This window comes from Stegodyphus dumicola, chromosome 2 (assembly GCF_044657685.1).
Source record: "Stegodyphus dumicola isolate Sdum_Otavi_A_Nest chromosome 2, ASM4465768v1".
Classification (NCBI taxonomy): domain Eukaryota; kingdom Metazoa; phylum Arthropoda; class Arachnida; order Araneae; family Eresidae; genus Stegodyphus; species Stegodyphus dumicola.
In genome coordinates, this window is record NC_140769.1 from 37,989,541 (window position 1) to 38,133,719 (window position 144,179).

The 144,179-nt window shown below is 34.4% G+C and overlaps 1 protein-coding gene and 1 non-coding gene across 2 annotated transcripts; one reads left to right on the top strand and one right to left on the bottom strand.

The window, feature by feature from the left end:
• Positions 1-698: 698 nt before the first annotated feature.
• Positions 699-77,997, bottom strand: LOC118185578 (peptidylglycine alpha-hydroxylating monooxygenase-like). The gene is made up of 11 exons (XM_035355456.2): positions 77,781-77,997; positions 49,054-49,111; positions 32,437-32,658; positions 29,387-29,470; positions 27,324-27,381; positions 17,552-17,616; positions 15,556-15,636; positions 11,574-11,653; positions 10,788-10,841; positions 10,551-10,600; positions 699-8,556 (listed from the first exon to the last, which is right to left on the bottom strand). The coding sequence occupies exons 1-11, from the start codon at positions 77,916-77,918 to the stop codon at positions 8,376-8,378; spliced, it is 1,071 nt and encodes a 356-aa protein (XP_035211347.1). The 5' UTR covers positions 77,919-77,997; the 3' UTR covers positions 699-8,375.
• On the top strand, positions 38,768-38,840 carry TRNAM-CAU (transfer RNA methionine (anticodon CAU)). The gene has a single exon. It is a non-coding gene; the product is annotated as a tRNA-Met (tRNA).
• Positions 77,998-144,179: the final 66,182 nt, after the last annotated feature.

A 144,179-nucleotide genomic window follows, 5' to 3' on the forward strand; every position in this document is an offset into this window, starting at 1 on the left:
TTGGAGATATAATTTAATTGAGCTAAATGAGGAAAACCTATTTTAGGTAATGATGTTTTATTGCTATCCATAATCTGGTTCATGGTCATAAAAATTAAAATTCATCAATTCCATATTTGTTCATTATTTTCCCTTCCAATGCTTTATTTGCAGCATTTGTTTTATTTGAAAATGGGCTAAGGAACATGAGTTCACAAAAAGGAAAGATTTTATTTCATATCACTGTATCAGTATTTAAAATATAAGCTGAAGTCCAGAATCTCTAAATCTATGTTTTGGGTGCTACTGCACTCACAATGCAACCGCATTCGGTGCGCATGGAATCAGCTGAACCCTTTCAGCAGCACTGTACAGTGCACTGAAAGTTTACCGAAAGCTACATTTTAGAGCTACGAACTTTTCCCTAGGAACACGAGAACAAAGAGCATTGATTGTTGAGCTGATTGCATTTCTTGATTTTCGACTGAGAATACAGCTTTGAAAATTCGTTGACTTTGAAATGATCATAATATTTAATAGGACCTGTTGTAGACCTTGAAAATTCAACAGAAATTTCTCTTTTTTTCTCTAAACGCAATAATATGGTTTTCAACAATCAGCGAAGAGCATGAATTACATATCATTTGGAAAAATGAACATTTCTCCATAGAATTTCCTAATAACATGTCGTATTGTAATACAGTAATGAGACTACGACGTTGCTTTGCAAGGAATTTATTTTTCATAAACTGTACACAAACATATTTTACATTATCATACAACTACAATGACACAAAAAAGAAATTCCCATACAAGAAAAGTTATAACGCAAAATGAAATATATGGAATTTCACACGCCTCATTTACAAATAGAATCTTATCATATCAAACAACAGTTTTTCTTTATACTTAATTATATATATTTAATCTCTAATAAAATAACCTTAAATTTTAACAACACATTGCTATATGTCATATAGCAAATTGGACTCTTTCGTGATTTTTTTTTTTTTTTTTTTTAAACTAGATGTGGACAGTTTCAAGAGTCGATAGGTATGGAAAATATTTGATAACTGGAAAACCTTTATTACAAAGTAATAATTAAAATCTTATTATCGGACACTAAGTAATCATAACAATACAAAATTAATTACTTTTTATATTTATATATATTCATAATCTTATAATACTAAATTACAAAATTGGTATAACATGTTATTTTATGTTCTTATAAAATTTTGTGAATTATAAAAAAGCATTTTAAGATCTAATAGTTAATAGAAAGCAAAAGTTATTTTCCGAAGTACCAATGATTAATTAAAAAAACTAAACCGATGAGGTTTATTTCTATAATTACTCATGGCTTCATATTTCTTAAAATGTTTACTGATAACATAAATGTTATAAAAAAACTGAGACATGTACTTATCAGATAATGTGCGTTAATTTAAATTTCTCCCTTCATGACTTTTCAGCCTAAGCAAATATTTCCAGTGTTTAAAAAATTACCATTATTTTCTAAATTAAATTATTTTTAAGCATACTGATTTTTTAATAGTTTAGATTTTTTAATAGCAGCATACTGATTTTTTAATAGTTTTCCTTTGTCAAAAATTTAGCATTCCAGGATTTTTTGTATATCAGTTTAATCGATTTCTATAAATTTGTTTGTATGAAAATAAGTATTATTTTAAATTCTTTAGAACTTTTTTTTTTTTTTTTTTTAGTTTAAGGATCAACTGAGACAATAACATAAATTGTTGAACATTTTCAGTAGTCATGTTATCATTTTCCCTTTTATATAGTTAACAGTTTTTATATAGTTCTATATAGTTCTAATCCCCTGATTCCCCTTTCTGCCTTCACTACAATGTTTTATGTGTATTTGTACTGTTTCCCTTAAACTACTTAACCAATTATTCAAATGTTTGTTATCTTTCCTGAACTTCTGAACTTCCCCTCGCATTTCCTCGCCAGGATGTAAATTTAAATTTAAGTGAAGTAAGCATTTAAACGGGAGAATTTATTCAGCGCGTGTTTTCGCAGATTTCGTTTCTGACCTTGCTGTTACGCTGATACGCCCGTTGGCTATTTCAAATAATTGTCACGCCCGTTAGGTTTGTCGAGTCAACCTAAGATAGCCGTAACTTAACGTGCTAATCCAGCACTATTCTATTTAGACTTGAACTGATTTGTATAATAACGTTAAGTTCCACCGCAAGTTGTCGGTATTAAAGCGCGAAATACGTGCCTTTTCTGTTCATAGTTGAAAGTATTAAAGGATTATTTTCGCCCTTCTTCTGTGCTGGTATTACTTCACGCTTGTGCGAGAATTCGCCAGGTTCATTTGTAGAATCTAGATTAGTTTATGTGGCCTAATAGGACTAGATCTTATATATTTAGACTTCAAATTAATTTATGTTATATGTATCCTTTTTAGCAAATTTGGTTCAATAATTCCATTAATAATATCTATCAGCATCAGAGGCAGATTTATGAGTTTGCGCAAGTTACAACTGGCGGTCCAATGGTTCTCTAGATCACTCTTCGTATTAGAAAAAAGCATAGAGTCTTAAGATACAAAGCCCTCATACACTCTAGTAAGGCAAGCTCTCTACTTCACAAATACACCTCTGTTATGATATCAAAATCCATCTCTTCTAGCAGCTTAGCATATTATCCATCAAGGAATACATTTTTATTTATTTGAGCGCCTATTATGAATTATATATCAATATGTATTTCCTAAACATAATTCTGTACCTTGAAGGAAACAGATCAATGTCCTAAATTCTTGAATTCACGACTTTTTGCCCCAGTCACATCAAAAATGCCCGTTACATTCCAACTATTACTATATTACTTTAAATTAGAACTATTTCAAAGGACATAAGTATGATATTAAAAATTACTGTTACATTTTTAGTGACATACGTTTAAAAATATGGTCCGACCACATGCCTTTTCAAGCATAAGGACAAATTAATTTTTTGATAAATATTTCTTTGGATTCCATATGCATGATTAAAAAATTTATCGAAACTCCAGCATCTTTTCCTCAAAGTTTGCAAAATGTAAACCCCCTTTCCTTATAAAAACACTGAACTTATTTTAACGATTTTATTCTCTTAATACTAAGTGTTCTACAACAAAAATGTAATTTCTTATCCCTCTGGACACAGACCCTTTAAAATGGAATCTGTTAAGCGATTCTAAACACCATGTATTCTTAACCAGTTAATAATTACTCTTTTTAGCTATTATTTGACATATTTACCTTATGACTTCATGATTGTGTCACATATATTTGAAAACTATAGCTCATGAGTATGTGTAGCAATTCTGATTTCATACCTGATCCTTGCTAGCAGGTGAACTCGAAACACTATAATCCATGGACGGGATGACTATCAGCTTAGCTATCTGAAGCCTTGAAACAGGTTCGGATAACTCCCAGTTAGCCATGGAACATGCGAAGTTACATATTGCTTAACAGATCCGAAAGAGTTAAACCATTACATTCTTTCTCCCTGTTTGGGGTTGGAGGTGTCCTTGATAAGAACAGTTATAGAACGACCGTACCCATTCTAAGCGTTTTGCTTTAATTAGGTGCCTGAGCCATTGATAAGCTTCAAATCCACAGTCGGCACCACCAGCAGTCGAATGCTTAAGTGAGCTGAATAGTGCTAGTTCAACCAGGGTTCAAATCCCGCGAACAGGCTGGCTGCATGGGCGTTTTCGTGGTTTTCCCCATGTGTAACGTGTATACGAGCCAGTTTCCCTTAGAAAGTCCTCCACGAAGGCAACCCTCCCTTAAGGCAGATAGCCATCGACTGCTTTGCCGTAATCTAATAAAACCAAACCAATCGATCAGGGTTCGAGCCAAGGCGAACGAGCTGGATACATGGTCGATTTTCGTTATTTCTAAATGTATATTGCGAAGATAAGCCAGTTTCTCATCTACGAAAACAGCCCTCTTCTTAGTTCTTCGAGTGCTTTGCCCCATTCTAATAACCTAACCTACCTTATCAACTATCCGAAGGCGTTAACCTGATAACTTAACCACTGAGCTCATAATTTGACTTTAATTAAATACCACAAAAGGCATTCGTAAGAAGAATACGTGTTTAAAGCACGAAGTGTTTTAGCCTTTTCTATCACGAAAACCAAATGTAATGTGCTTCTTATTTTCGATTCATTTTTCATATTTTCCAGCTGATTGTATTTCTCAGACTTGATGAACGTCTGATAATTACCTATACGATTAACAGAATCATTCGATTGCATGAAAAAGCATAATGTTTGAACAGCAAATTTAGTGGCTCTTTTTTAAACTCATCAAAAAATATTTATTATTTTCAGTAAACGGATCTCATGTGTTGACAAAATAAAAAGTACTGCTGTTTGGAGAAGTACTTGTAAGCCTCATATGCAAGCTACCTAATAAAACATCCTATCATCTGCGTCTAGAAAAATTAAATTGTTTTTAATTTTTATTAATTAAGCATATAAATCTCATAAAATAATGTTATAGAAATTTTTTTATCCTATCATTTGGCAGCTCTTTTTTAACAGTTCGTTTCAAATATATGATTTTATGTTCTATATCTTCAGAATCTGAGAATGATTCTCTAGCTAATAAGTTAATTGTAATTTTTTAGCTTAAAATAGTTTTAATCATTAAATAAAATCAGCAAACGAATCTTAAGCTGTGATCCCAAATTTCAAACTCTAGTTCCACATCCAAATGTAACCAGCAGAAAAATATTAAGTTCCCCTTAGCATCTAAATGAAATAATTCAGAATGTCAAATACAATTTGAAATTATAAGCCACATTTACTACCGTGCCACCATGTCAACCTTATTAACGCAGCCTTTTAAAACACGGAGTAAAGCAAAAGGTCGAATAAACATGTCAAGTCATACGCTGCGTCACGCAGCAACATGCATTTGTTTCAACATTTACTGAGAATAATGTGCACTGTCTATTTCTCACGCACGCAACAAGTTTGCCCGAAAGTTGTTGAAATTCTCTAATTCTAGGTGGCATGCGCAGATTCAAGCTATTATACTGCAAGGTTTTTCTCTTCTCGACCAAGCTCAGCCAGCGGGATGACGTCGACGTCTTGTTCTAAAGCACGGTTTCTCCTGCATCTGTGGATAAAGTAACGTCAATGAGCAGATGTACGATACGTCACGGTCTCGGAATTGGAGGAGGCATTTGCTATCACCTCTTCTTACTTTCATCACATTACTATCGTCAAAACTCTACTTCTCATCAATAGAACCTCTTTCCTGAAAAGTATAGTAATGACTTCATACTCGACGAATAAACCACTCGAAAATTTCACACATTTTTCTAGTCTGGAATAGCGGAACTGCGCAGGAGATCGTCTTGCGAACTCCGTTCGCCTATGCCATTGGAAGGACTGAACCTTGAAAGAGCATAACCTTGTCTATCTACTGATCTTGCATATATCCATGTGAATAAAAGAGCACGATATTTAAAAAAGCGTAAAATTTTTGTCGAGTTAAGTAATATATTCACTTATAAATATTATTAAAAATGTGAGGAATGATAATACCAGTATATTCCGTTTGATATCGTCAGCCTTATTCAGCTGTAGACCTACATAAGGTAAGCCAAATTTTAAAAAAACCCTATAAAATGCAAAATGAAGATAAGGGACAAGCAAGAAAATTTTGTTGAATATATATTGCAAATTAAAAATTACTTTTGATAATAACATTTCTCGCGGAAAAGAAATAATTGCCGATGGATTTAGCTTATTTATTTTATAAAGTAAATCAATGTTTTTAATTTACAAAAACTCTTCAAGTGAATGCCTAACGCGTTTATGTTAAAGGACTTGGAAAAAAAAGTAAATTGTGATTCAAGATCTAGAAAGGCAGGCCAGAGTTCCTCTTTCAATCATTTTTAGGAACACTTCAGTCATAACCTCTGAAACATTAAATCTAAAATATGATGCGATTATGCAAAAGTAAGCTAGAACAGTGGTTCTCAACCTTTTTGCCCATATACACCCCTTTCACCATTGCTAGAAGATGATATCCTCCCCCTACTTTCCAAACATGATATATATATATACATTTATTTAGATCTAGATTATTTTCTATTTTTTTCATAAATTAAACAAAAAAGTGAAGAAGATATTAGGTAAATACCGAAACTTGAATCAAAGTAGTTTTTTATGCACAAAACTAAATAATTAACAGCTTAATGAAAGTCTCACCGTTTTTACCTCCTGAAACTATTAAATTCCCTGCATTCCCGGTTGAGAACTCTGGGCTAGAATTTCGTTTCATTCATGTATCACGAATTTTTTTTCTAATCATAAGCTGTCGATGATCAAGCTCCAAAATGTTAAATAATTTTTACAATGTAGATTATAATTTCCTTTACAAGCATAGCCCCTCCAGGAAAGTCTAATCGCATTTCTCAAAAGCTCAAACGGTCCTTTTCAGCAAAATTTAAATTAAGTTTTATACATCGTTATTTCTCTTTCCCATTACAGTTATTCTTTAATCCAAACGGTAAAAACGAAAAAGAAGTTCTGAAATCTAATTTTCTGGCGAACAAGCGAATATGTTACTGGCTAAAATCCTTTAATTGTCATTAATGTATTTAGATATTTAACAAAAGGAAGAAAAAACATTTAATAGTTTTAATTTGTCAAGATAAAATTTAATTCATTCAGTCCCATTTTATTATTTTGAGGCGATATCTTCATAAACAGTACAGTTTCTGGTTTATAAATAAAAATTGGGATGTTCAAGACATCTTATAATTCATATACAAATGAAGAATTCCCAGTTTCGAATATCTAATCTCAGATTAAACTTTTAAGAGGAAAAAAATGTTATAAAGCAATAAAATAAAATAAATGAAAAAACAATCGAAATACATGGGAAATCTTGTTAAAGCCTAGGTAAATGGTTTCATTGTACAAATTAATTATTAAAAATGAAATTATTTTGTTACATGAAATTAAAGGAAGCAGTGGTAAAAAACAATAAATATAAAAAACAAATGTACTTATTTATTGTTTTAATTAATTGTTGTTTAACCGGATTTTGAAAGTTTGTCAGCAGACATTTTTCAATGGATAATTAAAAGTGACAAACTTCTCTTCACTTATAAATCATTTTTTAAATTTTTCCTAGATTTACATTAGACCAGTATGTTACCAAATATTATGAACATTTTGAATGTGGGTAACATATTTGCATTACTTATCTCTGAGAACGTATAATTAAAAACTTTCCCTGAATGTCAGCTTCCAATGAAGAATATGACATAAAAAAATAAAATAAAATATTTGAAAGCTGCCTTAATCTGATAGTTAAACGTTATATAAGCATTAAAATCAAACAAATTTCCTTTCGCTTGAATTGAAAAACTAAGGTAGCTGTCTACATAAATTATTTACACAATTGTTTGAACTAACATTTAAGGAAATATTTCTTCCAAAAATATGAATGACTAGATATTAAAGGACAAACCACAGTTTTGAAGACTCTTTTTTTTAAATAATACAAAGTGGAAATAGAGTCTTTACTTAATGGCAATCTTTTGAAATCAAAAGAAAAGGCAAAATTTTTCAATAATAAATACCATTAAATATCATCAACCATTTCATTCTAAAACTACACACATCCTCATTCTTAAACATCATTTAAATTCATTAATAAAACTATATATAAATATCGTATATTTCAATCTTAAATATTGTGCGAATCAGTTTTGGAATTGCTTTTGGATTACAGCAACAATTTTAGTGTTATTTAAAAATAAGGAATTTAAGTTATAAATGAATTTAATTATCTCGGAAACATTTGGGCAACAGATTTTGGGAACGGGATGTATATAAATAGGAAATCGCTTTTGAAAAAAAGCAATTAAATTTAAGATACAGAAACATTTCTTGTATTAGAAAAATTAGACACTTGCTAAAAAAATATTTCCCGTGTCAAAAATCATTGCCAAAATAATGCGCAATGTATATAAATGTATGATGTGCAAGTGCTGTCTAAATACACGTAAATCATTCATAAAATAAAACATTAACACTATATGAGATCATAAACTTTAAGTATGCAGTAGTATTAGTGTAAAATGCTACTTTTGTAAATAAAGATCTAGTTTTGCTTATCTGTAACAAAACTCATAACTATTTAAAAAAACCGGTATTATTTTTGGCACCAAGGGCAACAAAGTTAAAAAAAACTTCAGATTAATCGTGAAAGAGTTTTTCCCTCAATCAAACTTCTTCAATAAGAAACTCAGTTAAGGTTTACTTTTCTTTCATGACTATCTGCCAAAACATTCTTCTCTTGAATCCCAAACTCTGTTGCCCTGATTTAATATCTGCTTTTAATCTTTTAAAGAACTCGCACTCTTCTCTATACTCGAAGGAACATCGTTAATAATCGGGTCCATTTCCCAGTAGTAGTTAGATGGTCCATCAGAGAAGCAATACTTTTCAGACATAGGTCGATCACCGTCAATATAGTACATCATATAGAAGTTGCACATTTCATCGTCGCCAGTGGGTCTGGAAAACAAGAAAGTGAAAAAAATGTCACATGACTAATTCATCAGCTAGGAAGATAATTTATTTCCTGAATACAATGTACTCCCAATTATCTGAGTGAGGATTATCCGTGTGTGGCGGCGCCTAATGCTGTGCGCGAGAATGTCGCTACAAAAAGCAAACACAAGCAAGTCTCAGCATGCTCTAGAAACCGCTGAATTGCGTCATTAGGCTTAGTTTCAACGATTACCTCGTACGATTGATTCAGCATATTTCAAAGGCATCGCTTCGGTTGATCGCCGGGATTTTTTTTTTTGGGGGGGGGTTTCGTACGCATTTCTCTAAGCATTTTTCTCTTATTATTTTAAAAATTAATAAAAGTTTTTAGAAATAAAAAATGAATAAACAAAATGCTACATGTACTAAGCACAAGAAAGTTGTTTTAACATTAAAACAAAAACTTAGGTTAAACGAAAGATTTCAGCATGATGAATATCGTTTCCAATATCACAAAAGCAGAAGAGATAGAGAGTGATACTGAAAATACAAGGGAAGAAAATATTGAAAATTAGCATTAGTCCCGAGGGAGCAATGACTTCTTTTGAAATTCTGTTACATTTCGCCGACCAACGGGAATTCGAATATAATGATAGAGGAGCATTTCGGAAATTTGCATGGAAATTCGGCAAACATTTAAACATCCTCTAAAACAAATTTAAATTATTGCTTTTTTTTTTAAGAAATAAACACATACAATATGCATGAAAATTGATAGTTTGATTTATTCATGGTTTTCAATTATCCGAGACCTGCTTCGCCGGCTTTAGACCAAATAATCGAGAGTACATTGTTTTCATCAAAACATGGATAGATTTTTCTGATTCTGGAAAGGAAACAAGAGATAACAGATTATTTATTTCTTTTAGAAAAGCAAATAAACAGTTTAGTACAATTTTTAAGACTTCATACAAAATTTTGGGAATTGTATTAAAAGAATTATTTAACATTTATTCTGCGCTTTAAACAAAAAGGTAAGAAATGATACGTACAATCAGCCAGTTTTTCTACATTCAGCACTTCATTCAGCATTTCAGATACTGATAAAGCATACTTTGGGTAAACATTCTAAAGCATACCTACGCATGCGATTTCCAAATACATAGAAACCACTGACGAATGTAGTCGGTAAATGTTTGTACTGTGATATTTAAATTAAACGCTTTTTTCTTCCGTCTGCTTCAGATTGTAACACGTCGTTTATTTAAAATCAGACGAAAATGTTGTTTTATTATCTATGAAAATTTCAAAACTTTATATCCAACATATTTTTAGACGTTGAATTTTAAAATTATAAACGTCAGAAAATCGAGCAATTTTCAAAAATTCACCAAAAATTTATAAATTTAGCCACAATTTTCACATATGTTTCATTGTTTTTTTCACTTTATTCTATATGCAAACAGTAATATTCTGATATGTTTAGTTTCTTCGTTAAATAAAGATATGTGCAAAAAACATTTTAAACATCAAATAAAAAAATCTAAATGAATTTTGAAAAAAATCCCTTCACCACATTGCACTCACATCCACCGACAAATTATATACAAAATTTGAGCTCGATAGCTTATCAAGAAGTAGGTTAAAAATCGATGACGAAATTCCAACCACAATGAAACACTATGAGTGAACTTATAAACCATGTGTAACCATGAGTAAAAACTTATAAAAAGAGCAGTAGCGGCAGATTCGGTAGCTTGTGCTATCAATATTCAATAGTAGTAGAATGGCATTACTTATAATTCGGGGAAAAGACAAAAACAGATAAGAGAAAATTTATAATATAACAGATTAATCTGGAATATTTCTGTAATTCTACACTCCCCAGCAAAGAAAAAAAAAAGAAAAGGAAAGAAAAAAGAATACAAAACTATTTACTATGTCGAAGATGGATAACATTTTAAACTTCGAATAGTTAATTGAAATGATTTAAGATAACAAAAAGTTTAATTACTTACCCAATATATGTATCTCTGTCTCGGAAATTAAACATCGTGCAGCGGGCGGCCTAGAACATTTAAAAAAATTCTAATCTTTGTTTAATAAAAAGTATTAGAAACGTATCAGATGCATTTCTGTTTGTAAATAATGATCATAACAATAATGATAACACTAGACTTAAACCTTACTGATACTTCAAAAATATAGAAGGGAATGTCTTATATTTTGTTTTTAATTTTAACTAAAACACTTACCACAATATCTCCATATTCGATAGTCAAATCCTTATTTTCTACTGGATAGAACATCTATGGGGGAAAATATTTAAGTGCCTTATGAGTAAAGAATATTCAAATAAATTAAAACAAAATCATTTTGAGTTAGCACAGATTTATAGAAATGTCTCCTTGTTTAAAAAGAAATATAAAAAAATCAATGGATTATATAAATTACAAGGCATTCAGGAGAGAGAACCGTGAAACGAATTGCACATTTTCCAGGATTTGAATTAGGGATCTCCCAATTGCTAGCGAGATACGCTAACCTTCTACATAGTACTAAAAACACGCATGACGGCAATAGAGAAAGGAAAGAAACCGAATCTACCAAATTTTCAATCGGTCAAGTGTTTTTTATTCAGGCGCCACTGCAGAGACTATTAAACATTCAACAAAGAGAAAAGTAAAACTTTCTCAGTGCTCTCGCTGGGATTTGAATCACAATTCTTCCATTTGTCAACTAACGGTTTATACCTACCGCGTACGGAAAAATGGCATAGTTCCTTATAATTTCACTTACTTTTAGTTCTTTGAATTTTACTCGCAGTCATTAAATTGGTGAATAATATGTACGAAATAGCAAAAGCACCCTAACCCTCCTCCCCCCTCCCCAAAAAATAGCCAAAGGTAAAAGCTTTCAGAAATATGCAGTAATTATAGGTCTGTATAGTAAAAGAAATGCCTGCATTTATATATATAACAACTTCATAGTAAGGTAACAGGCATATACAGTAAAACAGCTTATATATGTCAAAAATTTACCTGAGGTTCTTGAGGACTGTGTTTTCCAATAAGATGCCATTTTCCACCTTTATCAATTTTGTAACCGGATACTACCTCTCCTGAAAATATAAGAAACATTGCAATGCAAAACCTATGTTACAGAAGGGTAATAAACATAATTATAGTTAAAAAAAGGGCAAAAATAAATATTAAAAAGAAAGAATGTGAAAGGTTTTACATTTTAACGCTTGCCCAAAAGGGGTTATTAAGATTTTTTTACGCTGAGCTTGTAGTTTACCAGTCTGCCGTTGCACTCACTCCTACCTACTCATTATTTTTTTGTCTTTTTAGCTTTATTAAACATCTTTTCTTCGCACTTAACGTCATATACAATTCAATAGCAAAATCGTTAAAAGTGGCATACATTTAGTATTCCCGACGCAGCGTTTAGTGTTGGCACACACTTTTTCGATTTTTTTTTATCAACTCTTACTATTACTTTCAGATTTTTCTCAGTTCATCAAATAAACATTCAGTTTTCCAACAAAGAAAAAAGCGTACGAAAGCGTACGAAACGTCTTCTTTGTCTTTCCATTATTAACGTTTTATGTGTTAGCTTCATTTATTAAATGTCACGGTCTTCGCTCTTACCGCATATAAAATTCAATTCAAAAGCAAAATCACAAGATATTTAAAAACAGCATATCTTTAGAATTTTCATCAGACAGACTCTCGCGCTGAAGATAAAAATGTTTTAATTCTTCAAATCATTGAAGTTATCAGTGAAAAGTTCATTAAGTTTTACAAAAGGTGAAAAAAACATAGTAAAAAAAGGTTAAAAAAATTTGAAAGCTTTTCAGATTTTATATTACACCCAAAAGAACTTTTTTTTTAACATTTTGTGTGTTACCTTTATTTATTAAATATCACGTTCTTCGCACTTAAATCACATAAAATTCAATTCAACGGCAATACCACAAATTATTTAAAAACAGCATATCTTTAGAATTTCCGTTATACAGTTTAGCGCGTTGGAAATAAAAATGATTTTTTTTTCGTACAGTGTTGGCAATGCTTATTTTGAAATCGCTGAGTTTGTTAAATAAAAATTCATTGAAGTTTTACAAACTATGAAATAGATTAAGATACAATAATACGCCGAACAAATATTAATTTAGAAGTCAAATAATAAAAAATCAGTGTTATATTTTCAAATTTTCACAGGACGAGTTTCGATAGTTTTACCGCACCATCATCTTCAGCTGCAAATGCTGAGGATTTCACATTCTTTTGCAGCTGAGGATGACGGTTCGGTAAAACCATCGAAACTAGTCCTGTGAAAATTTGAAAATATAACGCTGATTTTGTTGTTTGACTTCTAACTTAATATGAGATAGATAATAAAACAAATTCGAAATTCAAAATTCGAGAGCATATTTGGGTGAAGGATTACGTTATTCAAAATTTGATAGCTCTAGGTACCGTCGTTTTTTCACAACGCGAGAACGATACATATATTCATGCATGTTCTTCATTATTTATTTTCTTTAAATATAATACAGGGCGATAATATTTGGCGGCAACAATCTGAAAAATGATTCAGCTTTTTACAGTGAATCAACCCGAAATCCCGTTTCGAGACTAATAGCCCTTCTGAACTAACACTCCTTTGGGCTAAAAATGTATAGCAAAATTCATCGAAAATAATGAATATTTTAATTAGATAGATTATGAATTAAATGCACTTTATTATTCAAATCAGTCAGATTCAAAAGTAAGAAACGGATATTCTTAAGAAATGCATCAATTGTTTTCAAATAGCTTGGTTTGTTAATTTACAACGGACAGATTCAATTTGGAAGACAGATATCTTATATTTTGCCGAATGGCAACAGATTCGAATGAAAAGTAAAATGACGTATTTATATTCAGCTGACGCAAAATCGTGTTTCGAGACTTGTAGCCCCTTTTGGGCTAATAAAAATAAAGGCACTTTTGTAGTCGTAAACACGAATTTAAATACTTTTATGGCTAGGCGTACCGACGAAAGAGGAGTCCATCGATATAAACCCTTTGATAAAAAATGAGTAATAAAAGATTCTCTAGGATAAATATCAATCCAAACTTGCACACTTTTACATTTATTTATAAGGTTTAGATTAGCCTCAGTAAGAAATTCTTAATATTATTGATAAAAGTATTCTGGAACATATTGTAAGACGGATTTCAATGACGCTTATCATATTTCCTACTATATTTACTTTTACTAAATTTCTGCGATACGAATACTTACAAAATGAACTGAGCAGACTGATATTAAAAACAAAATCATATGTTTACAACTATCTTTCTTGAAAATTTTTATTATTTCTGATTTTTCAAGAAATCGTCAGAAATGAAGAAGAAATGCATCAAATAACCTGAAAATCAATAATCAGAAATGGTAAAAAAAAATATATATATATATATGTGTGTGTGTGTGTACGTGTTAAGTTAGGTATGTTGTAGACAATTATTAGCCAACGCAAAATAAATTAGTGCTATAAACATGCTTGTTTTAGAAGTTTTACAGTTCTGAAGACAGCAAGCAGCAGTAAGATGGGATCAGCAAAGCGGGAAAGCAAATGCGACGTTTCCAAGATAATATCTTAAATCTGAGTGATATAATTAAGGTTTGCAGTTTTTCTCCACTGGCTAACAAATGGTTCTGCTATTGGCTACTTGAATTTTAGTTTGCAAATAATCGGAAGCAGGTACTATTTTTAGAATAGAAAAGAGGAAATATCCAAATTAAAGTTCAAGAGAGAAGGTATCATTGAAAATTAAATTTAGGACTTACATTTATGCATTTTGTATCTAACGTATTTAAAGGCATGCTTTACATTTGTATTGTTAATATTTACATTTTTCTCACTAAATTTCTCAAATTTCTTTCGCTTGAAGCGACTGTGAAATGGTTTATCGCTCTTGGAGTAACATTTTTTTAATGGCTGGCACTAGCCATCTTAGACTTTGGTCACTACTAAGGCCAGAAGTAGTGGTCATTTTATTATGGAGGCACCTAATAGGCGACCACCGTTACTTCCTATGAAAAGCCAGACAATTTACACACATGCTTTCTTCGGGAGTCGAACCCGAGTTCTTCGGTATAGCAGTCAGAGTCACTAATCACTTTCCGGTTTAGGTGGCACTTAAAGTTACATAGTTTAATTAAATGAATATGGCAAAACAAGCAAAGGTGATCTGCTTGAATGTCTCCTTGGAACTCTTGTTAAGAGAAACTGTTTCACATTCATGTTATACATATGAAAAATATATACATGAGATATCTGCATGGGATACACACGAGATATTTACACGAGATATCTACATGACATCTATCTATATTAAGTATACAGCTACATAGATAGCTGCATAAGATATATACATGAGGGAAAAACCATTAACATGTCATTCATGTAATCAGTCCATTTGCCAGAAATCAAACACCACTATTTAACAATCTTATTCACTCGATCATTATAAGCCTAAGCTATAGATATTTTAAACAATAATATGCGCATTTTTAATATGGCATCCAAACACTGTCATACGAATATGGAATCAATAGGTTGCTGAAGGTCATACTAAACGGCATGATGCAATTTTAATACTGTTTTGAGGGGGGGGAGGCGGAGATTGCTTAGTTACTTACCCAAAAATACGCACACGTTGTTTCTTTCAGGTATGAACATCAGTTATTTTAAAAACTAAGTTTTGACTTTTGCTGTAGGTAGAAGCTCATGAAATGTATAACTGTGACATGAATATAATAATTATTAAAACTATTTAATTTTCGATTGAATATCTGTAATAAAATTGCACGGTTTTGAGAAATGAAATATTTTGTAGACCTGTATACAAACATTACTTATACATTAAAATATTTCAGGTATGAATATAAAACGTGATGTGAATTAATGTTAAGATGTAAATTTAGTAAGTCAATATTTGGAACAATTTCAGTCACTCTGAGACTTACCGAGAGCATGCGTGTGTGTCCGAAAAGCGAAAGGATGAATAACGACAGGCTCATTGATTCTACAAGCAGATTCGAAATGTTCTGGGGAAAAAGTATAATGAATTATTAAAATGAAACACATAAACATTCCATAACTTGCACACTCAGTACCAAAATTTATATAAATATAATTAAAAAGTAAAAGTATAATTATTTATGCATTTTTCAAAAATAATGTAATCGTGAAGAAATGAGATTACCAAACAATTTTAAAATTATTTGGATTTCTCAAGATTTGTCTGAAGAGCAGTTTTAAGTAATACACCAGTGTTCTAAGAAAAATAACGCCTAGTTGAAATGTACCTATGAATTGTAATTTTCAACGACATCTAAAGGAGCTAACATAGAATAAATGATTAGCATTCGAAAGCAATATGCATAATATACGTCAATACAGTTAGGATTCTATATGTTCACCTCTTGTTTGTATTGATGGCATTCCCTGTGACATTGAATTAAATAAGGTTTTAATGGTATCTATAAGAGATTAGCAATGTAAGCTTCATTAACTCGCGTAAAATGCTCATCAAGGGATTTTCAAGAGAACTCTCATAACGCATTACTCTTCACTCCACCATGCACCATGTATTTACAATGCAAACTAAATCAGGTAATTGAAACGGCAAGGCAGAAGTGAGACATAGTTAATTCTCAAGTAAGCTAGTGTTCTTGCTGCAATATGAAGAATGGCACTGCTCTGCTAGAAAGTTATTCAGTAGTGATGTTGCAAATATAGAAGTGCAGCTGGTCGTAGATTGTCAGTAATATATACAACTTCCGTTATAGTTACTTGAACAGTTACGAACGAAAGATGTTTTACCTGTGGCATTGCTTTCAAGATTGCTTTTCTCAAGATTTATTGACTCGAAAAGTTGGTGGATGTCATCCTACGAGTTAGTTTTCCATACGCGTTCCAAATGGCGAGTTAAATCATCGCGATCTAGGGACGGTCGAAGACGCCTACGAATCACAGCGCAAATGGGGAGAGATCTGGCGATCATACTTGGTAGGGAAGTGTTAGAGAAGTACGAAGGTAAGCAGTGAAAAAGTTGAAGAATCCTGTTGAAATATAAGCTCAAGGGTCCATGAAAGTAAGCACAACACCACAGGGCGTAGAATCTTCTTGACATACAGCTGTGGTGTAAAGGTGTCACAGATGACAGCCAAAGAGGTTCGAATCAAATGAAATGATACTCCGTACCATAACTTGTGGTTGTCGGGCTGTGTGGCGGACAACGGTCAAGTGAGTATTTCCTCCGCTAACCTGCACGTCTCCAGACACCTCTTCGCTGATCATCGGAGGTCAGGTCGAAACAGGACCCATCGCTGAAAACAACTCTACACCATTTCTTGAGATTTCAGGTCGAATGTGCCCTGAACCACTGAAAACGTGTCTGGCGGTGTGCAGTGATGAGAAGCAGTGACACAGTGGAGCTCCATGACTTCAGCCGGCGTCGCTGAGTTGCCTATCAACGGTCGTTACAGTCACTGCTGCGCTGGTCACACATCGGATCGTTAATAGGGACTGTAAGCGCCGATCGGGCGATCACTATGTCATCGTCCTCCATGGCCTACTATCTTTCTAACGCTCTGCATGGTCCCATAGTTCACCAATTTCTAGCAACACTGTCGAATGTACCATCGTTCCTGCTCAAAAGATTAACAATCTTCCGATTTGACCATCCTGCTTCGTTTAGTCCAGCTGAACTTCTTATCTTTGCATACGGAGCTCCGTTGCAATAGGCTGGAGATTCAGCTAGTCAATTACTGGCCGCCAAAAGTTAATCATTTCCATATTCTGTCGTAAGGATGGGCATAACGCAGTTTCATCCTATTCGGATAATTCCTTCTTTGTGCGTCGCTTCTTATGTGAAAGAGTGTACATGTTGCCAAATATTTCCTTAAGTGAAAGCAATATGACCTTTCTAATTATAAAAATATCCATTTCCATGCCTACCTTCTTCGCCAGCTCGAATGACTCCACTAGTTCCAAGGAGGTAAACCCCTGCAGCTTTCGTTACCCTAAATGAACACAAAAACAATTACATTAGCTTCATTCCAATACACTAGCTATTACAGTACAATGCATTATTTCAGTTTAGCACCCTTCCTTCCCTGTATTGTAACAATTACATTAGCTTCATTCCTATACACTAGCTATTACAGTACAATGCACTATTTCAGTTTAGCACCCTTCCTTCCCTGTATTGTCAGCCACTGAGCACAGGAAGGAAGCACAGAAAAACATTGAATTTTTTAACCCTATTACAGTACAGTACGCTATCTTACATTATAGTAGCTTGAAAGAAAATAAATTACTGCATTATATAAATAAGTACAATTATTTAAAGTTATTTAAATAGAGTTTTATTTCCTCTAGTTCAAACTTCAACAGCAAAACAGAAAAATTTAAGCATTGTTCTTCCATATCTATTTTTCTCGCTGTCAGAAAATTACCAGCCTGAAGCCGTGGCAATACTATGTATCTATATTCGGCATGATTCACGGCGATTTCTCAGTAAAACATAAGCTACAAACAAGAAGCTTGATAAATTTAGTTGCATGGAAATAGCTAAACAAAGGCATCAATAAATAAAAAAAAGATTGAATTATAAGGTATAAGATAATAAATTTTAGGCAATAAATATAGGAGAAAATCGTGACTAGAAATAATTCATACAATGTCATTCGAACTACTATAATGTTTTATTTATGATCTAACTTAAGAAAGAAGAAAGAAAAATGTAATTGCGATGTATCTGTAAAATAATTGTGTGCTTCTGTAGTATGATAGTTGTAAGAACCTTTCCAGAAAAGCCTGAAATGGGCAATAGCTGTAAGTACTTCAACTGGAAATTGTAAAATGGACAATAAAAGAAACGCTAGCTGTAACTTTGCAGATAAGCACTATTATACGAGATAATTATTTATAACTCTTATATTTTTCCCCATTACATTGTAGTATTGTGTGGCTCCAACTTGTCAGCAACCGTGGTAGTGACTGCTATGAACTGTAAATTTACACAAACACGTAAGAAGGGTTTAAAGCCCTTTTTATTCCACTTTAGAAATAACAGCTGCGTTCACTTGACGCTCACAAACTACGCCGACCCGGCGGTTTAACAAAAACAGAAATGTGAAACTAAAAATTAATGTCAGGATGAATAAACAACTAGATCAATACCTACGAGGCTCTGAAATCGTAACGAACCTAACCGCGTTCTAAAATACAGCTGAGATTCAGCGAGCTTACTGGTTAAGCAGTTGAAAGATTCAGCGAACTGCCGAGATAGGCACACAGGCCGAAACGCGCGGTTCTTAAATTTCTACCTAGCAACCTTCACGTTAGCGATTCAAGAAGCACACTTACAAACTCGTTTCCCTTCTATTTAAACTCAACTTACTTCTGCTAAAATTTGAATATACTGCTCCCTCTACTACAATTTACATACTCTGGCATTGGCAATTCTAGGGGAAAGTAAAGGCTTGACAGGAAAGATAGCTTAAAATAAATGTTAGTTAAAATAAATATAAACTACATATAAACTAGTATTCTCAAATAGTTAACATTATCTATATTCCTCATTAATCTTACTTGAAACTGCAAGGGGATCTGTGCTTAGTAATTGGCTGCGAGTATATCTCTTTGTAATGCCACCGGTTAAATAACTTTCCCTTTTAAACATTCTTAATTCTATAATTTTTGGAAGGGGGCTAAAACAAAAACTCGAGTTTAATGAAAATAATTTTTTTCTAAATTATACACGTGTGATATTTTTTATATTAAAAGCACAAGCTCAAAATGGAAATATTCTAGTCCTATTCAGCATAGTTGAAGAATGTTCCATCAAAATATTTCAGTACAAAGCTTTATTCTGTACAAAGCTTTATTCTTTACGCTTTATTCTGTAACGTTCTTTAGATTACGTTTAAAACTTTATGGTTGACAGTTGAATTTCTTTCTTTCATTGGGATTTTTTCTCCTTGGAACTTAAAAGTCAGACTTCTTTTCAAACAGTTTGTTAAAAATTATCTCATTTCCCTGAACGCACTTTCATGGTGTTTCCAGCTTGCAAGTGGAAGATCCATGCTTCGGACCAAATTCAACTGATTTTCACCTTCTCTTTCTTACCAAGCTATTACATTTTAGAAAGTTTACGTAACTATCAGCTTTATAAAGGTAGTTTTTCTTTTAAGCAGTGATTATTCATATATTCTAAGAAATTATAGGTTTGTTGAGATTTTATACAGTTCGAAGTTTTAGAATCTAAACTATTCACTATCATTTACCTTTCACTCATTAGGATTAATTAGAATTTATTTTTCAGGAATAACCTAGAATTTATCTTTAAAGAATGGCGTGTGTGAGTCGTTAAATAAATATACAATTCGAAAAGCTTGAAAGTCTGAAATATCGAGCTGCTATCATTTGCAAATAATAAATCGATATCCAAGGAAATGAATATCCATTTCCACTTTTTATCGCCGATCTTTCCATGTGAGAGATTAAAAGGTATGTGGAATTTCGTACCTGATGATTTCATCTGAAGGTTTAAAATGCTGCTTCAATTATAAAAACATCTAAGAAATTTATAAAATATTTATTATGAAAATGATGACATTCCCTATTCAATTCTGTCACAAGAATAAATAAATAACCATATTCTACTGACTTTTCCTATCTACTTGTATACTTTCATACACCATAAAATACAAATTCCTAAATCCATAAATACAGATAGATGACTTATCGCCCCGTCATATGCTAATGTACAACAAATACACACTCAGACGAAATTTAAAATGAACCGTTTTATTAACATGACGTCCAAGTGGTTTCATAAAACTAATAGCAATACCAGACAATCAAATCCCCGCAGCTTGCAGGAAATTCAGAACATATGTTCAAGTCAAATTAAAATATTAAATTCAAGCAACATCTGCCCAAGTATGCCTTGGCTCAGATCTTAGCATCTTCATGAAGTAATTACGGATAGCGAAGCTAAATTTGATTAAGCAATACAATCGATCGTAGAAAGATTAAAAGAGTAAAAGGTTACTAAAGCTTTTCCACGAACTTGACAATTGGTTAATAGAACCCTTCGGAAAAGAATAACAATATATTTTATCAGATGAGCATTTAAGTTTTGTATCAGTTGTCAAACTAAAGCTAGGAAACTTCTAGCTTTAAGTAGTAAAAGCTTTCAGTTGAAGTCCACTACACAACAAGTTTTAAAACACAATCAAAATACTAAATAGGAATACCTTATTTTTTAAATGATTTACTATTTACGTTAGAAGTAGAAGGAAATTACAAAATTACATGTTCTTTTGTTTCAAAATTGCTAAATATGCTTTCTACTTATAAGAGACAACATTCGATTTGATGGAAATTCTTTAGTATTCTAGATACGTTACATTTCTAAACTGTAAATTGAAACCCTAACGACATCAGTATTTTTACCTAGCCCATCTGATAAACCATTACATTCACATAGCTCTAAAGTCTTTAAAATTCTTAATTGAGCTCATTCAAAACTTTAGTCCGAGTAATCGTAATCATGCCTTCTTTGGATTGTGCAATCAATTCATGTGAAGGACTAAGTAGCGTTATAACCTCAAATTTCTCGAATAATAAATTCAAATATAAGATATTCATTCACTGGCTTTTCGTATAACCGTCCAATAATCATTGCATCTAAATAGCATAAGAAATCTTCCAATTTTATTTCACTCCCCATTAACTAATATGAGGCAGAATTGGACATTGATTAAGCATTGTTTGGATACAATGCACTTACTTCATGTGAATGCTAGGTTCTTTCCCTTTGTAATAAATAGTTAAATGCGCAATGCAACTATTCACCGTTCTTCATTCTGTTTAGCAAATAACCTGAAAAATTCTTTGCTTCATTAACAGTAAATTTGAGATCAAAACATTCAGCTTCCCATTTTAGACTGACTAATCAATGTGTTTGGAAAGATGGAAAGTTTCTTTTCGTTTATACTTAAAAATGCGGTAACTAATAAAAGCTCGATGTAGTAATTCACAAGAACGTCTAACCAACATAGGAAGAATTTCATGCACGATTGTTAAGTAATTTATCATTTCCTTTCCTATTTTTTCCTAGCTTTCTTTCTTAAGTATGTCACAACTGTGATCAATTACACGATCAATCCAGTCTCTCAGTTGCAATCGATCAATCATATGCACCATCGACAATCAGCTTATTTTTTTTCAAACGAGAAGTTAATCTCTCCTTAAATTCAGAAACCCTTAGAAATCGTTGTATGAACATACGTGTTCCACATTTTAGCCTCGTGTTTTGTGTTTCATATATAACCTAAGAAAGCTAGCCAGTAAAGCTTCTGGCCATTACGTAAACAGCAGCTGATACCAAGGCATTTTAGTGGAAATATTTTGAAGAAATGAAGCAATCTGATTTAAGTTCGAGATCGAAATAATCTAAGGCTGTCTTTCTTTTTTTTTTACACAAGAAGCTCAGTTTTATTGGATTGCTAGAATACTCAAAAGCGCATTAGAATTTGTTGCTTGATATACGTGCACAATTGCTTTATAGAGAAAAATATTATAAGATTCCGTGAAGACCGTTTTCACCAAATAAAATTCACTACGGCTCTCGTTCTGGAAAACTCTTGCCGTCACACTAATCTTGATCTAAGCTAGAACGTCAAGTAACACTCAAGAATAAATTAAAATTATTATATTTTGTGCTACAGTTCCTATACATAAAAATAACAGCAGTTATCTGAGGTTATTTATAGGGAATACAGTCAATCCACATACTTATACTATATTTTTACAAATATTTACACTATTTATACGAAATAAAATAATGTACCTCAAACTAAATGATAACAATTCTATGAAATTATTCACTGATCTTTTACAGCAGCTCAGAGAGAGCAGTTAACGCATGGCAGCAGAGAGTCTTACATTCTGGTGAAGGCCAACGAAAAATACAAAAAGACAGTATTAATGTACAAATTACTCTATTTATTTAACTACACTGGCTTTCAAAAGTAAAGGAACAACATGTTTTTCAAAGCTCACCAATACAAAAGTGTCAGTAACGTTTAAATTCACAGTTCATATGTATGACAGTAAGTTTAAGAAAATACATGCAAAAACAATAGCTACCACTTTCATTTTATAGAAATGAAACCATTACAAAAATGTCAGTAACGTTTAAATTCGCAGTTCATATGCATGACAAAAAGTTTAAGAAAATATATGCAAAAACAATACACTTTCATTTTATAGAAATTAATACTTATGTAGGAGTTGGAGAAAAAAATACAAAAATTGTAGTTTTTGTTCACGAGTTTTGATCTTCAGTTGTTATTATAGTTTCGTGAACAATATCCAGGAGAAGTCGTTTGCCCGATTCGTTGAGGTGGCGGGTGATCGGATGGGTGGAATGGGAATTCACAAGCTGAAAATGTTGCTAGACGTCTCATTATCTCTCGTAGTGTGGTCTACCGACTATCTAATCAGTTTGAATCCATCGATTCTATGTCTAGAAGACATGTTTCAGGCAGATTCTAGAGTTACAACACCTACGTGAGACCATTATTTAACTCTTTCGGCCCGACGTAGGAATAACATTTCTGTGCTTCAACTCATGGAAGATCATTTAGTGGCAACTGGAACAAGAATCTCAGCTACTACGATGCGCAGACGCCTGCACAGTATAAATCTGTATGCAAGACGACTTGTTGCTTGTGTACCCGAGGACACAGAGGCGCCCGTTTATTTTGAGCAAGAAAACACGTCTCCTGGACCTGTCAACAACGTTTTCTTCACAGAAGAGTGAAGGTTCACATTGGAGAGTTATTTAGATCGTCAGCTGATCTGAAGGAACAACGCACCATATACAACCAATCCCACATTGTGGAAAGACATAGTTACAGAAGTGATGGAATAATGTTTTGGGCTGGGATATCTCTCAGTGGTCACACTGACCTGCATGTGTTCCATGCAGGAGCTTTGACCGGGGGTAGATATCGAGACGAGATCCTTGATGAATATATCCGCCCATATGCCGCTGCTATTGGTCCTGGATTTCTTCTGATAGATGACAATGCGCGACCACACTGAACTCGGGTTACTGAAGAATATCTTGAGGGCCACGGTATGGAGCGGGTAAACTGGCCAACTCAATCCCCAGACCTGAATCCGATAGAACATTTTTGGGACTACTTTGGGAGACAGGTTCTGCTTTAGGTCCTCCTCCGAGGTCGTTAGATGAGCTCGAACAAGGATTACTCCGGGTCTGATCCTTGCTTCCTATTTCACTGATCGACAACTTAATTGACAGCATGGAACATCGCTGCCGCCGAAGTATTGCAGCTAAGGGTATACACATTCCTTATTAACACTTATTTTTGTAATGTTACCATCCCATTGTTCCTCGAAAAACTGTGATACACTGTTTCACCAAGACTGGATTTCTCTGCCATGAGTGCAATTTTTTATTGTATTTCATATTTGTGCTGAACTTTAGAAACATTCTCTGTCACATATATTAAAAAACTGTTAAGTAAACATGTCCAGTAAATTTCTTGTTTCTATGTTGCTTTATTCTCAAATTAGACAGAAAAAACATGCTGTTTCTTAACTTTTGGAGGGCAGTGTATTTATTTTAACGTAATCTCGCATATTAAACGTTGAAAAAGTATATGTCATTGTGGCCGTGTAAAAGACAAAAGACTGATAGTTTAAACTAAAAGCTATATTTACGTGCAAAATGCGCATAATAGTTGTCAAGCGAAAAAATATTTTTAAGTGTCAGTTATAATCTGCCGAGCTATTTAGAGCAGTGCTTACAAAATAGCTCGGGAAGATGAGGAATAGTTTTGGATTTAACTTTAGAACACTTTTTGAAACCAGACATTAAAGGCCAATAGCTTTCAACAAACAAATTCTTCCCACAAATGTACCAAATATTTATAGCAAGTAGTATAGGTATTACAAGCAGATCACAAAAGCGTTTCTCAATCTGTGATCAGCGGACTACTAGAGGTCTTCGAAGCCTGACCTTGTGGTCTTTCTAGGTTTCCAAAAAAAAGCGTAAAACAATAAAATTCAAATTAGGTGTGTATACCATACTATAGCTGAAAATCTCAGAGTTTGGAAATTACGCATGGCAATCGTCCATCCTTTTTTCTCCCATGACTGATATTTTAATAAATTTATAACCGATTATCTTACCTACAGATATCTCAATCTAGTTTTAGAAAAAAAAAAGATTTAAAGCACTTTGGTATTTCTTACCAGCATGCATCCAAACACAAAATAGCTATACAGGGCATCGGCAGAATCCACGCATCTCATTAATGTGATTTTACAAATACTTATTTAATATCTAGTTAATAAGATGACGATTATCCAAACTTTAATAACAATGAATTATTAAAAGCAAATAAAAATTTTCTACTATTAGCTTAAAGAAAAATTAATTAATTTTCATTATTTGCATTTTAGAAATATAGCTAATAATGGTACTAACATATGCGAAAAAATTTGCTTTCGAAGGGGAATAAGTAAAGTTGTCCGAGAGCATTTTAATTTTCTAAACTGGTCCCCACTTAAAAAAAGTTTGAGACACGCTGATTACAACAATAAAAACTTTCCTAGAAAAAGCGGGAAAACGCTCATACACATTTTTAAACCGGGATATTTTAAGCACGCTAATGGAAATTATAATACTTAGAACTCCCAAACTTCGAAGAAAGCAGACAATAATAAAGAGACAACACAATAGGAAGCATCTACGTTGACACAACAAATTCATAGCTTCGTCATAAAGGGATGGTCTGTGAGATACATCGTGCAAATTATATCGAAAAGCCGTTATTCTGTTGATTAGTTTAGCCTAAACTTTATACTCCACAACTGTTTTAGTTTGAGTAATATTATATCGTATTTCCTTGCGTATTTCTCCTCCTAGGAATTTAGAATTAGATTCAGAAAATTTCAAAAACTTTAGCACTTTTTTAGTTTTTCCCTTCCGTTGTTGTACATACTAGTTTCCCTTACAAGGGCTAGCTTATTGGTAAATTGTATTCCCTTGATTATTTTTATTTATATTGAATGAATAGAGTCATTAGGGATTTTTCAACGCAGGAACGTACAAAACGTGCCCCCGAGATTCGAACTCCGAACCTCCCAAATACGCATCGAGCTGCTTCCAGTTACACACTACAAAGACATGCGGAGAGAAGTCAGAAAATACCTTATAAGTATATTCAATTTGTTTTTTGCATTTTTGTGTTAGCATTTCATCCATTTTATTTTCCATTGCATTTATTGTTTGAAACGTATTTTGTGTAGGTTCTTCGCTAAGCTACGCAGACTTTGCATGTTTTTTTTCACACTTAAGAAACTTCCCGGGCGTGTGATTTCACCTTACCTCTGTTATTTACGTTCCATCTGATTGGAGCTTTATGGACTGCTGAAGCGTTTGATCTTTCGAAATGCAGATCTTCTGTTTGTAAGAAATAGCCCGGCAAATTTCGCAAAAATACTGGAGTACGGCATTCTTGAGAAAGACGGATTATTTAGGCGATACGCTACTCATTTGCTGCATACTACGGTGAACAATCAGGCTGACCAATGAGAAAGTAGAAATTCCCAGTGCTTTTACTATATATTGTGTCTTTGCAAATGCGTGAATTCTGAGAGGCAACCAGCATGGACAGTCTCCAGGCCTGTCAGTCTTCAATTTAGAAGTTAAGCGCTTCAATCTGTTCTCTACTGGTCCGATATTCTCTCTTATGGAGAATTTTTTCTACGGTCGCATCACAGGTCAAGCCCTAATGGGACACTCTCAATAACTGGCAAGAATAGGGAAACTATCACCTGCTGCAGGCCACGACCACGTATCAAAATATCAAATTACAAATTACTCGCGTAATTTTCTCCTTTCGATTTCCGAGCGCCTCTTTCGATATTTTCGATTTTCGATTTAAAATTAGTTAAAAATAAGAGAAAAATACGAGAGGAAATACGGTAGTTCAATTTTTTTTTTTTTTTTTTTTTTTTTTTTTGCAGCGTTTCCTGCTTGTACACAGTGTCACAGTGTTCTCCTAGCAGTATTAACAGCTGTAGCAAAGTTTCAAAGTTTCATGCTACGCTACTATTTTGAATAAGCTCGTTATAGATCTAGATAAAACCTTCAGTTTTTACAAAGGGGGAGTTAGAATTCAGGCCGATAAAATGTTGAGCTTATTAATGGTTTTGATTAACAAAGTTTTCGAGTGGATAAGATACCATGGTACTATTACTTAAATCAGCGACTATCCTTTTATACTAATTGTTCTTTTTGTGTTCTGAGATCTATTTGTGTAGAAGAAGAAATCAGAAGCTGTACAGATTTCAAACTGTACCCACTTGAAAATAAATTAAAAAATTAGAACTCAATTCAGCAAATAACTTTACAATTAGAGTAAAAATCAATAACTAAGTACAAAATAAAAAGAAAATCAAGACAGAGAATATTTTTAAAACGAAAACTAATCCCAATTAATAAACGTTTTGAATACATACCGAAGCTATAAAATTCGTAATTGCAACTATTTAAATTTTTAATTTATAATCGCTTTATCGGCTCTGTTTAAAAATATCCACAAAATAAAATTTATTTAAATATTTACAAAAGTTTATAGGATTTAGGAAAAAAGTTAATTAAACACTAAATACTTACTTATCACTAGTCCCAGGTAGTAGGGAAAGAATTATTCCAGAATTATCCGTTTCCCCATCTAAAATGAACAGAAATTTTAGTTGGAAGAAAGATCAAGATAACTTGACATTCAGTACACATGGGAGATGCTTCTTCCCATTCGTTTAAACCATACACACATTCAATTTATATTCACTAAAATATTTCATTTCACTGCGCTTGGTGTTAAATTAAAATGTTTCTATTGAACTGGTTACATATTTCTTGTGCAATGAAACTGAAATTATTGCGAGTTTATTCGCAGCAGATTTAACAACGAATTTGGTCAGGAGATAATTAGCCAGGAGTTGGCGTACGAAACGAACTAAAGTCTCTTCAAATACAATGCTGTATATAATTTTGAAGCCTAAGATTTGCTTATTTTCTAAACATCTTAAGCTCTGAAGATGTATTGGTAACAAAACAAATTAGATTCATTGTAGCTCTAAGAAGCTTCTGTTATTTTCTAGTCAGATAATGAAAAAGTTTTTCTGGGCCACCAAAACAATTTTATAAATCGGTCATTCTGTTATTTCCTTTTTTTTTTTTTTTTTTTTGACTTTTGATTAAAACGGTTAAACATTTACAAAATGCAAAGTATGAGTCTTGAAATTAATCATGTTAAAATATCTAGCAAGTGTTTATATTTATCATTTACATTGTAAGTGTTGCATCCAACAGCAATTTCAGTCTTAAAGATAATTAAGTTAACCGTTACATGAAGATAACAATCACTAAAGTTATTCGAACAACCGATTATGTAGATATTCCAGATACTTCAAGTAAAATAAAGAGAAATGCATGATCACATAAACACTTTTTCTGTCATTATCGGTAAAACAGAATCAAAAAACCAATCTTTCAAATTGATTCTTGGCCAGACATTCCTCATTCATAATGTCGACTTACATAGATAGAATCAAAAGACAGTTGCTTGGCAGTCTACCCCTCTGCTCAAAACGTTCGCGAAAAATTCCCCACACAAGTGTTAAACTTGCAATAATTGAATATAGCAGCAGATCGGTGTTATTCTCTAAGAAAATAATATACGAAGTGTTCTCATCCGTGGTAGCATATTCGTGTGACAATAAAAAAGGTGTTAAAGCATCTTCCGGCCATCTTTAATCTGTTGTTCTGTTTTATGAAGATGATTCTACGAAGTCAACACTTTCTGTAAATTGAAGCTATCCAAGATGACTCGATAACCATTCTATGACTGATACCAAAAGAAGCATTCTGGAAGACTTCCCAGAAGTGCTGGAGTAAGTGAACCGTTAGATATGTATTTCCAAATGAATAAACAATAAGTTTGCAACAAAAAATATGTTTGACGCCAACAACTACTTTCTTTAATGAAAGCTTGGATCATCTTTAATTAATACAATTTTGGAAGTTTTAAATTTATTTTACGCTTACATTCTCCTATGCATGTGATTTACTATAGATTCATAACATAACAAAATACGCACCAAGTGGGAGCTAATTCAACGTATATATACTTTGATATTAAGTAATATTAGTTGAGATTTTAATGCTGACGACTGTGGCTATAGCACATTGAAATAAATCCTACCAAAACTCACATCACAGACGGATTTAACCAAACAACGATCAAAAATGGTCCGTGAAGGGCCTTGCATTAAAAATTATTTTTATCTGTATTATTTTTTTTAAAATACTGTTACTGACTGAAATATTTCAATCTTAGAGATCGATTAAAAGATAGACTTTTCCTTTTTTTCCCAGTTAACACGATAAGAAATGTCGAAAAGACAGTGAAAAAAAATCTTTCAATGTAATTCAGGCTAGAAAATCAAAATACTATTTATGAAAATATGTTTCACAAGTTGTCTCATATGACATCTTTTTAGACAAAAGTACATAAACAGTTTTTAATTTAAAGTACTTAGTTTTCAAAATTGCCATATTACACATTTTTCTATCTAATCTACATGAAATTTGAAAATAAAGCGTCTTTTATATAGAAAAAAATTTTAGTAGGCTTTAATATAAATAAAAATACCCAAACAAGAATTTTTACTTACTTAAAAATTTATCCACATTAGCGTAATGAACTTGGAGCACTAAATAACTAATTCCAGTGTTTTTTCCAACTTTAAAGCCAACACCTGCGGAAAAACAGGATAATTTCAGAAATAAAATAACTTTAAAATAAATAAAAATATAAGCCAGTAAGTTGTAAATATGTTATGATTTGAATTTTCATCACTTAATGATATCAGACATTTGTTTCAGAGGGTGATATGACTGGAGTGAATCTGATTGCAGATTTTTTTCGACCTCTATAAAACACCTGAACCCAAAAAAATGTTTATCATTATTCAATTCTTTACGAAAAATTCTAATACCACATATCTTAATATTTGCTTATCTACCTTTATTTCTCATCACGCCCAAGAGCTTTAAACTTTTCCATTCATTTACAGGTATAGAACATAGGTGTACCTACTTTCGATGCTACTTAGTATCAGGCTACTTATTATACCTCTATGACACTTTTTTTTTTTTTTTTGCTAATAATGTCTTTATTTATAACTGCATGAAAGCCCTCTCCTTCTGCTATTTCAACAACAAAATAAACAAACAAACAAAAATCTCAGGTTTCGAATTTTATTAGCCGATCTTTCTTCCCTTTTCGGAAGCAGATAATGGTTTTTTGAAAGATGAAGATGATTCTGAAAAATATTTTTATCTCTCTGCCATTTAATAAATTCGAAAATTCCTCTTCCAAAAAGATGCAGCAATATTTCATCACATAAAATTAATATTAGTTTTAAAATGTACTTAATTACAAGAAAAATATCCAACAATATGAGAAGACCTCGTAAGTAATATTTTGAGATAATTAAATGTGTTAGAAGACAAACCGCATAACAGAAATTTTATTTCATAAGAATATTTGTTTATGACAGCCTACATTACAAGTTATCGCTCTCGCCTCTTTTAGCATGCCTTTGTGGTGAGATGGTCATCACGCTCGGCGCGTATTCGAGAGGACCAAGGTTCGAGCCCCGGCGAGGGCATTGCTCATTTTTCATATCTCCTGCTTCGAAATAACCTAATGTCTCTACAACATACGTGTTAAGCTGAAATAAAAACGAGTCAAACAGCAAAATTTTTTAAACACATTGAAAAAAGCCTATTCCGAGAAGTCTGTTCTTTTAAGTAGGGGGATTTTACGTTTTAAAGAAATAGAAAGTACTGTTACTTGAATAAAGTATTTGTTGCAGGTCTCTTGTGGGAACACTTTGGTGAAATAAATGCACAGTTACGTCTTGAAATCTTTTCTTTATTAGATAAATTAATGTATAAGTTTCCACATAATGATAATTTACGATGAAATAGTATATCATAGCAAGATTTTTCTTACTCAACCATTTGCTTTTTCTGATTTTATATATTCGTTTTAAATATCTGACTTAATGTTCTGCACGTTGAATTCCTGGATATCTAGTTCTTAAATTAATAGGCGAATTCCAACTGTGTGGCTTAAAATTATTTTAACCATTTAGATAGCAATTTTTTAGAAGTTTCTATATTCACATTTTTTATAATTTTTTAAATATTCTTTTAACTTTTTGAAACTCTAATGATAACCTCTTAGAGGTACACGACGATAAATTGAACTTTTTACACTGTAATTTAACTATTTATTTAATTTTTTTCTGTATTTTGTTCTAATGATGACCCTTAAATGTTAAATATACTCTTATTAGATTGAAGCCTAGAGCCCATGCATAATGTTTCTAACTACTGAGGCCCTGTTGTTTCTGCCTTGATGAAAACCCTTTCATTTGGATTCAAAGGTTATTAAATTTCGATTTTGCCAATTTTGAAAATAACACTTTGGTCTCGGTTTTCCTCCAATTATGCTTTGTGAAGAATGTAATGATTTGTATCATGCAAGATTCTAATTTAAACTGTAGGATTTCTGATAAAGCTGAGTTATTTATACACAAAATATGTCCTAACAAAAACGCCGGATGTAATATGTTCAGTAAAATACTTTGTTTTTAGAAAATGGAAACTATTTTAAGCATGAAAACAATGTCTGGCATATGTCCTTCACTTACTCTGCAACATTGCTCTTTTTCGATGAAATTCGTAAATCACTTCTTTCAAATATCTGACTATTGAGATTGCTAACGACACATTGAATTGCCTCTTTACTTTCGTTGTCAATCTTTCTAAGATTTCTATTATTCTAAGTTGGGATTTTTTCGGACTAGTGAAAAACATAGTCACGTACAACAGCGACGTTTTCTACAGACCGGCTGTATCCAGAGCGTGGTGATTTAATTTCTGCTGTCGAATATGGGTTCTCAAATTTCTTTAACAATCTGCGAAATGTTGGTAAGATGCACTATAAGATGTTTCTCTCGCTTTCTTGGCATGCCTTCGTGGTGTGGTAGTCTGCACGCTAAGCGCGTATTCCAGAGGTGCGTAGTTCGATTCCCGGCGAAAGCGTTTGCTCATTTTTTATCTTTCCCGCTTTAAAAATAACCTAATATCTCTACGGTACTTTCACATCAAAGATTGCACGAAGTTTCCAAATCATCTGAGCATAACACCTGCCATTCTTATAATGAGATTCCACAATCAAATTTTGCTGTTCCTTTATGTGACGCTCCCTGTCAACTAAGCTGCTGCGAATTGAACTAACAGTAAAAAAAATGCCAGTGCTGCTAGATAAAATCAAGCTCTATATTTTTAAATTGGAACATTTGCCTGTTTTATGTACGCAGAAATATTTTCCATTTTCTAAAATTAAAGTATTTTTTGGTGCGGGGCATCGTACATATCAGAGAAAACTGAGAAGTTATTTTCCCAATTTTCGAAAACTGCTTTTATAGTAAAGCATTAACTATTGTTTGCAGCATCAAGAAGAGCTCATGTTACGTCAGTTTTTGCATATTATTTATGAAAGAATAAATTTGATTTCTGGATCGAAATATTTATATTTCTTCAGTTTTTTAGACTTAAAATTATAAAAAAGTTAAAGCAGTCAGCAATAATATAAAGTTATTGTTCATTACCTCACGTGCAGTTAGAGTGAAAAAAATACAGTTCTTACCTTCGGGTAGCGTGAGGGGTGGCGCATCTTTGGCCCAGGCGTAGATGATTTGGGATCCGCTGGCACAGGTCGGCCCTCTTAAGTAACCAGACTGTTGACCGCTCATCTCTCCACAGTCCCAGACCAGCCTAGGGCTGTCTCGCTGCCTCTGTCCAGGTATACTGCAACCATAGATCAGTATGTGGTGTGCCGTATGCATCGATGCATTTGGTTTGAATTCCACTGCGTTCAAATAGGAAAGGACTTGAAATATCATTCGATACGTCAAAAAATATTATGTAACATTATGGCAATATAATGAAAAGGCAATTAATGTATTATCATTATTTCTTCCCGTGAAATGAAAAACTGTAAAGTCTTTTACATCACCATGATATCTTTAGTTTTAAAGGCAATGTGCTAATGACAAATATCGTTTTGTTTAAGTTGAACTAAATTATAAAACACCATTTTTTTGACATACTGCTAATCATTTGTTGTACTAGAACTCCCTATATTGCTTTATTCTTCATTTGATCAAAGTTTACAGTTTAAAAGTTGAGAAAAATTCTAGAGTCCTTTGAGATGGTTGAAATTTCGACAAATAGAAAGGTCACATTCATTTTGGATTAAAAATTACAGACACAAAACATTCCGCCAACTTATACAATACAGAATCATTTCCAAGGTTGTTGTTATACTATACTGAATTCAGTGTTATAGAAAAACAAAGATAACTGCATTGTCCCATATGTTTTTCTGGGTATCCATTTAATAGGTATCTAACGCATTTTAAAAGTTTGAATTTTTGTTGTGGTATTTAATACAAATGGTTTATCTCACGTTTCAAGTCGAAAACAAAGTGATAGGAGTAAAGTTTGAAAGGCAAGCTGCTGTTTTACTGATGCTAATGTGTACAGTACGCTACTTTTCCTAGTCACATACAAAGTTCCTAGTCACATACAAATGATATTCATACACTTTAGAGTGGTTTTGATGAAGAGTTTTCTAGCTACAGAAAATGAGAATTATTTGAATTGCGAAATATCGCCTGCTTATTTTAAATTTATTCTTCTTTCAAAATGTTGCATGTAAATAAGTTGTGGATTGAAAAATATGGTTTTGCGCTTTCCGAAGAGAAGTATTCCTAATTCGAAAACGTTGTGGAATATACTGAATTAAAATATGGTTGTGAAATGCATGGTGTTTCGATTAATAAGCAACTCATTAATCGGAAAATTAAAAACCGCAATCAATACTTCTACATGGAACGACGACTCCAAACGTATAACCAAAAAGGATACGTGCTATTTCTAATAGTTCTATAGTTAAATCGTTGCTTATAAGATAAAATCCACCTCAAATCAATTGCAAGGTCTTTAAATGCATCTGTAGCGACAATAAATAAAATAATATAAAGAAATTTACAACTTAAAAAAGCTTAAAAACATAATATTCAGCAGCTTTTAATGTGGCTCGACGCAGAAGAAGTGGAAACCTGTATTAAGATTATATAGCAGGAGATAAATGAAAATTACATTAAAACCCTTGATGAAGCATGGTTTACCTAAATGATTGTAATAAAAAAAAAAGGTTTATTACCGAATACGAGGAGAAAAATTGTACAAAACTAGTTCCGGCAATAGAAAGAAATTTACAACAAGGGGCTTATGAATGTCGCAGGATTCCCTCACAATGGGAAATTAAAAATGAGAAGAGGAGGGAATTTTAAAATCAACTCAACGTATTATCAAGAGAAAGCTTAACGTCTAATCTTAAAGAAGAAATTCCGTTTCTTTATTCCAATTATTTTCAAAGAACGGAACTACATAGATATAAAGCAACAAATCATACTTCAAAAGTACCACTGCATTCCTTGAAAAAAATGAAGACTGCTACAGGTATCGCATTATATCTTTTTAACGTATTCTTGCAAACTTCCCTGCCGTGTCATCTTTGGATTATTGTGCCCCTGGTGTTTTTGAACACGGCTGTTTCAAAGCGCAAACCCATCACGATTGATGGGCTCTGAAAAATACTAGAAGAGGAATGGAAATTTTACGGATAGCCATTCTATCATGAAAATCCCTATGCATACTTATAGTCCAGAAAAAGGCTATCAGAGTGAACATTTAAAAAATACTCTTTACATTTTAAACATTAATTACACGAACAAGAAATCGTTCTAAAGAAGTGTAAACATACTTTGTGGTGAAGTGCCTCTAATAATCGGGGTTGTATTATACTTTTATCAAAATACGCAGCGGAAATATATACATTTTTACTGAACTTAGAGCATTTAAAGCAATTTATAAATAAGTAGTACATGATATAGGTTGCAATAACTCTTTAGTGGAAAACAAATACTGATTAATAAGAATATAATATTTTAAATGGTTAAATTTAAATTTACTGACAAATATTTTATTTAAATTTCTTTATTCTAATTAAAACTAGAATAAAGAGGAATATATTATTAGAATACACTGAAGTGACAAAAGTCATGGGATACCTCCTAATATTTTGTCGGTCCTCCTTTTACCCGGCGAAGTGCAGCAACTCGACGTGGCATGGACTCAACAAGTCGTTGGAAGTCCCCTGCAGGAATTGAGCCATGCTGCCTCTATAGACGTCCATAATTGTGAAAGTGTTGACGGTGCAGGGTTTTTGGCACGAACTGACCTCTCGATGATGTCCCATAAATGTTCGATGGAATTCATGTCGGGCGATCTAGGTGGCCAGATCATTCGCTGGAATTGTCCAGAATGTTCTTCTAACCAATCGCGAACAATTGTGGCCCGTTGACATGGCGCATTGTCATCCATAAAAATCCCATCCTTGTTTGAGTACGTGAAGTCCATGAATGGCTGTAAGTGATCTCCAAGTAGCTGAAGGTATCCCTTTCCAGTCAATAATCGGTTCAGTTGCACCAAGGGACCGAGTCCATGCCATGTAAAAACAGCCCAGACCATTATGGAACCACCACCAGCTTGAACAGTGCCTTGTTGACAACTTGGGTCCATGGCTTCGTGGGGTCTGCGCCACAGTCGAACCCTACTATCAGCTCTTACCAACTGAAATCGTGACTCATCTGACCAAGCCACGGTTTTCCATTCGTTTAGGGACCAACCGATATGCTCACGAGCCCACGAGAGTCGCTGCAGGCAATGTCGTGCTGTCAGTAAAGGCACTCAAGTCAGTCTTCTGCTGGCATAGCCCAAGGAAGACAAATTTCGCGCACTGTCCTATCGGACCCGTCCCTCGTACGTCCCACATTGATTTCTGCGGTTATTTGACGCAGTGTCGCTTGTCTGTGAACATTGACAACTCTACGCATACGTCGCTGGTCTCGGTCGTTAAGTGCAGGTGGTCGGCCACTGCGCTGTCCATGGTGGGATGTTATGCCTGGAATTAGATACTCTCGGCACACTCTTGACACTGTGGATCTCGGAATGTTGAATTCCCTAACGATTTCCGAAATGAAACGACCCATGCGTCTAGCTCCAACTACCATTCCGCGTTCAAAGTCTGTTAATTCTCGTCGTGCGGCCATAATCACGTCAAAGCCTCTTCACATGAATAACTTGAACACAAATGAAAGCCCTGCCAAAGCACTTCGCATTTATACATTTTCTACGCGATACTACTGCCATCTGTATATTTGCATATTGCTATCCCATGACTTCTGTCACTTCAGTGTATATTACTTTAAACTGGAGTTTCAAAACTGCATAGCTACATCGATTATCGGTTAAATGAAACCACTTTCCCTGTAGTGTGAATGGATAATTCCATTGCTAATGTTTTAATTAAAGTTTCTGATGTATCGAAAGGTATATACTATTTTTCATTCAACTAACTAAATGACAATTATTCAAACAGCTTTGGCAATACTGAATTGTGTTTCGAGATTGTTCGTAGTCGAAAAGGTTCTCACTCAGAAATAAAGAAAATAATATAGTATTTTAGAACTGTTTAAATTAGTACATCAGATTTATTTTTTGAACAAACACACAAGCCTGAAAAATATAATTTCTCTCCATGCAGAACCATCATAATAATTATATGATTTAAAATTTGAATTCCAATGAAAAAAACTCTCAAAGAAATTTTACTATACTTTAACTACGTCTTTGCTCTAGCATGGAGCAGTTAATAGCGGTGGATGCAGTACAAGGTTATATTCAAGGTTTTGTCTACTGACCTTGGTTACACTCATATGATATATGAAGCTTAGTTTACAACTTTACAGCTGTGTGAATGATGACCTAGGAAAGAACTAACCTACATTCAGGGAAGAAAAGGAAATATAAAATCCAATATGTCACAGCAAACTTCTTTGATTGGTTCAGTACCCTTTGAAAGACTATAGTAGCTCACATTTGTGTTCAGACAATTATGGTTTTTCAACTTTATTTTCGTTCTGGCATGCCTGACTAATTTATTCGTGTAAGAATGTTTCTTTTGTTTCATTCCTCCGTAATAATTGCTTTTAGTAGAATTTTCGATAAGATGCCATGTTTTGTTATTGTTTCCTCTAACTAGCTATACATGATTAACAGGATTTAAGTCTGAAGAATATGGAAAGATATGGGTAATTTAAAAACAATAATCTAATAACCACAAGCGAACATTTAGGGCAGTATGTTTACAATCATTATTCTTATAGAATTTAATTATATTTCGCATTTCAAGTTTTCTTGCAGATTCTTTCGAGTTTTCATTAAGAACATTCATATTTTTATACTTATCCCCATTATTTTACATAAACACGAAATTCACATCTCAGAGGCAATGAAACATCCTCAAACCCTTACTCCTTCCAAACAGCAGCCAGAAGAGTTTTCGGATTTAATTCTTCATTCGCCTTTCGCCACATAGCAATTCGTCGTTCGAACCCATATATATTAAATTTTGATTCGTCTGCAAATATAATAGTCTTTCAATAAGATAAATCATTTCTTACCATGGCTTTGTGCAAACGCCAGGCGTATTTTTCTTGTCTTCTTGTTCACGAAGAATGTACTTCTTTTTGATCGCATATTGTAGTCATATGCTATATTGACTTTCCTGACAGTTTCTTGGATTAACTTTTATTGCAAACTGTTCTTCTAAATCTGCTACTAAGTTTTATAGTATTATTGTTTGTACTGTAAGGTATATTTGAATTTTATAACAGCTATTTTAATTTCGATACACTTTACTATCGATTTTTGTTTTCATTTAAAACTCCCTACCAGAATAAATTTTTAGAATAGCATTGAATGAAAATGAGTTAGAAGTAGTATTAAAGGAAAGTTCAACTTACTTCGTCAGAGAGAGCTACGAATCCTGAGTAGCGCGTGTTCGCCTTCGGACTAAGTCTCTCTTAAAGCTATTATGCTCGGCCGTATTATTACGTGCCTTTTCATATTTGCCAGCTAGTTTAAATTAAAGGCCAACTATGTTAGATTTGTGTTAACTTCGGCTAAATCTCTTTTAGTTAGCTTTAAGTTAGGTCTTATTTCTTATTTTGAGTTCAAGCTCGAGTGCAGTCTTTGTTGTAATCCCTATAAAGGGGCCAACTGTTCATCTTATTTAGAGTAAAATAAAGGGTTCTTAACCCTTCTTGAGTCTACGTCTTAGTTGTTTGAATTCAGCTGTAAGTCGCTAACAAGTTCACTAGATTCGTTTTTAGTACAACGTTCATTTTTACTACAAAAAGAATAAGGAACTCTATAGTATTTTGTTTGACTTTTCTTAGAACAAATGTCCAATTCCTTCGTTTCAGCTTGAAATGCAGTCCGGTCATCAGTGCATGTTGAATAGTTTCACGCACTTTCAAATACATAAAGTTCCATACCGTTTCAGTACATAAAAGACAGTTGAATGCTTTACATCAAGGATTTTTTGGATTCTATAAATACTTTAATCATGTTTAAAATGGTGAAAAGTTAAATTTCTATCAACACATTTTTGTTTATGTTTAGCGTTTTGCTATGTTCACTTCCGATATGGAACAGTTAGTACATTTTGCTGAACAAGTAATAATTTCCACCTCAAAAGATAATTCTTGTGATGCAGTGTCATTCAAAACAAAACCTTATTACAAGAAACATCTCTTGCCAAAACATTTCAACAAAACTTTGGGGTGTCCGAATTATTATGTGAGTTACTGATTAACATTTTTTGAACAAAATATTTTATAACAAGAAATATTTTGACGAAATATATTTTGTAATAAGCAAGTCTTAAACTAGAGAAAATAATATAATAGAAAACAAATTGTAGACTATGTGTCAGTATTTAATGCAAGATATAAACAAATAAATTTCAAACATATTATAAGGTATTTCTCCCGCCTTCTTAGCGTGTCTTCGTGGTGTAATGGTCTGCACGCTGGGCTCATATTCCAGAGGTCCGTGGTTCGATTCCCGGCGAAGGCGTTGCTCATTTTTCCTCACTCCTGCTATAAAAATGTCCTAATGTCTCTACAATATACACGTCCGAAAATAAATGTGAGCCACTGTATCTAAACAAAAAACCAAATTCCGGAAACAAATTTTCTAGAGTCAGATCTATGGATTAGCTCTTAATTGCGCACCACTGAATGAACTGTTTCCTTTTTACTTCTATAAGAGTTTATCCTATTAGAATTTCAATACTGTGTACAATGAACATAAAGCGGCTCTAAAAATTACAAAGCATTATGGTTTGTTTCTGGCCTTTACTCAAATACTGTCAAATAATTTTTTTAAAAAAACTTAAATTTAACCTATCTATACGAGCATATATAATGCATGTTTTTTATTCATTTTTATACGTGTTCAGGTGCCGTAAGTTTACATACATTTACACGTAACGTTTCCAAACGAAATTCTAGAATCGACCCGCCCCCTTTATTGGAATACTGTCAACATTTTTTTTCATGTGTCATAATTTTACCTGCATTTATACATGACGAAAGAACAAAAGAGATTTTTTGTTAAAACATGAGAAAAGTGTCTTTCATCTAGCCATTTTTACTTATTTTCATTTTTGCTTTTCTAAAGCGTTTTTAAAAAATACTCATGTAATTTACTTGACTCGATACGCAGGTTAGAACGGTATTTTCAGGTACTTGTGTTGCAATCCTAGATTCGAATTTTACGAAATTCAACTAGTATATTTTTTAAGTTTACACCTTTTTTTCATATTTAATGTTTCATGATGCTTTAGAAAGATATTTGGTCTTATGGAATTTTATTTTTTACTTCATTTTAAAAAATTCGAATATGCAGTTCTACTGCAGATTAATTATTAACAAACATAAATTTTATTTCATTGAAAATAATCCGAAATTATTAAAATATGCAGATTAGTTATTAAAAAGTATAAATAATAAGCATCAAAACATTTCTGTCATAGTAATGCATAAAATGTATCTGTATAAAAAATGATGCCTTTTGTAAATTTTAAGATCCATCTGGATTCAAATATAATAAAATTAATTAAACCGTAATGCATGTATGTATGTATGCTGCTCAAAGTATATATGATACAAATGTGAATAAAATCAGGAATGCATTGTTCACTTCGGTTGTTAAATTAGAGGTATTCATTTTTCAATCCCAGCATATTTTGCTAGAAACTTACACATGGATTCCCATCTGTTTCGATACTAATGTTACAGCTCAAAGTACATTTGATGCTGATGTTAATTAAATCAGGAATGCATTATTCACTGCGGTTGTTAAATTGATGTTTCTTTTTTAATCCTAGCTTATTTTGCTAGAAATTTACACATGAGTTCCCATCTATTTCGATATTAGTGAATATTTCAAAGAAGTCAGTTATGGTTAATACTTATAATTCTATTCCTTTTTCCTTACTATAAAGGAAATAAACATATACGGATAGTTAACATATGCTTTTTACGTTCTACGTATACTTATCTACACCTTGTACATTGCTAACATCAAACAATATGTTAAAAAAAGCTGAGACAGGAAATATATAAGAGGGTTGAAAATATAACGTATATATGGTAAATATTATTTAGAGACATCATTTAGATTTACAGAAAAGTTTTCTCCCCATCTCTCGAAATGAGAAATGCGATAGCTTACACAGCAAAAATTCCAACTGAATAAACCGTCTCACATAATGCCAGCTAAAGTACATCCATTTTTTTCCTATCTTAATTGAAATATACAGTTTTGGGGAAGGCTACGCAATATTCTTGTCCAAATCTATTACTTTGCGGGCAAGTTACTTGATTTATAACACAAGATGGCATACCTATCGATAAAACAATTTTTTGAGTGCCAGCTTTGCAAACAAAAGGAAACTATTCTACTGCTAAGTCATTAGACAAAGAGAATTTAATGCGTCATCGAAATCTCAGTCCTTTTTTTAGGGCGCATTGCAGGTGAAACAAACAAGTAGCTCTAGCAGACTTCCTTTCACATACGTTGACAAAGACTCATTTTCTTTTTGATAGTACACTTCTCTTTCATCTTACAACTATTTCCCCAGCTTCCAGCGTTATTAGAAAACTGTTAATGTCCAAAAAAAGGGGGGGGATTGTTTATATACTTTGAAGGTAACCTATTCTCATCTTCCGTATGCTTTGAGCAATGTCTGATTCATTGTATTTATATATCACCTTCGTTCACTTCTTAAAATTAGGCAAAAAAATCAATCCCAAAATTCGAAGTAATATTCACATTATTTAAATTTCATCTTTAGCAGCCATCGATATTGGCCTGGTTGTTAAGGTAGAAGGTTTTTAGTTCGACCTTTCTGATTCGAATAGAGCAAGTTTTTTTTTTTTTTTTTTTTACATAAGAAAACAATGTTCGTGTTCTACGAAGTATTCCTAGAGGTTTACAGATGTAATTAAATAACGCATAGTACAAGACAATTAGATACAATTCAACAACAAACTGGAGATATAATTCAACAACAAAAACACAATATCTAGATCCGGAGAGAGCAAAAAAAGTATAAAATATAAATACTATTATAATTAAAATACTACAATATACCATGAATAATTAAACTATGTTAATACCCCTATAATATAAAATAAACCAACATAATAAAAAAAAATGAAATAATACCGATGCAAAGGGAAAATGATATATACGCAACATAAAAGACAAAATTCAGTCATATAAATAATAATACTAAATATATTATTTATATGACTATGACACATAAAAGACAAAATTCAGTCATATAAATAATAATACTAAATATATTATTTATATGACTATGACACATAAAAGACAAAATCCAGTCATATAAATAATAATACTAAACGTTCAAAGAACAAATAAAGTCGCGCAAGACTTCAGTACCTTCGAAGCTCCTAATAAGATCATGGAAAATAAGACTCCAGCAAATAGACAGCTGTCCTAAACTCACTTTAAATGCCCTTCTGGCAGTCGCATGCAACCTACAATGTAATAAAAATATTCTACATCTTCCAAAGCATCGCCGCAAGCACAGAGTCTATTAGTAACAATATTGAAACGAACTAAGTAAATTTCAAAATTCCCATGACCAATCAAAATCTGAGTAAGTTTATAATCCAGTTGAAAATGTCTACATTTAACACTTGGGAAAATTATCTTCGTCCACTGGGCCTTTGAAAAACACTCAGCATTCCAATAAACTACAGTTTTCTTCCAAGCCATATGCTTCCAATAAAACTTGGAAGCAGACAACATTAAATCAATATCAAAATAAGTTGCTGGCTTAGCCAAATGGTCAGCCCAATCAAGCGAGTTTAGTCAAGGTTTTTTTCTTTAATCGGCATTTTTAGTTTTTTCTCAAAGTTATTTTATTCCAAAAATAAATTTCTTCATGAAATAATGAAACGTATTTTTAAGGAAGCAGTATAAAAATTATATACTACAAAATTTTGTACAAAAATTAATTTCCCTGAAGCTTTGCCCCTGAGGGACTATTGTTTTCGTTTTGCGATTTTGCGTTGGTTCACCATAAATATCCGTTTCCCTTTTCAAACTGCTGCCACCAAATGTTAGAGTCCTGCATTATGTTCGAAGAGATTAAAAAATGAAAAATCTGCATAAATGTATGTATGTTTCTAGCATTGTGATAAAACAACGGTACCTAGAGCCATCCAATTTTGAATGTAACCCTACTGCGAATATGGGCATGTGGAAGCCCAAATTTGAAATTTGGAATTTGTTTTATTATCAATTTCCTATTTCGTAAAACTTTAACGAATTTATTGATTAACAGACTCAAGGATTTTAAAGCCGGCAATGGCAATGTTGTACAGAAAACACATGTTTATCTCCAGCGAGCGAGACTCTGTATCGGAAATTCTAAAGGATATGCTCAATTTAAAACTATTTTGCGATATTGCTGTTCAACTGAATTTTATGTTTTAAGTGCGAAGAACGTGATATTTTATAAATAAAGGTAACAGACAAAATGTTAAAAAAACGCCCCTATGGACATAATTTAAAATCTGAAACCTTTCAGATTTTTATTTTTATTTATTTTATTCTAACTTATCGCAACGCAAATTTATTTACAATTAATGCTATTTGTCATAAAAATTTTAAGAATGTAAAATAATTCCATTAGCATAATAATGCATTGAATAAATGGTAATTAACTGCAATTTATAGGGCCGACCAGTATTGGTAATTCAACTCGAATTAAAATTCAGGTGAATGGGCTATTTGTATGGATATTTCCATAGTATTCTTCATGTGGAATGCAGATACAAGCCAATTTCCTTTTAAAAAGTTCCCCATGGACCTGATATTAGATAGCTTTCCTCTGCTTTGCCAAATCAAATAGCCATTTTATGCCCCATTAGTGGCTGAGTAGTTAAGACCGCTGAATACTGGTACTTCGACTCGAGTTCAAACCCAGGTCAACAGATTGGCTGAATATATGGTTTCCGTGGATTTCCCATGTGTAATGTGAATACGAGGATGTTTACCTTAAATTCTCAATGAAAATATCCCTTTTCTTAGGCATATAACCCTAGTATGCTTTGCCTTAATCTAATAAATTGAATCCTTATATTTAAGTAACTCAAGTGCATAGTTAGCATGATTAATCCTTAGATTTGCCTAGTGAATTAAAACAATTACGTTATACTTTCATGGTGCCAAAGATATTGTGTTTACCGAAAGCAATATCACTGTGATCTCAAATGAGCTTAAACACTAATGTTCATTTTACATAAATTCATTTGAATGAATATTCATATTTGAATGGAGATTTTATAAACGAATTCCGTTGTATTCGTCTAATTCATGTTGCATATTTATGTACTGAATATTCGTTTTAATGTTATATGGTAAAATGGTAAAATATACATATTAGCGTAAGAACTTCTCATGGAATTATTCAGTGAATTGAATAAAGTTTCCGAAGGAAATTGATAAATCCAATCTAGTTCAACCGCAAAAATTGTAAATGAGATAGACTTTGAAAAAGTACATATTCCACCCGAATAGGAATTTTTATTCTAATAGCAGCACCATAAACATACCCGATACTTTTGTTAGACTCTGTCAAAAAAATAATTGCTGCAATAATTATATTTAATGGATACAAGGTCACGTAACCACCCAATTGATATAGTGGTTAACGTCGCTGACTACCGTGCCGAAGGGCCCGGGTTCGAATTCCGGAGAAGGCATGGTGTTTGTAAGTGTATAGTGTTAGTGCAGCATGACGGCACTCTAAATATGCGGTGAGCCGAAAGTCCTGTCGTGTGGTTTGGTGGAAGGGGAAAGCTGTGAGAGACCTTCTTCTCCGTCTCACCCGGGGTGCTCTCCATCAAAATTGGGAGCGATCTCTGCCACGAGAAATTTCGTGGGCTTGGCCTGACGTTGCTGTCAGACAAGTGAGCATACGTAACTACAACAACAACACAAGAACACGTGCTTGAAATTCAAATAAATCGACGAATTTAGCTTTAAAACGCAACAATGCTTTGACTTTTGTTTGAAAAAGAAAAAGAAAAGATTTAAAACCGTTCACATATATCAAAGATGAAGAACGATTAATAAATAGATAACATTGAAAACGTTGGGCGTTTGTCATATTTCTGCTCTGTTGCATTTAGTTCGGGGCTTTGAATACGAAGAAAACATAGCGTGGACGTCATGCCCTGAAACTCGCAAATACATCATTTATTTCAAATAAATAAATAAATATAATAAAACTTGTACAATTATTAATAAAAGCAGCGAGTGAAAAGTTCAAAGCAGAGTTTCCCATCGAGTTAGGTATTGATCCCTGGGAATTGATGAAATTTTACAAAGGATCAATAATGATCAGGAGTATAATCAGAAATAGGTGTCGATAGCCGAATATGTGCCGGCAAATTAATCTTACTAACAAAGATCGCATTGATTACAAAAAAAAAAAAAATGTTATAGTGATATTTAATAGGGGGACCGGAAAGTAATGTCGTTTCTGCGCATGTCGACAACAATATGCTAAGGGCAAAAGTGGAAGCAAATCCATGTCAAACACTCTTAACCAACCTTGGTCGACCATCCAAGAACATTTAAAGCAGAATGGAAAAATAAGTAAAGCAAAAGACAAAGCCAACCTATCCACCCCATGCAACGTATTGCTTCAACGGCACCATACAGAACCGTTTTTTGATCGTTTGATTAGTGGAGACAAAAAAATAAGTCCTATATGATAATCCAAAACTCAAAAGGCAGTTTTAATAGAGGTTACAAAGGGTTTACATCCCGAAAAGATGCTTCTGGGTGTTTGATGGAGTATTCGCGGAATTGTTCATTTTGAATTGCTGAAACCTGGACAAACTGTTATTGTGAACAATTGAATCTAGTGAAGCAATCCTTAATCGAAAAATATCCGACGATTGTCAACGAAAAAGGCGTCATTCTGCAACATGACAATGCAAAACCGCACTGTGCAAGACGAACACTGGAAAAATATAATGAATTGGGGTGGGAGGCACTACCTCACCCACCATATTCGCCCGATATCGCCCCCTCCGATTTTCATTTTTTCCGATCCCTACAGCATTTTCTTAGTAACAAAAAATTTGAAAATTTGGATGATGTCCAAAATGCCATCTCGAGATATTTTACTCAAAAACCTATTGATTTTTATCGGTCTGGGATTGAAATCGGCGCACTAGATGGCAAAAGGTTTCTGATAACGGGGGTGATTATATTATTGATTAAAAATAAAAACTTGTTACAAATTTATTCATTTGAATTTAATGTAAGAAAGCGACATTACCTTACGGTCCCCCTATTAATTATTTATTGAAATAAAGCTGCATTATATGATAAAGAAAGAAATCATATAAAATAAATATAAGGGAAAACATACCCTAAAATTATCTAAAACATTTTTAAATCAATAATATTTTTAATGTATATATTTTTTATTCGATATATGCAATATAAGGAGGTAATACGCAAGAACACGAGGAAACACAATAACAAAAATACGAATAACGCAAAACTAAGATGGAAAACAGGAAACAGGTTGAATATTTTTGAACGGTATGATTTGAAATCTAAATTAAACAATTTTACACCAAATATTTTTTTTAAAATGCGCCAATACATCAGTTTAACTAAAATCGAACTGTTGTGCAATTAGAATCTGTGATTATATTTTTAAAAATCTGTTTATATTTGTAAAACTTAAAATAATAATAATACAAAAAATAATTAAACGTAAACATAGTAAACCATTTTTTAAGTCTTTTGCTCCTATTCTTAATGAAATTGTTACTTTTAGGCTATTTATGTGCAGTTATTTGTATTATGATTACTGGATATTATAAAAATGTTGTAAGGGAATTAATGAAGAAAACCATCCCTTTAAAAGAGGTTGATGCAAGAAAAAGCTTGGAAATACCTAATTTAAAGGAATACTCTGTACCGTTGACATGCGATTTCTTTCCCAGAATATACAGCGCAGATTCTAAGTATGTACAGTACAACTCCAATTATCCGAATCGCTTTCAGAGTTAAAAAAAAATTAAGACGAAAACGTAGTATTGGACAATCAACGATTTCAGACATTAAAAGGAGCAAATCTACACTTTTAAACTTCGTGGTCACTGCTTAAAAACAATGATAGAAGTTCTTCAAGAACATCAATGCAACAACAAACAAAAATTTAAAAGATGTCCTTTTCAAGTGGTTTTTGCAGTAACGGTCGATGGGAAACCCAATTTCGGGGCCGATTCTTTGTGAAAAATCTAAGATCTTAGCTCAAAAGCTTGGTTGTTCATCCTTTAAAGCAAGTAACGGCTGGCTAAGAAATTTTAAGTGCAGACACTGTGCCCATCAAACAGCTTACTTTGACTGAGATGTTCAGCAAGTAATGACTTTCATCACTCGTAAGTACTGTGCAGTGCGCTATATAACACCTTTTCATTTTGATTAATTAAAACCTGTCTTTCTTTAAAATATTTTTTCTCCCATTTTCAACATACAGTACATATAGTAATTAATTAAACTGTACGTAGGCCCTTTCTTTGGAAAAAGTCCGATTATACGAATTTTTCATTATCCGAATAGGGTCTGGTTCCAATTGATTCGGATAATTGGAATTCTACTGTATATGGTCCTAATACATGGAAAGCTAGGAGCATTTTATAACCATTAAATTATTCAGTTGAACTCTTTCTTTCAAAACCCTGAGCAAAAGAATTCTAAAAAAAAAGAGGACGACAACATCGTTAGAGAATTAACCAGAGCGTTTAAAATTACTGGCGTGACGAAAATTATGAATTCTGCAAAAGTTCTGATATTAAGGATCAAACAGGTTCTATAAACCAATACTAATAAATGAGTAAATAAATAAATAGGAAAATTACAGAAAAAGAAAATGAGCCATATAATTAAAAAAATATACTGAGAAAATCACTCAAAATTTCGAACATTCATCAAACTATTGCTCATGATGCATTTCCCTTCTTTCAGTTTTTTATAACGTTTTTCATCAGCTAAGGAATCTTTACAGAAATATTCCGAACAGAAAGATTTAAAAGTAAATCATTATTTTAGGAGGGCTCTACGGCATTTTCTCCCTTCTTTCACCATGTACTCGTGAAGTAGCGCCTAGCACACTCGGCGCGCATTCGAAGGGTCCGGTTCAAGTCCCGGAGAGGGCATTGCTCATTATTCATGTCTCCTTCTTCAAAATAACCTGATGAATCTACGTGTGGGGGCCCGAACTAAAAAACATGGGGAAGGGTAATCGGGCAGCACCAGGATTTGGCGATTGGGTCCCCTAAGGAAAAGGGAAAGTATGAACTGTCCAGCATACCTTCGTGGGGTACACTCGGCACACTCGGCGCGTGTTCAAGAGTTCCAGATTCGGGTCCTGGGGGGACCATTGCTAATTTTTTATATCTCCTGCTTCAAAATAACATAATGACTCTATAGACTAAATAAGTGCCACAACAGCCCTAAAGGGCCATGGCATGCAGTGCTCCGATATCTGCTTTCCTGACTGTGGACCACAGGGCCCGTGAGCATATGCCCTGAACAAGTGGTCAACTTTAGGTCGCAGGACCCCCGGTGTTTAGTCCCCAAGCGAACTTGGTACTTATTTTATCAACTCACCCAAGAGATGAAAGTCTGAGTCAACCTTGCCCAGCTCGGGGATCCAACCCCGAACCTGTAGGGCTGCTGCGTGACGCTCTAGCCACTGCACCATCAGGCCTAAATGACTCTTTAGGCTTTACGATAAATAAATACCATCGGAGCTAATGCAAAAAAGAAAAACTTATTTTTGGTAGATGTGGTGTTGTTACAAGGCTTTGTAATTTTGTATCTATTAAAGTTAGGAAAAGATCTTCGTGCAACATCCAGTATGCTTTTCGGTTGTGACAGTTTTGGTTTTAAGAGAGTTTTCAAGTAATTTTGGATTTATTACATAACAAGTAAAGGAATAATTTTGCTTCTTCACATACGTCACCATTGAAAAATATATCATAGTATATATTTTCCGTTAACTACCCTAGAAGTAAAATGGTAATCTAACAGACTGTCTCATAAAAAATTCAGAAACCAGTTCTCTCTTAATCCTCATTAATTCAGACAGTGCACACTAACAGAAATTTGGCTAATATTTTAAAATTGAAACCTTAATTTAGAAATTTCGATAATATTTTAAATGCTGCTCCTCACGTAAAGTAGAGCATGTATCAGTTAAGGCCTTTTTATATTAATAATTTAATTTTAATAATAAAATAGATATTAGACATTTCAATTTATAAACTGATCTAACCCAATAGTTGTTATGTATTTATATTACATTTGTTAGTAAAATGATATATAGGTAAATTTCTGGATACTCACGTATTACCACAACCACCTTGGCCATATTTTACAGAATAAAAAGGTGATTCTGTGAACTTTCGGATTGCAGCTGATAATGGATATGCTTGTCTAAAGAACTGATATGTGCATGGTTGCCAAAGTTCAGGGGCTTCTGAAAATTTGGCGATTCCTACTAAGATGGTTGTGATAATACGTAAATTCGATTTCTGTGCAAATAGATTTTAAAAAACTGAGTTCTGTAATAACGCAGCAGAAAGCACAGAAAATATTTTTAAAATGAATGTGTGCATGTTAAATTTGTGGGAAAACTTAAAGTTCTTCTTACCTATATATTCAAACTCAGATCTTGGCATCTTGAAAGCTGTGCACAAATATGTTTCTTTCTACAAAGTAAACAACAAAACATCAAAACTACGTTAGATACCTTTAACCGCATTGTTTATAACATGATATGATATTTTTATAATAAAACATGATTTTATGTTATTGATAATTTTACAAAATATATTAAATATTCCGCAAAAATATAAAGAATATTTACGCAGAAGTATAACACAATTAATTAATTTTCACTGGAGATTCATATACTTAGATTAATAAATGTATTCTAAGTCTGCATTTTGACGCAAAGTACAGGTGTGCCAACATTTTTTAAAGATTTGTAATCTAGACAATCATCTTTTAAATTGATTTTTGTACTTATTTATGATGCAACAATACGCAACAAATTTTCTTCTTGTCTAATTTACAGAAAAAGTTGAAGTTACAAGCAAAAAACATCGCAGCTTTAGACCATCGTGGCATAAAACATCGACATAAAAAACAAATCGGTAACTTCGCAGGTTTAAAACATCGTTCTAAAAGTGTCGTGGTAAAATATAAAGCACTTAGAAACTATTGCGTGGTAATAGCATCGCAGACTTGTATTTTCAGGCTTTACAAATTTTAAATGTATATTTGCGTAATGGTTCGAGCGCAAGAAGGAATGAAGAAATGTTTGTGTTCTAATATTTCATATTGTTGAATTAACTGATAATTTTTTACTGAAAAAGCAATTAGCTAACTTAAGCATTCAAAAACTGGAAATGAGAAGAAAATTAATGCTACACGTATAACAGTTAATAGAATTTCAAACTTACTAGGATTTTAAACTTATGTAGTTAACTTTTAAAGATAATTATTTAATTAATCTTCTTGCATAAAACTGGATTAGTAATAATCTCTTTTATAATGTTAGATCGGTAGTGCGGATATGCATTTAAAGCTTTTGAAGTATGAAAACATATAACTGCGATGTTATCACCATGTGATGATTTGTAGGTGTCTTATTTTTAACACGATATTTTCTACCAAGACTTTTAAAACTGCGAAATTTTTTAACCGGTTTATATTGTACCACGATGTTTTAGAACTGCGAAGTTTTCTCTTGGCTTCTTTTCTTGCACAATGTTTCGTATAACGACGTTTTCCCTCTGCATTGTTTTCTCCGCGATATTTTCGGCGAACATGAAAGCTGATTACCGATACCGTAGTAGGTCGTTTTTATAAAACTTTTCCATTACGCAGAATACCTTAAGAATTAAATGACAGAGAGCAATAATAACGGTAAATATGAATAAAATTTATTTCATATTATAAAAAGCATAGGTGATAGAAAAAAACGATTTTTATAATCGGCACCCCAAAGCTCCTAAGAATGAGAATAAATTTAATAATATCATTGTTTACCTGTTTTAACGGCTTGAGTTAAATAAAATATTAAATACTTTTGTTAACATTCCTTTTTTTTTTTTTAGTCCAAAGGGATTTGAATCCCGAAGGACTATAAGTTTCGTTTTGGCATTTTGCGTCGGACGGATAAATGTCGGTTCACTTTTCAAACTGTTGCCATAAAATGTTAGAGTCCTGCATTATATTTGAAGAAATTAAATAATGAAAATCTGCGTAAATGTATGTATATTTCTCACATTGTCATAAAATAACGGTACATAGAGTCATCGAATTTTGAATAACGTAATCCTCCAACGAATACGAGCATGCGGAAGACCAAATTTGAAATTTGAAATTTGTTTTATGATCGATTTCCTATTTTTTAAAACTTTGACGAATTTTTGATTAACAAACTCAAGGATTTCAAAGCGAGCAATGGCAACGTTGTGCAGAAAAAACATTTTTATCTCCAGCGCGTGAGTCTCTGTATCGGAAATTCTAAAGATATGCTCGTTTTAAAACTATTTTGCGATATTGCTGTTGCACTGGATCTTATGGTTTAAGTGCGAGGAACATGATATTTAATAAAGAAAGGTAACACACAAAATGTTAAAAAACGCCCCTTTGGATGTAATTTAAAATCTGAAACATTTCAGATTTTTTTTTTTTCTTACTAGTCATTAAAATTAATTCTCATAAAATAAAATTATTACATCTGCATTACAGATACGTCTATATACAGGGTACCCGTAAATGTTGCTATTGCGACAAACTTCTGGGGGAGGAAGGGCACATCATAAGGATTTAGAATTGCACAGGAGCCCATGCCCGGAAATGTCAGGGGTAAGTGGTAGCAAAGGTAGAAGATGGGAAAAGAAACAAGAGTAATTAATTTGAAACATTTATTGGACATGAATACAAATGGTGTAAGACAGCTTGAATGTTACAACAGATGTTCGAAGTTTGCACCATCAGACGCCAAACATGCCTGACACCGAAGAACCATTTATTGCTGGACATGTTCAAACACACCGGGTGTTTCTTTGGTTCTAGAAGCTGCGCAGGCGAGTGTTGCCACGAGATCCGTTTCAGACACAACAGGATCGTGATAAACGATACTTTTGATGGCTTTCCACAAAAAGAAATCAAGGCTCGATAAATCCGGTGAGCGTGGCGGCCAGGGAACTGGTCCACCATGACCAATTCATTGATGCGGGAATGATCTGTTCAAATGGCTACGAACATTCAGTTCAAAATGAGTCCACTTCTTAATGACCCGTAGTCACACAAATTTTGATGTAGACGTGCAAACAAAGTGTGATATGGTTGATTGTCTGTCGGACAAGCGTTCTCGATATATGCGGGCTGTGGTTCGTCCATTACCCTCAGGTATTCCATACACTAAGTGCATGTTTGCAAGCTTCCGGTTCGTACAGCGTTCCATGCTCTTCGTATGGTACCTGCCGCTCGAATAAGGCAATCCTCACTTTTCACTACTACTCTCCTGTACAGCACTCCCTGGCGGCGTACAGTGATGTTTCTGGGCATGGGTTCCTATGCAATTCTTAATCCTTATGATGTGCCCTACTTCTCCAGAAGTTTGTCGCAACTTTTACGGGACACCCTGTATATTTCATTTCCATGCTTCATATTCCACTGCCAATTCTACATTCTTTACGTATACTCACACGTAAAAATTAGCAAACATTAGCAATGGAATTCCAGTTCTGAAAATGCACTTCATTCCACGTTTCATGCAGCTATAAATGGACCTTAATACAGTGCGTTTTAATCATTTAGTGCTTCAAATATTAAATATTTTATTAATTATCTACGATAACAAATTTATAAAGCTCCTGAAATTTTATAGCCGAGCTAGCACTTTGTGGCACGGCCTAGTTGCGGGGAATACGTTTTAATTCTTGTCCTTCCGAACTCTCACAAAAGCATCCCTCGAAAGCTCTGGCGGGATATATCTCATTTACTGCTATTGCTTACTACTATTGCGTTTAGTAATCTTGATTAAAATGTTAACTGTAAGTTAAGATAGGCGTGTATCATAACTGTTAGTGTTATGGAGCCTTAACCCTTTAAGCTCTGGATCTTTTTAGCCACGCCAAAGCATAGTGTATAAAATATTCCTTACAGATGTTAGAACTCTTTTGCAACATACTGACATGTACCTACTTGGGTTATAAATATTAAAATGTCGTGGTAATTACCGCCTTCAGATCTCAAGCTAAAATATCATAAAAATATAAATATATATTACAATATTATTAAGATTCATTGTAAATTTAACACTTTTATTTTTTTTTAAATAAAAAATGTTAAAGTGTGCTTTGCAGTTTTTACACAGGACTCTGGAATGTCCTTCACAAGTTTCCAAATTACAACGCTATTCGTACCCATGTTTGAGTATTGGACAGTGTCCACAGTGTGGTTATATCTTACTTCCCATACAGAAACCTCAAGGAGCTTCTGACGTTTTAGAACTGGTTGCTGTCTACCACGTCTCGATGGTATATTCACAGAAAACCCATAAACTGCTAAACTATCTGCGATTTCCATAGCGATTTTAAACATAACAGGTACCGAATTTAAAGATTATTTTATCTAAGTATCCAAATTGAAGAAAATATTAAATGATTTCTATTAAATCATTCTAATTAATATAAATATTTAAATATGTGTGTTTAATTTCATTAACGTTATGATACCATATATCTATGAATTTAATTTAGTTTAATCACTATAAAAACAATTTTAACACAGAAAAAAACTAATGCAAACAATATTTCTTCTTTTATGCATCATAGCACTTTACTCAAATTTTTTCATGAAATCTAATTGAATGCAGTTGAAAAAGAAACGGCAATTTAAAATTAAGAGAAAAACTTTATAAAAAGATATATATATATGTTTTGCAGAATAATTACTTTAGATAACAAAATAAGCACAAAATCTTATTTTCGCAAAATCATAATAAAATAATAAAAAAGATAGCATTTTAACCAGAAGAATATGTTTCCTTTTTGCTATCAGAGATACACTTTTTTTTTAAATTCGGCTATTTACCTGAAAGCTGATTTTACAGATAAGAAAACTTTCAAACTGGTACATTTGGCGCATGTAGTGGGCGAACTGTTAATTCAAACAAATTAGAATATTTTCCAATTAGTTACATAAACCTTACAAACTTCTCTAAACTATAATATTCTCTAAACTTTTTTCTTTCATTAAATATATGGTGAGAAATTCATCTCTATTTCATATATTGAATCATAAAATTTCGAAGGCTTTCCTGTTAAGATCAGTGAACTAGGAATTTCAAGAATACGTACTCACTGTTTTATAGAAAGGTAAATATTAACAGCTGCTTTTTTGACCTTGCATTTGAACAGAAAGATTTATAAATATCAAGCACTGATTCTTACAGCTATAACTTAGAATTGGAAGAGACCTATTTTTTACTTCTTTGTAAGAAGCAAAGGAAGTTATTGTAATCGTGAAAAATTTCGCGTATCATATTTCAACAAAAATACACATTTTTACCGTTCCTGAAGCCATTTGGAGTGAACGTTTGTATATGGGATTGCTATAACATGTAGTTGTGCATCTCGTTTCCTCATCGCAACCGACAGTGCCAAACATGTATATATATATATATATGTGTGTGTGTGTGTGCAATAAAATCAAATTTATAAGTACTAAAGTGAGAATACTGAGATACAAAAACGCAGGAATTCTGATAACGAAGCACGTAGATGGTATATTGAAAAGGATCCATACTGAAAAGGAAGAATTCTGATTGCATCGTATGCTAATATGTTAAGTTATGTTATGTTATGTAGAAGTGAGTACGTAAGAAACTTGACAATCGAGGAGGATTAAATTCCATTTTTATTTAAAGTGAAATATGTGGCCACAATTCACTTGGCACTCGAATCGTCCTGTTTCCAGAAACTTTACATTGATAATGTTACGACAGAACGAGAACACAGCGAAATAAAGTCTAAGCAGCAACAAAGGTAAAAGCGAAGTGCTCATTTACACAATACGGTAGCTCGCCAAGAGGAATGTTTTGATTTAGATTAGAAAAGTTTCAGTTCTCAAAATCTCGAGTTCAAGTTCCCAGTTAGCTATGTCATCAGCATAACATAAGCCATGTATCATAGGTTGATGTAGAAATGAAAATCCAGGAAAATTATTGCAATTTTTAGAATACAGTGACGAAATACTAAAATTAAAAATGAGGTATTAAAAGCCTGTTGTTAAATTTAATTACAAAGCTGATTTACATATTTTTTCTTACATAAATATACATAATCACCTACTTAGCCGACTTCAAAGTCCTTAAACAGGCTTTATTTTCGCAATCGTTAGTCGTAATTATATACGTCCAGTTACAGATGCGTTTGAAATTAGGAAAATATTCACGTTTTTTTCAATGTTAAATAAAAAAAAAAAATAACAGTTTTCGACAAATAACAGAATCTAACTTTTAAAGTGGTCTCCCCGTTCCCATACTAAAATTTTGGAAAGTTTCACACTCGTTATTAAAAAATAAAATTACAAGAATTTTGGCTTCCGTACGACAAAAACTGACCGGGATATTTAATTTCAAAACTTGCAATTTGTGATGTCATTTTCAACTTGCCTTGAGAGAGTTAGAATAATTCGAGGAAATAAGATTAAATGAAGTTCAGCAAAAAATGTGAATAATTTAATAGGCCATACAAGGAAGTTATGTGGTAACACATTAAAGTTTTTATTGATGTGATTCAAATTAATGTGAAAATATTTAAGATTGATATGATTAAAAAGAGACAAGACTATTATATCATTTGTTATTATATAATATAACAAAAGAAATTAATATCAAACATAATTCCTGGTCTGTAGCAGACATTCATACTATGCAAAATGAGATTATGCCATCCCATTCGCCTGGGTTGGCAGCCAGAGTGAACTACCACTATTAAGCGATCTTTAGCCACTTGGCCACTGTTGGGGAAAGATGTGCTTGTTGAGGAACGTATCAACTGAACGTATCAGAATTTTCAATGGTAATCTAGTCTTTTAACTTTCAGTTATTCTCCATTATTGACTCTGTTTATTTATTATCATTTCAGTTGTACAATCTAATATTATCATATCAATTTAATATTATTGACTCTGTTTGTTTATTTATTATCATTTTAGTTGCACGGTCTAATATTATCATAAATCTAATATTTTTGACTCTGTTTGTTTATTTATTATCATTTCAGTTGTGCAATCTAATATAAATAATATATACATAGTATAATACTAGTATAATTCAGACGGTTTGGTTACACTGGGTTACGTAAAATCACGTGCGAGCTATCTACCAAAAAGAAAAGATACCTTCGTCGAGGACTTTCTAAAGGAGGTATTGCATATAATATTGTCTCACCACATGACACGTAATACACATGATACACTTATATCCACGTGACACATGGCGAAAACCACAAAAATGCCCGCGCAAGTAGTCTGTTCGCCGGTATTTGAACTCGGGTCGAATTAAAGTGTTCAACTTAACCGCTCAGCCGCTGATGAGCCGAAATTCAGAAGGGACTCTAGATACAAAGATAATTCAAAATGTTTGATCGGGTAAAGTACTTTGACAGCTTTCTCAGGTTAAGGGCAAGCATGATGTCTGTTGTGTCAAATAACAGTAGCACCTAGGTATCATGGGCTCCAGGAAAGCGTCATTAATCTGGATAGATAGTGTAAGGGTCTTTACCTGCTTAATCAGGATAAATAACAGGCGGCTCCTGCACTTAATTTAATCTAACCTAGGCAGGTATCCCTGAAGCTGCTTTCACATAATTAATTAATTAATTATGTGACATAATTAATTAATTAATTTCACATAATTAATTCACATAATTAACCGTTCCCGTTAAAATGAAACATATTTACTTAACATCACTTCAAGACACAATATTCTGTCTTTTTACTTAATATTTTTATCAAAAACAACTGAACGTATCAAAGTTACGTAGGTGAGACAATATTATATGCAATACCATTTTTTAACTTAAAAAAGTCCAAGGCTGTCTTATATTCGAACCAATACGGTTAAGTAAAACTTTTGCCAGTGTAATTTAAAATTCGTCATTCCGTTTGCAGTTGGAAGCGCTGTGTAGACTTGAATGTGTAGCCAAGAAAGAAGCATCAGGTTTATATAACACGAACTAAAATGACACTCCTAGATGATCCATGTTGCTTCTTTCTTAACCCCCTCCCTTCCTCAACAGCGGAAAGCAACATTCCGTCGGCCGTGGAAGAAGTCAACCGCAAAAGCAGAATGTGCTTAGTTGCATAATTAATAATGTATACAGAATGTGCTTAGTGGCTCAATTTGATATTGTCAGAACTGCTATTCCTTCTAATTGCCTTGGGAAACTTCTAGTAATCCTGAATGGGAAGAGGGAGCTTACTCAAGCTATGTTCGTGTGTGCGTGGAAGAGACAATACAAATGAGAAGAGTTAACTTTACCCTTTTTCTCACAGCGTACAGGCGCTCCCGCGCATCGGGATACAGAGACCAACACTTTTGGTTTAAAACGTAGAAAATAAGAACTAAACTAACTTAACTAAATAAGAACTAAAATGCTTTATAGAGACTATTAACGTGAAGATTGGCTACTTGGGAAGTATGTACGTGTGTAGTGAGCGAAATGCAAATACTTCAATACGTCTTAGTATATCAGTAGGAACTAAGTTCTGGCCTTAAAGGCAAACATGGAATGACTGAGAAGCACGAGCGTGGCAGGGCAGCGTTAAGGCTCTCTTCCTCTCTCGGCTAGAAGCCGCTTCTTAAATACTTATACAGTTTGCATAAAATAAACATAAAAATCGTACTCGCGCTTATTATGGCTGGAAGTGAAAAATAAGAGGGGATAGGAAAGTTTTAAAATAAAACAAACGTTAGTAAATCTTAAAATCCTTATAATATAACTAGAAACTAATATTAAATTTGCCTATGCTTTTGAAAATCATTATAAATTAGCTTCAATTTATCTCTCTCGATAGTTTTAGATAGTTACAAGGAGGAAACCTTTTGCGATTCCTAAAGAGAAACATACCTTTACAACTGCATATAAAAAGTTAAAAATAAAAATATATCATCAATAACTCAATAGCAATAAAAATACACAAAAGTATAATTAAATAAGAAGCAAAATTAAATATAATAAAGGGATGCTTGAAAACAAATGATGTGCGGAGTAGCATCTGCTCGCTTTCACAACAAAATCGTTTAAAACACTCTATCGGGGCATTTTTTTATTTTAGCGTTTCCTTGTCCCATTTATCCTAAAACCAGTTTAGTACCTAGCTTTACTTTCACATAAATAATAATTACTTGAAAGCTACTGCAGAAAAATATATATTAAAATCATATGACAATTTGTGGAAAAATGCCGGAAACCAAGAATACGGAACAACGTTTTTGAGGCGTAGAAAAAATCTTAACCGTTTAAATTTGTGTGTTTGTGAGGCACAGGTGACTCACACGCTTCAAGCAACATAGCACCTGTGAATCACGTTCGATGCACACGGCTTCGCAAATTAAGGTCGCTGTGAATCATCGCTGATTCACATGGCAGTCAAGGTGTTAAGGGGAAGTCAAAGGCCGAAAATAATAATTTGACTAACTGTTCATAGCATAGCATTGAAAATCCCCACCTTCCCGGAATCGAATCCCGGAGAAGGCATGCATGTTTATAAACATATAGTATCTGTGCGGCATGGGGGCACTTAAAATATGCAGATAGTCGAAAGTCCCCTCGAGAAGGGAAGAGGAGTGAGAGAACCTCGAACCTGTCTCCCAGAGGTCCTTTCATTCGAAATTGGGAGCGGAGCATACTGTCGCCTGTATGGTGCCCAAGATTCTTGCCAACGACAGACAAATATGAAAATTTGAAAGCTTTCATGTATATATATATATATGAAAGCTTTATATATATATATATATATAGTATTTTCAGTTTTTCCCTAACTTTTATCTTTTCTCATTTTTTTCTTCTCGTTGAGTAATATCTAGCTTTTCGTGAATTAAGATCACACGATTCCGAAACGAGAACACGAAATAATTGCGAGTTTTCCCCATTATTGGTAAATGAAATGCTAGTAGCGTTATCTTATGACAAGGATATCACTAGAATGGCTGCAGGATTATAGGGTTGATGCTTTTAAAGGCTAGAGAGAAAATATACACAGCATCTCTATGTTTTACCTGCAATATAATTGAGAAAGTTGAATAGAAAGATATATAAGAAAGATATTTTAATTTTATAATCAAATACTAATTCTAAATAATAATATTTTGCTATGCCGATGTAATTTCGTTAATTTCATTTTCCGTTGTTGCATTCTTAATTTTAAGCCGCATCTTTGGTTATCATTTTTACCCTAGAAAGTTTGGTTAAGATAGTTGATTTGGTAGAGAATCTATTATATATGAATTTAAGTGCATTTTGATTGATATCGACATAAAATATAAATAAAAATAATGTAACTGAAATGAAAAGTGATACTGATGTCTCTAAAATACCAGAATCGAAATTTAAAACAATTTTTGATAGTTTTGCATACCCGATAAAGCTGAAATTGAATACTTTAATACACTGGAAATTGAATCGAATTTGAAATTTAATATTTTTTTTAGTTTTCTGCACTTGATTTTAACTGAAAAGATTTTTTTCACTTTTCGTGCGTTAGGACCTGTTACAAACACTGACTATTTTACAACTTTTTAAATATTGATATAACTTAGATGCATTTGATAACTGCTATTTAAAAAATACTACTGCAGAAAATAAAGTTATGAAGCATACAGTTTGAGTCAAAACGGAAGTTAAACATTCAGAATTCAAGTAATAAAAGATAAGAATTAACAAATGTTATTAAACTTTTATGCTTTAATTTTTTTATATTTCTTCATTTCCAGTTGTCGCAGGGCTTTCTGTTGCTCAGCAATTGCAAGGAATTTTAGTACTTGAAGAAATCCTTATTTAGAGGCAAGTTTAATAAGTTATAATGAATGGCGTTTAGTTTCTCAAGGTAACAGCAGTTACCTTGAGAAACTAAACTGATGGTATACCAAAGTCTGTGACCAGTGAAGGCTCACTCTCCTCTCGTTCCGCGCTCATGGCTATGCATGGTCATGCACATGTGATTATAAAGCTCGGACACGGAAATTAGTTATTTTAGTAATTACAGACAAACAACTGGTGAAGTTACCATAGCTATCACAAGCATTGTCGGGGTACACAGCTAGTCGCAGAAGTTAAATCATCAGGAAATTCTAAAAATGTGTTCATTTTAAAATTATTTTGCGATATTGCTGTTGAATTGAATTTTATGGTCTAAGTGCGAAGAACATAATATTTAATAAATGAAGGTAACACACAAAATCTTAAAAAAATGCCCCTTTGGGCGTGATGTAAAATCTGAAAGCTTTCAAATTTGTTTTATTATTGTTGTTTGTCTTTAAGTTCGGATTTTTTTTGGGGGGGGCGGGACTTGCAATAACACACCCAAAATAGCGATGTTTTCAACCGACGGACAAGCTCGAGAGTGCGGCGAATTAATATCTGGTGTCAGACTGCGTTCTTAGACTTCTATATCACTTTGTGGTCTATTGTTTCATTAGGTGCATCTTCATGTCTGAAGATTGCATGAAGCTTTCTAACAGTCTGGGGTGTCAATCTATTGACTTGCCATTCTTGAAATGAATTTTCACAGTCAAACTTTGTTCTTTTGTGTAGTGCTCCATGTTTACTAAGTTGCAGCGAAATTAGAAAATGAAATAATAGTGGTAAAATTCCAGTGTTACCATGTCATACCGTATTCTTAAATCGGGAAATTTACTTGTTTTAAGTATGAATAAATGTTTTCCATTTTCTAATAAAGCATTCTTCTGGGCATATTAAGCTCGGCGTTTTTTGGAACATCCTCTAGAATCGAATGTTATTATAGTCTATGAGAAATTTGCATATTTTGTGCCAGCTCAGCTCAGAACACACTAACCTGTCTATTCATAGAGTACTGAAATGTAGAAATAGAATGTATATTATCTATCAATGCATATGTACTTTAAATTTATTTGAATGCGCTATTTTTAATTATTTACGTTTTAGTTAATTATATCTTTAAAAAACAACTATGAAGAAAACGTTTTGCAAAAAAAGTGGTATTTTTATTCAAGAAAAGATATTTGCGATGGAAAACCACAAGCGAGATTAAATTACCTCATTCAGAACATTACGAGAAAAGAGGAAAATGATGATAAGCTGACAAATCTCAGACAAGAATCTCATAAATTTTATATACGCAATAGGCAGCTGATAAGTTTTGAGATTTATATAAAACAACAAAGCACGTGTGTTACAAAATTTTGCCTATAATCTTAAGCCATTTCAAATGAAGAGTTTAGCGCAGACTAGTTTTTGTAACAAAGCGCATGTCGCGTTTCAACAATTTCAAAAATGTATTTGTAATTGAGGGGGGTAAATTTTCAATTATAGATAAAATACTATTTAATCCCATTACAGAGGCCAGTTCTTATGTGCTGTATGACCTTCAAGAATCCACAAATATATTCGACAGTCTGAACTGAAAGTTCCTGAAATTGAAGAAAATTGGTTCGAAAGTTTACTTTTTACCACTTGTTTGCAATAGCAACAAAAAGAGCATACGAATATAAGTTTCCCTTATACTGTTTCCTATTTCTGGTTTGTCAATAAATGAAAGCTAGCTTTCAGATTTTATTTTTAAGCTTTTATTGTTTATTTACTTATCACAAAAGTCAATTCGATTATTTCTCTGTGTAAACTTTAAACTGCAGTTAGAAATGAATTTTATTTATTGTTTTCAAGGATTCGTTGTCACTTAGAATAGTTATTTATTAAATTTATGTAAGTTCCTTCCTGAATTACGGAAAATCACTCCAAGGTTACGTGCTGAGAAAAAATATTTAATAGAGAATTCCAAGGCCAAATAAAGAGGAGAGATACCATTAATTGAGATATCTTAGTTATTTCTAATGGAAATTTGCTCTTATTAACATTACATAGAAGGCGGATTATAAGCTGTTCGACATTACGACAGAGAAATCATTTCCAAAATTTTAATTGTTTAACCAAAAAGAAAAAAAAGAAAAAAAAAATCTGAAAGGACTTAAATTTTAACGTCGCACCAGAGAGTTTTTTTTTTTTTTTTTTTTTTTTTTTTAAAAGGTCTGTTATGCTCTTGTTGAGTTCGCAGTTTACCAATCTGCTCTTGGACTCACTCCGGCTGATACAACTTATTTTAATCTTTTTAAATTTATTGGTAAACATCATTTCCTTTGAAATTATGCCACATAAAATTCATCAGCAAAATCATTAAATTTTTAAACATACTACATTCTCAGAATTCCCGATATATTTCTGTCTTATATTTCTTATCCCAGAAGGGCTATTAGTCTCGAATCTCATTTTTAATTTGAATCACTTTTATTGTGCGTTTCACTTTTCAAATAACAACCGCTAGCGCGGCGAACTGCCGAAGCTAGTTCTCATAAAAAAGAAAAATACATATAATTTTTTAATGAATCGAGCTAACATAATTTCATGGTTCCAGCTAGTAATTAATAAAAGAGATAGATAAAAAAGTAAAAGATTTATTAATCAATAACAGGCGGATTAAATTTAAAAGAAATATCTGATGTGGACAGCACATGACTCCCTTGTACGGCCTATTAAATTATACACATTTTTGCTCCATTTCATTTAAACGTATTTCCTCGAATTTCATTAGGGATATATTTTTCATTCAATTAATAATGTTCTCACTTCACAGCAAAGCATAAATACATAAAAATTCAAAACATCTTCATTAAAAATATAGAAAAACATAAAACACCAAATACTATTAAAACTGTTAAAAAGCTCTTTTTTTAATTTTTTTTATTATTTTTATTTTTATTTTTATTTTTTTATTTTATTTTTTTTTATTTTTATTTTTATTTATTTATTTATTTATTTATTTTTGCAATTTAAAATTAGAGTTGCTCAAAAACAAGCAAATCGGCCAGCGGGCAAGGAGCCAGATTTTTCGATGCACGAAATTAAAAGTTTACTTCTGGTCGCACTCAGCAAATGGATTGGATTATTCAATTATGACAAAGCACACGAAGGCTAACCTGCCTAAAGGTAGATGCCTTCGTGGAGGACTTTCTAAGGGAACCTGGCTCGTATACACCTTACACATGGGAAAAACCACAAAAACGCCCATGCAGCCAGAATGTTCGCGGGATTCGAACCTCGGACCGAACTACCAGTGTTTGGCGTCTTCACCGCTCGGCCGCTGGTGGACCGCACTCAGCAAAAAGACATTGAAGGTGCAGAAACTGACTTAATTCAATGTTCTGCTAAGTTTCAAGCGTAAACAAACATGGCAGCTCAATTAGGCTTGGTCCTACTTAAACAACTTTTAAATTGTTGATAATTCATTAACTGTTGCATACAGATTAACCAAAGGCATAAAAACCTTAATCGGAACATAAGAACAATATAATTCAATCACTTTTAAAGCAAAAAATGCATAATTTGCCAACACATAAAAATTAAAAAATTGAGCTTACCCAGCCGAGTTACAGAGTGGGCAGATATATATATATATATATATATACTTTTGAATGAAAAAGGGAGGTGCACAACTACATGTTATAGCAATCCTTTATACAAAATTTCAATGTTCTGAGGTTATTTGTTTTTGAGTTATGCGAGATATATACGTACGTACGCATAGAGGTTACGAAAAAAAAATCTCTTCTGAATCCATTTAAATAGATCTTATAAACCGTTTTGGGAAAAAGAGTCCTTCATTCTGTCCTCACATACATAAGTCACGCAAAAACATCGTTAAAGTGCATTCGATAGCAGTGAAAATGGATATTTTCTTTGAAATATACCAGATATTTTTCGTGATTACAATACTTGCTTTACTTCGTAAAAGGAAGTAAAAATTACGTAATTACGCTTCTCTAAATTGCAACAAACTAACGTGTAAAAGTTAAAAATATTTTATATCGGGAAGTGGTTATACATTTTTTAAATCGCTGACAATACGATAACAGTAACGACAATATAATTTTACTCAGTCGCATTGCAGTTCTGATAAAAAAATACCATCGGATGGAAGAGGGAAGCCAAGAGTATGGTATATTTCAGGGCTTTACCGATGCATTTAATGTATCTTAATTCCACATAACCTGATGTTAACACTGCTGGAGCTACAGATGCTCTATTTCTTATATAATTCTCTTTTACTTTATAGTCTTTTGCTTCTTATTCCAATAGATTTAAAAAAAAAAATTCATTCAATTTGTAATATGTAGTATACATTATGTACTATGTAATATGCAGCATACAATAATTCACTAAAGATTAGGTGCTTAGAATACTATCTAGGAAGCATAAGATTCCCCTGCATTTTATTTATCAATTAATATTTAAACAATACAACTCTGATTTCTTTTTGTTACTAATTTCTCTCAAAATATTCTAATTATCATAAATATACAAATTTAGAAACGAGTATATAAATAATTTCCGAAACTTGTTGCATTAAAGGATCTTTTCGAATCTTTATTTACTTATTTTCAAAATATTTCAACCTAAGCTATTATTTAACCTCCTCAAGCTGCTTTTAGAATAGAAAATGTTAAGTAATATTGCTATTCATAATACTGAAATATTTTAAAGCGCAGACGACTGACTCGCAGACGACAGCAAAACAAATGAGCTGCAGATGTTATCACATCTGCTGTTCTTACGCAGTGATGCAATAGCGTGTAAGAATGTAATAACAAGTACAGCCTTAATGTAATAATATTTACAGCAGAACAGATAAGTTAATTTAAAAGCTAGAATACTCATGACAGCTTTAGTAACTGTTCTTTTTTTATTTGCTAATTGAAACTCGAAACAAAACGGTATAAATAAGTCAGTGAATGGTTTTGAGCAGGAATTGAATTTATAAAGATATTAATCATGAATCGTATATGTGTATAAATATCCATTCTGGTAGAACTTTCCATATTTTGAACTTTCATATTAAAATGCTGAAAAAATTAAAAGTGTTAATGCCTCAGTAATTCTCTATTTGTATTCTACTTGAAACAGATTTTAATTTTAGCAAAAGTTCAGTTATCTACATATGAGAACATTTTTAAAAAATACTAAATGTGGTGTCTTTGTTTACATTTTTGCTATCTTTGTTACTCTCTACTCCCATAAACTACTACATATATGTGTTACATTGAGGAGCTATAATTTTGAGAACTAATTTTTTAAAACTACTCGTGCGATTTTTACAAAACTTGGCAGTTTGACATAATTTGAGTCGTAGAATCAAAATATGGAAAAAATGGTATGTCACTTCCGAAATAGTTCGATTTCGTATCAAAATACCTAAATTAAAACAATGCTATATATAAATCTAATACATATCCTAAGTCGCGCTTTAGAGACATGAAAAACGCAAGATGAATTTCGTCAATCGGACCAGTAGAACAGGAGACACAGTAACAGTCCTATTTATTTTTTTTTCCCGCAGTGCATATTTCTAAGCGATTTTTAATAAATTTCAATCAACTTTAGGGAAATAAGAATTGCACATTGTAACGTAAAACAACAGTCTTTTTATCAAGGTTTGTAGGGTTTTCCTTATTTTGCATAACAAATTTATTTTAAGTTTTCCTGTTCTAAACTTCTCAAACTTCGCCTCACATTCTCTCGCCAGGATGTAAATTTAAAGTAAAGTGAAGTGCTATTTAAACGTGTGATTATCTCAGTTTATTCAGAGCGTGTTTCGCTAGCCTAGCGCACGTTTTGTTGTTATTTCGCGGTCACGCTAGTAAGCCTTTTGGCCTTATCAGTTTAGTATCACGCCGGTTAGATTTCTGTGAGTCCATCTCTAGGAGTAATTTTGAAGTGCGTTCTTGCACTCGTTTATTTTTCAGATTTAAATTTGTATTCTAGTCTACGTTTAGTTACCGCCGCAAGTGAACGGTGTTTTGTAACGCACGAAGTCCGTGCTTTCTGTTAATTAATTTCTGTTAATTTAATAAAGGGTTATTTTCCACCCTTTCTTCTGTACTGGTATTTAATTCACGCCTGTGCGAGAATTCGCCAGGTTCATTGTAGGATCTAAGTTAGTGTTATGTGGACAGCTAGAGATAGATCTTACAGTAAAGGTTACTATATTATAAGGTGTGTGACGTCTCTGATTCCTAATCTGCTCAAAAGCAATTACTCTTTTGTCTCTTTTTCTCCCTCTTATGTAAGTAAATGACGTTAGGGTTGGGAAAAGCCTAACATTAATTGTATACTAACATTGGTTATTATCGCTTTAGCTATCGCTATTGGACATTTCCTGGAGAACTTCCAAAACATTAAATTTTACGCATATATAACTCTTGAATTTCGCAGTTTTGGAGGTATTTTTATAAAACTCTCAGCAGTTATTGAATTTTATGAATTCGAAGATTCCTATGCACTTTCTCGGACACCTAATCGTTCACTTGCATGATTACTTTTTTTTAAAGTTTTCTGAATAAATGTACATTACAAATCAAATTTTAGTTTTAAAAATAATTATTCAACATTGGACTCATAGGGGACCGCAGATATAGTATTAGAATTGCTCTTCTACCTTATTTTTTGGAGTTTTATCTAAGATCTATATTCAAAGACATAAAATCTGCAACTGCGTTTTTCCAATACCTCTCTAGTGGAAATATTCTGAAAGCACACCCACATAATCGCTTTTGAGTTACGAAACCTGTACTCAGAAACATGGGCAAGAAGTTGACTCAATGCACAGGAAACGTAATCTTATTCCGAGTACGTATTCCTCACAAACATTAACGTCTGTTGCAAGTCTGTAATTCTCAGATGTTTCAATCAAAATCCGAAAAATAATATGGAGAAGTTCCGCAGTTAGACAGGAAATTTATTATAACTGTATGTCTAGTTTAACATTAATGACGGTTTTTTAAACGTTTTGGAGGAAACTTCAAGCTCTTCTCATTTCATTTCGGTGTCCTTGCAAAATAGAAAGCATCGTTCCTTGAAAGAAATATTTGTCGCTAGCTTCGAGCGCAAGCGATCCAGCGAAATAAATACATAGCTATGACTTTAATATATGTTTCCCCCTTATTAAATAAGCGCACATTTCTCAACATAGTGTTAATTTACAGTTAAAACATAGCACAAGAAGCTTGTTTCCCTATTATTTGGAACTGCTGTATATAACACTTTGCCGGTGATGGGAATTTAAGCCAAAATTTTATTAAACAGAAAGGTCACTGTATAGTTATATTCTTATATTCCAGGTCATTAATCAGGCTCTTTCCAATGCTCAAATTCAATGACGTTACTTGTCTTATTGAAGTGGAAGAAAAGATGACACAAAGGGAGTAGCTATCGTAGTTATGGAGCAGACTTTAGACAATGACAACACAGCTCAAAGATTTCTAGTCGCGAACAACAGACCTTGCAGTGTAGTAACTTCGGTCATATATATCATTGAAGCATCCAAGTTTCAATATACTGTTATTAATAAACGCCAAATATAATCTGTGACTATCTGTACACATCGAATATGCCTAAATTATCTCATAAGTGTTGTTGATATTAATTAAATGGGCCAACTTGATTTTTTTTCCTTTATAATTTCACAACAGTTTTATTTTAGATCTAAATCATGCTATTCAAATTAACTTTAATTTTGACCTGAACCCTGAAACAATACGTTTGTTTATGATTTCTTCTTTTTTCATTTCCAAATAAGAACTTTACCCGCTGAGCAATCTGTAGCAGGTGTGTCAAGACAGTATCAATATTTATTCAGGCAGAATTTTTATTCTTGCCTCAGTAAAGGAAGCAATTCTTTAAAACAGAATTCTTTTTCGATTTTTATGATTTTAAAAATTTTATTACCTTTGCAGAGTCATTAGGATTTTTTAGGGGCAGAAAAGATGAAAAATAGCAAACGCCTTCGCCGGGAATCGAACCACGGAACTCTGGAATACCGGCCCAGCGTGCAGAACCACTACACTACAAAGGACGCTAGGAAAGTGGGAGAAATACCTTATATACTCCCCTTTTTAAAGGGCGACTAGGGTTTTAGGTGACCTAGTCGCCAAATCCTGAGTGCGGAGAATCATCATTCACAACCCTTTTAGTTCGGGCGCCACTTGTAGAGTCATTAGGATTTTTTTAGGGGCAGAAAAGATGAAAAATAGCAAACGCTTTCGCCGGGAATCGAACCACGGACCTCTGGAATACTGGCCCAGCGTGCAGAACCACTACACTACGAAGGACGCTAGGAAAGTGGGAGAAATACCTTATACCTTTAAAATGTAATTTAAAACAGATATCTGTCAATGATTCTTTAAAATCTTACTAGAATTAAGTGTAACATTTTAGTTCATATTTCGTTGCTGAACAGAATTGGCATGAAACAGAAATGAATTAAACCTCTTGCAGCATCTTTACATCAGCGTTCATTTTATAGTACGTACCAGCATTAAATAAGAACATTATATGCATACAAAGTACATTATGCTCATGGAAGATTCGCCAACTATAGTTTTTTCGTCCTGTTTTATTCCACGTATATTTCTGATTAAATATACATTAGAATTAATCGAATAATTTAAATACAAATGCCTCTAGTAAAAGCTTGATTCGCATCTCTAATTGCAAGGTAGAATTAATTTTAATTATTACTTCTTCTATTGTTTTCATTAAACAGACGGCTTGTCTAAAAGTATTCGTAATTTTTTTCCTCGCACTTAAAAAAACGACCTTTTTCTTTTCGTTGATGGACCTAATGGGATTATCACATGTAACGACATGCAAATCTAGAAGAAACTTTTCCGAGAAATGAACAAGTCTGGTATAAGTAGAAATATATCAAAATATTAAAATTACATTACCGTTTGAAAACTGGAATTACCATTTGATATAAATAGAAAAGAAAAGAGCAAATAAAATATGAAAAGGTTCAGATTTTTATCGATCGCCAAAAAGGCTCTTTTAAAGTTTAATATGGTTTTATCTGTAGAGATTATCAATAGACATGGCCCAGGTGGAATAGCGAAACATTTTACAAGATATTAGATAAAGCTGCATTTACAATTGTAGAGTCATTGGGTAATTTTTGGAAGCAGAAGAGATGAAAAATATGCAACCGCCTTCGCCGGGAATCGAACCACGGACCTCTGGAATACCGGCCCAGCATGCTACCGTTACACCACAAAGGCACGCTAGGGAAGTGGGAGAAATATCTTATACAATGACATGGGAACTTTATATATCTTCTGTATATTTATAGCATGAAAAATATGTAATATAATTCTATAAAAATATTTTAGGTTTTTAATTAGACATAGTATGAATTAAATGAATATTGTAACAGACCTATTTAAGGGTAATTGAACTATTTTATTCACGCCATGAACTCATGAACTGTAACCGAACTATTTTATTTAAACGCCATCTCGTGGCGATATGAAAAAACGTCAGTCGACCTCCAGCCGCCATGATGATAGCTTACTATGTTATGTTATTCTCAATGTTTGATGTTCCATTTGGTATATGTTTCATTTTTATGTATATTTCTTTTGTTTGTAACCGTTCCTGTGTGCTCTGTTAATAAATCCTTTTAAAGCTAGCCGGCATTTGTGTCTATTGAGGAACGGCTACATCACATTGGCGCCCAACTAAATTTGAATCCAAAATGGCGCAACAAAATGTTTAGAATTTCTGTTTGGCTTTAACAAGTTCTTACTCCCGAATTTAACTTTTAGTTGCTGGAGATCGGCTCAGTTTCTTTTCAGGTTTGGACTGCTGGTCAAAAATTCTAGAAACCAATTCTGGAATTAAAATTGTCATACCGTGCTGCTAGCACATCGAATCATCAACTGGACAATTTCAACGGAAAAGATAAGTTTCGTTTACATTATTGTTTAATCTGAGTTTAAAGTTCTTTTAAATTGATTATTTATTATAAGCTGCTTCTTAAAGCAAATGTAAATTCTTTACTGAAATCTCATTTATTGATACTACATAAGAGTATTAAACGAAAGCAAACAGCTTTCTGTTAACCAAACGTTATTTCTTGAATTGTAATTTGTTATTTTAAAATGTTAATTCGCATAGTAAATTAATTTGTGAATAATATTGTTTCACTGAATACATGTTTTGATGTTAAAGTTTGAATATATTCATGGACGTTGTTCATTAGAATTTATTAGTTTCGCTTCTGCATACAGCAGCAGATGTTTTCCCCCCCGCGGAAATGTTTAGACTAGCGATGATTTATGATGTGTTTACGTCAAATCTTTTATTATTTTTATTTCCTTTGAGTGCTTTTGTTCCTTATTAAATGTTTTATTCTACATAAAATAAAATATTGTACTTGTTGATTTATCTTTCGACGAACATTTTGAGAAGATGATTATAGTATAATACTTTAAGAAAATACGATTGTTTTCCTTTAATGAATGCATGTCTTAAAAAATATTTCTTGAAGCGAAAGAAAATCATTATGAATAAAATCGAATGACTATTTAAATAAAGTAAAAGAGTTACTAAGTGTGTGTTGCTTAATCAGCTTAATATTTTGTTAAGATTAAGATTTCGAAGAATTCAGCTTAAATACAAAAGCTTATGGTAAGACATTTATGTATGTTTTGTATGTTTGCTAACTAGTAAACAATTTTTGAGCAATTTATTATATGTTATTTTCTTGATACAAGTTGAATTTATGAGGGCATTTTATGATATTTTTACGACTTCGAAATAATAAACTTTGTGAGTATTATTGTTTACATTTATAAATACTGTTTAATAGTGGTATATAAATGTACGAGTAACATTGTGTACATTCATACATGCTGTTTAATAGGGGTATATACATTTTACTTAAAGGTATAATTATTAATTCTAAAATACTGTATTGTGAATAAAATCGAAATAACAACAAATTCAACTTCATCTTTTCCCTCCCCCCTGACCTCTCATATAATTATGGCTTACCTTGCCAAAGCACGTAAAGAGGATTTAAAAACTCTCGCTGCAGAACTAGGTTTCACTGTAAACGACACTATGCGAGTAATAGATCTTAAAGATCTTATTGTCAATTCTGACACTTATGATGAGGCTTTTACCAGGAATCTTCTGGAAACTTTAATCGAAACTAGACAACAAAAACAACGTGAAAGCAACGATCTGGAGACACGTCAAAGAAAAGAACAAGAACTTTTATTAGAATTGGAACGTTTAAAATTAAACCTGGCAGCTGCTAGCTCAAATCCTGGCTATGCCGCCTTTGCTTCAAATGCAGCTATTGGAACAAATATTCAACACCTAATCCCTAAATTTACAGGAACGTCTGACATTGCAACCTACCTGCAAATTTTTGAAAGACAATGTGAGAAATTTAATATAAAACAAATAGATTACATCACTCATCTCCTACCTCTTCTGCCTATAGACATTTCGCAAATTATTTTAAGAGAACCAAAAAACAAATTAGAAGATTATTCTTACATCAAGAAGATTCTGCTACAAAGATTCAAATTAAATGCTGAATCATTTCGAATTAAACTTACTACACACCAAAAACACCCTGGGTCTTTATGGAAAGATTTTACTTACGAATTAAACAATTATCTCGAAGAGTGGCTCCATAGTCTCGATGTAACAGACTTTGAATCACTCAAAGACTTGGTCCTGACGGATCAGCTTAAAAGAAGAGTCAGTAGTGACGTTAAGGAGCATTTTATTGATACTTGGGGAAAAATAAAGAGTTCATCTGAATTAGTACAGAAATTGGATGATTATGAAGCTGTACGTGTTAAAAATACGAACTATAAAACTGAACTTCCTGGCAGGCGGAACTATTCTTACAAATCGACTAATCCATCCAAACACAAAGTGGAAAATCGAACAAGTGACATACAGGGAACTCATAAAACCTTTTTAAATCGTAGTCAGCAACAAACAGAGGAAAAGCGACCTCCTTTAATATGCTATGGGTGCGGAAAAACTGGTTTTAATTAGACAAGTCTAAATGTCCAGACTGTAACCCCCCAAAGACTTCAAATTCATCAAATTTTGGCACTATCCAAATCCGATCCTGTTTATCTTCCACTCGGACTGCTGTATTTCCAATTAGTATTGGTGGTGTTTCCGGTACAGCTTTTGCCGACACTGGTGCTAGTCACTCAATTGCAAGTGAATCCCTCTATCATATTCTGCAGAAACAAGATGCAGTATTTGAAAAGACAACACTAGAGGTGTCTTTCGCTGATGGTTTGGTATCTGAAAAAGAGGTACTTCGCACCGAACAAATCATTCTTCTCGAAGGCAGAGAGTTCAAAACTCCGCTCCTTGTGTTGCCTTATGCCAAAAATAACTCGACTCTGTTAGGAACTGACTTTCTTCAAAAAGCTAAAATTGTTTTAAATCTTGCTGAAAATAGGTGGAACTTTTCTGATGAACCTCGAAGAAAATATAGCTTCGTGAAACCTCATCAATCCCAAGTACTGGAAGAAACCCCAGTTGTTGTAAACAACTGCCAACTACGAGAAAATGAAGGACAACAATTAACTCTACAGCCCAACGGCTTGCAACTGATGCATTGCTTAACAAATATCACACTGTCTTCAAAGTAGGGGGAGAAGCCACTAATCAAAAGCCATCTGGCTTACTTCAAACTCAAGTCTATGCTCAACGTTTTGAGACCTTGTCAATTGATCTTTTCGGTCCCCTTCCTGAAACACCGTCTGGTGAAAAATGGATTTTTATTGTGCAGGACTGTGCTACGAAGTGGACAGAACTATTTGCTTTAAAGGAAGCCACGGCCAGAGAATGTGCCATTATTCTTTTGGAGGAAGTCGCCCTTCGATTTGGGTTACCCAGGAAAATAATAAGTGATAATGGTACCCAGTTTACTAGTGCTGTTATGCAACAACTATGCTATATCTTGAACATTGATCAAAGTCTTAGTCCTTTCTATCACCCACAATCTAACCCAGTTGAAAGGAAGAATAGAGATCTGAAACCACGTTTAGCAATACTTGTTGGTAACGACCATCAGTCATGGAAGGATAAACTGCCAGTAATAAGGTTTGCTTTGAATACAGTCAAATGTGCTTCAACTGGACATTCTGCTGCTTTTCTTCAATTTGCACGAGAGTTACGAACCTTAGATGATGTAAAGCATGATATAAAAGCCGTAATTGAGAACGATAATTTTGTTCCCGAAATTACTCCATATTTGAAACGTTTTGCAAGAAATGTACAATAGGTACGAGAAAGAGTCGAAATGCATCAAGATAAGCAGAAACGATATGCTAACAAAAAACGAAGAGAAACACCGAATTCGTTCCTGGAGATAAAGTTTGGGTCACCCTCCACCCAATCAGCAAAGGTCCACTGAAGAAAACTGCTAAATTCATGCCCAAGAGAGATGGTCCTTATGTGATAGTGACTACAAGATCTCCAACCACTTATGATATTGCCGATCCTCATGAACCAGACAAAATTCTCGGCAAGTATCATGTTTCAGCCTTGAATCCATATCAAGATCGAAATAAGTTTCAAAACACAGCTCGTGTAACTCCAGTGGTTCCCTTAAAGAAAAGAGGACGCCCGAAACATGTAATACCATCCGAATCTGCACCTGTTGCACAAGGTGCTGGTGACGCAAAATCTACTCCTCTTCAAACTGGAGCTCGTCCATCTGATTCTCCGCCCGCTGCACAAAGTAGACAAAGGTCAGTTCCTGACTTCTTGCCGAGACGTCTACGAAGTCAGAGGGGGAGGATGTAACAGACCTATTTAAGGGTAATTGAACTATCACGCCATGAACTCATGAACTGTAACCGAACTATTTTATTTAAACGCCATCTCGTGGCGCTATGAAAAAACGTCAGTCGACCTCCAGCCGCCATGATGATAGCTTACTATGTTATGTTATTCTCAATGTTTGATGTTCCATTTGGTATATGTTTCATTTTTATGTATATTTCTTTTGTTTGTAACCGTTCCTGTGTGCTCTGTTAATAAATCCTTTTAAAGCTAGCCGGCATTTGTGTCTATTGAGGAACGGCTACATCACAATATTTATTTAAATCAATCAGACTGAAAAGCAGGAAAGTAATATTTTTAAGATATGCATCTATTGCTTTTAAATAATTTAGTTCGTTAATTAATAACAGGCAGATTAAATATGAAAGAATAATATCTTACGTTTTTGCGAATGGCAACCGACTGGAATGAAAATGGAAATAATGTAATCACATTTCGAGAAAAATAGCCTTTTGGACTAATAAAAATAAAAATCTGATGTTGACACCACATCACTTCCTTGTATGGCCTATTAAATCGTACATAGTTTTTGCTGCACTTCATTTAAACTTATTTTCTCGAATTATTCTAGCTTAAGTAACCGATCCCTTAAGGCAAATTAAAAATGACATCAAAAATGCTAATTTTGAAACTAAACATCCCGGTTGATTTCTGTTGTACGGGAATCAAACTTCTTATAATTTTATTTTCGCACAGCAAGTAAAAAACTTTTCCGAGTATACGTACACGAACCAAAAGATCACATTAAAAATTAGATTTCGTTAATTGCCGGAAATCAATTTTTTTTTTTAATTTGACATAGCTAAAACATTAATATGTTCGTCATTAGAAACATTTCTTTAATTCGAAGTATGTGACTGGTGATTACAAGCAACGATTATGAAAACAAATGCCGGGTAAGGGGCTATATATATAATATATATATATTGGAAAACTAGTTATATTTTTTGTTGGAAACTAGTTATATTGCCATAACTAGTTTCCAACGCTTAGTATTTTACTTTGTTTAATTTCACGTGTAACTTAATTTTTCACCCTTCAATGACATTGTTTTTTTAAAAAATGTATTGAACTTTTCTTGGAGCCGCAGCTTCTGGTAACTTTTTGGCGAGCTGATATAGATTTATATATATATAGATAGATATATAGATATATTTGTATATAATTGAAAAGCTAGTAAGTACTGTGCAGTAAGACCTATTTGGTCTTAAATTTTTTTTTTTTTTTTTTTTTTTTTTTGCGCAATATGCTACGAAAATAAGGAAATAGGAAGAAGAAAAATTGTAGTGAGCTCGCCAAAAAGTTACCAGGAGCTGTGGCTCCAAAAATTGGTTCAACACAGTATTTTTTAAAAAACAATGACATTGAAGGGTGAAAAATTAGGCTACACGCGAAATAAAATGTAGAATATAAAACACAGTTAAAATCAATCGTTGGAAACATGTGAATGGCAAAAAATGCAGTAAAAACCTATCGATGTGATAAATGAAAAATTAACACACATAAAAATTCGATCGATGGAACACGTTAAAACAAAAAAATAAAAACATATGAAAAACATAAAATTATACTGCCGATTGCAATAAAAAAGGGAGGTACACAACTAGATGTTATAGCAGTCTCATGTACAAAACTTCAACGTTCTATGTCTAATCGTTTTTGAGTTATGAAAGGTTCAAAAATACATACGTAGATACGTTTGTACATAGACGTCATGAAAAAATTCCTTTTGAATTCATTTTACACTCTGTTTTGGAAAAAAGAGTACTTTATTCTGTGAGTAAGTACAAACGTCACACACACAAAAAAAGTCTTGCAAAAGGATTCAAGAAAATTAAAATGGATATTTTCTTGAAATACGATACCTGACATTTTTCACGATTACAATTTTTTCTTTACTTTGTAAAAAAAAGTAAAAAGAAAGAAAATGCTTATAAATGATTATAATTTATACATTATTAAAAAATTTCACAGTTACTATTAGACTTTATTTCTGATGTAGAATATAATGTTTTCAGATGAAAACTAGATTCAGAGATTTTACTAGATTTTATTACAGAATTATGTTAGACATTATTATTTGATATATTTCAGAAACAGAGTTTACTTATTACACTAATAGTTCAAATCAACAGTTTCTGTTCTTAAGATGAACAAATAAAATTTTATTTTGAATGGCTCACTTTGATATGGTAATCATGACCATACTTTAATCACATGGAACACACATGATGATCTTAGGATCTTAGGATGATCATAAACTAGCAAAAACTGAGGCTCTGAATATGCAACGAAAAAAAAAAAAAAAAAAGAAAAAAGAAAAAAAAAAGTAAAGAAAAAATTACAACATCTCTGTGAAATATTAAATATTTTCCTTATAAAATATCTGATAAGCACATGAAAGATTAAGTGAAAAATTAGCCACATTTTTCCACATAATTCCCATAGTTCAATGTGTCGTACTTCCAATGTAATAAACGCACAACAGGATAATAGGAGTTTTTTTAATTAAAAGGATACATTCTAATAAATTATTTTTGAGGCAAAAATGAAGAAGTTGAGATTTTTCAAAAATTTCATAAATTTTTTTATACTACATATCGTTGACCATATGCAAAGATTTTATTTATGATTTTTTTTTTTTTACAAAACATTTGCCATATTGTTTCGTCCAGCCTTGTTTATCTTATTCTGATTTGAATAAGATATTACAATTTTGAAATATATTTTTAAAGCAAAAAATATTCATTTTAAATAACTGGGGGGGGGGAACTAAAAATATTTTATATATACTGACACTTCATCTTGATGACAGTGTGATTGCATTATCTTTTGTAAAGAAGACATTGATAACATTTCTAACTTGCAATTGTTACTGATAACGTTCCATTGTTTCACTTTCTGAATGCTATTTCCATTATTGATACTAAAGTGTAGAAATCAGTATTTATATGAAGTTTAATATTTTATGGTATAAATGCATTGTTTACAATTCTGGAATAAATAATGAAACATTAAATGCAGTTTGCAAATATCCTATAAATTGATATTCTGGTTTAAACTCTAGCAAAATTTTTATTTAACGTGTTAAATTTACTTATTTCTTTAATACGATGAAAAAGTGCAATAAAAATGAAACTGAAATGTGAAACTAAAGTCACGTGCACTATGAAAACAAAATTCATACGAATAACATGTTAAATGTTTAAAAACTTGTACGAAATAAAGGAAGTATTGCAATCGTGAAAAATTTCAGATTTCAACAGAAATATCCATTTTGACTATTCTCGAATGCGTTTTGACTAATGTTTACATGATATCTGTACGGACACTATATAGGACTCTTTATTCCAAAACGCATAATAGATTAAACTGTATTTTTTTTTTTTTTCGTGATGCTGTACTTAAATACTCGCGTATCTCGCATAATGCAAAACAATTAATCGTAGAACATTGAAATTTTGTATATGGGACTGCTATATCATCTAGTTGTGCGCCTCCCTTTTTTTTTATTTCAATCGGAGTAAGGAAATATATACCCGGCTACCAAACGTATATCGAAAAGTAAAGTACGGCTTTATCCAGTTTAATTTCCGCAACTACAAGTCGTAGACACATACTTCCAGTTACAAATATGTTTTAAATGATGAAAATATTCTTGTTTTGGCAATTTCAAATTTAAAAAGAAATTAATTTTGGACAAATAACGAAATCGTACATTTAATGAGGTATCCCGGTTCCTATATACTTATATTTGGAAAAGTTTTGTACTCACTGTGAAGAAACAAAAATACAAAAGTTTGACTCAGGTACGACACAAAAATGAATAAATGTGTAAATGAATTGTAGCCAAAAAAATGAGTATAATTTAATAGGCATATAAGGAAGTCATGTAGATTTTAAAACGGGTCACATCAGATTTTTAAAACGGGTATACACGCGATATACCAAAAAGATTTTACTTCTTTCCACTATTAATCACAAATATTGATTAAATTTTATTCCATTTAATTATTTAATTATTTTGAGAGGGATAAATCAAGAGTCATTCATTATGACTTTATTTAAAACGAAACTAGGCATATGTCATTAACTGCAATGTAATTTCTCAGAATGTTTCAACTCTGACATACGCAAACCGGTTAATGTCAGTTGCACCATATGTTCACATCAGGTAGAATCATTTCAAATCAGCTCGTACCAAAACTTCACTTAAATAATAAATACTTTGATTTTTATGATTTTAACGACGATTTTTTCCTTATAAAGCGTAAAATATGCTACTAATAAACCACTGAATATAAGTATATTCTATTGAGGTCGTTTGGAAAGGCAAATAAACTTTCACACATAGGTTTATTTGCCTACTTACCACTTTAGGTTGGACATCTGGCATTAACAGTGGAAACTTTTGCATTTCATCTTCTTTCGCGTTAACCTGTACAATCACAACTGTAAATCCAACACAGAATGCTAATCGTATTAATTGTTTCATACTCATGAAACTCATTTCTGCTGACACAACGCTACTCAGGTATGACCAGCGTGCGTCGATGTTTTTGCTGTCCCCAACGAGAAAGATCGATTAAAAAGCCAGACGCAGTTGCCAAGCAACGGCAACCATTATTAAGGAAGTGAAATCATGTGACGTCAGTGCGGAATAGGCTACGCCATTTCCTGTACAGCAGCTGCAACCTGCTCAACAGGTTTATGAGATTGTAGAATTGGCAGATCTTTCATTCATTCGTTGAATATTCATCCATTTTTTTTAACTCAGCTGGTCAAACGTCAATCGATATCATTTCTATAAAATGGTTATTTGAAAGTAGTGCAAATGAATTACAGAAAATTAATGAACAGAAGTAAAGCTAAATTGCTTGGCAAAAAATTAATATTTCTAATTCTTTTTTTAATTATTAATAATGCGCTTTAAAGTTTTAACACATTTTTAAGAAAATGTGCGAAATTTTCTTCAGTTTTTTTCTAGATTTACATGTTTGATGTAAATGCTCCAAGAAAATTCAAGCATATTGTATTTCTTACGAGACATGGCAAGTATTTATTTATCTTAAATGTGCATATTAAATTAAGTTTAGAAATCTGAACTTCGAGAAGGTAATAAACGTTGTTAATACAAAAGTGAGATCTATTTCACTTGATATGCTATTATATTTTGAGACGCAATAAAATTATCTAATTACATATCAAATTATTTTTTTTAAAAAAAAGGAAATAGGCCACGAGCAGTAATACATACGTCACTCTGTTTCAAAATATGTCGCTGCCGGGAAAAAGGAAGAACTCTAAACGTGCAGTGCATATAAAAATAAGTACATTTTCAAAATTCTGATTGTATGTCAACTTTAGCGTTCACTAAAAATTTTTTGAAGCCGTTATGCTTTTAGTGCATTTTTACTTACTTTTAACGGCTTTTCTGTACTCATATATATATATATTTGGTATGTATGTGTGTGTGTCTCTTCTTTTATAGTCCTTAATTAGCCAATAAGCTTTAATAAAAAATGTCTTCTCTAAAAAAATATTTTATTTAGTTACAAGGAGTTAGAGAAAAAGAAAATCCTTATGAAGGATTTCTATATTATTTAGTGTCTATCACTCATTTTTATCATCACAAGCATATCTGCCTCTGAAAAAGGAAGTAAGACCGGCTAGTAAAATTCGAAACCTGAGGCAAGTTTTTATTGGTTGAAATGACAGAAGCAGGCTTTCAAATAGTTATAAATAAAACTATTATTAGCAACAAAAAAATTTAACATAGAAAATTTCGACCGATTGAAGTGATTGAAGGACTCTTGAGCAATGATGGAAAAAGAAAATAAAGGTGGATCATCAAATATGAAAATAAGTTGAATTAGAACTTTTCATAAGAACTAAATAAAAATAAACAATATTGAGGTTTAAATGATTTATAGCGTTTGCAAAAACCTGATCGAAATATAATCTTACTCATTCACTCCAGGCATGAAACTAATGTCTGATAACTCACAATCATGAAAATTCAGTAGGCCCACCAGCGGCCGAGCGGTAAAGTCGCTGAACACTGGTAGTTCGGTCCGAGGTTCGAATCCCGCGAACGGGATGGCTGCGTGGGCGTTTTCGTGGTTTTTCCACGGTTTCGTTCGTGGTTGTTCCCATGTGTAACGTGTATACGAGCCATTTTCCTTAGAAAGTCCTCCACGAACGCATCCCTCCCCTTAGGCAGCCCTCGAGGCTTTGCCGTAATTAAATAACCTAACCTAACCTATCATGAAAATTCAAATTATAAGATTTTTACAACTTATTTGTTTAGTTAATTCCGCCTAGGCGGGTTAGTGGTTAGGGGCTCGGACTGTCGTACTGAAGAGCCCGGTTACGAATTCCGGAGAAGGCATGAATGTAACTTGTCCCCTTCATAAGAGGCAACGGTGGCCCACCTATTAGGTTCCTCCATAATAAAGTGACCACCCCTTCAGGCCGTAGTAGTGATGTCGAAAACGTTTATAAAGAAAAACCTGTAAAGCAAATCAATAAACAGGCACTAGATGGCGCGCGACAAAATGTTATGACTTTAATTTTTTGCTATTAACTTTTGGCAACGAGAATGAACAGACGGTTTGTAGACAGAAGATATGTTAGACGTTCGGCTGTATTTCTAGTGTTTCTGTATATCATAACGTTGAATTATTAAGAAATTAAAAGTTTTTTTCTTCTTCTTAAGATGTAACATTTATTGAATAATTAAGACACAATAACACGCCGAATAAATACTAATTCAGAAGTCAAACAACAAAAATCAGCGTTATATTTTCAAAATTTTTACAGGATTAACGCATTTTGAAAATATAACGCTGATTTTTGTTGTTTGACTTCTGAATTAGTATTTATTGAATAGATTACCGAAAATAGGAATCGGCGAGCTTAAATCCTGGCTACACTTTGGAAGGAACAAACGTAAGTGAAGCCTTTTCCCTTGAATTTTAGAACTTAGAAAACTTAGAATTTATCTAGAAAGTTTTCTATAAGTGGTCAACGCCTATAATGGCTAGTGCCAGCTTTTGGGAGAGAAAAAAAACACTCATATTTTTCGTCATTTTCATTTAATCATAGTACAAATCATGTCATAAGGCCCCAATTAGAATCCCTGGGGAGATAGAGATCCATGTAAATAATAGCATCTTTTTATTTAAAATGCATCGCACTGAAAATACCTCGAGAGACTGGCAGTAGGAAAAGAGGGTTTATGAAACCTTTTGATTCCATGTCTCATAATTCTTGATTAAAGCTGGAAGAAATTGGTTCTACGAAGAACTATATCTTTTTCTGCGTCGTGTTCTATTGCTTTTATTCTTTCATTAACGGACAAAATTTCAGAGGCTTGCAAAAACCCTGTGCAAATGAAAGAAATCAAGATGTGAATGAACAAAATCTAAAATTAACCAAAACTTTACCTACCCAATATGAGGAAGCTTATAAGCAAAAGTGATATAACAATAAAGTCTCCCCATAGACTAATAAAAACTTTAATATATTCCATTTGGATTAAGCTTCCTCCGGACAACTTAAGGTGGGAGGATGCCACATCTAAAGTTTCAGCTAACTGTATGTTTTAATGATTTTTCTGTTCCTAGCAGTTTTTCTGAGTTTGTGAGTGGCAACATGTGTAACTTACATTTGTTGTTTTACGTTTGAAAATAAAAGACTGGAATTCCTTTTTCTGTAAAAAACGTTTGTTTTTCTATGGTTTATATACACTAAATGTTCACTTTCCCGAATCGCACAAATGCTGGTCGTACATATCATTCCCTGTGGTAAGTTCAACGAAATCAAATAACTGTCCTTTAATGCGCAATCGTAGTTGGTTTATTTCTCCATTACAGACTGCTTTGTCTATTTCTATTACTAATATTTCTGTTTTATACTTTGACATATCAATGATATACCCTCCGCTTTTCCCTGTGAAGAAAAGCGCTTTTTGTCCTTTGCTCTGTCAAAAAAAGGATGAAAAGTACTTTTTTGTTACATTCTTTATTGCTTCTTATATATAAATAGTTATTAAACTTAATAATATTAATTTAATACCTATGTGAATATTTTTAAGGTTCTAGTATAGAAAAGGGTGCCCTTAGATTTGGCGCCAAACACCAACGCTGTTAGCGGTTTTTTTGTAACTCAGAATCGACTCTCGTTTCCCCGGCAGCCATTTTTTAGCCCAGAAGGGCTATTGATTTCGTTTTGACATTTTGCGTGGAAAGCTTCAAGAGTCTGAATCACTTTTCAAATTGTTGTTGTCAAATATTATCGCCCTGTACTATTATTAAAGAAATTAAATAATGAAGAATCTGCATAAATGCATTAATGTTTTCACTTCCTTGTACGAAGTAAAAAGGAAGTATTGTAATCGCGAAAAACTTCAGGCAGCATATTTCAACGAAAATATTCACTTTGAATGCTTTCGAATGCAATTTAACGATGTTTTTGCGTAATATCTATACGTAAGGACAGAATAAAAGACTCTTTTCCTCCAAACAAACTAAAAAACTGCTTTAAAATGAATTCTGAAGAGAATTTTTCGTGGCGTCTGTACGAACGTATGTACGTACGTGCGTGCGTACGTACGTATCTCGCATAGCTCAAAAACGAGTAGCCTCAAGAACCTTGAAATTTTGTATATAAGACTACTATAAGATGTAGATGTGCACCTCGTATTTTGGTTTCAATCGGCTGCGCCAAACGTATATAAATATATTTATAAATATATCCACTCTGTTACCCGGCTCAGTGATCTAAGTTTCTTTACTCTTATATGTTTGTAAATTGTACATTTTTTGCTTTAAAAATGATTGAATTATGTTGTTTTTATCTTCTGGTTAAAGTTTTTATGCCTTTCGTAATTCTAGAAGCAATATTTGTACAATTATCAACAATTTAAAAGCTGTTTAAGTGCGGTTAAATTTTAAATAACATGGCGGACATATTTGTTTACATTTGAAACAGCAGAATTGTAGATTTGTTGCCAATCTAGAGACACTAAGCTTCGCAACACAAAAATAACGCCTTCATTTATTATTGCGAATTAAATCATGCTTAATCCTTTCTGGAATTTTTTCGAGGAAATAAGTATTTAAGATTTACTTCGTAAATTTTAAAACAGATATTTTGAGTTTTTATGTATTTTTGCCTTGTCGCGAAGTGAAAACTGAATTAATTGAATGAGAAATACTCAATCGTCTGTGAAAAACTGTTTCTGTTTCGTTTTGTTTGCTTAATTTCTTTTATACATCGTTCTAGCTTTGTTATAGTATTTGAATAGAACATGTGGCAACGATTAGATAATTCTTTAAATGATATAAATTTTGTGCATTCTGAGTTATAATATGAACGAAATATAATACTGTTAAGTAAACCTAGCGCCAGAGTGTCGCTATGGTAAACAAAGTGAATTTTAAAGAATGTATTTATTCTATTGTGGTTTATGCGCTGTCTTCGAAAGTAGGTTTAATTCAATCTAATAAGTTAAATGAAATGCAAGAAGAAATGCGTATAATTTAATATTCCGTACAAGGAAGTCATGTGGTATACACATCAGATTTTTTACATTGTGATAAAACAAGGATACCTAGAGCCATCAATTTTGAATAACGTACGTCTCCACTCAAATATGGGCATCTGGAAGCCCAAATTTGGAATTTGTTTTATTACCTATTTCAGAATTTGTAAAGCATTTGTGAGTTTTTGATTAAGAAACTCGACGATTTCAAAGACAGCAATGGCAGCACTTTACGAAAAAAAACCACATTTTTATCTTCTGCATGCAAGGCTGTATCGGAAATTTTAAATGTTTATCGAAAATTTTATGCTCTTTTTAAATTATTTTGTGATATTGCTGTAGAATTGAATTTTATGGTTTAAGTGCGAAGAACATGATATTTAATAAACAAAGGTAACACACAAAATTTTAAGAAAACGCTCCTTTGGGAGTAATATAAAATCTGAAAGCGTTCAGATTTTTTTTTTTTTTCCATACGTGCCAATGTTTTCCTTAAAACAATTAGATTTTTGCCAATTTTCTTTTACTTTTTAAGTGAAAATAGGTCGATGTGCACATAGATAAAGTCAAGGGTCGATGTGCACAGTGCCATTGTTGTGCAATTCTGGGATTTGTTTTTTAAAGCGAAAATAGGTCGATGTGTACATGGATACGAGTATGTGCAGTTCTCAAAAACACGTCAAGCAGTGGGTGATTCTACACTTTACCCAAAATTCTATTGCAGATTTTTCATCATGGCAATTCCCAAATTGTTAAATCTATAGGATATCAAAAAAGGATGTAAAATAAAAAAAAAGGATTTAAAAATTAAACTAGTATTTCAATGGCGTCTTAAGAATTATAGAACTATATAAACTTACGCAATCTGAAATCAGCGCGTACGCTAGATTTGACGCACTGTTCAATGGGCGCATTTGCTAGATTTGGAGCTTTTGCGCATACATTTTCGCTGCAATTTTTTCGATCCTCAAAACGGAATAGTACCTAAATAAATGATAATAAAATAAATTTGAAAGAAAAATAAGAATAGAACGTTTTTTTTTCTTGTATTTATTAAATGGGATTTTTTGGTTTGACGCGATTGGCGCCGTCTCTTCTGGTTGACAGGATTTTCCATATGTACCTAATTGCATTAAATATAAGAAATAACTAAACCACAATAATTCAGGGTTAATTTCCACAGCGTGTCCAATAACGGAGCAGCGTATCTTTAGCCACCAATCTCATCATATATCGCCAATAATGCACAGCAGACGCCAGCCGACTGCGCCAACGACAAAATAACGTGCACTAAAGCGGGACGCCACTAACACACCATTTGTAATGTACTCTTTCAGTACAAATGTATAGAATGACATCAATCGGAACAGCGTAATCGGAAGATACAAAGAATAGAAGATACAAAGAATCTTACAACCTCTTACAAAGGAAGATAAAAAAGCTTTCGAACTCCGGCCAGTTCCGTATTTTCCGAGGGGGATTGCAGTGAAGAAATTTTTGTTTAAATGATCAGAAACAGATCCCTTACAACTAGTGTACTTCCCAGATTTGTCACCTTTTAAATTTTCTGTTATCTCTTCTCAATATAGTTCAATGGTGTCAATATTTACAGGCAATTCAAGCTATCCTAAGGAAAGTCTATGACAGATGCAAACGAGGTATTTACTATATACGTCCAAAAATGTGAGAAATCGTGAACATGTGTATATATTCCCATGAATTTTACTTCGAAAGTGACTAGATAAAAATTTTTAAAAAATTTTATGTTTTGATTTTTTTAATTTTTTTTATTTTTTACATTTACATTTTTATACCTTATAAGTATTTTCCGCGAACGTTTTTAGCACAGAAGTCTGGAATATTTTTCTTTTATGTTTTTATTTGTTTGTTTGTTTCGCGGATGGAATTGTGGACCAGCATTTTCATGCTGCATACCATAATTTTAACCAAAGAATTACTATAGTTTTTGCCCTTTCTATATTTGCAGATGTTTAACGTCACGCTAGTCATTGTGAAAACACAGTACTTAAAAAGAATTATTGCTCCAGATCAGTTCTTTCCAGTCATGTTATGCGTCTTCTCATCTCGCCTTTTATTACGGAAGCTGTGATCCGTAGACTTTGTGCTGAAGATTGCATACTTCTGTGAATTTGAAAAGGCCCATTTATTAACTTTATCTCTACAGTATAATGACACAACCATTTTACAGCTACCATACAAAATATGAAATAAAAGGTTTTGTTTACTATTCAGGGTGGAATGATTGATGAAAATGAAATATGGAGATCTAAACAACTGCTTACCTTTGTTATATAATTTTTTGCAAGCAAATAACTTGCAAAAAATAACAGAAGACGCAGCAAAGTTATAATAGCTCATTATTTACCATGGAAGTAGTTCTTGGAAGATAAAGAACAGTACCATTGGATTAAAACTTTTCGAAGTCGAAATTCCATCCGTATTCAACACCAGTAAAGCAAAAACGCTTTTTTCATTTCATATTAATCACCACATTTCAAGTTTTAAAAAAAAGTGTTATGCCACCAGATACCTTTGCAATAGGAAAATGTCCGTAAGTAAAATTCCTGAATTTTCATGTAGTATCTGATGAAAATCCAGATAATATTAGAGTCTTAAGAAAGATTAAGATTACCCTGAAGCAGAATTTATGAATATTCTTGCTTCATAGTCCTTCTGATATTTCTGGTTTCTGTGCAACAGCCAATGTACATTGTGCAGGATTCGAACAGTGACTCCCGGTTAAACCAAATACTGGTCCATTGCTTGTGTTAAGAAAAAGATAAGATATAGCATTCCTAAACTCATATCAAGATCTAGAATCAGTATAAAAAAGAATCAAATCACTCTTTCCATTGATTGTCTGATTTAATTCAAAAAGTTACATGTTGCTAAAGTTAATATTCCTTAGAATAGTGGTCGCCCAAACTTATAAAGCTTCTGAACTACCGTACGGTTTTTAAGTCCTCATGTGAGCTATCTACCAAAAGAACTACCAACTTAAAAAAAATTACATTTGTTTATTGCCTTTAAACTTAAATTTTTAGTAAATATGAAGTCAATTTAAGTTAAACTGTATATAGCAAAAGAAACTGAAATTGAATTGTACATAAGAAACTGAAGAGCAGTTAGTAATAAAATAGCAAATATAATATAGGATTTTTTATCAGACTTGTTAACTTTAATGAGAAGGATAGAATTCTTTTTGTCATCAACAAGTTTTTTTAATGTTTGGAGAGTGTCTGCCATTTGAATAGAGTTATCCAAGCGTTCATCAGTGAGTCTGTTTCTGTACTTATTTTTAATAAATTTTGTACTGGAAAAAGAAATCTCACACAGATATGTCGAGCTAAACATTGCCTTCACTTTGAGACAAACCTGGACAAAAATTGGGCATTTTTCTTTAGGAACAGGAGGCCAAATACTTTTAGAGCTTGAAGAAAGCAATTTGGCAGATAAATCACTTTGAAAATCAATCCGTTCTAACTTCACTGCAGCATTGTCTTCTTGAAAATCAAAATGCTTCATGACACAAGTACAGAACTCTTCAGCATTAATGTCTATAAAAGGCGAATGGACAAACTGTGCAATAGTTGAAATCCTTTTGAAATATTGCAAGCGTTTGTTAAATTCTATTGTCAAATCTGAAATAATTTCAACGTATTGTTTACTATTGTAAGGAGGCTTTGAAAAACTTTCATATGAAGCACTCGATCAAGCAGCAAGTGCTCTGAATAAACGTCTCTGAATTGCATGTACTCTAACTTTGTTCACTATTTTTATGATTGTTTTCATTACGTTGTTCATACTTAAAAACTTTCCACAGTGACTCCTGCTGTATTATACTATAATGATAAGACAGAAATTTCAGAAAGCTCTTGACTGTACAACACAAAGTTATGAATCTCTTCCGTCTGTCTTCCATCGTAAAAGCTCCATCAGTTGCTGAGCCCATCAACTTATTTATAGGAATATTTGCAGAGTTGATAAGATCTTTAACTGCTAAAAATATCCTGTCCTGTCCTGTAGTGTGTCCTGTTAACGGTATAATCTTTACCAGATCCTGTTTTGTTTCGATATTATCAAAACCTTTTCTTGCAAAAACGGTCAGCTGAGCTGTATGAACTATATAAGTCGATTCGTCAAATTGCAGGGAGAAACAGTAGGCTGTGAGCAGTCAGTTTTAAGTTGTGAGATTATGTCAGAACTCATAACCTCAACCTTCTCATTTGTTTATTTGCAGAAAGCTGTACAGATTTAATAGCAGACATTATCTCAGTTTTTTTTAAACTAGTATCAAATAATGTATCTGCAGCTTCTAAAAATGCAATGCTGATTGTTTTATCCTCTTTGTATGGTTTCTTATCCTGGGCAATAATGCAATAATATTTGAAACTCGGAATGACGCCTCAATTGCTGCTTAATTCTTATTTAATGGTTTTTAATTTAATGGTTTTTAAAAAACTGATTGTTGAGCATTAAATTTTAATTTTAGCTGATCTACCTTTTCTTCCCTTAGAGCAAGGTTCAGTGAGAAATTCTTTTCAATCCCTGCGTGAACGGATTTGAAGTGACATTCGACGTTTCTCGTTCTTCCCAACTGATACACTCGCCTAGTACAGTAAACATACACATTTGTCCTTTAGCTGAGTAAAGACGTAATCAGTTCCCCATTCCTATTGAAAGTAATAAGTTTTTTTTTTTTTTTTTTTTTAATTTTTGCTTGAACACATCATCATTAGAACAGATTTAGCTTAGCAAAACTGTGTAAATCAAACTATCCAAGATAGCAAATATTTAATATACTCGTACAGACAGAAAACATAATGTGCCCAACCTCACGCGTAACTATAAGATGAGGCTTATAATGGCAGTTGCGCGAGAGAAACAAACAGTTATAGTCATCGCCGCTTGTAGTTAGCATCAGCTCAGTGGAGGAATCAAGGTTAGCCAACCGGAGCGTTAACGTGATCTACCGAAAATGTCCTCAGCTTGCGATCGAAGGTTTGATGATCACTGTCTTGGAAGGATTTGGATTTCTTCATCCTAAGGAGCCTTGTAAGTATAACAAAACCTTCCAATGTGCCCTACTATAAAAAATTGGGTCTTTCTTGAGAATTAATTCCGGGACCCTCTATCAACTGGTGGAGGCTTTTAACAGCTTGCCTATCAGAAGCAGTTAATTAGTACAGTTGGACGATCTGTTCTGTAACTCATTCAAAGAAATAATTCACTTTACTGAGTGAATTAATTCTGATTCCAGAAAATGCTTCTTCGCTTTTACTGTAAGCTACAAGTTGTTACAAGCGAAGAAGCAAAATTCATTTACAGTTCACGGAGATCGTTTGCTGGAAGTTTACTGTACCAGGAATACCGTCCAACTGTACAAGGATAGATATCTGCTATGTGTTCACAAAATGTTTCATTTTATTGAACGAGGTTCCTCAGGACTGGCGAAAAAGAATTAAGCTCTTGGTGTAAGCGTGGCAGGAAAGTTTGATTTCCATTTTAGAGAAGAAAGGAGTATTTATCCTTCCATGTTAAAACTGAGTTTAATTTTTTATCATTTCAAAACGTTTTTGAAAACTTTTATTCTAGAATTGTGTTGTTAATTCTATGTAGAAAGGAGGTTTTAGGAAATCTCACACTGATCTGAAAGAAATCAGAGAGTTAGCGTTTGGCCAAGTCAACTCTTCTGATTCCGTTTGTCATTTCGCTCTTCGCTCAAACCTCCATAACTTGGCTCGATTCCACTGGGCTTTCGATTCTTTCCGCTCTTCTCTCACCCTCGCTAACCGCTCATGTTTCATCCGTTGTTCCTATTCTAGAATCGTACTGTTAATTCTATGTAGAAAGGATGTTTTAGGAAACCTCAAACTGCAGTTGAAAGAAATCAGTTCAAGGAGTTATCGTTTGACTAAGTCAATTCTGATTTCACTTTTCATTTCGCTCTTCGCTCCAACATTGCTAACCAGTCCCGATTTCATTGGTCCTTTTATTTTTTCCGCTCTTCTCTCTATCCTTACTAACCGCTCTTGTTCCATCCGTTGTTCTGGACCTTTTTTTTTTTTTTTTTTTTTTACCAAGATTATTGTTAGTGAGCGGTGATTCATGACAGAACCGTTCTGATCCTGTCCCATAAAAGAGTTGTTTTGACCATGTCTAGTAATTAGCTCCTCTTCATCACAAGATTCGTAAAGTTTGATCTCAATCAATCGATCACAAAATTATGTGATCGATTAAGCCTTCTACAAAATTAACTATTCCTCTAAACATTAACATCTTAAAAGACACGTATAATAATTTGCTGTTAAGTAATAGATTTAAGCAAAAATACGATTTTACTTCTGCAAGTGTATGTTTTATATAATTCATTCCCAACAACAACATATAGAGCAGTATTATAATTCTATGAAATATGTTTTTCAAAATCCATGAGTCTTATGTTACTCCAGATATAGGAAAACCACCAATTCCACAAAGGCAGCTATTTCAATAACCTGAAAATAAGCCATAAAAAAGCCATCGCCATTTTGCGGTTTAGCCAATTGAGCAATAGAGAATCATTGAGAGAGTATAAGATGTGACATCTCTGACAAAGTAGCATAAAAATTACTTTAAACACAAAAAGTTTCATAAAAATCTCACTTAAGCGAATCGAATTGTAAGAGTTGAAGAACGAGATGCGTTTTACGGAAACTGGGAGGTATATTCCATAGTCAGACATCTTAAGAAATTTTTTTACACTAAATAGTGAGTAAGATTTATTGGTTCCCAGTTTAGTAATATTCTTTACACAGAAGGTTCATGACATTTTCTTATCTAGTCACTTTCTCAGTGCTTGCTTTTGAACGGAAACCAATGAAATAACTTTTCCGTACTTCTTGCTTCCTGAATGAAATTATCAGTTCCGCTGGAGTATGTCAACAGTTCCTGCTAAATATTACTGCATCATTTCTATCACTTAGAAGTGGTTAAAATTTTCATCAAATGCATTAAACTTTTGTATGAATAATTACACTTAAATAATTACACTAAATAATTACATTTAAAATTTTAGAAATATGAGTCATTATATAGATTAAATCTTTTGCCAAAATAGACAGAGCAGAATCAAATCATACTATTATTTTATTTTTAATTTATTTTTTGACTCTCACTCATCTTCATAGGATTAAACTATGATTTTGCTGTCTGTCTGATTTTTTTCCTGAATGCTGTCAAGATTCTCATGCACTATTTTCCCCTTCCTTCCCCTATGAACATCGTATTGCATTGGTTGGATATTAAGATGTCAAGCATTTCCTGAGAAAATCATTCTTGAGAAGCGCATTCTTAATTTGAATTACATAGCTCAAAGGTTTCAACCTGGGCCCTATTCTTGGGCACACTTTGTGCCTTTCTTATTCGTTTCGACAATGCAATTCATGAAAGAGATGTATTCAGTGACTTGTTTGCAGAACAGCAAGAGCAGCAGAAATACGACGTGTCCCATAAAAGTTGGGTGCAGAATGATTTAGTTTAGCTTCATCTCTAATGGTTAATGTTTAGTTTCGTTTCTCAAAGTTGAAATTATTACTGGCTGAAGAAATTCGAGAAACATTTAAATAACATTTATTAGAGAGATTTTTCTTCAATAAAAGCATAAGTGATTAACGAAACGCTTGAAAACATCGAGCAAGAGACACTTAACAAAAAAAAAAAAAAAAAAAAAAAAAGAAAGAAAGAAAAAAAAAGAAAAACAGTCGCTTGTTTGATGCTTGCTCAATGTTTTTCTTGCTCGACGTTTTTAAGATTCTCTTTAATCACTCATGTTTTTTACTTTGTACCCTTCATTCACGTTACTGGTTTTTGTTACCATTTCAGAGACGAAAAATAGGATAACCTTGATATTTTTTGGAACTAAATTTATATTTGATTTACGTTCCGACCTTTTACTTCACTGTGTAATTACATATTTTCTTTACTATATATCTCTATATCTATATTATCTATCTAACTATACATATATGTATGTGTATAAGTTAAAAGCTAAATAATATGTAAAATAAAGTCCTAATTTAATACGTAATACCGTTTTAAGTCTTCTATTTAATTTACTAATTTTTCTTTTCTATCTTCATAATATTACCATGCTTATAATACATTTTTCTGAAGTGCGTCATTTTAAAATTAATTCTTCTCATATGACTCTTACATATTGCTAAGAACGCTTGTATTTAGATAAGGTTTCAGCCAATAATAATGGGAAAGAAATTTTGAAACTAAAGTCTTCACTCCAAGAATAAAAATAGTATCATAACTGCATAAATCTTAACCTAATTTCCATGTGCATTTTCTTTTCCTCTTCTCTATCATGATAAGTGTATTCCTATAAAGGTAAGAGAAAGCACAACTGCAGTTTTTCGAGAATGAGCTCACAGGTTTCGCTAATTTCGCCATATTTTAAAGGAATAAGTACTATGTGTATCAAACCGGCCACATTTGCAGTTACGTCTTTATACACCAGCTCGAAATCCATTGGGGTTTCGATAAAAATTACGAAAGTAAACTACTAATTTTAATTGGCTATAGCCTCTTCTATTTAATTTGAAGACTTCCTCTCTCTATCTAAAAATAGCGCTATAAGTCTAAATTGCGTCATTCAAATTATTCACGCGATCCTGCTTAACGCTTAATGCAGATACATCTTGCCCAATCACTATAATTGTAAACCAAAGCTGTTTTAATTCGAACTGAAACTTTTGACCTTCTCCCTTCTTCCTCTGAAGTGCTGCGACACTTTCCCGTAAGCTTTCGTCCTGACAGGATGCTTTGCTGCTACCTTCTTTGTTCAATGAATATGTGCTGAGCCAACAAAAATGTCGGGCGCATAAGACGCTAGTCCGCATATGTGAACCAAATGTTGCGTATCCCGAATTGCTTTGCTCGAAACTAAAATTACCTTGAATCCGGCCATGTTTATATTCCCAAGTTTCTTCGCCATAAAGGCATCTATTACGCTACCACCAAGTTCCAAATCAATTTCATCTCATGTCATATATATATTTCCATTTCAGAAACGATCTGTTTACTTTACTGCTTTAAAAAATAATTGGCGACCTCAAAATTAAAGTTCTAAATTTGGTGCTCTCCCCCTAAATTCATCTGTTCTCCCAAATTCGAGATCATTCCAAATTACGTAACACTGCTTGAAAAAGGTAGCTAAAACTAATACTGACCAAACATAGCTTAGAATGCCCTCTGCACATACGGGAAGGTATAAATACTGAGCTTAATAAAAATAAATAATAAAAATTGAAATATTAATATATATATATATATATATATAATAAGAAAAAATTGAATGTATATGAAGATATAAAAGGCCAGAAAAAGTATTAATTAACTTACGTTCTTTCTAGTGGGATGTGGGCAAAGTGCTTTCTTCAGTGTCTTACTCAGAAGGGTTGTGTGTCCGAAATTCCTTATCGGCAGAGGGGGCTTTGAATTATTATTTCAGTCGATGAAACTTGTGAGAAGTAACTTATGGGACATAGGAGGCACTAGGAATGCTTGAGGAACGTTTGTTGCGGAGTTCTTATGAGAGTTAAAACGTCTGTTAAAATTTTGAATATACTAATTAGTGAATGCAAATTAATTAATTTCTGGCTAATTGTCGTGTCGGAACGAGGAAGAAATTAAGAAAAGGAAAAAAGTAATTTTCACTTTCAAAGAGCTATTTGACAGACTAAAGATTATGAAATAGGCCCATTTTTTTAGTAACAGCATAAGAAAAGTCTGAAAACAATTAGCTTTTTACATTATATACAACTTTTTAATTACACTATATACAAATTCTACAACTGATAGTCATCCAATTTATACCGCCTTCTCAGGTTTAGGAACAAATTAACATATCCGTATCAGTTAAGTGATTTAGAGTGAGTATTTAACGCCTGCTCTTTTAAGACAATGGTTAATAAACTGATTAGGTAATAGATTATTTTTGAGAATTTTAATAAGGAGCAAAATTTCGCATTGTAGATTTAGCGTATCTGTGCAAATATTTTTAATGCGTTGTATTTGATTTATTATTGTATTACTAGTTACTTTTTTGAAGATGTTGAAAGTCCAATTTATCAATTTGTTAGTAGTGAAACTGAAGTTTCTTGTTTTGTCAAACAGTAAAATTTTTTTGTAGTTAATGATTTGAAGATGGAGATAGTCAATGTTATTTTGCGAATTATTAGTTTTATTAAGTGTAAGGCATTATGGATAAATCTCGGAGTATTCAATCTTATTAAAATTATTAAATGTAATAAGATCATCTATATATCTGTAAGTGTGCTTGTAGTAATTTAATTCTTGCTATTGTAAATTTTTTTGGAAGTTAAATTCTTTTGATAAATAAAAAGAGATTACAGATCGAGGTACTGCAATACAGGGAGCCCATTGGAAGACCTCTGACTTGTTTAAAAAGTTGATTATTTGCTTTTCCTGGTTTATAATTTTTTTTTTTTTTTTTTTTTTTTTTTTAACCGCAAACTTTTAGCATTCTTTGCAGAGCAGGTAAAAATTGTTTTTCGAAATTCATATGTCTAACTGCAACTAGAAAGCATTCACGTGAGGATGTACTCATCATAATTTGTCATAATCCTAAGGCACAAAAGTCATTAAAGTTATTCACAGTTGTGGAACAGGGATTGAGTCTTAACTGGTCAGAGAATTCAAAGCTGTGAATGCATGAACGCGCAAATGTCTCAGTGAAATCGTCTACCGAATGTCAGTTGTATCTTATTTGCTGTGACTGGTTGAGTCTTATACCAAGTCAAGTATGCAAAAAATCTTATACCAGTTGTGACATAACAAGGTGTGGTTACCTAGCAAAAAAATTCGGCTTATGATTGCAAAGTCCCCACATGAAAGCTTCATTAGCGAAATTAATTCCCTCTCCCTAAATCCTCTGTTGTTATTTGGTATATGTAGTTTAATTTTCTGCTTAATAATGATTTATTTAAAAACCAGCAGCTACGCTGCCAGCTTTCGTCTGGCTATTAAATGTACCGGAAAAATGCCTGAAGGGAACACCATACGTTAAATTTAAAATCTGCGCTGATGCGCAGAATTTTACTCTGTAGAACAACTCCATCAAAAAAAAAAAAAAAAAAATTAAAAAAAAAGCTTTACATGTAACAAAATTACAATGAAATAAGCAATATCCCTTAATACAAATATTAATTATCCTAATAAATAAATTAACTAACTTCCCTTTGCCTTCTCTCAACAAACGCCCAGTATCCAAGAGAAACATTAAATTTAAAAACTGCATAGAATTATCGCCGTCATTTTTCCAAGTGGCAACAGTCAGCAATCCAGTATACATTTGAATGAAAAACTATTGCCGAAACCACATTTCTAAAAGATTGAAACTATTCAAAATGATGCGATAAAATCGAAAAGAGAAAATTTAAAAAAATCTGATTCGAATTTTGAAAAAATCGCTTAGAGGCGCACTGGCTCTTGTCTAGATGCACTTATATACTAAATTTCGTAGCCCTGGGTCTGTTAGCTAAGCGCAGCACGAACGAAAAGACACACAGATTCTTTCTTTTGTTATATGTAGAGATTATGGCATTTAAACTATTAAAAACTGCTTTATTTCAAATTTATGCTAGATTAGAAATTTGGGTTTCATTTCAGTTTAAGTATTAACTGAATACGTGACGAATATTATGAGAAAGCTAAGCCGGAAAAATTAAAAATACAAGAGCACGTGCATTTAACATTTAATAAATAAATTTAGCATCAATATATGATAGAATTCGGAAATATGCAACCGGCAAAAACCGAAAACGATGAAAAAACAAATAAAATGAAATAAATAAATATCTTTATTATATGCGGCTTAAGTGTCTGTTTGTCACCGATAGTTTATTGGTTGCTTGCGTAACTGTACTAGCCAATGGGGTGAAGTTGCCAAGGCACAGGGTTGCCGTTTCATTTGAGACGTAGACAGTTTCCTGTAAAACTTGCCTTTGCTATGACCATCCATAAGTCTCAGGGCCAAACGCTTAAGCGTGTTGGTATTTTTTTACCTGAGCATGCATTTGGACACGGTCAACTTTATGTTGCCTATTCAAGAGTTCGCGAAAGAACGGACGTAAAATTAAAAATAATTGATGGTCCTCTGCAAGGCGAGCTTAAAAATGATGGAAAGATCTACACAAGAAATGTTATGTACAAAGAGATCTTTGACATGTGAATTAACATTTTTTTATTTCAATCACCTTTATTTATTGAGCTAACAGTGGCTCTTAAGAAATGCACTGCCATTGGTTTCCTTAATTGCACTCTGCTTTAAGCAATTAAGCAAGTAGAAGGGGAAAACCCCGTGGGGCAGTAAGCAAAGGAGCGTCCTCGCCGCCTGCCCTGGGTAATTTAGTTTGAATTAGCAGACATCTTTGCACAAATCATTTTAATTACAATTTATAGTATCTAGAATAGCGGTCATTTCGTATGACCGCCTGGCTTTCTAGTTTATTTGATATTTTGTAAAACTTTAATGAATTTTTGATTAACTAATTGAACGATTTGAAAGCGAGCAGTTGAACATAATATGGAATAAAATATTTCTACCTCCGGCGCGCGAAATTGCCTATCGGAAATTCTTAAGATATACTGTTTTAAATATTTGGTGATTTTGCAATTGAACTGAATTTTATGTGGTGTAAGTGTGAAGAAATTGATATTTAACAAATAAAATTAACATACAAAACGTTAATAATAAAACAACAAAAAAGTTTTGCTAGGCATCTTTCTAAGAAAACTGAACGCTGATATGGTGAATACAGAAAACACTGAAGAAAATGGGAAAATGTATGCCAACACTTAACACTCCATCGGGTATTTGAAATATATACTGCTATTAAAAATTTTGAAATTTTACTGTTAGATTATATATGGCGTAAATGCGAAGAAAATTATGCTTAACAATAAAGCTAAAAAGACAGAAAAAAAAAAAAAAAATGTGGGTTAGCTTCAGTGAGTGCAACAGCAAATTAATAGAATGTGAGCTCAGGGAGAGCGTAAAAAAAACTTAGCAAACCTTTCTGGACGATCGTTAGAATCTGAAACAATTCAAACTTTTTGTTTGTTTTTAATAATTCAGTATGTGAGAATGAATAAAATTTCAGGTTGTTATTGTATTCATTTTCAGAGTAAAGAGCGCTTCAACTGATGAAGTCCTTTCAACTCATGAAGTTATGCCGAGTCCTTCCATTATTTTATCAACTGTAATTTTCCTTGGAGTTTTGTATTTTTTAAGAACCACCAAATTTCATCTGTATATCCTTTTCCGTAAAATATCTTAATTTCAAATATCAGGTTGTTTAATGTTGAAAGAATATCTAGACCTCCTTCTATAGGAATTTAAACTGCTAAATAAGGATACAGATTAGATTTGAAAGATCTTATCTAATTTCCCCTTGATTTTTTTATTTGAAGAATCAACTTGGCTGCAAGCTAAAATAAAGTTATTTGCATCTTGTAAAAAGGAAATATTAAAAAAAAAAAAAAAAAAACGGAGCAGCAGGTTTTATTTTAGTGAATGTGTGCAAAGTAACACAAATAAAGAGGAAAGAATTTGGTTATGATTAACTTCAAAGAACAGACCGTAGTGTGCAAAACTGCAAGGCCAGAGAATCACTGTAAAGAAGTTATCACACATGGCTACAGTCCCTGCTAGACGGGACTTATCTGAGAAACGAGATTCTGATAGCACTGAATTCCTAGAAAAAAGGAACGGGAGGATTCCTAGAAAAAAAGAGCTCCGCCTAGCTACGGAAACAATGTTGCGGCTACACGAGATTTTTTCAAACCTCACCGAGAATGTCTCGGCTGGACTTCAGTCCTGGGTAGAGATAACCACTCAGACGAAAGTTCTGTTTCTGAAGCCTCACGTGATTCCCAATCTGAACGATAATCGATTAGTGTTTGGCGTTCAATTCCTTGTAGTAAGTGAAAATGGTAACCTAGCTACGTGGGTTTCCTAGAATTGTGCGGGTTCTGGGAATTGTCCCTTTCGACGTCAAGTCCCGCATAGCCGATACATAATGTGATTGGGACTTAAGATTCATTCGCCTTACAACAGGTTCCCAAGCAGACAAACACACATTTTAACAACTGGATCGATAGAGCCCACGTATGCTCGGAAGCTCCTAGGGAAAGGCCTCCTAAGAAAGCATTCAGTGTGTGCTTCGAGAGACGGAATTTCCGTCCATCACAGCAGGGCACTCTCAGCATGAGGCATGTAATCTAGCCTTTCCTATCAGTGTTTCCTTTGCCTAAGGCTATCAAAAGATAAAAATTCTTAAAGAAACGAAATTATAGAGAAAGCTTACCTTTCACAACTGAACACTTATTATTATTATTATTTTAATTTAGAATGTATCTGTGTAAGAATGCATCTGCGACTGTTTTGGCTGACGCGCCTTTAAGTGGAACAATTTCTGTCCATTTTGAAAAATGATCTACAATTACTAAAAGAAAACGATTTTTATTTAACTCGCTCTGGGGGAAAGGACCAAGAAGATCTATGCCTAAAATTTCATTCGGAAATGTAGCGCCAATGCTATTTAAGTACCCGGCCGGGCTGTAATTAATATCATTTATTAACTGACATTGATTGCAGGACCTGACATACGCAGTTACTATTTTGTATAATTGCGGGAAATATACCGCCTCGCGTACCCTTTTTAAAGTCTTTCTGCCCCTAAATGACCCGCTGTTTTCGCGTTTAAAAATAATTCTGCTGGGGTTTTTCCCGTAGTATCGTGATTTGCCGTTCTTAAAGCATAAGCTAACTCATTTATGTAGCCATCCCAGCGCTTGTGATGTGTGCTAACGTAACTGCGAATTATTTTTAAAATGTTTTTTTAACTCTTTCTGCTATGTTTGCCTGTGGTCTATACGGAACCATTTTGATATGTCGTGTAATTCCTTCAAAATGCTTAATCGAAGAGAGGCTGGGATGACTGGTTTGTACTCGAGATTTTCGTTTGTTGTTTTCGTATAAAATAATAAATTATCTATTATTTCATAGTTTTCTGCTCTATTTCTTATCGCATCGATATCTGTATGTTCAAAGCTTTCGGGGTCTTTCAAATATGCATAGATACTTCCAAATTCAGGATCAGCTTTCAGTTCAGTAATAACCGTATATCTAGAATCTAAAATTTTTGAAGTCAACACAGCACATTTAAGTTCATTACCTTCATCGTCCAGTTTTATACAAGAAAGTGCGTCAGCTACATTGTTTTCCTTACCCGGTTTATATTTTATTATTAGATTATATTCTTGGAGTTTTAAAGCCCATCTTATTAACCTGGGCGTTAGGTTTTTCCCCGAGTAAAGTCTACCAACAGCCGCATGATCCATAAAGACTGTTACTGGCGCTTTGCCGAAATAAACTCGAAATTTGTGTACAGCCATTAATACGGCTAATGTTTCTCTCTCTGTAGCTGTATAATTCCTTTGTGTGTGATTCAACGTTTTACTAAAAAATGCCAGAGGATGGCTATTTTGCATAAGAACCGCACCCACCGCATAGTCCGACGCATCTGCTCGGACCAGAGCGAGTTAATCATCCCAGAGCGAGTTAAATAAAAATCGTTTTCTTTTAGTAATTGTAGATCATTTTTCAAAATGGACAGAAATTGTTCCACTTAAACGCGCGTCAGCCAAAACAGTCGCAGATGCATTCTTACACAGATACATTTTAAAATACGGTGCACCGATAAAAGTCATTAGCGATAACGGTAAACAATTCATTAGTCAAATATTTGAAAACATATGCACTGGACTTGGCATACGCCATATCAAAATGGTTCCGTATAGACCACAGGCAAACATAGCAGAAAGAGTTAAAAAAACATTTTAAAAATAATTCGCAGTTACGTTAGCACACATCACAAGCGCTGGGATGGCTACATAAATGAGTTAGCTTATGCTTTAAGAACGGCAAATCACGATACTACGGGAAAAACCCCAGCAGAATTATTTTTAGACCGAAAGTTAATTACGCCTTTAGATAAATTATTCTTTGTGCAGCAAAGAGAGCAAGAATTTAAACAGAAAGATGTGCAAAAACTTATTGACCAGGCGATTAAAAGCTCGGACACGGCAAGAAATAAGCAAAAAATATATTACGATAGAAAACGCCATGAAGCAGATATTAAAGTTGGGGATAAAGTGTTGAAGCGAAAATTTTCTTTATCAAGTGCCCCAGACGATTTTACTGTAAAGTTAGCTCCAAAATTTGAAGGCCCCTATGTATTTCAGGAAATCAAAGGAGTCGTATTGTACCTTAAGAACGAGAGAGGGGAAATCTGTAAAGCAAGTCCCTACCAGGTGAAAAAACACTATAATCAAAATGATTTTGAAATCCTTAAAAGTTTCTTGCAGGACTCAAGCGTAAAAGAAGTAGAAGGTCCAGAAATAACGTCACCCGTTCCACCACCCAAGAAGCAGAGAACTCAAGAGAGACCTAGCCCTTCTACAACCCAGGCGACGGTACCGAAAAGAAAAAACGAAAACTTTCAGACTCCAGCATTTAAGAAAAACAAGAATGCAAAGCCACCGCTTAAAGAAACCTTGGTAAAGAGGAAAACACCACCTACAACGTATCTCAGTAGAAATTATACATCAAGGAGAACGCTTCCAGGGCCAGAGAGTCAGGTGCAAACAAGGCCGCCGTTCTGGAAAATAAAAAGACTGCAGGAGGAACGGAAAGACCAGCAACAACAGAAGAAATTCAAGAATGACTCCAGACCGGAGGACGCCAAGACCAGCCGTCCAGGGGAAAAACGAAAAAGACAGCAACCCGACGACTACTACGCCAAGAGGCCAGCATGCAGAGGACGAAAACGAAAAATTAATGTGGATGACACTCGGAGGTCATTAAGGAGAAGATTGACGTCCATGAAACCTATAACGTGGGAACAGTTCTGCCAGAAAAGAATGACGGAGTTCCAATCATCGAAAACTCAAAGATAAGTTAAAATCTTCTATAAAATTTTTCTTTTGTTCCAAAATGTTATGCGTAAATACGAAGTTCTATGTTTTGACGAAAGTCAATGTGTCTCGGTTGAGACTTAGTTTTGTTTTACTTTATTTAGCTAAGGCAAAAGTATTATTTTCTTTCAGTATAAAATCTAAGAACAAGCAGTTTCTGTTGGTCGAAAGACTAATTCTGTTATGTTAAAGCCAAAATTTGGCTTAAGATAAAAATAACTTCGTATTCTTGTATTAATAAGAACTTTAGTTTCAGTGCCGCCAGCTTGGCGAAGAATGAGTAAAGTAAAAATTTATTTTTCTCTTATTCATTTTATGGTAAATTGTAAAAAATCATATGTATTAGAATTTTGTAAATGTACGTAAATACTTGAAAGTTATGTAAAAGTAGAATTTAGTCTAGAAGCATAAAATTTTAGATGCTAAAAGTAAATGCTCAAAAGCAATGAATTCAAATTTAAGTATTAAACTGCAGATAAAATCATGCTTTAGAGCGAAAGCCTGCATGTCTAAAGATGAATGACGGGGAAGTTTGAATGAATGTGTTTTGTAGGGTTCTCCACCTACACTTGAATTTTAAGAATCTTAAAGTAGCTCATCGAGTTGTAGAATGTCGAGTAAGGTGTGTCTATTTGGTCGTTGAATTCTAACAAATCATGGTGGTTAGGGGAAGTATTGTAAGACTAAAACACGAATATTCCCGTTTGACACCACACATAGTGGAGAGCCAGGGTAAAGTTAAATTTATGTTTGAATACTTGAATGAATGTGAATTAAGCAGTAACTAAGGAAAATAAATCGTTTAAAAACAAAAATTTATTCAGTGTCAAGAAAGTGTAAATTATAATGTATTTAGAAAGATACTGATACTTATTCCTTCCAGCAACAAGATTGATTGCGGAAGTCCAGGAAAAGTTACTGTAAGAAGAGAGATTTAATTAAGTATACTCAGAAAGTTTATTTTCTTTTGTGAGATAACAGATTTTTTTTATGTAAACGAGACTCTCAAAATTTAGTTCAGAATTGTAGAAACCTTTCAACAGGTCGTTTGTAGGACCTGCTTCCAAGTTTTCCAAATTCTGGCAGCGGCAAATGTAGGGTTTATATTTATTTTAACTAACATTTATTTTAAGTTTAAACTATCTTTCCTGTCAAGCCTTACTTTCCCCTGGAACTGCCAATGCCAGAGTATGTAAATTTTAGTAGAACGTGCAAGGATTCAAATTATCAGCGGAAGTATTCTGAGTTAAATAGAAGGGAAACGAGTTCGAAGTGTGCTTTTCTTACTTCACGAGCGCGGAGGTAGTTAGTCAGAAATTGAAGAACCACGCGTTTCGGCCTAAGTGCTTGTCTAGGCAAATTGTTAATCTTTCAACGTAATATTCAGAGTTTGCTGAAGTATCAGCGGTAATGTGAAACGCGGTGAGGTTAGTTACGTTTAGAGAGCCTCGTAGTTAGTCACTCGTTATTATCTTTTTAGTTTCTTATTTTTATTTTACCGCCGGGTCGGCGTAGTTTGTGAGCGTCAAGAGCACGCATTTGTAATTTCTAAAGTTGAATAAAAAGGGACTTAAACCCTTTTCAAGACTCTGTCTAATTTCCAGTTTCAGCAGTCACCACTTTGTTGCGTGCAGGTTGGAGGCGCGCAACTGTACAAGTTAATAAATGATTGTTTTGTAATGTTTTGTGATTGTTGTAATATTATTATAGATTTGAAAATCACTGCCTGAAAATGGTCATTAAATTTTAAAAAAATTATCAGATCTTGTTTAATTTTACCTTATTTATTTCAAAGCATCACGTACTATCAATCTTATTTAATTTTACGGTATTTGTACGCAAAATTAAGTTCATAAATTTTGTGCTTAGAGTTTTTACCGTTTTACCAAAGTAAAGTGGTTTGTACAAGAATTACGCGTGAAAAAATTGCGCGAAATGCAGTAAAAAGTGCTTTAATGAGATATATTAAATCCTATTTGGAAAAAACTGTGGCTTTCATAATCTCATCTCTATACAACGTATCACATTTAATAATTAAAAAGAGTTATGTGATACAAACGCCATAGGTTTCAGTGCTAAAGTAAACCAGATCGTCCCTACTCTTTCTTGCCAACATGTCGGTGACGCGCGTCCCGCCTACTGGTGTAGTCTATCTCTTATAAGGTCCATGTCTGTGATGTAGTGACGTCACTGTCTTGAATATCGAAAAGAGAAAGGTGAGCATTAACCTGTATACTGACCTCGGTTTGAACAAGAAACATTACCATTTTTGCATGTACTCTTTTTGTGGTGCTAAAAAATCTAAAGGTAAATCACGATATTTTTTCTCTTAAGCTCAGTTTCAAAGTATACGCTTGTGAGATTTGCTTGCAGTGAAAAAAAGTGCTGTAAAATGTTTGCAAGGATTCAATATTTTGGTTCAAAATTGTGAATGTTGATATTCACGTTTCATGACAGTATATTTCTAAAAGGAAAACCTTTTTGAAAATATAATGTGAGAAAAAGTAATAAACACGTTAAGATTCGAATTAGTAATTGGTCTGACAATAGTTGTCTGCCTTTCACAACAGCATTCAGATTCATAAATTGCTTTAATAAAGAATAAAAGAGTATAACATTCTGCTACGAAGAGTTAGTAAAATGACGTCACTTAGCAGATGGATAAGCTAAGTCACTGTCTTGAGCGTCGGAAAGAGAAAGGTTTGAAAGACTAAAATCTTGCCTATCTACTGGCCTTGGAAAAAACTTGAAGGTTCCCATTCAGACAGCCTCTTCGCCAAAATTGGAACTCGGATCGAACTACTAGTCTTCAGTTATTGTATTGCTCTTCCTCTGGTGGATTCAGATTCTACGTAATTATAATTAAATATATATATATATATATATATATATATATATTTATATATATATATATTTATATATATATATATATATTTATATATATATATATATATATTTATATATATATATAAAGTTAACTAAATAACTTTTTAAATGCTTGTAATACCAGTAATAAACATATTTCCATGGTACGCATAGTTTCCAAGACAAATATGAGATATTGGCCCATATATTATAAAGAATTTTTAATTACTGCAATTTTTACTTTGTATTATGTAAAGCCGACAAAAGATTGGAACTGTCTGCAAGACATTAAAAAATCTGATGCGCACACCATATGACTTCCTGATACGAAATATTAATGTAATCTTTATGTAAATGTATTTCTAAACGTAGCTGCAAAAAATTAGTTTTTTATTCAAAATTTCCTAAGATATACGTGAATTTACATTTTGGTACGTTTTGAAATTTGGTGTCTTTATTATATGCGTATTTATTATATCGTATTTATTGTAACGAAAAGGGGCTTTACGCCCTTTGTTAAAATTTTTTGAAAATATGAATGAAGACCCCCGCTCGTGAACAAACTAAAAAAGCAAATGAAAACAGGTTGCTATAGATTAAGAAGTTCGCCAAATGAATTAGTCTTGGCGAAGACTGAAAAAATTACTGTCCCCCTCTTTTATTTTTTTGCACAGTGTACCTCAAAATCAGGCCTGGAGGAATTTCCAGTTACAAGAGGCCTATCCATATCAGCCATTTTCTTCTTTAATATATCATAATGAATATTGTCAAAAAAACTATGCTTAAAAAATGAAAGTATTTTAAAGTAAACGTTCAGAGTAATAAAAAAATCTTGCTGCCATAAATGATACAAGGTCACAAGTTAATGTAATATCGCAATATCGTAAATTGTACTAATGCACAACTTGAAATTATTGAGAACAACCCTAAAACAAAATTATTATCTCTATCTGGAGATCTTTCTGTGAGCAAAGTAATTTAATTATCATGCAAAATAGGTAGACTTACTAATAATACAGTATTTTATGTTGTCAATTCTAGTCTGACATATTTATTGTTATCATCATCTCGTGTTTCTTTATTTAAATTGCAACTGAATTTTAATAATTATGAAGTATATCAGGTTAAACCTATAATAAGTAAAGGCTTTCAATTAAATAAAATTTTTCAAAATAGTTTTGTATGTAAAAGTAGTGCAAGTATTAAGAAATTTGATAATTATGTTAAAAATAGTGAAACTGCTAATGATCAGTTGCAACACTTTCTAAGTAAGTATAATCATATATTTGCTAAAAACAAATATGATGTGAGTTATATCAATACGGAACCTCCACGAGTAGTTTTAATTTCAGAATTACCTATAGCTTGTGGACCATACAGAGCATCTCCTAAAGATAACAGTGAACTTAAAAAACAAATAGATGAATTGTTAAATGCTGGTATAGTTAAACCTTCATTCGGTCCTTATGCTGCCCCTGTAACTTTAGATTACAAAAGAGATGAAAATTAAAAAACTAGATTATGTATTGACTACCGGAAACTTAATCAAATTACTGAAACAGATTCTGAGCCTATACCGAGAATAGATGCTGTATTAGATGAGTTAAGGAATAAAAATATAACGAATAAAACTCATAGAAAATATGAAATGGACAATAAAACAAATTCTGGATTTGTGCTTCCCGATACCCATGTTCTGGTGGAGACATACGTTATTCAAAACTGGATGGCTCTAGGTACCGTAGTTTCATCACAACGCGAGAAACATACATACACCCACGCAGCCCCTTCATTATTTAACCTCTTTAAATATAATACAGGGCTCCAATATTTGGTGGCAACAATGTAAAAAGTGATTTGACGTCCTCAGTGAATCAATGAGAAATGCCAAAACAAAAGTTATAGTGCTTCTGGACAAATTGCTCCTTTGGGCTAATAAATAAATTACAGAGTTTATTTTTATTTTAATATTAATTATTTTTTTATTACTTAAACATAATATTTATTTATTAATTTAACCATCCTAATTTATTATTTTAGCATTAGTTTAACAAATTAAGGTACACTGTATTTATATTAGTTCATAATTCAAAGAGATATATTCAGGAAATATGGAAAAATCCATATCTCTCATAGCGAAGTGAGAAAAAGTCTGAGAAATGTCTGCTAAAAGCGGTTTTCGCACTTGCAAAAACCACATTTTTAATACACAATTTACGCCAAAAATCGGAAACAAAAACGAAAAATTTACGTGGTAAAAATGTAAAGTTTCTAACCAAAACTATTTGACAAGAAACCATGTACACAGCGATATGTTTTCTTCGTAAACCATCAGAGAATTGCACTGTCTATGCAGCGTAGGAATCTAGGAACTACGCACCTCGCTAAAATAAACCAACATAACAACAATAAATTTCAAACAATACCATGTACACAGCGTTCTGTTTTAACTTGAGAAAATCAGCGAATTGCACAATCTAGGCATCGCGCACAGCCTCGGCATTGCGCACAAATCGACAAAATAAACTAAAATAACTAAGACAAATTACAAACAATTCAAACAACAACAATAACGACAGAAATTCATAGCAAAAAGAAAATGAACATAACATTCTACAAAATAAGAACAACAATAAAATAAAATGCACTTACCATTGTGAATGCTTCTTCAAACAGCAGAAAGATCAATTCTAAACATCAGCAAAACCATTAATTTCCACCACTTTTTACTTTCTTCCTATCTTCTGAGACACAGAACATACAAAGTCCAGCATACATTCGTGAATAAAATTTCGCTAGTCACACAATGTCTGTGAACAAAAGGGCCACAATTTTGCTATATCACAAGTCTTTCTGTGGTTCAAAATTTTGAAAGTAACGATTAAAACGTCCTCCAAAGTTAATTTACTACATGAAAACCAGGATTCAAATCTAATACTTTGCTGAAATTCACATACTTTACCCGCAACCATTTGCCTGCTAACCCACACAAGTGCATCAGAAACGCCATTCTTCGTATAACTTTTCATATCAGCTCCGCATTTCGGAAAACCACTTCAGCAAATAAATTTTCAACGTCAAAAGGGTTGCCATAGAAACAACATCGGGCAGAAAAAAACCAGCGCAGAACACATATCGCCACATTTGGCAACGCCATACCTCTGAGGGCGTATATATTATTAGTACCTGAGATTTGATTGAGTTTTTAAAAAAGGACACTTAAGATTTAAGAAATGTTTACAAGGTCATACAGGGGCAATTGTTTTATGTCAAACAATTGCGCCTGTGTGGCTTTGTAAACCTTTATTAAATCTTATATAAACTCCCGGTGCGGCCTCGTGCGGCTCGGAATTGTTGCCTCTGGATAGTGGAGGACGCGAGACATATACCTGTTTACCTCTGTTAAACACCAGGCGTCCCCGTCCTCCATCACCTGTCACCGACCTGAATGTTTCGTATCAGGCTTTCTTGGTAAACCTTCAGTGTCATGGACGAGACGAACCTTCAGTTTGGGAAACCTTCATTTTCACGCACGAGACAAACGTTCAGTTTCATAGACGAGATATTGGAGAGAAAACGAGCAAAAAAACTTATTTAGTGAGGTGAGGATTTACTGAAGCAAACATTTAAAAATTTAGGAGCTCTGCCGAAATGCCTCTACCAGAGGCCGACCCGATTATGAAAAATACCACAAATTTTTTTTTCACAGACATACTAACGTGTATATACGTTACAGTCGTGGTCACACGTACGTCACGTTCATGATCGAACGACACGTAAGCCAGCCAACGAAGAAAATATACTACCTTTGGTAGAGAGCGCTCCCAGTAGAAGTACAGGAGGTATTACGAAAGGAATCGAGTTTTTTCATGCAGCAGTGTGAGGAGGATTCTGAATAGCAGCGACACACATCCATATCATTTACAGCGCGTCCAGTTACTGAAAGAATGTGACTCTCAACCTCTTCGGGCTTTTTTCACTTTGGTATTTGTAGGAACGAGCTACAGATTCCTGTGTCTCAGCCTCCGTTTTGTTCGCAGATGAAGCATATATCACGAGAGAGAGAGTTTGTTCAATACTCACAAAAACTATGCGTGAGCGATGGCGAACCAACATGCGATACAAACTTGGGCTGAACAGGCACGTTTTATGGTAAACGTGGAGGCCGGCATTGAAAGTGATCGTCTCAATAGCGCCACCACAATTGACTTCTTCATCTCAAATAACATTACTAACAGATGCAATATCTCTGTAATTTCATCCCTGTCTTCCGACCACAAACCCATTGTATTTGAAATCCCCATTAATAAATACCTCCCCTCACTTGACAGAAGTATAGGAGTTACAAATTGGACGAAATACTCTAAAAATCTGAATAATTCCATACATCCATACAAGGTAACCCATGCATCAACAATACAGAAGATTTAGAACACGAAGTCTCAAAATTTACCAACACTTTAAAGGAAGCCAATAATACTTTTTATATGAACAAGCCTTTCTTTCCCCTGCCTGCCGATATAAGAAATAGGATTAAAGAGAAAAACCGGATCCGTAAAAGATTGCAAACCACCAGGGATCCACAACTCAAACACGAACTATGCAAACACGAACTCTATGCAAAAAGAAATCAACAGAAGAATCAAGAACTTCAAAATCCAAAAATGGACCAATTTCCTAAATAACTTAGCTATAGAGGACAATTCCCTATTTGACATTTCCCGCAAATTCAGGAAACCTTATAATCCTATTCCACCTATCCATGGACCTAGTGTAACTTCATATACAGAAGAAGATAAAGCTATACCTTTTGCGGACTATATGAACGATACATTCACTCTTAATCCCACTCCGGACGACAATAACCATATTGAACGGGTCAACCAGGTGGTCAATAACTTCCTTAATACCCCTGCTCCGTACAACTTCACTTTCCTGACTACCCCAACAATCGTTGCCAACACCATCAGCGCCTTACAAACGAAGAAAGCCCCAGGGCACGATGGAATCTCGACCAAAGCACTGAAGCATCTTCCGATCAACGCTCTTACCTGTCTAACTAAGATAATCAACAACATTATCAAATTCGCCCATTTTCCTAACTCATGGAAGCAAGCTATAATAATTGTTTTTGCTAAACCGCAACAAAATCCAACTCTCCCACAAAACTATCGCCCTATCAGTTTACTTAGCCACCTGTCTAAAGTTACTGAGAAAATCCTACTTTTCCACATCCAAAAAATTCACCCTTCCATGAATTTTCTCCCAGAAGAACAATTCGGTTTTCGTAATCATCATAGCTCTTGCCACCAACTTCTTAGAGTTAGCAACATTATCACTGAAGGTTACAACTGCAAGCTTCCGACCGGTGCTATATTTCTCGATATCGCGAAAGCTTTTGACAGGGTATGGCATCGAGGCCTTATTTTCAAACTAATCACTCTCAATTTTCCAGATCATTTTATTCGCTTAATGGCCTCTTTTCTCAGCAACAGAACATTCAGAATCAAAATAGGCACTGCTTACTCTACCACCAGAGTAATCAATGCTGGTGTCCCACAGGGGTCGTCACTTTCGCCGTACCTCTTTAATATTTATACACAAGACATCCCTAAAGACCCTTCTGTTCATCTTGCACTTTTTGCCGATGACACCGCCATACTTACTAAAGCCTGCACAGTTATCGCCGTAAGAAACCAACTCCAAAGCTATCTCATAAAACTGGAAAAATGGCTTACCCTTTGGAGGATTAAAATTAACACTGATAAAACTAAGGCAATAATTTTCCGTAAAGGAAACATGAAATACTATCCTCCACCCCCTGAAATATTTGACGAAGAAATAGACTGGATTAATGAAACCAGATACCTTGGAGTCACCCTTGACCAAAAACGTACCTTCAGAACCCATTTCCGGTCCGTAGTACAAAAATTTAAAATCACCACAGCTACTATGCGACCTCTTCTTGGTAGAAAAAGCAACTTATCTACTACAAACAAATTAATTCTATAACGCTCCATACTGCGCCCAGCTCTTCTTTATGCAGCACCGATCTGGGGACATGCAGCTAAAACCAATATTAAAAATTACAAATTCTACAAAATAAAATTCTACGAGAAATTATCAATGCTCCTTGGTATATTCCCAACATCTATATTCACAGAGACCTTCGAATCGAACTTATTCAAGAGTATATTAAACGATTAGCGGTCAACTTCTTTTATTCAGTACAAACTCACAGTAATAGCCTTATTAGCAATCTCAGACACTCCCCGCGTCCCAGAGAAAAACATCGTTACCCTTGTGACATCCTTCCCACATAAGAATCACAACCTTAATTGAATCATTCACGCAAAACTGACTCTGCGGTTTTACCACCCGCGGCTACATCTTATAACGACACTGAACTTGACAACCCCCCCTTTCTTCGCCGCCGCTAGTGCGGACCTCACTCTCTTTCATCCGCTCCCCACACTCCTTTCACCCTTCTCTTTCTCCCCCCACCCGATCTTTATCAGAAGTCGAGTAAAAAGATGTTTCTACATCTTGACGCTGGAGAATAAAATACGATCTGTGTGTGTGTGTGTCTTAGGGCCATACCTGTTGTCTGATCGCCTGCAAAGTGCAGATGGATATTCTTGAAACAAGTGTTATCAGAATTATTGCACAACGCGCATGTTTCCATTGAGGCACGTCCTTCCCTGAGGTGCTAGCACAATGGAGCCCCGCCCATTTCAACCTTTCTGTACGTAATCATTTGAAAGCAACATTTGACCAGCGATAGATTACCCGTGGTGGTCCGCTGGCACAGCGTTCGAGGTAGACGTCTTATCGCTTGGCTCTTCGTGTCCTTGACTAACCCCCCCCCGCTGCTGAATCGAGTTCATCGACTCGCCTCACGGGCTTTGTGTTGTTTCTTCTTTCGCTTTCGCCTGGCAGAAGCGTCGCCTTACCTCCACTGCTGCATCCTTTTCGCTCGATAAAACATGTCGTATTTTATTCTTTCTTCTGATTCTCTTCATACACCATACTGATAAGGGAACCTTCGGGTCCGGTCTCTAGTTAGGCCTTTTTTCTTAACTTTTTGCTTCACATGATCAATCAATATGACACAAAAAAACACAAATTTAACTAATAATAACACAAACATGGAGAATTCCCCTCCGAACTCAGAAAATCCTCACACGAGAGATCTCAGTGATGAACCCAACGTTCTCCAAATATTAAGTAACAAAATTACTTTATCTAATGACGTTGAAACTACCAGATCCTTGGTGGAAGATATCCAAGATATCCTTAACGACACAAATGTGATTATGCCCGCTAATGATAAAACAGAACTAAACTTTCTCCTTGTAAAATAATTAACCAACTGCGTATGCAGGAAAACGAGATGGCCAATGCAAAAATAAACAAATTACAAGCTTCTAACGATAAACTCGCTAAACAGTTTGAAGAGGTTAAAAACTTCTGCGACATACTTCAACCCACCAGTGTATTCAAAAAACAGAGAAAAAGAAAACTGCGCCATAAACAAACGGATTCTGACTCCAGTGAGGAGCCATCCCTCGAAACCAGCAATCGATATAAACAATTAGAGAACCAAATAGACGACATGCATTTGGACAACGAAGTTGAATCAACCATTCAGCTCACTACCCCCACCCCCAAAAAACCAACCAAACAAGAGTGACACCATTCCCGAAAATAGAAAACGAAACTCTAACCCCAAAACGAACAGAATTGATAAAGTACGTATTATTGTCTTAGATGACGTCCCAAAAGCGGATGAATTCTTAAAAAACTTAAACAAGCAAACCGAAAAAGAGATAACTGGCACCTTAAAAGGACGCCGTCTCGAAATACAGCCTGAAAACTCTGACTCACATCGATTCATTCGTAAAATGGTAGAAGAAACAAAGCTTAAGGCATAAACCTACTTATTGCCTGAAGAGAAGGTTTGAAAAGTTATAATAAGAGGCTTGACCATCACCACAGATCCCCAAACCATTAGTCAAGAATTACTTGGCAAAGGATTCAAGGTTAACTTTATTACATTATTAAGCTTAAGGCATAAACCTACTTATTGCCTGAAGAGAAGGTTTGGAAAGTTATAATAAGAGGCTTGACCATCACCACAGATCCCCAAACCATTACTCAAGAATTACTTGGCAAAGGATTCAAGATTAACTTTATTACATTATTAAGAAACAGAAGAGAAAGTAAGACAATGCTGCTATTCTTAGTACATATACCAAAATCAGAAGAAAATAAGGAAGTATTCAAAATCAAACGCATAGTTTATATGAACGTATCAATAGAATTATTACGCAAGAAACCCAGCCGTTCACAATGTTATAGATGCCAGGGATTTTTCACAGTTCCTCGCTCTGCACCAGAGATGCGTCCGTTGCGGAGGCAATCATAAACTTATAGAATGCACCCATAGCTGTGGCCAGCCAGCCATATGTTATCCACCCAGTCAACTTCTCAAATTATCCGGCCAAACCAAAAAACAAACAAGTTCAATTCCAACCCAGCCCTCCATCAGCAATCAATTCATGGACTAATAGAAGACAATACTTTCCTCCGATCGATCAACAGTAACGAAAATCTCGCTCAAATCTCCATTCAAAAAGAAAATTCAACAGAAAGAACTATCAACACCGCAGAATCCTCCCTGTCAGACCTCTTCGACTAAAGACAATCTGGGCAATAGACTCTCCAATTTATCGTTTTCCTGAACGGTTGAAATAGTTTCAATGACTGATTTGGAGGGGGGGGGACAAAAATCTTGTTTACATTTCTTGCACTTAGAATACAGTTAGCTTCAAAGATGTGTTTTGCGCAATCAAGACTTTAATTCATTCCTCTTTGAAAATCTTCGTCCGAGGAAAGATAATAAAAAATTAGACAGAGGTTTTCTGTGTAGAAAATTTAGACACGAAATAAGTTAAAAGTGATTAAATCAACTATTAAATGACTAATTAATCATATAATACTGGTTATTAACAATTCTGTATGCCTGTTTTTTATGGAAATACTTGGCATTGTCATGACACATAAAGTACTTCAAAGAATTTTGAAATATTAGTACAAGCACATTAACAAATTAAATCGAAATAAATAATGGGATGTAATTTAAAAGACAGAAAAAAATTAACGTGAGAGATTTAGATTTAACAATTTGCACACACAAATGATTTACCAGATTGTATAAGGTTTTATTTCATAAATAACTTTGATTTTGAAATATGGCATTTGAACCTATAAACATGAGTGAATACTGAAAAAATGATGAATACATAAGAATATTATAATTTTTTAGTAATGTTTCTTGTTGAATAATAAATTCTGGCAGTCCTATGCTATTAGACTAGGCTCTAAGTTTGGAGAAAAATTCCTCTGTTAAATAAAAGAATTTAAGTAATTTCTGTAGCCTTTTTGTCAGTACATTAAGGATTTTTTTAACTAATTACACGTCCTCGCTTGCAATTAGAACCATCATTAAATCCCTATTTTATCTAATCATTTCCTGAACATTATCACGTATATAGACTGACATCGTCTTTGTAACTGATAATTATTACTTGCAAATTATTCTTTTGCTGGTGAACTTTTAACAACCCTTAGTAGTGTACAAATGAGAGAGCTGGCGCAGTGACCTTTGGGGGCGAAACAATGACTGCGAAACCCTCCATTAAAATCGAACCCACTTTTAGAATGTGATGGCTCTCCAACCCTCCATTAAAATCGAACCCACTTTTAGAATGTGATGGCTCTCCAACCCTCCATTAAAATCGAACCCACTTTTAGAATGTGATGGCTCTCCAACCCTCCATTAAAATCGAACCCACTTTTACAAACGCTACTTTTCCAAAACGCCGCTTTTACAAACGCCACTTTTCCTCTTCATCGCATGCTTCTTTTGCAAGGGGACATTCGTCCCCCACATAATCCACTGGCATGGTATATTTAGTGAGGGTATTAATTTATACCATCAGTGCACCATTATGTATGGCTTCTAGAGCGTCAAAGGAGAGACAATGGGTAATTGATTAATAATACCTAGTGAATAATAAAAGCATTTAAAGAGATGCATTCTATATGTAAAGATGGCAAATATTTATGACTTATTCGGTGATATTAGAGCTTTATATAGCTCAGGTAATAACAGCAGAATGTGCGGCCTTGCTAGAATGTGTCAGCATTTACTGACTGCTGTTGAAGAAGAAACAGATATGAATAATAATTATCCTGAAATTCATTCGCTAATTTTAAAATATATTATTCAAATGTATCAAATACTACACGAAGAAAAGAATAGTAAGGTACAGAATATGGGTTATGACACTCTATCAAAAATGACCAGATTTCTTTTGTGTAACTAAGCCTACTTTATTTTTTAATGATTCTAAAACCATTAAAAAAAAGCACTTATCATTTCCTCAAGCTAGGAACACGTTTCACTCCAAGGTCATTTCATCAGCGTTCGCTTCGATTTTTTTTCCCCACGCGGGACGTTGAAAACGGAAACACGATCATAACAAATTGCGGGTAGTTATTTTATTTTTAATGCTACACAGCATTAAAAAATTACTAGGTTTAAGGTTCATTTTCGCTGCTATATCTATATAAATTTCTGTTGCATATGTTAGTTAGAAGGATGCAAATCAGTTTTTTATAGTGCATCTCGTAAAAGGCATTCGATAGTAAATGGTGTTTATAAGTCATCAGATGACAAAAGTCTATCTTATCCTGGTGTTCTAAGATAAACTCTTCGCTAAAGGTTTGATATCTGACAATTCGTTCCCATTCCAGCTGTTCTGCGAATTCCCTCATGAAATCTTCAGTGAGTGTTTGTTGGGAAGAGATAAGAACCATATCGATATAGTCTTTGTGCTTCCGCATGAAGTCTATGCTCAGTACTTGGTAGTGGGAAACTGTTATCCAATGCACTTTTGTTATATGTTTATCGAGGAAAGGTTCTGTCATCTTTTGGTACCTGCAAGCTTGTTCCCAGTCTAAACTATAGGCATATTTGTCCATGAAGGGTTCCGACAATTTCTGGTATTTGGAGATTTCATACCATTCAACTAAACCTTCATGTTTTTCTATAAATGGTTCTGATAACGTCTGATACTGACAAATGACCTTCCAGTTCACCTGATTTGAGAATTCTTCGATGAACTCCTCCGAAAGAGTCGAGTATCGACTCACGAGCGACCAACTTATATTCTGTTGTAATGCCCTGATTTGTCCTTCCAACAAACCGGTCTTCGAAATATCGTTCCAATTTACGTCAGCCATTTATTATAAACACAAAAGAATTTCTACTTTCAAGTATACATAAGTTTTTAGGTCCTTAGTCTTAACGAATACTTGTATCTCTTTATCTTTCTTAATATAGTTTATAAATGATACCTGTTCGGTGTTATAATTGAACTCCCGCAGCATCTTATTACCGTTAAAAATTTGAGCTTCAACCACACTTTCAAGATAAGTACCATTATTATCTATGAGTGCGAAGAAGGTTATTTTAGCCTTTACACTTTCATTCAATGTCATGAGTGCTCCATTCAGTAAATTATTACTGAACGAAGTAAATGTCACCTTCTGAAATTTTGAGCTGCTGTACCCGCTTTCAGGAGGATCTGCGCATACATAAACACTTTGAGTATATTCCTGTAATTTTTCTTCAGTATGCTTGAATCCTATTTCCAAGCTTTTAAGCTTCTTCGAAGTCTCTGACGAATAATTTTTAAAGCTGTTTACCATAGCATCATTACTTCTCCTAGCTTCCAGCTTTAATTCCTCTATTCTGTTGGTCATAACATCATAAAGTGTCCTAATTTCCAGCTTTAAATCCTCCAATTCTCCGGAAACGAAGGACTTCGTGGTGACATCGTTGGCGTCTACTGGATCTTTACAGTTTTTCAGCACCTTGTTTTCCATATCATAATTCCCATCGTTTGTGAGTTTAAACCCTATTCCAGGTGGACCGCGAAGACCCACCGCTTTTCTGGGATAGTATATTCCAAAAGGATACCAAGCCATCTTTATTATTATATAAATAAGTTTTTAATAGATTGTAATCTATTAAAATCTAAAAATAATCTCTAAATATTACATCCTTAAAGTATTCAACACTATGATCTTCTTTTCTACCATATTGAGTTTGCATCTCTTTCTCTCATTCAAAACAAAGTAAAATACATACTTATCATCAGGGCTGCTCTTCAGTCTCCAGTGAAATTCAATCATCAGGTTGCTAACATTTACGTACGGCTCGTGAAAAGATAAGTTGAAGCATATGATTGGATAGAGACTTCTAAAGGTTTCATAGTTGATCAGACATCCGGCTTCGGAAGTGATATTGTTAAGCCCTGCATCTAAGAGAGCGGTGTAGAGTCTCGAATAATCTTTTTTCTCAAAGTCCATAGTATAATTGATGTTTGGCACCCTCACGTTATTGACCATAAGCCAGCAATCAATCATGTTTAAGTTATCGAACAGCATGTTGTTTTGAGAAAAGTTTTCGTTTCTTTTATCATATTGGGGCACAACGTAAAGGCTCATCACTTCATCAGTAGTGGCGGGTATGTTGCATGATCCGCTGCTATTTTCTAAAATGTTGGACTTGACTACTCTAGGTTGCCTCCAGTTAATGTCGATGGATTGGTCCGACAGAATCAGTTTTGTAAACTGACCATCAACAGAAGAATTGAATTTAACATAAGGTAGCCAAAGCGAAAGTTTCTTGACTTGTACTTTATATTTAGGATTAGGTACATTTGTATACAACATGTTCCTGTGACTGTTTCTTTGAAACTGAAATTTTACATCAAAGCCTGTAATGACTTTTTCATAATCATTGAGGAAGCCGAAAATGTATTTGAGCGGTATAAATATGTGCACAGACTGACTATCTCGGGTATACATCCATCTTTTGGTAAAACCTTCGTTATGGTCATCATTCACTCTTAAGTTAGCGAAAAAATTTGTTATTGTTGTAGCGTCGGTAAGGGCACCGTTAAACTTGAACGATCCTCTCTCGGTAGAATCGGAGGTATCTATATAGTAAAACATATTGGTCGCTTCCGAAGTTGCATAATCAGGTGTGAAGTTAATTAAACCCATAACCTGTAACATCAAGGATGTGTCATGCACATCTGAATCTATCTCGTAGGCACCGATGGTCATGATACTTCTCCTGAGTAAACCTCCACCATTCACCAACGTCACGTTCTCTTCCCCTACAGAATCTCCATTTGCTTTTAGGACTCTGAGTTCTTGGTGAATATATCCTTTGGAGTAGAGAATTTTAGCGTTTGTATCGAGTATGTGAAAGTTATACGTGGCATCTTCACTCGTATCTTGAGTGTTGTGCGTTTCTTTGATTTCTCTATACTCAAAACTTTCTATATCTCTGATGACGTCTTCTGACGTTTGTTTCAACTCCCAAATATTGTTCATCTTTATTATATGCAGTAAAATTATTTTCGCTTCATATTCTTTCCAAGGATAGCTTCTAATTTAGCTTCGTTCACTACTTTTAAACCTGTGCCTCTTTTAATCGTTTTATTAAGGATTGACTCCAATTTACTATTCACTGCTTGCTGCACCTCTTGTTCAACCTCTTTCTTAGCTAGGTTCAAAAGCTTTCTCCCAAAGAAACCTCGCCCTTGTATCCTCTTGCTTGCTCCGTAAAGTCTATGTCTGTTCATTTATTGTAAGTACAAAAATTTTCTTCACTCCACCAGCAACCTGTAAAGTACCCTTTGATTATTGATCTCAATAGGTTCACCATCCTGATTGGTCAGACGCATCCTGATCCTATATATGTGGTTACTCTTTGTCTTAAAAAAGATAGGTCTGTCAAAATCTTTAGAGAGCAAACTGCCTGGCTCTTGAGCCGGTGTGAAAGAATGGATAACTTCTGATGCAAATTGGTTCAAATAAGCTCCCTCTATTATATCACAATGGATATGAATATCATCGATGCTTCGAGAAATATTAGCCACATACTTGGCTTCTTGTTTCACTTCTTCGTAAATCTTTGGTTCAAATCCTAAAATCTCATGAAGCTTACTCTTTGATAAATCAAGCTTGTAGTGTTCTTTCAGTTTTATCACAAATCTCTGTCGAGCGAATATCACGCCAAACTGTATGGGAGGACTTTCGTCCTTGAAGTACTGCATCATGTAATCGTTTAGCTCCCCCAGAGTATAATTTCCATCCGGAATAGTTAGATCATACCAAAGGCTTCCATCATAGAATGAAAGCATGTTGTTCTCATAGGCCTTGCAAATGTTGTACCATGAAACCCATAAGGAAAATGATTGCAAAGCAACCCTCTTGATTCTCAGAGGCGTAGCGTATTCGACAGTAAAGTCTTCTGACTTCGGGTAGTCTTTTGAGTTTAATATAAGCAGAGTCATTTTATTATAAGCATTTTATTTTTTTTTATTTTAATGGGCTTTTACCTATTAAAATAACACACATGTTTCATTAAAGTAGCACTTTCTTCTCATTATGATCACTTGGTTCTTGAGTTAGGGAGTATAAGATGTCCCAAGGAGGGTGTCCTCTATTTCTCTTTTTTATGTATGTCATACTGAAGTAGCCACAACGCTCAGATGTGGGTTTCTGCAGGAAGCTTGAATTGTACCGAACTTCTTTGTTTGATGTTCTCAGGTAATGAAATATGTTTGCCGGGATAGTGTCATCCTTTAAAGTAGTACCTTTATATTTGTAGTCTCCGAATGAATCAAAATATTCTACAAAATTATTTTTTGGATCGTTGTAGTAAGCCACCCAATGTGTTCCAGGCCCTGTCGACAAGTCTAAATTAATAATTCCACTTTCAAACTTTCTCATCTTTTTGGGTAGCAAGTCTGATGTGAAGACGCCACGAAATCCTCTCTCACCATTCATGCATTCCTCAATCATTTTGTTCGAGATTCCCAGTTTTGTAGAACGCCTTTCCCCTTTTTTTCTTTCCCCCGCAACCGGATCCGCTCACTTTATCCATAATCTTTTTGGCTCCCCATCCAGCTGCCCCCGAAAGAGCACCGGTAGCTAAAGTAGTAAGAATGGGAAGAAGAAAAGGCAAGAATCCACCATTTGTCTCCAGTTGTGTTTTGCTGATCTTTATGCGTTTGCCCTTCTTTAGTTGCTCGATCTGTGTTTGTGTAAGATATAGATCATGATTTGGCGCCTTGGAGGTATTGATCTGTAGAGTGACCTCCTCTTTTTTCTTGTGTGCAGTCTTTAACTTGTTGATCTGATGATCAGTCAGATGCACTTTTATTTTAATGTAGTTACTCATTTATTATATGTAGAGAAAATTTTAGTTAGCTCAAAAACTTTGCGTAGTAGCTTTTTACAAAATCATTAGTTAGCTCACCCTTTTTCAAAAGCGCATCCAACAGAGTAACGATTTTATTGTAGAGCGTTTTACTTTTATTCCCTCCACATCTTTTATCCGTCAGTCGCGAAAGCAGCTCCACCCTATCGATACCCTCGCCTGAATAATAATTTCCATCCCTGAGTGTTTTGAGTGCTTTTGTATAGTTCCTCATCATTTGAATTTTGTAGTCGAACTTGTCCAACTCTTTTCTTAAATATTTTTTCCTATCTTCATTATCTTCTGCACTGTTCTTCCATTCTTTTTTCATAGGCCCTTTTCTAGTTCCGAATTCTTTATTTCTGTCGTTGGCGCGTTTTATGATTTCATTCAGCTCGCCCTCACTTTTGTTCACTAATTCCGATGGTAGTTCAAAACCCTCTTCCCGAATGAAAGACTCGTCGATATCCTTATTTAAGTTTAAATTATAAATCCTGCGCTCCAAATCTTTTATTCCATAATCCAATTCTGGAATTGTTGTGGACTCTAACGATGGAGAGGATATTTCCTGTATTGCATCCTGAACAGCTTTAAGGTGTTTGTTTCTAGATACTTCCTGCTTAGTCATCTCTTCTGTCACAGGCTTATGAAACTCTGTTAACATTTCTCGAACACCTAATTTTTCTTGAAGCTGCTGCTCGTTTTTTCTTCTAAGATCTTTTTGTAACTCACCCAATCTTTTTTGGGCTAGTATCTGCCCCTTTATCTTTTCAATGCGTTCCTTTTCTAATTGATTCATCTTTATTACTTAGCAAATAAAGTTTTGCCTTAAAGTAAATGTTTTTGCCTTAAAGTAAATATTTTTTGCCTTAAAGCAAATATTTTCACCTTAAATAAAGATATGATTCGAATAAAGAATTACACGCAACCTGAAGAGTTTGCATATGCTGATCAGCATCCTTTGCTACCCAAACATCCCTTCAGACTTTTAATCACCGGACCTTCAGGGTGTGGTAAGACAAACTTGCTTCTTAACTTCATCTATGATTGGTTGAAGTTTGACAATCTCTACGTATGTGCTAAAGACATCTTTGAGCCCAAGTATTCATCTCTACAAGAAACATACACGCAGTTTAATGATATAGAGGAAGATGATATTCTTAGCCTTAAAAAAGTTAAGAAGGTTGATAAAGAAAAAGTTTTAGAAATGTTTCACAAATTCAAGAAGGAAACATTATTCACGTCAGAGTTGGGCGATTTTATAACAGTAGATGAACTTGATCCTAACGTTAAGAATCTAGTTGTATTCGATGACTGCGTGACAGAAAAGAAGCAAAAAGTCATAGAGGACCTATTCATAAGAGGTAGGAAGAAAAATGCGTCCATCATCTATATATCTCAATCATATTACTCAACACCCATCAACATACGCAAGAACTGTAACTACTTTATCTTCTTTAGACTCCAACCAAGAGAGGTTAAACAAATCCTGAGGGAAATCGATGGTAGTCTCACCAGCGAGGAGTTCGATAGTATGTACAAAAAGTGTGTCACGAAACCTCATGATTTTTTCATGCTTGATTTAGTTAACCCTGAAATGAGGTATAGGAAATGTTTTTCTTCTTTAAATAAAACATGGAACAAAAATTAGAGTCATGCTTGTACGCATACAGAAAAAGCTACAAATTCTACAGTGATGTTAGTCTGTCTCTGACAATTGCGAAGTTCTTGTTTGGTACTTCGAGTTTGACAGCTTTCGCTCTGCTTCCCTTAGCATCCTTGAGCATCGTGGCCAGTGTCATAGAGATTATTGATAAATCCTTGCATGTCGCAGAAAGGAAAGAAGAATACAAGTTTGCCTACAAGTTTTATAAGTCTTTACTAAATTGCTTGAGAGCAAAGACTATTTCGGAGGAGGAAGCTTTGATTAAAGAGCAAGAATTTATTAAGGACTTGAAGTACTTCCCCATGGAAAAATATTTAAAGGAGAAAGGTTTGAACGGGTACGAAAAATAATTTTCTATTCTTAATAAATGAGCAAACAAGATAGAAAGATTAAAGGTGGAGATTTAGTCGGTTGGATGCAAGATAAGCTCAATCCACCAGAAATGCATCTTCCTGGTTATCAGTACTGTGGACCTTTTACAAAGCTTTCTAAAAGATTGACTAGAGGGGATCCAGGAGTTAACAGAGTAGATAAAGCATGTAAGAAGCATGACATAGCATACAGTCAAACAAAAGACACTAGACAGAGACATGTTGCAGATGAAGAGCTTTTAAAGGATTTAGATGCCATTGAAAACCCAAACAGCGGATTTTATCCACTCGGAGAAAAACAAGCTAGGGCTATCATCCGACCTATCATAAAAACCAAAAGAGTTTTTGGACTAGGTGCTATTGTGACATATTGCTTGATTTGTAAAAAGAAGACAGGTACACTAAATGTTGAAAATTCGGTAACAAGCAACGGAAGGCCTATTATGAAAGGAAAGTGTGAAAAGTGTGGATCAAGGAAAAGTTCTTTTTTAAAGTTGACGGGGTAACTCAGAACACCCCTAGACTGAGAGATGTGTACTATGATCCTGAAACTGGATATTGCGGCATCAAGGAGCTTCAGAGGAAGGTGCATGTTCCTAGAAAGGATATCGAAGAGTTCTTACACCAGCAAGATGTTTATACCAAACACAAACCACTTATCCGTAAATTCAAAAGAAGGAGAACTTACGTATCACACATTGACGACCAATGGCAAGCAGACTTGCTATTTTTAAAACCATTATCAAGTTCTAATGATGGTAACAACTACTTACTAACAGTCATAGACATTTTTAGCAAATATGCTTGGGCTATACCAGTTCGCAGAAAAACGGGAGAAGAAGTTACTATAGCGTTTAAAAAGATCTTTAAGGAAAGAATTCCTCAAAAAATTCAGACAGACAAGGGGACCGAGTTCATTAACAAAGAGACGCAACAACTGTTTAAAGAGAATAATATTCACTGGTTTACTACTGAAAATGTCGAAATCAAGTGCTCCATAGTGGAAAGGTTCAACAGAACTTTAAACGGTAAAATTAGAAAATATTTAGCAGCAAACAATACAAAAAGATACATAGATGTATTGAGTCAGTTAGTAAAAAATTATAACAATTCCTACCACAGAAGTATCAAAATGACACCTGTTGAAGCCAGTCTAAAAGAAAACAGTGGTGATGTGTATCACAATTTGTTTAAAGAAAAGGTCATACATAAACCTAAATACCAAGTAGGAGATAAAGTAAGAATATCAATATATAAGTCTGCCTTCAGAAGAGGTTATCAAGCAACTTTTACAGAAGAAATATTTGTCATTTCTGAAGTATTAGAAACTGATCCAATCACTTATAGAGTTCAGGATTTAAATAATGAAGAGGTTAAAGGTACTTTTTATGAAAATGAATTGGTAAAGTATGATAAGAAAGACAACGTATATAAGATTGAAAAAGTCATCAAAAAGAAAGGGGACAAATATCTAGTAAAATGGTTAGGCTATCCTGAGACTAGCTGGATTGATAAGAAGGATTTAGTTTATTTTTAATAGCCGACGAAAGCTATTAAAAATTATAATTCACTCATTGGGGTCATCGCACCCATATTTGTGCTCCAATTTAATGCATCGAAGATGGTTCTGCAGATTTCTTCATTCTGAGCTAGCGTTGTCATCAGTTTAGGTAGCTTAAGTGGGACCTCATAACCACCTCTTTTCCGTAACATTTGGTATAAAATATAGTCTTTGCTAATTAAGTTCTTACGCTTCGGATACAACTCTATGTATTTAGAGATAAAAGATGACAAATCAATCATAAGCTCTTCTTCGAAAGGAAAGTTATACTTACTTATCCATTTATAAAGATTTGTCATTCTGCTTTTCATTCTAGCTGTCTGCGCCTTTTCGAAATATAAATCTTCTAATTTGATAGGGGGTTTATTTGGATTATATCTCAGTTCTTCACCACATGCTTGGCAATTGTACCAGTCATCACCAATTACATATTTGTGTTCACACTCTTTAGTTTTCAAGTCTGAAGAAACTTCTGTGTCTGGACTAAACAATCTCATTATTTCCTCCATTTCTTCCGTCATGTCCATATTTATTTTAATAAGTCTTCCTTTTAACCCCTTTTAAATTGATTGATAATGTTGTTGTCATGTCTATACATAAGTGCATGAGGTGCAAAAATCAAAAAGTCTTGGTGCTGCCAGTTCTGGAGGCGGATCTCTATTGGCGGAGTTCGAAGAGGCATGAGGGATTCAGGACAGCAGTTGGGATAGGACCAGTTGGTGATACCCTTGAAATGTTCAGTACGTAGCCGAGCTATTATAGAGGAGAGGTTTCTTGGGGGCCTTACCAAAATGCTGATCCTTCGCCTGGCGTCTGTACAGGTGACTTTTTGAGGTTGCTCTTTATCGCATAGTGACCGTGAGCCAAGGTATGGATACCATCTGGTAATATGTGCCGCTTGTCATCATCTCCTGAAAGGGCAATCTTATTTACTTGTATGGAATGAATATTATGTTTTGTGCTTCTAATGAGATTCATAGATCTGTACTGTTTTTGATGTGAGAATAGACAGTTTTTGTAATCCTCGAAAGTAATTCTATTTTTCACTACACATTTCTTAATACCTTTTGATTTTTTAACTAAGTCTTTTTCAGTTTTACAGGCATACATCTTAGATATTAAGCCAACGTACTCTTCCAAGATCCCCCCTGCATTTTCATCCTTCATCTTCCCCAAAACCTTTTTATTAACTCGCGGCATTCCATACCTATTATCCTCCGGATAATCAAACGTGTCAAAATGTTCAAGCATTCCTTTCATATCTTCATAGAAATCATCAGTTTTTATATCATAGATGAAACTATCCGTATCCATGTACAACAGTATAATGTTTTTCCCATATTTAGGTGCCATCACATTATAGTGGAAGTCGTACATTAAAGTTTTGGATAAATCTAAGATACTCATTCCAACATAGATAGGTTTATCAAAGAGTACTGCAGTTTTGTGCATATGTATAGCGGCTAAATTTTCTTCAAATATGGTTCTTCCTTTAAAATTTGGTTTAGCAATAAGTTTTTCGGCTTTCTCCGCATCACAGCACAGTTTGATATCAAGCCTTTTTCTAATATTTTCCATTGTCTTACCAAACACAGAGTTGTTCATGAGTTTATAGAAATCTTTTTCAAAGTCATTAGTTGCTTTAGTTCTCATTTCAGTGTTCAAGTCGATATATGTCTTCAGCCAAGGTGCTTGCTTATACTCTAATACCCTGTGTACTTTCTTCAATTTTAAGCCCATTTGTAAAAATTGTTTCAAACCCCTGTAATGAACCACATAATGATCTTTGTCATATAAGGTTGTTAGTAATTTTGTATGTTTTGAGCCATCAGGAACTCTGTTCTCAGCTCCTAGTGGGAGGTCTGAATGGAGATCATGCAAATATTCAGGATATTCCAAGTCGCATTCTAAGATATAACCCACATCTGAATCGTCGGGGATCGCTGTTACATCTATATCGGTATCCCCCCACTTGAAGCCGCCATATGGTAGAAATTGGCTCATTGCCCATCCATACAAGTTATTGGCATCTAGGTAGATTAAATAATTAGATTCTTTACTTCTGTCATAGTCTTTCATATATTTATTATTAGCTTTCCCATACCTATTACAACACTGAGAAATCCCACCTCTGGTTCCTTTTTCTAACATTAAAATCATGTTATAATCAGTCAATAATTCTAATTCCTTTCCAGTGGTTTTTAACATAGCATCCCAAGAGAGACCGGGTGCAGTGAAGTACCATGCAGGATCCAATTTGTAAGTCCTTATGCAGACATCTCTAAAATGTTCCATAATATCAGCTAAGATCAGTACATCAGTCTTCACATACAAATCAGAATACTCACCTAAATTTTTAATGTTGAAGGTCTTCCATATTGTTTTGGCATGTGCATAGTCCTCGTGTGATATATCCGACTCAGTCATTTTGTTGTAAAATTCTTTTTTGTTGGGTAGTCGTGTTTCGTCACATTTATCCCACGAGTCCATATAATCATACGGATACACGCCTTTTCTGGTAACGAGGTCCAATTTGTCCTTGGGAAAGAATTTGGCTGTTTCTCTGAATTCTTTCACATTTTTGGCTAAACTATCAATGCTGCTAGCCATGAACTTAAAAGAATCCAGAAACCTCAACTTTATTCCGGGTAGCTTGACCTTTTTACCATCACCTGCATCTACCCATTCCGCTCCAACCTCTTTGCTGAATGAAATGTATTTTTCCTCAGTGTTTGGAATGACATCGATATTCCCATTATCACCACCTAGCTCTTTTATAAATAAATGAGAATCGTACCCAGATAAGTTGTGAATGAAGACAGGAATGAGGGAAGGGTATTGGTACATTAAGTTACATAATTTATGAGCTGGCCCTCTATAGTTTGATTCATGTTTGGATGGATCGAGTAAATGGTCATGATCCATTACTTTTTGGAAGTCCTCAGAGTCTTTCGGCGAATATGGTGATGGTACTTCTTTGATGTTAAACCCGCAGATATGACATATATGGGTTCTCTTGAAATGCCTGTCATCTTCATCAGTAATTTTGATTGGGTGCTTCTTATCATAAATTTTCTTTATCTTTAAGGCCTCAGCTTTCAACGTTTCGTAAAATACTTTAGTTGCATTTGGACCTCTATATGTGATAGGCGGTTTGTAGTCTCCGTGCTTATATTTAATGTAAAGTGAGAAACTCATGGGTTCATGTTTTTGGTACTTCTGCATGTAAGAGCTCTTGGGATCTGGCTGACATGTATCTATCTTAGTTGTTAAACTTTCAAAATCTGCATACATTACAAAAGGTGCTCGTAGCGATTTATGGTAATGTTTGAACTTTAATTTTGAATCTTTTTCAGGCATTACTATTTTAACAGCCTGATTTTTCTTACAATCCTTTTCATGCGTTTGAAGATCTTCCTCAGAGTGAAAAAATAACAGGCACCTTTCACATGGGTATACTCTTCCATTATGCTTGGTTAATTGCCCACATATTAATTTGGACATGTCTTTTATCCAACAGTAATGACTGTTCCCTTTCTCGTTTCTTATGTAAAGTAAATTGACATGCTTATCTACTTTATGCTTAGTTATTCTTAAGGGGTATATGTTAGTCTTTTCATCGTATGAGTATATGTTCACTGATATGTTATTCAATTTTTCGAACCTTTCGAGTACTCTGTCTTCCATCTTTACTGGGTATTCAATGCCTTCGAACTTTAGCTCATTTTCATATGGCTTATATTTGGTGACTCTTTGGGCATCTTTTTCTGCTGGATGTAGTGCAGACAGTATCGCCCATTTAAAACACTCATTATCATTCTCATTTTTTACGTTTATGACTGCTTTTTTAGCTTTAATCACTTTTGACAAATCAATGTAGGATGATCCTCTCAGTGGGGTGTACTTATTGATCCTCACCTAAAGACTTTTGATTCTAGCAAGCGTCCAACCTGAACCCCTTGCAACAAACTCCTCCATCTCCGTCAATAATTTTTGGATAACTGATCTGTAATAAGCTACCAAATCAGTTGATTCTAAGATGACTTCATTTTTTGTTTTGAAGTTTTTCTCCATTTCTGTCATCGTTTCATCTTTCCCTTTTTCATAGTCACAGAGAAATTGGAAATTAACCTTCAAGCCATGCAGCCTCTTCAGATGTTTTGTAATAAGACCCCGGACCAGTGATGAAACATCGTTCAAGAAATCTTTGGGAAGCATCAGATTGTGCTCATTTTGGACATCATACGTCACCAAACGGTTTTCAAAAGCCGTATCAATTTCATTGGGGGTATATAGCCTTCTCTCTCGCGAATCTGAAAACAGGTCGGAATCAAATTCGAAGTGACGGTTGAACAAAACGCTTTCTATGTATGCTTTGATGTCTGCCTTCCTCCGTAGTTTGGAATAGCCTGCGATGCCACGCGATCGACAAAATTCACGTAGTTGGTTAATGGTCATATGATGCAGCCCCTGCATATTGTCAAAATCATCTCGGTGAACCTCCTGGCTGGCCTTCTTAGGCTTATAGTTTTGATGAGCTTTAGTTTGTAAGTGCTTATTTATGCTAGATTCCTTTATTAACTTTCCGCAACACCTGATTTTTAGCTCCCTCTTCTTCTTTCGCTTGATAAACAAGTCATTGTGGAACCTGGAAAAGCCGTTGTGGTATTGAATGAGGGCGATCAGTTCCACCTTTTTAAGTTTCGAGTATCCTCGAATATCATTTTCTCGACAGTAATCTTGTAACTGTCGAACTGTTTTTGATTGAAAATCCATTTTGTCTTTCTATATACTACAAACCTTCTCTTTAAATGCTTTTATTATTCACTAGGTATTACTAATCAATTACCCATTGTCTCTCCTTTGACGCTCTAGAAGCCATACATAATGGTGCACTGATGGTATAAATTAATACCCTCACTAAATATACCATGCCAGTGGATTATGTGGGGGACGAATGTCCCCTTGCAAAAGAAGCATGCGATGAAGAGGAAAAGTGGCGTTTGTAAAAGCGGCGTTTTGGAAAAGTAGCGTTTGTAAAAGTGGGTTCGATTTTAATGGAGGGTTGGAGAGCCATCACATTCTAAAAGTGGGTTCGATTTTAATGGAGGGTTGGAGAGCCATCACATTCTAAAAGTGGGTTCGATTTTAATGGAGGGTTGGAGAGCCATCACATTCTAAAAGTGGGTTCGATTTTAATGGAGGGTTGGAGAGCCATCACATTCTAAAAGTGGGTTCGATTTTAATGGAGGGTTTCGCAGTCATTGTTTCGCCCCCAAAGGTCACTGCGCCAGCTCTCTCATTTGTACATTACTACCCTTTCGTTTGCTGAGTTAGGGTTAACCATCTTGGCTCTTACTATCGCCTGCCTTACGGAAATTGGCGTAAAATGCTGGTGCCTGGGCTAATTGTGCGCATGCGTTAACATACCACCTACGTTAACGCATGCGGCTATGGCAACAGGTTATTTAGCTATTCGCACCGTCGGTGCGATTAGCCACTGCGTACAAAAGACTCACCTTAGACCAGCACTCGAAGTACTATATGCTAATTATAACACCTACCGTACAGATCGGGAGACAGGAAGAGGCGTTGGCATTGTCATATTTGTTAAAAGGAGCATGAAAACTCTCAAATTCCAAATCACAGCACCACTTTCGAAAGTAACACAATAGAAATTGCAATAGAACACAAAAAATTCAAAATTTCTAATATATACAGTCGGTCACAAAAGTATTCGAACACCGGTACCCTATCAGAAAATGACAAGATGGCGTTTTTTTCCCTCTTTCTCTCTGTGTGTCGTGTTATTCCATCCTAGGTTTTCTTCTCCCCCCATCTTGGAAAAAACTGGAAAAAAATTGGTTACGATCTCTTTTTGAATGGGGAGATGCCATTTTGAGAAAAAGCTGACGACCCTATCTTGGAGAATGAACATGACCGCTCTAGACACCCTTTCACTCTCTCTCTCTCTCTCTGAATTGGGAAGCCATTTTGGGAAAAAAGCAGACGACCCTATCTTGGAGAATGGAAATGAATGCCTCTCCCTCTCTCTTTGAAATGGAAAGCCATTTTGGGACCCTCTATTCTTGGGGAGGGAGAAAACTGAAGTCTGCACTTCGCTGTCTCTGAAAAGCGGACCCTCTTCTTCTGATCTTGAAGAACTGGAAATGAACGCTCTACACGATCTATCTTTGAATTCAGAAGGTATTTTGGGACCTTCTAATGTTGGAAAACTGAAATGAACGCTCTACGCATTTTCTCTCTCTCTCTCTCTCTCTCTTTGAGATGAGTAGCCATTTTGGAGGATTCTCCACCACCATCCTAACCTTGGAAAACTGAAATGAACGCTCTACACCTTCTCTCTCTCTCTCTCTCTCTCTCTTTCTCTGAAATGGGTAGTCATTTGAAAACTCCCTAACTTTGGAAAAAAACAGAAATGAACGCTCTACACCATCTCTCTTTGAAAATGGGGGGGTGTCATTTTGAGACCTCCCTCCCCTAAACTTGGAAAAAAAACTGAAATGAACGCTCTACACTTTCTCTCTTTGGACATGGGTAGCCCTTTGGGGACCCTCTCCTCTTGGTAGAAAAAAAAAGAACTGAAGTGAAGGCTCTACACAATCTCTCTTGGAATGGGATCCATATTTCGGGAAACGTGGATCACCTCATGCTGGAAAACTGAAGTGAACCACCAAGATTGGACTCTATATAATATTTTTTTTAATTGACATCATGACCCTCCTCCAATTTGTTATTAAAAAAGTTTTTTTTTGTTTTGGTTTTTATCCCATTTCCGATGTGATTTCAGAAATGCAATTCCATAACAGTTCAATTTCATTCGAGGTTAAATGATCTAAACAGTCTTTGACCCACCCATCCGTATGATTATTTTCTTCTCCTTCCTGTTGCACCAAATTTTGTAAGTCCATATAATCATTCCATACGGGAAGGGCTGGATCCTCACAAGGCTGTCTTGAAACACTTGGAGTCTCTTTGGGATGAGTGGAGGGATCTAGGATGACTGGACCCGGCTGCGATTCTACCTCCATGATTTCTGGACCCGTTGGAACTTGTTTACCCGGCTGAAATTCTACCTCTACGATTTCTGGACCCGTTGGAACTTGTGAACCCGGCTGTGATTCTGCCTCCATGATTTCTGGACCTGTTGGAACTTGTGGACCCGGCTGACATTCTACCTCTACGATGTCGGGACTTTTTGAAGCTTGTGGACCCGTCTGACATTCTACCTCTACGATGTCGGGACAGGTTGGAGGAGAAGAAGAAGAAGAAGAGGATGCTGGAAGAGGTTCTGTCTGTGAGGAGTCCAAAAGAGGTTGCTTGTTTGAACAAGTCGGAAAAGAAGAAGAAGAAGAAGCTTCTGGATTCTGAAGCGGATCTTGCACGCCAGGTAGGTTCCGGTAAGTCGACCGTTTTTTAAGAGGTAATTTTTTTTCTTCCTCCTGATCTTCAATTGTGATGACTTCAATTTCATTCCGTTGCCGGGTCGATTTTGTTTCGGGCCATGACGACGGTTTGGTCCAGCTCCTCTTATCATCTAAGGAAGGGATGGGTAAAGGTGGCGGAGGGTTCTCTTCTTCTTTTTCTTGAAACATCATCGGCGATTGGAAAGAAATCTCCTATTTCAATTGTTTCCAAAGCGAGTACGAGCACCGATCGACGAGAAAGAGACTCTTCTGGGTTGTGACGATGAGATATTGCGTTTTCGGGGGAACGACATAGTTTTGAAAAGGTCTTAGAATATATTTCTTATATTTCATCCTGTCGCTGACTTTAAAACTTCTTTCCTTCAGATTGGGGGACGATGATTCATAATAGGCGAGAGGAGCGGCTGTGGTTTGAACAATATGAACTTCGTCCTCAGCCGTCGTTCTCACTCCAAACGTAAAATATCGTTTCGTGAGAAAAATATTCTTCCACCGAAAACTCGTGCGCGGATCCGTATATCGCCGGTCTGTTTGAATGGGCCGTCTCAAAGCTCGATCCATCCGATTCCAAGAGAAGGGAGATTCCTCTTTCGTTTGTTGCGATTCGAATAAATTTCTGTATATATTCTGAACGAGCAGGTTGGAGGATTCGACATCTTGGTTGAAAGAAACGATCGCTTGTTGAGGTGGTAAATGCGGAATAAATGTCGCACAATGACACGCCAAAAAAATTTTCAAGTTGGAGATTTGCTTTAGCGTCTTCAAATCCTCCCCGTTCGAAATCCGTTGAGTTGGAAAAACGTCTAATAGCGACATGGCTCCCAATGGAAAAGAAATGATCTCGCCCAGTACTCTCGCCTTTTTATATATCTATATAGACACACACAGACACACATAGAGGCTCTATGACGGCCGTTTTATTTGTTTTTTTTTTGTTTCTCTCTCTTCTTTCCAAGAAATCTTATCTCCATGACCTCTTTTTCTTTTCTTAAAAGATGAATGTGTGTGGGAATGAGGAAGTGAAAGTAATAATTTAATAAACAAAAAATTATCCAACCATGACCTTTTTTTTTCAAAGTCACCCTTTCCAATCCAAGGACGTCCAGAGATAGAGGAAGCAGGGAGAGAGGAGGAGGAGGGAAGGGAAGGTCACACTCTCTTTCTCTTTATAAATAAAAGGGGAGAGCCCCAAAGTCGTATTTTTGTCCAAGTGGATCATGAGGAGGCATCCCCGGCTCACTACGTGTATTCCTTTCAAATATAAATATGTTGATCTTTCCTTTTATATCATCCAAGGAGTCGTTTACTTGAAAGCCTCCGATTTTTCAAAATGTGCGGGTTATCATACCGTGGGGAGTTATCAAAAGATGCGGGACGAATTTTTATCCGACGAAAACGTGTTGATGGCTCGTGACATTCCACCTTTGGATGCACAAATTTTGTTAATGAAACGAGCCAAATAATTTTACACGTCCCACTTTCTAACCGTCTCGCAAATGAATAGGATTATGGATCGTCTTGAGAAGACAAAAGGGATTCTCGTTCATTTTAGTGAATGGTTGCACAAATGTTTGCACGAACCTCTCTCGATCGAGAAGACTGGGAAGAATACCTATTATATTCTTCTCGAGGACTCTCCTCCTTCGTCTCATCTTAAAGAGGCCACGACTTTTGAAAAAATCCTCGAGCAAGAAAAAATAGAATGGTGGAACAACTACCCCATCCCTCTCCCCGAGCATCAAGAGGAGCCTGTTCAGAAGAAAAAGAAAAAACTTTTCCAAAAGCCTATCCTCATCCTCCTCGATAATGATGGGGATGAGGAGAAGCCTGTTCAGATTCCTCTCAGTTTGTCAAAACCCGTCGAGGATGAAAAACCTCTCCCTTTTTCAAGACCCCTTGAGGAAGAGAGACCCCTCGAGAAGGAGAGATCTCTCCCATTGTCAAACCTCCTCGAAGATGAAAAACCTCTCCCTTTCTCAAGACCCCTCGAGAAGGAGGGACCTCTTCCTTTATCAAACCCCCTCGAAGATGAAAAACCTCTCCATTTATCAAAACCCCTCGAAAATGAGGAACCTCTCGATTTGTCAAACCCCTCGAGGATAAGGGAACCAAAACTTCTCTCTCTTTCGAAGAGGAGGGACCTCTCAATTTGTCAAGACCCCTCGAGAATAAGGGAACCAAAACTTCTCTCTCTTTCGAAGAGGAGGGACCTCTCAATTTGTCAAGACCCCTCGAGAATAAGAGAACCAAAACTTCTCTGTCTTTCGAAGAGGAGGGACCTCTCAATTTGTCAAGACCCCTCAAGAATAAGGGAACCGAAAATCCTCTCCCTTTCTCAAGACTTCTCGAGGAGGAGGAGGAGGAGAGACCGCTCCATGTCTCAAGACAGGACCCCCCTCTATCTCTTGAGGATCCGAGGGAAACGATTCCTATTGAAAAACCATCTATCGACGATCCCCAGAAAAGGTCTTCGGAGGAGATTAGACTTCCATGTAGAAAACGCATCTGCCACAATCATCATCATCATCATCATCATCATAATAATAATAATAATAATAATAATATACCCCCTTCTCAACAACAGAATCCTACAACATTTGCAGATAAATGCATTCAAACCAATCCCTTTATAGTAACCCTTTTGATTAGAGAACCCGTGCATTAGCCTCGAAAAAAAAATGAGATTGTAGACTGTTTCTATGACCAGAATGTTAAGCCAATAGATAGGTCTAGCTCAGAATTTTTCTTTTTAAAAGAAAATAAATAAATAATCCAAAGACTATTCGTAAATATAAAAGGTAAAGTCTCCAGTCGGCTGGAAAAAAATTTTCAGAGCTGAGAAAAATTCTCCATCTCAAAAAAAAAAAAAAAAAAAAAAAAAACTTTTTGTTAATTTTTATCATGTCTTAAGACATGATAAAAATTAACGACCCCCTTTCCTTTTCGTCTGGGAATGTTGTCTCACTCTTTTGAAAAACAAATCGTGATTCATTCATGGAATGATTGCCATTAGAGAAAGGATGAGTCATGGTCTATTTTTAGAAAGGGTGAGACATCCTTCCCAGACAAAAACTTTTGGTTAATTTTTATCATGTCTAAAGACATGATAAAAATTAACCAAAAGTTTTTTTTTTTTTTTTTTTTTTTTTCATTAGAGAATATTATCTCAGCTCTGAGAATTTTTTTTTCTCCCAGCCGATTCGAGACTTTACCATTTTATTAAGAATGATTTCTCCCTGATCTATTATTTCAAAATTCCAAGTTTCGCTTCAGAACCATCTATGCTGTTGAAGAAGTAACGTGATATATGTATTTTTTTAATGAGTTCTGTCAAGATTGAATTGTGCAGGATCGACCATGCGAATTTCTTCTCTGTGTCTTTAAATAATAATGATACCGAACTGCTTTTTGTAGAGCGCAATGGAAAAAACCTTTTGTATGGTTAGGACAATTCATGTGTTCGATCCCATTGTATTTGAGAATCTCTTGCGTCGATCTCGAAATGCAATAAATGGATCTTTGCAACCATTTCTCTAAAAACTGCCGTTTCATTTCTCCTCGCACCCAAATCATGGAAAAAGGTTCCGTCAACATCGTTAACACCCATGGAAAATAACTGTACGGAATTTCTCCTTAGTACCACGACAAGCCGTGATAATAATCACTCGCCCACACAGCGGTTCGTTTTTCTTTCTCGGTGAGCATTTGCCATGGAAACGGGGGTTTAAAAACAAATACCCCTCGAGAAGTACCGTCCAATGTGACGTAAGCCAATTCTTTCACAATAAAGGCTCCTTGAGAATCGTAGAAACCTTCAAAGTCGAGCACGAGTTCCATGTTTTTTTATTTCTTTTTCTTTCCAAGGTGACCTTTATTATTATTATGATGATGGATGTGTATTGAGATACGCACGATATTATTCAAAAAACAAATATATATATACGAATGTGACCTTTCCCAGAATTCATACGACCTGTCACGTGCAACCTTCTCTCTCTCTCTCTCTCTCTATAAAAGAGGAGACGGCGAGAGAACGCTATCCATTTTTTCCTTCAGGACACACAGCGAGAGAGAGAGAGAATTTTGTTTTCTTTTTTTCCTCAATTGAAGAAGATGGACATTTTGAGTGCCAAACCTCTCAAAGATTCCTACATTGTTCTGGACATGGAATACTTTCATTGATATGATCCAAAGACGGGAGATATATGTTTCATCTTGAAAGAACTGGGCTACATCACTTGCGATTTAACCTTATGCGGATCCATGATTTTTCTCCCTCCTGTCCATTACGATTACTTATCGTCCCGCAATCAAGCTGTGGTCAACCAGACTACAAATAACCGACACGGCCTGCAATGGACCGAGGGTCGTCTTTCCTACGAGCATCTTCCTACGATCCTGAAAATACTAACCGAAAATGTGGAGGTGATCTACGTCAATGGATACGATAAAGCCGAATTTTTCAGCAAGCTCTGCCAGCGATCCGTTTATGAGTTTTACATCCCAGGGAAAACCGAGTGGCGGAACAAGTCGAAATGCACGCGACACCAATATTTCCAAAAGATGATTCATTGTGCCGAGAACAAGGTGAGAAATTTTCGATACCATTTGATGCAGGGTAGTTACGTTTTCCGGAAATTACATTGTTACCCCTCCGAAAGCGAAGCTGTCGGAGACGAAGAGGAGGCGGAAGAATCTCCCCAGGAGAACTCGTGCGACGATGAGGAGGAGGAGGAGGATGAACTTTCTAATAATAATAATTATAATAATAATAATAAAGGTCTAAGTTGGGATGCTTTAGAGACCCAAGAATATTGGTCTCAACCCTTATCTCACCTAGACCTGAAAGAGGATCCTCAAGTGTACTCTTTGTGGTCCTCTTCTAAAATTTGGTCTTGGAGAGAACCCTTGAATGTTCATGAATGAAATGGTATGTAAATCCCTAGAGAAAAAAAAAAGTTCCTTTTTTTTGTAATATGTTGATTTCTTTCCAATCCCATTTCTTTTCCATAACTCCACCCCCAATCGACGAGAAGAAGAAGAATTTTCCAAGTTACACAAGACGAATCTTCCAAGTTACACAAGATGTAGAAAGATTTCACAAGGATTTATAAATTACACGCTCCCACATGATATATGTATAGAGAGAAAAAGACCCTCTGTTCTCTAGCCAAATACGTCAAGACTTCCGTAAACTAAGAGAGATCATGAGTACCGAGGAAACCTTAGCAGAGCAAGTGGAAAGACTTTCAAAGAGATTAGAAGAGTTAAGACGGGATAGATTTACAGTTCCGCCGACTAAAGAGGAAACGATCATCGATTTCAACAAACCGCTGTACTTTCATCCTCTACCCCAAAGAATGAGACGAATGGACTCGCCGTTGAACAGTTCCAATGAGAAACAAAATGTCACTTATTTGAATAGCCAATTTCAACACATGAATATTTCATAAGTATTTTTTTGTTTTTTTTTCTCTAAAGCGTAGGGAGATCGGATCAGTAGTTTTTCCCTTTTCATCGTCGAAAAAGATTGGGAGGAAAAATCTTTCTCAGCTCTCTCAGAAAAATTTTTCAGCCTTAAAAAAAAAAAAAAAAAAAAAAAAAAAAAAAAAAAACTTTTTGTTAATTTTTATCATGTCTTAGACATGATAAAAATTAACTCTACCCCCCCTTTTTGTCTGGGAATGTTGTCTCACACTTTCTAAAAATAGACCATCACTCTTCCTTTCCTAAAGAATAGAATTCCAAGAATGGGATCTGGTCTATTTTTAGAAACGGTGAGACCCTATTCCCAGACAAAAGGCGGGTAGAGTTAATTTTTATCATGTCTAAAGTTCAGGGTCCATCCATCTCCTTATGTGAAACGGTGACCCTGACGAGATCGAGATAAACATGTCCTGTGAGTTGTTTTGTAATCTTGACGCGATCCAAGAAAGACTTTTTATTTTTTATTTTTTTTTTTGAAATAGGCGGGGGGTGGGGAGAGAAAATGTTCTCACGACCCTCAGATATCTTTTCATAAATATATTTTTTATCAAAGTGTTTCTTTCATTCCGATCCTTTTAAGAGGTTGGAATGACCCTGACATTTAGATGGCGTCGCGATCCCGACAGATGTCGCGCGAGTATAAAAGTGTGTATCCTCCGCAAGATTTCTTCAGAGAACAGAAGAAGACGTGAACTGAGCTGGTAAGTCCCTTTGGTCCTATGAATATGGTTATCTATAAAATCGATTTGATTCTTAATTTTTTTTAATAATCATAATAATCATAACTTCATTTAAAAAGAACTCTCTTCTTAACCCTTTGAAAAGAAAAATGTCTCTTTCAAGACGACGACTCTAAAACGTTTTATTGTTTTTTTTTTCTTCCCTTTCTAGATCTTCCCTGTTATACAGATATACCTTTTCGATTCTTTTTTTGCTCCTGTTTGTGGGAGACATCACCGTATTCATCGCCATGGCTTGTTCAGAAAACTTTATCGTGCTCGATCTAGAGGGTTTCCAGTCCTACAACCACAAGAAGGGTGAATTTACCTACGTTTTAAAAGAATTGGGCTATGCGACAAAAGATTTTTTGACCGTGGGATCGTTGACGTTTGCTCCTCCTCACCCCTTCCACCAACTGAGTGAAAAAAACCAAAAGACGAATGCCTGGCTGACGAGAAACCGGCACGGACTTCGTTGGAACGAGGGTCATATTCCCTACAACCATTTAGGACGCATTCTCCAATCGCTCACTCACAGCTTTTCCACGATTTATGTGGTGGGATGCCAGAAAGCTAAATTCTTTGCTAAAGCCTTGGATTATCAAAAACCCGTGACGGAAATTTATGTGCCAGATGGAATCATTTGGAAGTATCGGGAAAATGTGCCCGACATCATCAAAGGAGGAAATTATTCCATTGTGCCGAAAACAAAGTGCGCAACTATCGATGGCATATTACGGAAGGAGATTTTCATATCAATCACGTCTATCCAGACGGAACGGAGAAAGAGGAGAGGATCCAGGAGGAAGCAGACAATCCTCTGCAAGCTTTTGATAAGGCCTACGATCAGTTAGAGAAGGACCCGTCCCCGAAAGCGTACGATAACCTCATCCAGAAATGGGATAATCTGTCCTGTTTCCAAGTGATGGAACATCCGGATGAGCATACGCCTTTCCACTTGTTGGGACGAACCTACCAAAGAATCTCATGAGACCCCCAAAATATCTTCAGACGATCCAAAGACAAAATCCACTGAGTGTTGGGACGATGAACGGACGACTCATGCTCTAAAATCCACTAAGACTATGTCCACTGAGTGTTGGGACAATGAACAGACGACTCATGCTCTAAAATCCACTAAGACTATGTCCACTGAGTGTTGGAACAATGAACAGACGACTCATGCTCCAAAATCTACTGACACTATGTCCACTGAATGTTGGGACAATGAACGGACGACCCATGCTCCAAAATCGACTGAGACTATGTCAACTGAGTGTTGGGACGATGAAACCGAAAAGACGAGAGAGAATTGGGATGACCGTTCTCAAAAGTATTTGAATTGATATATACATAAACTCAGGAGAAAAAATAAAGAAAAGATTTTTAAAAATAAGTAGGGAAAGGTTCTCCGCTTTCCCTATATTTATGGAAATTGACTAAGAAGAGAGAGAGAGAGAGACACGAATCAGGAGACCAAAAAAAAAATGGGTCTTGGAAGGAATGAGTGCAAATGCATTCGATTCCTTCCGAGACCCATTTTTTTGGGTCCCTCTCTCATCCAATCTTGGAAAAGAACTTTGTCCTATTTTTCTAGGTCCATTCAAAAAGAAATGAATCTATTCATAAATTTTCTTAAAAGAAAAAAAAAACAAAAAGATCCTTTACCTCTTGACGGTCCAAAGTCGAGAATCTTGGAAAAAGTCATCCACTCTCCATCCAGTCAAGCTTCTCTGTAGAAAATCAAGTAGGTGCGCCTGCATTCTTGAACACCCGGCAGTTATTATTGGACGCGAAACGTCGAATGCTGAAATAGTTAACAGTGATCCCATTCTTAAAGAAACGGGGATGTTTTATTCATCCAGTCGAGTGCGGAAAAATTTCTGAGAGCCGGAGAAAATTTCCCTAGCTGAAAAAAAAAAAAAAAAAAAAAAAAAAAAAAAAAAACCCTTTTAGTCTGAAAATTGATATCTTCAATTTTTCAAAAATTGAAGACATCAATTTTCAAATTTTCAGACTAAAAAGGGGGGTAATTTATTTTTCAGAAACTTTTCCCAGCCGACTCGATGTGAATAAAACTTTACTTTTTTTTAAGAATGTTATTTAATGGATCGATTTCAACCTATCGAGTTTCGCTTGAGTTCCGGCCGTGCTGTGGGCCCACCTGGATACAAGTTTTCCCCTTTTGGAATAGAATAAAACTTTACTGTTTTTTAAGAATGTTATTTAATGGATCGATTTCAACCTATCGAGTTTCGCTTGAGTTCCGGCCGTGCTGTGGGCCCACCTGGATACAAGTTTTCCCCTTTTGGAATAGAATTTCCGTCAAGGTAGGCTTCTTTTCCTCTTTTTGCATTTTTCATGTCATTTCATTTGTATTACAATATATTAAAACGGGCGTTCGAACTGATTTCTAGGCTATTTCTATACAAATGGAGCTCGATCCAAGAAAGAAATGATGTCTTTTTTTTATTTTGTGGACTGCCAATTTGTATTGGAATATACTGAAAACGGGTGTTTGAGTCGGTTTTCAGTATATTTCAATACAAATAGAGCTCGATCCAAGAAAGAAATGATGTCTTTTTTTTTATTTTGTGGACTGCCAATTTGTATTGGAATATACTGAAAACGGGTGTTTGAGTCGGTTTTCACTATATTTCAATACAAATGGAGCTCGATCCAAGAAAGAAATGATGTCTTTTTTTTATTTTGTGGACATCATTTCTTTCTTGGATCGAGCTCCATTTCTATTGAAATATACTGAAAACCGACGTGAACGCCCGTTTTCAGTATATTCCAATACAAAATTGGCTGTCCACAACATAAAAAAAAGACATCATTTTTTTCTTGGATCGAGCTCCACTAGTATTGTAATATACTGAAAACCGACTCAAACACCCGTTTTCAGTATATTCCAATACAAATTGGCAGTCCACAAAATAAAAAAAAGACATCATTTCTTTCTTGGATCGAGCTCTATTTGTATTGAAATATACTGAAAACCGACTCAAACACCCGTTTTCAGTATATTCCAATACAAATTAGCAGTCCAGAAAATAAAAAAAAGACATCATTTCTTTCTTGGATCGAGCTCTATTTGTATTGAAATTTACTGAAAACCGACGTGAACGCCCGTTTTCAGTATATTCGAATACAAAATTTGCTGTCCACAACATAAAAAAAAAACATCATTTTTTTCTTAGATCGAGCTCCACTTGTATTGGAATATACTGAAAACCGACTCAAACACCCGTTTTCAGTATATTCCAATACAAAATTGATTGTCCACAACATAAAAAAAGACATCATTTCTTTCTTGGATCGAGCTCCATTTGTATAGAAATAGCCTAGAAATCAGTTCGAACGCCCGTTTTTAGTATATTGTAATACAAATGAAATGACATGAAAAATGAAAAAAGAGGAAAAGTAGCCTACCTTGACGGAAATTCTATTCCAAAAGGGGAAAACTTGTATCCAGGTGGGCTCACAGCACGGCCGGAACTCAAGCGAAGCTCGATAGGTTGAAATCGATCCATTAAATAACATTCTTAAAAAACAGTAAAGTTTTATTCTATTCCAAAAGGGAAAAACTTGTATCCAGGTGGGCCCACAGCACGGCCGAACTCAAGCGAAACTCGATAGGTTGAAATCGATCCATTAAATAACATTCTTAAAAAAAAAGTAAAGTTTTATTCACATCGAGTCGGCTGGGAAAAGTTTCTGAAAAATAAATTACCCCCCTTTTTAGTCTGAAAATTTGAAAATTGATGTCTTCAATTTTTGAAAAATTGAAGACATCAATTTTCAGACTAAAAAGGTTTTTTTTTTTTTTTTTTTTTTTTTTTTTTTTTCAGCTAGAGAAATTTTTCTCCGGCTCTCAGAAATTTTTCCGCACTCGACTGGATGAATAAAACATCCCCGTTTCTTTAAGAATGGGATCACTGTTAACTATTTCAGCATTCGACGTTTCGCGTCCAATAATAACTGCCGGGTGTTCAAGAATGCAGGCGCACCTACTTGATTTTCTACAGAGAAGCTTGACTGGATGGAGAGTGGATGACTTTTTCCAAGATTCTCGACTTTGGACCGTCAAGAGGTAAAGGATCTTTTTGTTTTTTTTTTCTTTTAAGAAAATTTATGGATAGATTCATTTCTTTTTGAATGGACCTAGAAAAATAGGACAAAGTTCTTTTCCAAGATTGGATGAGAGAGGGACCCAAAAAAAATGGGTCTCGGAAGGAATCGAATGCATTTGCACTCATTCCTTCCAAGACCCATTTTTGTTTTGGTCTCCTGATTCGTCTCTCTCTCTCTCTTCTTAGTCCATTTCCATAAATATAGGGAAAGCGGAGAACCTTTCCCTACTTATTTCTAAAAATCTTTTCTTTATTTTTTCTCCTGAGTTTATGTATATATCAATTCAAATACTTTTGAGAACGGTCATCCCAATTCTCTGTCGTCTTTTCGGTTTCATCGTCCCAACACTCAGTGGACATAGTCTCAGTCCATTTTGGAGCATGGGTCGTCCGTTCATTGTCCCAACACTCAGTGGACATAGTCTTAGTGGATTTTAGAGCATGAGTCGTCTGTTCATTGTCCCAACACTCAGTGGACATAGTCTTAGTGGATTTTAGAGCATGAGTCGTCCGTTCATCGTCCCAACACTCAGTGGATTTTGTCTTTGGATCCTCTGAAGATATTTTGGGGGTCTCATGAGATTCTTTGGAAGGTTCGTCCCAACAGGCTGCTGGATCGTAATGGGGAATATTTTCAGGTATGTCTCCCCAACCCTCCGTCTTCCTCGAGTTATTGGAGGAAGTTGACGACAAAGAAGAAGTAGAAGAGCCCATCAAGTGGAAAGGCGTATGCTCATCCGGATGTTCCATCACTTGGAAACAGGACAGATTATCCCATTTCTGGATGAGGTTATCGTACGCTTTCGGGGACGGATCCTTCTCTAACTGATCGTAGGCCTTATCAAAAGCTTGCAGAGGATTGTCTGCTTCCTCCTGGATCCTCTCCTCTTTCTCCGTTCCGTCTGGATAGACGTGATTGATATGAAAATCTCCTTCCGTAATATGCCATCGATAGTTGCGCACTTTATTTTCGGCACAATGGAATAATTTCCTCCTTTGATGATGTCGGGCACATTTTCCCGATACTTCCAAATGATTCCATCTGGCACATAAATTTCCGTCACGGGTTTTTGATAATCCAAGACTTTAGCAAAGAATTTAGCTTTCTGGCATCCCACCACATAAATCGTGGAAAAGCTGTGAGTGAGCGATTGGAGAATGCGTCCTAAATGGTTGTAGGGAATATGACCCTCGTTCCAACGAAGTCCGTGCCGGTTTCTCGTCAGCCAGGCATTCGTCTTTTGGTTTTTTTCACTCAGTTGGTGGAAGGGGTGAGGAGGAGCAAACGTCAACGATCCCACGGTCAAAAAATCTTTTGTCGCATAGCCCAATTCTTTTAAAACGTAGGTAAATTCACCCTTCTTGTGGTTGTAGGACTGGAAACCCTCTAGATCGAGCACGATAAAGTTTTCTGAACACGCCATGGCGATGAATACGGTGATGTCTCCCACAAACAGGAGCAAAAAAAGAATCGAAAAGGTATATATGTATAACAGGGAAGATCTAGAAAGGGAAGAAAAAAAAACAATAAAACGTTTTAGAGTCGTCGTCTTGAAAGAGACATTTTTCTTTTCAAAGGGTTAAGAAGAGAGTTCTTTTTAAATGAAGTTATGATTATTATGATTATTAAAAAAATTAAGAATCAAATCGATTTTATAGATAACCATATTCGTAGGACCAAAGGGACTTACCAGCTCAGTTCACGTCTTCTTCTGTTCTCTGAAGAAATCTTGCGAAGGATACACATTTTTATACTCGTGCGAAATCTGTCGGGATCGCGACCCCATCTAAATGTCAGGGTCATTCCAACCTCTTAAAAGGATCGGAATGAAAGAAACACTTTGATAAAAAATATATTAATGAAAAGATATCTGAGGGTCGTGAGAACATTTTCTCTCCCCACCCCCCGCCTATTTCAAAAAAAAAATAATAAAAATAAAAAATAAAAAGTCATTCTTGGATCGCGCCAAGATTACAAAACAACTCACAGGACTTGTTTATCTCGATCTCGTCAGGGTCACCGTTTCACATAAGAAGATGGATGGACCCTGAACTTTAGACATGATAAAAATTAACTCTACTCGCGTTTTGTCTGGGAATAGGGTCTCACCGTTTCTAAAAATAGACCAGATCCCATTCTTGGAATTCTATTCTTTAGGAAAGGAAGAGTGATGGTCTATTTTTAGAAAGTGTGAGACAACATTCCCAGACAAAAAGGGGGGTAGAGTTAATTTTTATCATGTCTAATACATGATAAAAATTAACAAAAAGTTTTTTTTTTTTAAGGCTGATAAATTTTTCTGAGAGAGCTGAGAAAGATTTTTCCTCCCAATCTTTTTCGACGATGAAAAGGGAAAAACTACTGATCCGATCTCCCTACGCTTTAGGGAAAAAAAAACAAAAAAATACTTATGAAATATTCATGTGTTGAAATTGGCTATTCAAATAAGTGACATTTTGTTTCTCATTGGAACTGTTCAACGGCGAGTCCATTCGTCTCATTCTTTGGGGTAGAGGATGAAAGTACAGCGGTTTGTTGAAATCGATGATAGTTTCCTCTTTAGTCGGCGGAACTGTAAATCTATCCCGTCTTAACTCTTCTAATCTCTTTGAAAGTCTTTCCACTTGCTCTGCTAAGATTTCCTCGGTACTCATGGTCTCTCTTAGTTTAGGGAAGTCTTGACGTATTGGCTAGAGAACAGAGGGTCTTTTTCTCTCTATACATATATCATGTGGGAGCGTGTAATTTATAAATCCTTGTGAAATCTTTCTACGTCTTGTGTAACTTGGAAGATTCGTCTTGTGTAACTTGGAAAATTCTTCTTCTTCTCGTCGATTGGGGGTGGAGTTATGGAAAAAAATGGGATTGGAAAGAAATCAACATATTACAAAAAAAAGGAACTTTTTTTTTTCTCTAGGGATTTACATACCATTTCATTCATGAACATTCAAGGGTTCTCTCCAAGACCAAATTTTAGAAGAGGACCACAAAGAGTACACTTGAGGATCCTCTTTCAGGTCTAGGTGAGATAAGGGTTGAGACCAATATTCTTGGGTCTCTAAAGCATCCCAACTTAGACATTAATTATTATTATTATTATTATTATTATTATTCGAAAGTTCATTCTCCTCCTCCTCCTCATCGTCGCACGAGTTCTCCTGGGGAGATTCTTCCGCCTCCTCTTCGTCTTCGACAGCTTTGCTTTCGGAGGGGTAACAATGTAATTTCCGGAAAACGTAACTACCCTCCATCAAATGGTATCGAAAATTTCTCACCTTGTTCTCGGCACAATGAATCATCTTTTGGAAATATTGGTGTCGCGTGCATTTCGACTTGTTCCGCCACTCGGTTTTCCCTGGGATGTAAAACTTATAAACGGATCGCTGGCAGAGCTTGCTGAAAAATTCGGCTTTATCGTATCCATTGACGTAGATCACCTCCACATTTTCGGTCAGTATTTTCAGGATCGTAGGAAGATGCTCGTAGGAAAGACGACCCTCGGTCCATTGCAGGCCGTGTCGGTTATTTGTAGTCTGGTTGACCACAGCTTGATTGCGGGACGATAAGTCATCGTAATGGACAGGAGGGAGAAAAATCATGGATCCGCATAAGGTTAAATCGCAAGTGATGTAGCCCAGTTCTTTCAAGATGAAACATATATCTCCCGTCTTTGGATCATAACAATGAAAGTATTCCATGTCCAGAACAATGTAGGAATCTTTGAGAGGTTTGGCACTCAAAATGTCCATCTTCTTCAATTGAGGAAAAAAAGAAAACAAAATTCTCTCTCTCTCTCGCTGTGTGTGCTGAAGGAAAAAATGGATAGCGTTCTCTCGCCGTCTCCTCTTTTATAGAGACAGAGAGAGAGAGAGAGAAGGTTGCACGTGACAGGTCGTATGAATTCTGGGAAAGGTCACATTCGTATATATATATTTGTTTTTTGAATAATATCGTGCGTATCTCAATACACATCCATCATCATAATAATAATAAAGGTCACCTTGGAAAGAAAAAGAAATAAAAAACATGGAACTCGTGCTCGACTTTGAAGGTTTCTACGATTCTCAAGGAGCCTTTATTGTGAAAGAATTGGCTTACGTCACATTGGATGGTACTTCTCGAGGGGTATTTGTTTTTAAACCCCCGTTTCGATGGCAAATGCTCACCGAGAAAGAAAAACGAACCGCTGTGTGGGCGAGTGATTATTATCACTGCTTGTCGTGGTACGAAGGAGAAATTCCGTACAGTTATTTTCCATGGGTGTTAACGATGTTGACGGAACCTTTTTCCATGATTTGGGTGCGAGGAGAAATGAAACGGCAGTTTTTAGAGAAATGGTTGCAAAGATCCATTTATTGCATTTCGGGATCGACGCAAGAGATTCTCAAATACAATGGGATCGAACACATGAATTGTCCTAACCATACAAAAGGTTTTTTCCATTGCGCTCTACAAAAAGCAGTTCGGTATCATTATTATTTAAAGACACAGAGAAGAAATTCGCAAGGTCGATCCTGCACAATTCAATCTTGACAGAACTCATTAAAAAAA

What these genes read in the sequence shown, in the direction of transcription:
- LOC118185578 (XM_035355456.2), bottom strand. Translation starts at nt 77,918, where the DNA reads ATGAGTTTCATGAGTATGAAACAATTAATACGATTAGCATTCTGTGTT. An exon ending in ATCTGAGTTTGAATATATAG is followed by an intron (nt 32,659 to 49,053) that starts GTAAGAAGAACT and finishes ATTTGAACGCAG; the next exon opens with TGGAATTCAAACCAAATGCA. An exon ending in TAATGTGGATAAATTTTTAA is followed by an intron (nt 27,382 to 29,386) that starts GTAAGTAAAAAT and finishes TGTTCATTTTAG; the next exon opens with ATGGGGAAACGGATAATTCT.